Source organism: Neofelis nebulosa, chromosome 9, assembly GCF_028018385.1.
Source record: "Neofelis nebulosa isolate mNeoNeb1 chromosome 9, mNeoNeb1.pri, whole genome shotgun sequence".
In the NCBI taxonomy this organism is placed as follows: Eukaryota; Metazoa; Chordata; class Mammalia; order Carnivora; family Felidae; genus Neofelis; species Neofelis nebulosa.
The window spans coordinates 7,618,134-7,752,484 of NC_080790.1; the positions used below are offsets into that span (position 1 = coordinate 7,618,134).

The following is a 134,351-nucleotide window of genomic DNA, read 5'->3' on the forward strand; positions in this document are numbered from 1 at the left end:
TTTTAGAACATGTTCATCACACCAAAAAGAAACCTGTCCCCTTTAGCAGAGACACCCCCCCTGCTGCCCCCTCCCCCTATTTCACTCCGATCACTGCCTCTGGCCCTAGGACACCATGAGTTGACTAAGAAAACAACATAATTTTTACTTTGGATGTTTGACTCTTCCAGATCCTAAACCTGTCTCGGCAGTGCAGACACAGATCTGCGCTGACATTCTGACCTCGCGCCTTCACTGGGAGAGCCCTGAGACCTTCGCGTGGTCGGTTTTCTAGCTTGACGCTTCCTTTTTTAAGCAAACAAAAATTTTTTTTTGTTTATTTCAACCACTTTTTCATGGACATCTAAGATATTGTGAACATTGGCCCAACAGTGATTCTCCTCCTGTTCCTTAACAGTAGGATCCTAAATTTATTTGGAACTGCAAAGACCCCATTTAAAGACTACACATTTTCCAGCTTCCTTATGGAAAGGTGTAGCCGTATGACTAAGTTCTGGCCAATGAGATGTGACCAGAGGTGTTGTGTGGCACTTACCTCCTCTTTAGAAAGGAAGGGATGGCCCTTTTCCCTTTTCTTCTTCCTTCTGCCTGGACAAAGGATATAAATGCTGGAGCTTTTGCAGCCATTCTGAGCCATGAGGTGAGTTGGAGACCAAAGATCATGGAAGGAGGAGAAACACAAAACAGACTGGGTTCCTGTCATCTGGGACTATTTTAATCCCGGACTTCCTGTCTCTGGACTACTTAAAAACAAATTTTTTAAATCAACTTTACTGAGCTACAATTTACTTAAAACGCACCCATTTTAAGTGCACAGTTCATTGAGGTTTGACGAACGTATATGCCCGTGCAACCACATATTCCAACCAAATGCAGAATATTTTTATCACTCCCCAAAGTTTTTATCCCTTTACAGTCAATCTTGGATCCCCCCACCCTCCATACACCTGCCCCAGGTTCCACCTACCTGCTTTTTGTCCTGTAAGAATAGTTTTACCCTGGGCTACTTTTAAATGAGCAAGAACTGTATGTTCTGTCTTGCTGCAGCCAATATTTGGGGGGCCTTTATTATTCGCAGCTGATTCTAATGCAGAAGTGAATAGAGATATATTACACGCAGCCTCAAAGAGAGGCCCCTAAATACATTGTAACATTGTCTTGACCACCGTTAGATATCCACGCCTTAGATTGTTCCCTAGGAAACAGATCTGGAGATGAGATTTTTCCAGCCAGAGGTTTATTAGGGAGTGCCCTTGGGGACACAGCTCTGTGGTGCATAAGGGGCACAGGGGGGAGACAGCTGGGCCAGAGCCTCAGTCATCCCCGCAAGGAGCTCTGAGGCTGCGTAGACCTTCAGAGATGTCCTGGGCCTGATCCCCAAGTTACCAGTTACCGGATGGGAGCTGGGCCTGGGGAGCTGTGAACCTTAGGCCACTAGGCAGCTCCTTTCGCTCAAGGGCAGTTCCCAGGGAGGGATCAGCCAACGCTCCTTGCAGCCGAGGGACGTCTGTCTGGGCTCCTATGGGGAATCTGGAAGGAGAGTCACAGCGGCCACGAGACCATGAATTCCCGGGTTGTCCTCGAGGGTTCCTTAGCTGCGTGGGAGCCGCCCGCACCTGCCTGGAAGGCCTCATGCCCCTGATGGGGCAGACGCCCGGCTCGGTGGGTCCTATAGCTCTGTCCCCCCCGGATTCCCTCCGCACATGGCCTCCTCACACCTGGGACACTGTGGCGTCAGACGCGTTCTCTGCCTGTCTCCCGGGCTGACCCTTGCCCGGCTGTCTTTGCACACAGTGACTTCGGCAATGCCTCTCCGTGTCCTGGCTTACTTTGAACTTCACGGGGACTTCCCTGACCCTGCTCAAAAGACATGAAAGTTAACATTGTTCTGAGCCACTTAACCTTTCTCCACTCTGGGAACAGCTCTCCGTTTCCATGATCCTGCCTTACTTTACCAACAAAGCCTGAGGCTCCTAGAGAATTCCGTAAGCCCTGGGCTTACAACAACAAGTACCTGGGCTTCACAACAACCTTCGGGGGTGGGGGTGGGGGGAGCAAGAGCTTCCCCCCCCCCCCCCCCCCCCCCGCTGGGTTCCAAAAGGTTGACGTTCCTGGCACTTTGACTTTTAAATTAGCTGGGCCTTCCCATAAATTAGAATCCAGACGCTTCCCAACAGACCAAATGAGGGACAAGGGATACGATTCATGTCCCCTTTTTATGAGAAATATTGCGAAATGCAGATAAATACAGAGAAAAGGAATACACGAGACACACGTGCATCCGTAACAGAGTTGCCACCAGGGCGCATTGGCTTTATATTTTTAGAAATAGTGCATGTCGGGCACAGGGGGAGCCCCTCGTAGCGCTACGATCTTTTTCGCATCCTGCCCTGTCCCAGAAGCAATCACCAACGTGAATCCGTGGGCTCTCCTGCAGTCCATTTTGATACTTTCGCTATAGTTGCGTATATTTTCACAAATGTGCCTATCTTAAGTGAACATGAACAGGAACATACCGTTTCGTTTTCATTCCTTGCCTTTTTAAAAATTCAATGCTGTTTTTGTGGTCTATCTGCCTGGATTCAGATGTATCCAGTTGGTTGATTTTCCTGCCATTTATAGGAACTCATTGTAAGGGTATAAAGCGCTTTGTTCACCCCTCCCCCTCACGCAGGACCTTGAGGATGCTTTTCTCTCCTATGTTGTGATGTGTTCATGCATATGGCTTTTTGGCTTGTGCACAGACGTTTTCTTGGGGTGGGTAACTGCAGGGGCAGTTGCTGGGCTGAAGGGTGTCTGTCTCTCCAACTTTACCAGATGTCGGCAAATTGTTCAAGGCGACGTGAGACCCCCTTTCCCCACGTCTTCCTCATTACCTCTGTAGCTCTTATGAACAGGGCTGCTATGCACAGTCAGGCCCAAGTCTTGGGGTGGGTATATGTTTTCCATTCTCTCGGCTGTGTACCTGGGAGTAGAAACGCCAGGTGGTAAGTCTATGTTTGACTTTTAGGACAACTGCCAAGATGCACTCCAAAGCCAATGCACCATTTTCTATTACCACCAGCCATGAATGTGGGTGGGTTCCAGATCCTCCAAATCCCCACCCACACTTGTTATTGTCCGTCTTTTTGATGACAACAGCCCCAGAGCGTGTGAAGTAATCTCACAGAGGTTTTGCTTTGTATCTCCCTGACAACGAATGATGTGGGTCATCTTTTCATGCCCTTGTTGGCCCTGTGTATAACTTCCTTAGATGTCTACCCCAGTCCCTTTCCATTTTTATTGTTTATGTAAAAATTTTTTAGGGCGCCTGGGTGGCTCAGTCGGCTAAGCCTCCGACTTCGGCTCAGGGCACGATCTCGCAGTTTGTGAGTTCAGGCCCCGCGTCAGGCTCTGGGCTGACAGCTCAGAGCCTGGAGCCTGTTTCAGATTCTGTGTCTCCCTCTCTCTCTGACCCACCCCGTTCATGCTCTATCTCTCTCTGTCTCAAAAATAAATAAACGTTAAAAGAAAAATTGAAAAATTAAAAAAAAATGTTTATTTACTTTTGAGAGAGAGAGAGACAGAACATGAGCAGAAGAGGGGCAGAGAGAGAGAGAGAGAGAGGGAGACACAGAATCCAAAGTGGGCTCTAGGCTCTGAGCTGTCAGCACAGAGCCCAGCGCGGGGCTTGAGCTCATGAACCACAAGATCATGACCTGAGCTGAAGTCAGACGTTTAATTGACTGAGCCACCGAGGTGCCCCTTTCCCTTTCCATTTTTAAATTGGGTTATTTGTCTTTTTGTTGTTGAGTTGTAAGAGTTCATTATATATACGCAATAGAAGTTCCTGATTAGATATATGGTTTGCAAATATTTTCTCCCATTCTATGGGTTGTCTTTTCACTTTCTTGATGGTGCCCGTTGAAGCACAAAAGTTTTAAATTTTGATGAAGTCCATCTTGTCAACTTTTTCTCTGATTGCCTGTGCATTTGGTGTCATGCTTAAGAAACCATTGCCTGATCCAAGGTCCCAGAGATTTATTCTTATGTTTTCTTCCAAGATTGTATTTTATCAACATTTATTTATTTTTGAGAGAGAGACAGACAGAGCATGAGCGGGGGGAGGAGCAGAGAGAGAGGGAGACACAGAATCCGAAGCAGGCTCCAGGCGCCGAGCTGTCAGCACAGAGCCCAACGCAGGGCTCAAACTCACAAATCATGAGATCATGACCTGAGCTGAAGTCGGACACTTAACTGACTGAGCCACCCAGGCACCCCTCTTCTAAGATGTTATAGCTCTAGCTCTTACATTTAGGTCTTGGATGCATTTTGAGTGAAATTTTTGTAAATGGTGTGAGGTAGGGGTTCAAATGCATTCTTGTACAAGTGACCAGCCAGTGGTTCCAGTATGACTTGTTGGAAAGACTATTCTTTCTCCTGTTGAATTGTTTCGGTACCCTTGTCAAAAGTCAACTGATTATAGATGTGAAGGTTTATTTCTGGACTTTCAACCTTATTCCATTCATCCAAATATCTATCCTTATGCCAGTACCACACTCTCTTGACTACTGTAGATTTATTGTAATGAGATAGCTTTCCCAGATGTAAATTATAAAGCACCTTTCTTCTGCCTCAGAAGACCATCTAGGCCGGTGGTACTCGGAGTGTGGGCTCCTGACCAGCAGCAGCAACGCCTGGAACCTTGTTAGAAATGCAGATTCTCAGGGAACAGCCCAGACTTTGTGAATCATAAACTCTGGGGTTGGGGCTTCGCAATCTGTGTTTTTGCAAGCCCTTCAGGGATTCCTTTTTTTGTTTTTAGTTTATTTTTGAGAGAGAGAGAGACAGAGCATGAGCAGGGGAGGGGCAGAGAGAGAGGGAGACACAGAATCCGAAGCAGATTCCAGGCTCTGAGCCGTCAGCCCAGAGCCTGACGCGGGGCTCGAACTCATGAACCGTGAGATCTTGACCTGAGCCGAAGTCTGATGCTTAACCAACCGAGCCACCCAGGCGCCCCCAGGGCATTCAGTTGTACACTGAAGTTGAGGATCCATTGCTCTATATCTGTACCGTCCGGGTGACAGCCACTGGCCACATATGGCTACTAAGCACCTGAATTGTGCCGGTCCCAATCGAGACGCGCTATCAATACAGAACGCACATTGAACGTCAGACTTAGTATGAAGAAAAGAATGCAAAACATCTCATTCATAACTTGTAGAGTGACCGCGCATTGAAGTAAAAACATTTCCTCTATATTGAATTTACAAATGTGCCATTGGAGCGCCTGGGTGGCTCAGTCAGTTAAGCGTCCGACTTCAGCTCAGGTGATGATCTCGCGGTTCGTGAGTTCGAACCCGCGTCGGGCTCTGTGCTGACGGCTCGGAGCCTGGAGCCTGCTTCAGATTCTGTCTCTCTCTCTGTCTCTCTCTGGCCCTCCCCCACTCGCACTCTGTCTCTGTCTCTCTCTCAAAAATAAATGCACGTTTAAAGAAATTAAAAAAATAAAGAAAAAGAAACATGTGCCATTAACATTAATTTTGCCTGTGTCTTTTTACACTGAAAAATGTGCCCGCGTACGTGGGTCACCTTTTCTTTCTGTTGGGGTCTGGACCGCCGGCTAGAAGGCGAAACGGAGACACGCAGGGCTGAGGGGTGTTCCTTCCGCTGCTCGTTAGCTGCCCCACTGTTTCGGGCAGACACTCACCTACCGTCCGTGTGGGCTGGCGCGTCCCCATTTCTCAGGCACCAGGAGCTCTGTTTCCCAGAAGAGAAGCCATCCGGAACCGAGCTGGAAAGGCAAGCAGCCTTTTCTGGTTCAGATTGGTTGGAAACCTTGGTCAAAGCCACTGTTTGTGTTTGGCTTTTGGTTTAGCAGGAGCGCTGCCCCGCCAAACAGATTCTTGGCTGCTTCCGGTGCACCCTGACCACTGCCTGGGGAGCGACCACTTCGAGGTCAGCACTCAAGTCCCCGGCAGGCACTCCCACAGCGTTCCAGGCCGTTTGCCAATCCCTGGTGCGTCTGACCTTTCCCTGCCCCGGTCGCCTGAGGGCAGCCCGACTCACTCCCGAGGAAACAGATTCCCAGAGCTTAGGTGTCGTGTTCAGGTGACGCATCTAGAATGTGCCAGAACTGAGACTGGAACCCAGGTCTCTGGAGATTCGTTAGGATGCTTTCCTTCATGCATTTATACTGAGTCCGTCAGCGCAGTGCTGCTGACAATGACACTGAAGGTAACGTCCTGATCATTTATGGCGTATCTATCAAGCCATAGGCCCTTTGCATACATTGCCTCTTTTAATCCAAGGGAGACATTAACATCCACATGTTACAAATTAGGAAATCAGAGCCCTGGGTTAGGGCTCAGTCGTGATTGCTGAAGAGTATGTTCTTTTTATTTAGTCAGCTAGTTATTTGTTTTTATTTTTTTTAACTTTTTTTTTTTAATATTTATTTTTGAGAGAGAGGGAGAGAGACATAGAGTGCAAGCAGGGAAGGGGCAGAGAGGGAGACACAGAATCCGAAGCAGGCTCCAGGCTCCGAGGTGTCAGCACAGAGCCCGACGCGGAGCCCGAACCCACGAACCGTGCGATCAGGACCTGAGTCAAAGTCGGAGGCTTAACCCACTGAGCCACCCAGATGCCTCATGACCTCGTTAACTTTAATTACTTCCTATAAAGTCCGATCTCCAAATCCAGGCACGTGGGGGGTGTTGGGGCTTCAAAGTATGAGTTTTGGAGGGACACGATTCAGTCCATGGCAGGTAGTCGCTCAAGGAGAGGGACCCTCTCATTCATCGGAACCCTCTGGAGCTTGCAAGGGCGAAGGGGAAAGGGGGATCCATCGGAATGTGCCTCGGAGTCACATTCCCTGTCCAAAGCCTGTGTGGGCCCAGCACAGTGATGCTGAATCCGGCTTTTAGACCCCGCTGCCACTGTTACTAACCTGTGACCTTGGACATTTCCTTTCTCCAAGTATAAGTGTCTTCATCTATAAAATGTGGGAATAATCTTAAGAATGTTGGAAATAACATATGTAAAAGTGCTTCTAAAACAGTAATGTCATAAAACTATGTCAGATATCATTATTATTTTATTTATTTTTTTAAACGTTTATTTATTATTAAGAGACAGATTGAGACAGAGCATGAGCAGGGCAGGGGCAGAGAGAGAGGGAGACCCAGAATTGGAATCAGGCTCCAGGCTCCAAGCGGTCAGCACAGAGCCCGACGTGGGGCTCAAACTCACAAACCACGAGATCATGGCCTGAGCGGAAGTCGGACGCTCAACCGATGGAGCCATCCAGGTGCCCCAGATATTATTATTATTTTAATGTTTACTTATTTTTTTGAGAGAGAGAGAGAGAGAGAGATGGTGTGATCAGAGGAGGGGAAGAGAGAGAGGGAGACACGGAATCTGAAGCAGGCTCCAGGCTCTGAGCTGTCAGCACAGAGCCCGACGCGAGGCTCGAACTTGCGAACCGCAAGATCACGACCGGAGCTGAAGTCTGACGCTTAACCGACTGAGCCACCCAGGCGCCACGATTATGTCAGATATTATTAAGAATAATCAGAATCAGTCCCGACTTTAAGTGTTTACAGCCATGGTATGGAAGACAAATTATATACAGCGTGCACCTGTTATGTGCTGAATTGTTCCCCCATAAAGATGCTGAAGCCCTAATCTCTGGTACCTGTGACTAGAACTCTATTCGGAAACGGGGTCTTTTGCACATGATCAAATGAAGGTCATGAGAATGGGCTCTAATCCAATATGACTGGTGTTCTTATAAAAAAGGGGAAATGTGGACATAGAGGCAGACACACACAGAGGAAAGACGATATGAAGACAGAGGGAGAAGACAGCCGTCTGTAAGCAAAGAAAACACCGGAGGCTACGGAAGCCAGGGGAGAGGCCCGGAACAGATTCCCCCTCAGACCCCTCAGGAGGACGCAGCTTGGCTGACATGTTGACCTTGGCCTTCCAGCATCCAGAGCTCTGAGACGGAATGTCTTTGGTTTGAGCCAGCCAGTCTGTGGTACTTTGGGATGGCAGCCTCGGGAAAGTGACAGAGCACCATACCCTGAAACTGCTTTTCGTTTTACGCCAGTTTATCAAATTCAGAAGTACTTATGAAGTAACTACTGCATGCCCTCCCTCCATGAAGCTTGATAAGGCGTTACTGAAAGAGCAAAAGCAAAGGACCAGGCTGTAGCTCATTTGAAGCGAGACACTCCTCTAGAAGTTCAGGGAAGGGAGAAATGCACAGGAGCTGAGAGGTCAGAGGGCAAAATCTGAACTGGATCCTGGGGATAGGGAGGTTCCAGATGGGTGGGACAGAACACAGCCCAGGCAAAGGCCCGGAGGTCCACTGATAGCAAATCTGCTTTTTTCACTCTCCCCGAGCTTCCTCCCCCTCCACCCTCCTTCACCCTGGGTGAAGCTTTCCCCGCCTCCTTGTCTTTCAAGGCCCCTGACCCTCTCCCCAGGAGCTGATTTTGCAGGTGATCTTAGCTAGCTGTGGCTCAGATCTCAACGACTCTCATGCTTTATGTGCGTGTCTGTTGTCCTGTGACTGAGCTTTGGAAAACTGCGCTCTGATTCTGTGGCAGGAGACGTCACGATGTGCCCACCAAAACGGCCGTTTTCTCCTGGGCACAGAGGAAGACTGTAATTCCAGGACCCCTTGCATCCAGGTAGCACTAACTCTGGTCAGTGAATGCGGGCCAATGTGACGTATGCCTCCTTCAGGCCTGGATCCTAGTGACTGCCTTCCCCCCACCCCCGCCCCGCCCTGGCCCCCGACCCCCAGCTAGCACTGTCTCCTCTCTTGTTGCTGGCTGGAAGTCAAGGGGTCGGCGGAGTCCTCAGAAGTCCTGAAGGAAGAATCTCCAGTTGGAAGAGATTCTGCTGGAATCTCCAGCTGGAAGGGGCTGGAGTTCCCGAATGCTCGTGACCAGCCTTCCCCGAGCCCTCCAACTGCAACCTGAGTGAGAAGTGAGCCTCACGTGTGACCCCAGCAGAACGTGACTTACCCCGTCGAACCCAGTATCCACCTGGTGGATGGGCCTGGGTTTGACATGTGACCGCAGGCGTCTCACCTGTAACCCTACCCTCTGCGTGGATATACTGCAGGAAGCCTACTCCATCACCGAGGCTGCTGGTCTGCTGAGAAGGAAAGAGGGTGCCCCAGGTACCAGAGTGGCTCCCTGTGACATCACCCCGGCCCCCTGCTGCTGACAGCTCAGTAATGATCGCATTTAATCCCCACAGCAGGGCTGCCTAGGAGACTAAATGCCTCTGGGGTGGTTTTGCCATTTGCTTGCAGAGAGAGAGAGAGAGAGAGAGAGAGAGAGAGAGAGAGAGAGGTCTGGGCTTCGACCACCTTGCCTGCCTGCCGGCCCACCCTGTTCCCCCCCCCCCCCACCCCGAAGCCACCCACCAGCATTCCTCTCTGCAGCCTCCTGTGTAATGGGAGTTCACTCACCACTTTTGTGGAGGAGTATTTGCAGGAGGATTTGCGTTTTCCCCTAGAGACGCGAGAGAGACAGACTGTCTCAGCCTAACACTAACGCCCAGCTCCGCATTCATGGCTGTTTCTGTGGTTACCTTTTCTTCGGGGATGTTTGGGGTGGGTGGTGGTGGGTGGGTGTATATATTTGCTTTTCCAGGGCCCAGATCTTCAGGAGCTACTGGGAGGAGAGGCTCTGGGAAGCACAGTCCCTCACTCCCTCTCTCCCAGGCAGGTGCCTTCCGAGGGGGACTGAGGAAGTCTGCAGGACGCATGGGGTTGTCTCTCCCTGACACCCAGGCCACCGGTCCCTGAAAAAGGAGATTTCCCCCAAGTCCCTTCCTCCGCAGAGACTGAAGGCCCAGAGCACGTCTGGGAGGGAAGGGCCCAAAAAAAGCCTGCTCCTCCTCCCGTCCATTTCCTAGGTGGGGAAACCAAGGCCGGGAGTCTAAGGGACTTGCCCAAACCGCCCGCCCGGAATTGGCAAAGGCAACCAGAGCTGGAACTCAGGTGTCCTCGGTTCTTCCCTGAAAGAGGCGCGGGAAGGCTGGTGTTATCTGCCCGGGGGGGCTGGCGGGGAGGATGCCAGAGGGCCCCGGGAGATGGCCTGGGGCGACTCCAGCCTCTTCCCTTTCTGGGCCACCAGAAAGGGCTGCACTTCCTGCAGAGGACTGGGGAGGCGGGGGAGTGGGCGCGGAACTGGCCCCTCCCGGTGCCGCCTCCCCGCCTCTCCCACACCCGTAGGCCAGAGGCCAAGGGTTAGGGAGGCGGAACTGGTGCTCGGCCCCGGTCCTGCCCCGAAATCCAGCCGACACGGGACCGGGTTAAGGCCTACGCCGGGCGGAGAGTGCGCTGAAGGGCCGCGAGGGGCCGGCGCGGAAAGCTCCGAGGCCCCGGGCCGAAGGGCCAGCAAGGGGCGTGGCTAGGGACGGGGGCGCGACCCAAGCAGGGTAGGTGGGCGGGGGCAAGGCGGGGGCGTGGTCGAGACGGGGGTGGGTCCGCTGGAAACTTGAGCGCCAGCCCCGGCCGCACGCTCCGCCCCCGGCCCCCGCCTCCGGGTCCCGCCTTCGAGTCCCTTCCTTCCCGGCGCTGGCAGGCGGGCCGAGGCGACCGCAGGCGGCGGACGGGCGGACCGGCGGACGGGCGGGCGCCTCCACCTCTTTCCCTCCCTCGCTGCCGGCTTCCTTTTGTTTTTCTGGGAGGCGATGAACGCAGGGCCGGCGCGGAGGCTGCGGGCGCACGGAGGCCCGCGCTCCTAGCCACCCTCCCGGCCTCGGCGCGCTCGTCCCGGGCAGCGGCCCGCGCCTGCCCCAGCGCCCGCGGCGCCGAACTTGGGCTGGGGAAGCCGGCGGACCGCGTCCTGCTGCGGAGCAGGTAGGGTAGCGAGGGGCTGCGGGCTCCGGAGAGTGCCGGCGTGTGCACTGGCGTGAGCTACGATCGGGCTCTCTGCGTGCGTGAGTGTGTGTGTGTGTGTGTGTGTGTGTGTGCGTGCGCGCGCGCTCGCGTGTGTGTGTTGGGGGTGCCTGTGTTTGTCTGCGTGGTGGAGTTGTGGGTGACCGAGGATGGTGGCGTGTCCCTGGAATGGCGTGTCCTCGTGGGGATCCGTGTGTGCAGTGGGTGTGCACATTTTGGGCTGCGTTTGTGGAATTGTGTGTCCGGGCGCAGTTGCTGGTGGGGACGGGTGCGGGGCGGGTGGCTTGGGTGAGCGGCTGCGCGTGGGGCGCGGGTGGCGGGGTGGGCGTCCAGCCTTGCGTGCGGGGCCCTCTGTCCCCCGCCGGCCGGCGCAGTGCGGAGTTCCAGGGCCCTGGGAGACAGCTGGGATCCGAGGGAGGTAGTGCGGGCCTTTGGGGCAGCCTTGGCTGGCCCCGCGGGGGTGGGGGGCAGGTGCGCGCGGCCCACGTGGGTGGCAGGTGAGCTCCGGCCAGGGTAGGGGGCTGGCGCGGTGGCCATCCGCTCCCTCCTTACGGGCGGAGGGGCGACGGACAGAGCCCTGCTCCTGAGTTGGGAGCCCTGGTATCGTCGTGACCCGCACTGCGACCTGGGCCAGACACGCCACCTTCTCTGGTTGAGATTTGGTTCTGTATCAAATGGGGACAGTTCCTCCCTTGGGGTATGTCATGACATTTAAAATGAGAACGCGCTAAAGATAGGTCTTGGCCGGGTGCTTGGCACATAGTAGGTGCTAAGTTAATTGAATTAGCGTCTCTGTCTCTTTTTTAATCCTTTTTTCCCCCCTTCATCGTGGGTGGGGCTATTACATCCCCCGCCCCCCGCGCGTGTTTTGTGCCTCTCTTACGGCCCTAACTTAACCGCGAAGCACCGAGATTCGAGAAAGTTTAGGCTGCTGGGTGCGCCGCCCGCTCGCCGCATCTCCCGGGCGGCGCCGCCTCGGGTGTGCAGGAGCGCGCAGCGCCCCGCAGTGAAGTCTCCAGCGCCCGAGCTGGGGGTCCCTCTCCTGGCCAAACGCGGCGGCTGCTGGAGTCGGGAGCCTTTTTGTTCAACAAGTGCCTAGTCCCCGGGGCTATAGCATCTCACACAGTCTGCCAGCCAGGGCGTGAAAGTGGTGCTCCCCGCAGACGTGAATCTCGGGCTCCCAGGGCATCCCAGCCTGGCCTCGTCAAGCTGAAGGCCATACCCCTTTACTCTCGGCCAACACCCATTCCCCCTAGAGGAGGCTGTTTGCCAGGACGGCGAGTCCCGCCTTGGGCCTCGGCATTGGATTCCATCCGACCCTACCCGCCCCCCCCCCCCCCCCCCCCACCCATGCAACTGCGGTTCTGTTGGATCAGCCTTCCGCAGCAGGCCGAGGCTCCGGGGGACCCTTCCTCCTAGTCCCACACCACAATGTGTAAAATATTTAGTTTGAAACCTACTACTATGTAACATTGAACGGCAGTGGATGTGCACACCCTCTAACCACGATGCAATCTCGGGGAGAGCTCTGCCAACCGCAGCACAGACCCAGCAGGGCCAGCTGGCCCGCGCTGCCCTGCTGCCTTCTCCCAGAGCTGGTGATTCCTTCCCTCCATCGCCGTGGTTTCTTTCTTCCTCTCGGGACCCTCCCCGGTCAGGAAAACAAATAACCTTTCACCAGGGGAGCGGCCAGCCTCATGGTGCGTGAGGCTCTCAAAATGGAGCAGTGGCATGGAATGGGGACCATCATGGGCTGTGCGGAGGTATGGGATGCGATTCCCGGGATCATCGGCTCTCGGTGGGTGTGCTCCGGGAGGCTGGCATCCTTTGCAGGCTTTTATGACACAGGAGCCGAAACCTCTCGTTTGCTCTGTCTTTTGCCAGCACTGACCGCCGAGGCTTCAGCGGTGATCGCAGGCCAGGGGACCTGGCTAAGCTAAGTTTTCATCTGATTTGGTGTCAGGGGCACACATAAAATGCAACCTGCTTTTTCTGTTTTCATAAAATGATTTTATATCCTAGAGGGAAAAAAGGGCCTTTCATCTGAATCCTGCTCTCTTCCCCGTAATCAGATTCAGTAATACTGGAAAACAAAACAAAACAAAACAAACAAATCAGGCTGGCTTTCTCAGATCAGAAGATAGACTAAGAGCTGGCCTGTTTGTTGTTGTGGTGGTTGTTTTGTATTTTCTGCTTTAAGCCACCCTTTATCTCAAGCAAACCAGTGTTTTGGCCCTAGATCTATTTCTGTTTCACTTTTGAGAGCGCCTGTAATTACTGAGCTCTTGAGGTTTTATTGGATAATGTGCCGGAGGGAAGGCTCAGGGGCTCTGCCTCTTGCTTGCGGTGGGATTTGGTTCGATGTGGTGCATTTTAGCTTTGCTTGCTCCCTTTGGGTTCCGCTGTGATGCTTTTTGTAAGGTGGAAAATAGATGTCAACGTGTGATAATCGTGGGGGACATTTGGCATTGGGAATCAGAAGGCTGGAAGCTCAGACTTGTGCAGGAACAAGTCTAAACCCCAGAAGAACAGAGATTTGCCCAAACTCTGGCCAGTATCCATTCATTTCCAACAAACCCTCTAGAGGGAAACTCTTAAGAGATATAAAGGAGCTGGGACTCATTCTTCCAGAATTTATGCTAACGCTGCTCTCTGGCCACTGACTGGGCCGTGCAGAATTCGGAATGCAAGCTTTTGAACCCCAAGGAGTGGACTCACCTTTGTGCTCAGCCCCCATGTGGGCTTCGTCTTTATTGAGCTCTGTCTCTACCTAGAGATGCTGTGGAGTCTGCTCTTAGTAAGGCAGAAGTACTCTCTTCCCCGGCTGGCACCCGCTACCTTCAGGGCTCCGCGTGCACGGTTACAAAGGTTGCCTTTTTCCATAAAATACCCTAGTGTGCATCTGTGCATTAGGCACTCTTTCTCCCCGTCACACCTACAGTCCTTCCCTCAAACTTACTCTAGGACCTCGTATTGCCACTCCTAAGCGGTAAAGTGCTCAGGTCACTGAGGAACCGGTGATAATCCTGGATAGGACTAAGGAGCCCCAGAGTGTATTTGGCACCAAAGAGTAAGCTGCTTGGCAGCTGAAATTTTATCTAGATCGGGATCAGGTTTGTGTTAGAATTTCGCATTCCAGGAAGCCCTAAACCAAGCTTGTTTGTTACGGGATAATGCTTCCAATTTGTGAGTCGCCAGCCCAGGCTTGACGGGTGGGGGGGGGGGGGGGGGATTAAGCGTATTTTGCTAGTGTGTCAGCCCCAAATGTCATTGTGCTTGTGGAAGGAGGGCACTTGTAGCCTTTAATGACGCTCTGTCTACTTTGGGCCTCACCATTCTCCCGCAGTCTTCGTTGGGTTTCTTTGGCGTTTTCATGCCCACATGCGAGGCTGTGCCCTCGATACATCTCATACAGCTCTCGTGCTCTTTGCTTTGGGTCGAGTTTCCAACCAGGGGGGTGACAGGTAATTGTATATGGAGATAGCAGAGGGGGTTCAGGAGCTGTCTCCATGACTCTTGCTCTATGGGGGGGAAGATGTTTCTTTCAAAGCACTTTCCACCAGAAAAAAAAAAAAAAGGGTGGAACCTAGTGGCATGGGTTTTAATGTAACTTCAGGTAATCAATACAGTTTGACAGGTGCAACATTTCTTAGGTGCTGATGAGCAAGTCTAGAGAATTTTTTTTTTTTCTTTTTATCATCAGAAAAGCACAGTAAATCCTTTAAGAGAACCCTGCCTTGGCCATGTCCTTTCAAGTATAATTGAATTTCAGAGGCAGAGCTTCATATCTCTGCATTTATGAGGCATGACTAACTAAAGACACCTTCGGGGAGATCTTAGGCTTTCTCCCTGTTGCAACCCTCCCCTGCCAACAGCAGGTGGGCAGAGATGTCTTCTTGGGGCTCTTTTCATTTTTCTTTATAAGCCGAGTGCACCCCCCCCTCCGCACCTGCTAGTCCAGCAGCTGTGTTTTCCAGATATCGGTTTCTTTTCAGCTCTTGAGGTACAGCTCAGATTGGCAGGAAACCAGGAGACGGGGTGGGGTGCTGGCATCCACCGTCCCTGCCTCATTGGGTAGATTTCTGAAGAGCGAGTGATGGGTCTGCGACCCTTGCCCAAGAGACAGTTCAATGTACTCCATGGATAGAACTACCATGATTCTGAAGACAGGAGGAAGGCTTTGGGGGGGCTGCACGGTTCTCCTCCTGGAAGTCTTCCATGATTGGCTCAGTACCCTGTTGCCGCAGCTGAAATCGTCCCTCTCTCTGTGTCTCTTTCAGCCAGGGAGGTGTCCCTGAGTCAGTCCCTCTTCTAAGCGCTCTCCTTTCACCTGGGCTCCCATCAGGTGAGCAAACCTGAGTTCTCCCAGTGCTCGGACCCCACGCCGTGGTGCAGGCTGCACGCAACTACACCATCAAAGCAGAGCCCCGAACTTCCCCTCCACCTCCAAGCCGGTCTTTTTTTTTTTTTTTTTTTTAATTTTTTTTTTTTCAACGTTTTTTTATTTATTTTTGGGACAGAGAGAGACAGAGCATGAACGGGGGAGGGTCAGAGAGAGAGGGAGACACAGAATCGGAAACAGGCTCCAGGCTCCGAGCCATCAGCCCAGAGCCCGACGCGGGGCTCGAACTCACGGACCGTGAGATCGTGACCTGGCTGAAGTCGGACGCTTAACTGACTGCGCCACCCAGGCGCCCCTAATTTTTTTTTTTTTTTAACGTTTATTTATTTTTGAGACAGAGAGAGACAGAGCATGAACGGGGGAGGGGCAGAGAGAGAGGGAGACGCAGAATTGGAAGCAGGCTCCAGGCTCTGAGCCATCAGCCCAGAGCCCAACGCGGGGCTCGAACTCACGGACCTCGAGATCGTGACCTGAGCTGAAGTCGGACGCTTAACCGACTGAGCCACTCAGGCGCCCCCAAGCCGGTCTTTTTTTACCTGTTATGATGAAGGACTCTAGCCAGCTTGTTCATGACGGCTAGAGATCTCCTGAGTGTGTCTGAGCTCTTTCCCTTTCTTTCCGTGTCCGTAAATTGGTCGGTCCTCTGTTGCCCGGGTCCCTCCTCTCGGTCCCCACGGTTCCTCTTCTGCAGAGTAGCGCTTTCTCGTCCCGTCCCGTATCCTGGAGCCCGGCCTCCAGTTCCTCAGTCATCGCTGCCATCAGGTCGGTGTTGAAAACAGATTTTGTCATCTAACTCTGTGCTCTGCCCCCCCCCCCCCCCCCCCGCCCCCGCTCCCAGTTCATGCTCTTCCTTAGTCAATGTTCTTCTGGACACCTGCCATGTGCCTTGCTCGAGCAGGACTCTGGAAGCTGGACACAGGCTTCCTCCCGGCCACAGCCCGGCTTGGGCTGGGGGTTGGGGAGACCACCCACGTCTCCTGAGAGCCCATCTGAGGGCTTCTCAGACCTTGACAAGTGCCCCAAGGAAGCACCACTCCCCCCACCCCACCCCAACTAGGGCAAAGGGGGTCAGGGTTCTGGGATCCGATCTTCTAAGCTGCAGTGGGAGGGGTGCAGGTGTCTGTGGGGGGGGAGACGGGACTGTGAGGGGGAGGGTGGCCGGGCTGCTCCAGCGCCCGCTTTTCTTCTCTCCCACCCAGACTTCTTTATCTGCTAAACTCCTACTCATCCTTGAAAGAAAGATTTGTTTAACTAACAGCTTTATTGAGATATAATTTATATACCATGAAGCGTACCCATTTCAAACATGTCCAATTCACTACTTTTCATTAAATCTACAGAATTGCGCAAGCGTCACCACAATCCAGTTTTAGAACCTTTGCATCACCCCAGAAAGCTCCCTTGTGCCCGTTTACTGTCATTCTCTGTTCCCACCCCGCCCCCAGGCAGCCGCCAATGGGCTTTCCGTCTGGAGATTTGCCTTTTCTTCCTGCCTCTTGTTTTATAGATTTGGCCTAAGGGCCTCTTCCTTGAGGCCTTCCTGGAGTTTTCCAGGGAGAGTTGATTGCTCCCCTAGGCTGATCAAGTGGCCGGGTGCTTGTTTCCCCGGCTGGATGGCCGGCTCTTTGGCACAGTGACTGCGTCCTTCTGGCCCCCAGCCCTCCCCTAGCACAGCACTGGGCGCCCGGGGTGCACCCAGGGCAAATTGTCCGTGCTTGGTGCAGTCGCTTCCCTCGTGTTTCTTTTGTCAGCTCCCCAGTTAGAATTCAGTAGAGGGTTAGAATTCTAAATACAGGGCAGGCAATTATGATGTGGGGCAAGAACGTGTGAGGCAGGCAGGGTCAAACCCATTTTTTAACTGAAAACATCCAGGATGCCCAGAGCAAAACAACTCACCCAAAGCCATCCGCAGGAAGGAGAAGAACCAAGAATTAAGCCAGGTCGCTTTCTCTCCCACCCCTGTTTGGAAATCAGGGCATCCCTTCCTGTGGCTTTTCCTGGAGTCCCATTCAGTTTTTCTTGTCATTGCCTCCAAGTCATGTAAACAGACTCCTTGTAGGGTATGAATTTGCCCTACGCGGCCCATCTTCATTTGCCCCATAACTTGGCTCATGGCTGGCCAGGTAGGAGTGACTCAAGCGCGTGTGTGTGTGCGTGTGTGCGTGTGTGTGTATGTGTGTGCGCGTGCAGAGAGGTCTCCTGGGAGATGGATAGAGAGAGGCCCCAGGAGTGCGGGAGGTGCACTTACCTGGCTTGTGCGTTTCAGAAGAACTTCTCTCCTTGTGTCATTTTTGCCCTTTCAAGAAAAGCGGAGGAGGAGACCCCATTTTACAGATTGCAAGCTGAGTCACGGAAGCTGTATACGCAGTGTATACAGGTGGATCGGGGTCTGGGGTGTGGACCGCCAGGTCACAAATGCTCACTCTCTCTCCCACCGATGCACAGAACTTGCATGATAGACAGCAAGAGTGTCTCGTCTCTTTCTGAAGACTGGAGATGTTGGGGTCTGGCAGACCTGGGTTTGAGTCAGGCTCTGCTCTGTCCTTCATCAGCTGGGTGGCGCTTTGGAGCCCCAGTTTGCTCACGCGCACAAAGAGGTTCCATGGAACCGTATCACATGGAACGTGGATGTATTGGACCCAGTTGAGTCTTAGCTGGTCACATGTCTGCGGCAAGTGCGGGTGGCTGTTGCTATTTCAACATTCCTGGGTGGCTGGCGGTGCCTCCTCTGCTGCTCAGTATTTCTTTTCCAATTCAGGTTTATTAGGCGTCTTTGACCCAGACCGTAGTAGCAAAGCACTTGAGGTGGGAGCCTGTGAATGTGTGCCAAGTCTCCTGGAGGGGAGCTGGTGCCGCTCACGATTTGAAGTTTAGGGAGCTGCCTTTTCGGATGGCCCGGCTTCTCAGAAGCATCTCTGAGGGTCGCTGACCCACTCGTGGGGACCCCGAGCGAGGGGGAGCTGCACAAAGAGATCTGCAGGATATTCCTGCAGATGAGGCCCCGAACTCTTGATCCCCCGCCTCCTTGAGCGTTGGAAGCATTTATTGAGTTTGGATGCGAGCGTGCTGGTGGGCCAATGGGCTGCCCGGGGGCTCTCGGGGACGCTGGCGGAGTCATGATTCTGTGCGGCGGTGTGTGTGTGTGGATCACAGCCCTTGTTTTCTTCCCCTCCAGCAGCAAAATGCTCAAGTCTCTGCTTCCTTCCTGTGCATTTGACAGGCATCTCCAGACAACAGAATTGACGACAGCTCCCGACCCTGCCCCGTCACTCCCATACTCTCTTTGCTGTGCCGTCATCCATTTTTGGAGGGAAGTGAGCACCGCTCAAAATCAGTCACCCGGGGTTAAAAACAAATCACTTCCAACACGGTACAATTTTCTGTATTTACATGTGGTTCACATGTGGGGCTGGAGAGTCGCTCCTGCCGGTGTGAGCGTGGGATGCCTAGAAAAGGCTGCCCCAGCCGTGGGCCCGAGGCAGGGCTGTGGGTGGGCAGGACCGACGGCTCGCTCACGCTCTCTCTCAGCCCTCTCCAAGGCGTGGGGTGGCGGTGGCAGCAATAAGGCTTTATTAAAAATCCTCAGTCATGCAGTTCCAGCCGCATGCCGGGTGACGCAGCCTGGATGGTCTGGTTCAGCTTCCGAGGGCGGGAGACAAAATGGGGTGGCTGCTCTGGCTTCTTTGGGCGTCTTTCTTCTCAGTAAGTAAAGGGAGAAAGATGCTAAGGCTTGGCTGTCTCTCGGGCTGTGCTTTTGGCACCTGTGGTCCATTCTTATTCTGCAGGGAGCGTCTGTCCCTCTTCTCTCTCTCTCTCTCTCTCTCTGAAGATGGGATGAAGAACGGCCGTTTTTATGAGCGTACGTTCTTGGTGATATGCTGTTATTATCTGGCCTGAAAACAACATGGCCCGGCTGATTGTTTTGAGAGCGAGGCGGAAGGTGGCTTATGCATTTGGGAACTATTTTCACCATTGGTCGAGCCGGTGGGGGGAGGGGAAGATGTCGCCCAGGTAAGGGATTCCAGGTTCTCTCGGCCAGGGGCCCCCAAGCACTGGGAAGGTCTCATGGTGGCCCGGTGCTCCTTCCCGGTGCGCTTTGTCCCGGGGCCACTTGCTGGCTTCCCACGCCGTCCACGTGATTATCCTCATCATCGCCGCCATCACCATCATCACCATCCAGTCTCCACACTGCTTCCCAGCCTTTGAGCGATTGCTTCCCGCGTAGCCCATTTCCGTTGAGTTAGCTGTTCTTTGCTGGCAGGTTGGGGAGGGGTGCCCACTGTTAGGAGGGTAGTGAGGGGAGTTAGCACAAGATGATGATAGGCCTGGAGAACCCAGATGGGTGGGTGATGGGATGTTACTCTAAAAGAGGCCTCGTGAGACTCCCTGGTCTGGAATGTCCTTGGAAAATCCCACCTGGGATGGTTACTTTTATGTGTCAGTTTGACTTGGCTAAGGGGTGCCCAGATAGCTGGTAAAGCATGACCTCTGGGTGTGTCTATGAGGGTGATTCTTGGAGAGATTAGCGTTTGAGTCAGTAGACTGAGTAAAAAAAGCCCCCCTCACCGATGTGTGCAGGCATCATTCAACCATCGAGGGCCCGAATAGGACAGAAAGGCGGAGGGAGGTGGGATTTACTTTGTTTGAGCTGGGAAGTCCTTGTCCTTGTCCTTGGACATCAGCGCTTCTGGTTCTCGGGCCTTCGGACTCGGACTGAATAACACCGGTTTTCCCGGGTCTCTAACTCGCAGACGGCAGACCGTGGGATTTCTCGGCCTCCAAGGTCGCGTGAGCCAATTCCAGTAAGTCTCCTCATATGTATATACCTCTTACTGGTTCTGTTTTTCTGGAGAACCTTGACTGATACACCAGCCACTCTGCAGGCCCGGGAGAGAGTCCGTGGTACCTGTTCTGTTGAGCTCCCCTTCGCCCTTACAGGGAAGATAAATTGCCCTTCACTTACCGTCTTCACCGGTGCAGGTTGGAGCCCGACCTTGCTGGTTGGGCCCTGTGCGTGTCTGCCTCTCCCAGGGCAGTGGACCTCTTTGCATGCAGGACCTTGTGGATTTCTCTTCCTTGTCCCCCCCCTTCCTGGCACAGAGCCTGGAACACAACGGATGCCCAGGTGTGTGGCTGGACCACCACTCTCTTCCCTCCCCTGTTGGATGGTGGGGGGGAGTTGAAGTATTTAAACCTTAACACCTTTGCCGAAGGGCCTTGCTTTGCAGGCCTGGATGTGTGATCAGCAGGTCAGCACACTCATGCTGCTTTCTGTGCTTATCACTGATTGGCGAGCGTTTTACCCATTCATTAAAATTATGAGACAGCGGTGTAGAAGCCATCAAGGCTTTCTGGGCTGGCGGAATGACCCCCATCTGATCATTGATGTCTGACTTTACCTTGGCGGGAGTGGTTTTTCCTCTCCAGATCTCAGTTTCGTTATTTGTCAAATGGGACTCAGGACCAGGTCACCTTTACAGTCTCTGTCTGCTCTACGATCCGACATAAAGCCCAGAGACAATTTTCCTAGGCCAACTGACTGCAAAAATTAAAAAAAGAACCTCTTAGAATACACAGACATCTTAGCAAGGGCCGTCTTAACAGCCTGCACCAGAATTCAGAAGACGCTGGCGATGTTGAGGAAAAGATCTGTGGAGCACAGATTGGAAGGAAGGGGAAGGGTCAGAGGATACTGAAGTTGGGGAGGTGAACTCTTGTGTGTCCCATCCATCCATCCATCCGTCCATGCAGCACTTTCTTAGAACTTCCGGTTCCCGGAACGGCGCTCTACGTGAAGGAATGAGCTCGTAGTACAAAGGTAGTGAGGTCAGTGGAGCACAGAAGGTTGGCCATTGGCGGTGGAGCTGTGGTCTGAGGCTCTCCATCCCGTGTCTGATTGAGAAGCTGTTTGCTTATCCCTTCAGGAAGGACACGCCCAAGGAAAACCAGTACAGAGGAGGCGGGTGGCCCTCCTTTTTGTAATAGTTCTTTCTGGGAGGCCCGTACCATACCGCTGATTATCTAAGAAACTGGTGGCTGAACTTCTCCTTGAGACTAATCGTGAATTAGAGAGAAGTCAGAGTTAAGGGAGTATCATAGAAGACAAGTAATTGGGTTACTTTCGGACAAAAGTACCTCACCTGTGTGTGCAAACTCCTGAATTCACTGAGTTCATGAACTATTAAGAATTCTTGGAGATGAGCACATTTGTGGTCATAGGTCGGTAGGTTTTTGCTATGAAAATCAGAAGCAATTTAAACATTTCTCCTACATATAAGACTGGGAGCAAGGTATAGAACTGTCTGGACGGTGTCATTCCAACTGTGTTGCGGAGGGAAAAAAAGGTCTGAGAAAATAGACGAGAAGGGAATACACCAGGCTTTTAACAGCAGTCGAGTCTGATGGGATCACGAGTGGCTTTTCTTTCTTGCTTCTTCACATTCATCTACACTCTGACTTTTCGCCAGTGGGTGTGTATTACTCTTGCAGTTAGGGGGAAAAAAAGGTTTTGAAAGGAACACCAAGAGCACATTCCTCTGATAACCTTGTTTACCCTATTAATTTGCTTAGCAAACTTTCTTTTTATAGTCAGACTGGCTGGAACCCACAAGTTCCATACTTGGGATGATTTGGATTAATGGAAATTTAGCATAATACATCATTAGAGTTTGCTAATGCCATCTAAATTCAATACTAAGTAACTCTATTAACTGGAATATGAAGAAAAATGTTCTGAGTCTTCCTAGAAATCCACCATTTCAACATGGCGGAGGGTGGAGTCTGTGGCCTAGAATTCGTTTCTTCTTTTTCACTTGCTCGAATTTGGGCGTTCACTTTGTTTCTTGACTGAGAAGGAGCCTATGTGGCTCCTGCTGGGTTTACCCGGGGTAGTTTGATGAGGTGGTTTGGTGTCCTTGTACCATTGTGCCTGGTCCCAGCTTCCATTGCTGTTTCTTTGCTTTTCTCGTCACGGGCGTTCAGCACAGTGGAACCTCTTCCAGAGATAATCTCCTTGCTGTTCGTGGGTCAGGGTGCTCAGTCCACTGCTTCAGTCCACGGCTGTAGTGGACTGGATAGCTTTTTCAGTTCCCCACCCCTGCCCTTCCCCCCATGACAGCCCAAGAGTAAACCTGCTGGTCTTTATCTCCGTCCAGTTGGAGGACTCATGGGAGTGATCCTTCCCCACTCCCTGCGCTGCTCCTGCCTTGGACCTTGGGTTGACTTGGGTTGACGTTGGGTTGGTGTTGGGTTGACATTGGGTTGACTGTATTTACTGGCTGGGAAGCAGGACCCTCTCAGCCCTTGTTAGGGCCGTGCTGACTCTCGGTGGCATCCTTCCAGAGCTTCTTAGGCTGTCGTTCCCATCATTTTTCAGAGGTTTAATCTGTCTGAGTCCAGGATATTGAGTCAGCAGTGGAAAGTTATGAAGTCGAGGCCAATCGTCAGAGAAATTGGCCAATATCAAGGATTAATTTCAGGGTGAATGAAGGAGAGACGTTGACGGCTGGGCTGTCTCTCCAGGCAAATAATGTTGCTGTCAGCTGTTGCCTTCGCTACAAGCTCGGGGTCCGCTCACAGTTTCTCGGGTTAGAAATTTTAAAAAATCACATCTTTATAGTCTGCTGTCCATATTTGTGATCTTGAGAAAGAAAACAATTGTCAGCAAAATTCCACACACATCTGGTAAACGATTTCAGGATCTTAACCATAAGGAAACCATATTTAAAAATTAGGATGGCTACGGTATTTGGAAATTATTATTTTTGAAAGCTGGGTCCTCAGTTTTTTGAAGGATTCCACAAAGAGGCAGGAAGGAAGCCCTCCAGTCACTGGAAGCAGGTAGGTAACCATGGAGACTGGGCGTGTCCCTGGGGTTTCCTGGGTATCCCAGTTGTCCTGGGAAAGGATATATAAGCCTGACTTCTATTTCTGAAATTGTGCGTGTGAGTTAAATTTTTCTAAACAAAGGTCATACGCTTTATTGACTCGACACTCGTGACATTTTGGACATAATTTTGCCCTCCTTTCTGGCTGCCTGATTATTAATGCTGCGTACCCCCTGCCTTTCCTGCCGGAAACACGAAACACTTCAATGCACCCCGGGAGCACCTACCCATAAACAGCTGGAACAAAATCTTCTAATAAAGCTAGGGGTCCTGTCTCTAGTGGGAACGATGATTGCTCTGTACGATTTGGCAGATTAGTCCGATGCTTATATTTTGCGTGCCAAGCTGGGCTCTGGGCCCTGGGCCCTGGGGGACGACAGGGAACAGGATGTGGGGGGGGCCCTGCCCTCGCCGAGCGCATGTCATGGTTGTGACCCATAACATGACAGCGTGAAGCCAAGGGGGGCCCTGGACCCCTCCGCTCCTGGCTCACTCGGGCAGCCCCAGAGCCAGAAAGAGCCTCCTACGGCATGAGCGGCTGGAGGCCCATGGTGGGCACCCCTGCCAGATGCTTCTTTGTGGTCACTTCACGGGTGAAGTGACAGGCACGTCTGCTCTTTGGCCTCCCTTCTGCAACGCACTGCAGCCTCGCCACCGGATGGCCCTTTTGGCACAAGCTTGTTAACTGGCAGGGACCGGTGTGGGCTTGTCACAGCCTGAAGAGGCTGCACGGGCGGGGAGCAGACTGGACGTCAGCGATGTTGAGGAAGCGGCCGACCCCAGCCTCCGTGTACGCGGTGATGTGACCGGCGAGCTTGGTCTTTCAGCTGCAGAGGATGGTGTCATCTCAACAAGAAAACAGCCTCCGGGCCCCCGATGTCCCGGGCTTAGAGGCTTCCTGCCTCGTTGAGCTGCAGAGGGTGACCCCAGACTAGAGATGTCTCTTCTTGACGCTGGACCGACTTCTGTTCGAACACGTAGTGAACTGGCTGTTCTGTTTAAAAGGAGAAAAGACACCTGCGTGGCCCCTCTCTCGCTCCCCTTCCTGCGTTGTAAACAGCACCTGCCGTGGCCGTCCCCATGCGGGTCCCTAGGGTCTGCTGGGAGCGCTGCCCTGGAGCATTTGTGTCTTCGTCCGAAATGGGAATTGTAAAACCCCCCTCCCAGGACTGTTGTGAGAAATAGCCACTGGGCCTCTTGTTTTTGTTTTTGTTTTATTTATTTTTGAGAGAGACAGAGAGAGAGAGCATAAACAGGGGAGAGGGGCAGAGACAGAGGGGGACAGAGGATCCGAAGCGGGCTCCATGCTGATAGCAGAGGGCCCGATGCGGGGCTCGAACCTACCAACCGCGAGATCATGACCTGAGCCGAAGTTGGACACTTAACCGACCGAGTCACCCAGACGCCCCAGCCCTCGGACCTCTTGTAAACTCCAAAGTGCTGCATTAGTGGAAGGACCACCACCACCATCACGGATGTTTTTATATTCACATCCTGCAGCCCCTGACACATGAGCGTCTAAACAGCAGGTTTCCTTGCTGGGTCTTTACGGCTCCCCCTGGGGAAACTCTTGGGTGTTGGGCCTTGGGTTATGGGGAAAGAGAACACTCCCCTCCACTCTCACTGTTTGCCATCCTTTGAGGAGAGGAACTCCCCCCCACCCCCAACCTAGTGAGCACCCACACATCCTTCAAGAAGCAAGCGGGCCTCTTATGCTGGTCGATACCTTTTCCCTGCCTGTGCCCTCGGCACCTGTACCCCGCCCTCCCTGTTAGGGTGTCTTTTCGACGAAATGGCGTTAAAAAAAATAATAAGTCTTTCTTTCCGGCAGACAAGATCCTCTGGAGGGTGGAGACCGAACACGTTCCCATTCATCTTTCTAGTCCCTGTTGAGCTTTGCATTGGGCCTAGCCCTTGCCCTTGCAAGGATGGAGGTCCGGTGGACTTGGTGGCGAGTGGCCGAGGCAGCTCCAGGTGAGGGTCCCCACGTGGACCCCTTATCCTTACAGCCCCAGAAGTACACCACCTTCTCCGGGCTTGTCCCACACGTCACTTAGAATGAAGAGGGGAAAAGCACAGCTAACTGACACTGTCCTAAATGGCACCTTATCTCAGGTCATGAGAATTAGCCCCCACTCATTCATTCCTTCATTCGTTCGTTCGCTCAACAATTAGCCAGCGCCTACTCTATGCCCGGGATTCTAGGCACAAGAGATGTGTCAGTGGGGAAGAAGAATCTCTTGGAGCTTCTCTTGGAAGTCACCCAGTGTTACTACCCCACACACCTTGAACTCATGCACAGAGCGTTCTAATCAGATCCATTTTTAAATGTGACGCGAGGAGAGTCCAACGGATGAACTTCAACGTGCAAAAGGTCCTCGTGTCTTCTCAGAGGGAAGAAAAGAAAAAACAAAACAAAACAGGAAAGCTAAGCAAAACGTACTTCCAGAAAGTCAGTGGAGAATTTTTCCAACCATGCAAATGCTAACTTGCTAGCTTTCTTCGTGCTGTTGTAAGGGTCCCCGTATTAAAAATAAACGCACTCACCCTGTTGTTCTGAAGGCTGAACCCAAGATGTGGAGTTATGTAAAAGCCAATTAAAATAAATTAAATGCAACTACTGTGTCATTGTGCTGTAAATTTTGAGAACTGGATCAATGGAGGTTGTGGAAATGCCAAAGTTGTTAAGACTTTGGTTGCCATGACAACCGTGCTCCGCGGTGACTAGTCTGTTACCTGGGAATTCTTCTCGGCCAGGCTTGGCCAGGCTTTCGTGGCGACTGCATTTCTCTCTGGGCAAGGGGTGGGGTCCTCCGGAGCGAGGTCCCAGTCCCGCCAGGCCACCTGTTTCGTGACCTTGGGAAGAAAGCCGCTTCCTGTCTGCCTCGGTTTCCTCCCTTTGGGGACCGCCACTCCACGGCTGTGAGTGTGGCACAGCCACGCAGCACTTCTCGGAAATCACCGCAGTAATTTGGAGATTTCTGACGGGCCCGCGGGCTTTCAGGCTGCCTTTTGGGGAAACCAGGATGACAGGGCCGAGGGAAGGGGAAGGGACTGCCCCAGGTCCCGCTTTACCTGTCTTACCCTGCCTTAGGTGACAGTGCCGTTCTCTGTCCTCTTGGCTAATGGCCAGCTGGGACCTGCCTGCTTTGTTTCGGGGGAGGGGGTTGGGATTTAAGCCACCGGCTGCCAGGATCACATCTCCTCGGGGCTTTCAGTTCGCAGACGTGCTCTCCAGCCATCATTTCAGTAAGCTGGCTTAGTCCGGAGCCCCAGCCTCCGGGGCCACAATTATTTTACAGGCGGGGCATTTACAGACGTTGGGATTTGCCAGCGACTTGTCCGAGGTCTCAGGGCCCTAAGGCAGCCAGGCCAGGATCGCCGTGGGTTCCTGAGTGCGGGGCAGAGACGGGGCTGTGCCCCAGGGAGGCCCCGGAGCCCACGCTTCTGCCGAGGCCTTGCTCGGAGCTGGTCCCAGCACCCTCCTCCAGATTCCAGCTGACCAGGCCTCTCAGTTCCTAGCACTGGGCTCAGCGCCGCCGTGATGTCTCTTTTGGGGTGTCCCTGCCAAGAAGCCTCCTAGGCGATACGTGCTTTTAGGACGTTGAGATCCAGAGGCGTACAGGAGGCCTCTGCTCTCTTAGCTGGGACGAGGGCCCGGGAATACCTGCTATGTGCCACCTGGCTGACGCCCCATCCTGCCCCGCACTCCTGCTTTGCTGGCTAAATTGGGGCTAATTAGTGCCTCTGCAGGGCTGCGGTGCCTGCCCTCATTCAATGAGACCGGGCCGACCTTTTTCCGCTTGACGGGGCGGTGGGTCACTGGAGGTTGGTTGCTGGGAAATGATACAGCAATTGGGGAGTTTTCAACTCAGTGGGAAATAGGTCGTGGCACTGACATTATTTAACCCTCCGCAGGGCAGCCTGACTGTTTAGCTGAACGTGAGGCCCTGGAGGATGCCAAGGGCCGTGAGATCGAGGGTTGAATGGGTGCCGTGGGCCACCCCGTGTCCCCCCTCTGCAGTGGCCAGACTCTCTCCTGGTGTGACTGCCCCTTGGGTGCTCGCCGACTGCATCGGGCCGGGAGAGACCCAGAAGGCAGAAGTTTGCTCCAGAGGACAGGTGTGTTTCCAGCCTTGCCCCGGGGGAGTGAAGTTTTTAAAAGTATTTTTTTCGTAATGTTTATTTTTGAAAGAGAGAGGGGGTGGGGCAGGGAGAGGGAGACACAGAATCCGAAGCAGGCTCCAGGCTCCGAGCTGTCGGCACAGAGCCCGACGCGGGGCTCGAACCCACAAAGCACGAGACGGTGACCTGAGCGTAAGTTGGACGCTTAACCCATGGAGCCACCCTGGGGGGAATACCGTTTAATTAACTCAGCCATATTTTCTTGGAGTTGCTTCTCCAAGGTCAGAGGGGTCTCTCCCAGCCTCACGGGGCCGCTGGCCGTGGGGCCACGAGCCCGTCACCGGGAAGGTGGGAGGTCCCTTTAGTGCGTGTTGAAGGAGGCTGGCTTGTCATCTTTCTCATCCTTAGGCTCTTAAAGCAGACGGTGGGGACCCTGTGGCTGGTCCTGTTTTGCAGACTGTGACCTTTGAAACTCTTTCCCTTGACCTCCAAAGCCTTGACCAGCGACTCTTTGTGGGTGTGGGGTTGGGACCCGCCAGTGCTGGCCGGACACCTGGGCCGGGAATTAGCAGCTTTGGGGTGCGCTGGCCTGTCACCCTTTGCAGCCCCTCCTCCCCCCGCCCCGAGCCTGTGTCCCCACCCGGGAGTTAGGCGAGGCCACCGGCCCTGCCAGCTTTCTGGGTTAGGCTGTGACTCAAAGGGAGAGTGTGATGTTGGCTTGCAGCCCGCGGTGCCCCGTGTGAAGGGATTCTCTTTCCTTCTCAGCGGCCACGCTGATAAATAGGAGACACGGCGTTTCTCCCTTTGGGGAGAATTGGGGCAGTGTCACTTGGAACACATTCTGTCCCTTAGAGAACGCTCGCCCCCCCTCCCCCTCCCGTGCCCTTTGACGTCGGCCGGTGCTCGCTGCCGGGGGCTCACCGCTCTCAGCCCGGGCCGCTGGCCACCGCGTCCACCCCCGTGCCCACCCTGTGTCCAGCCGGCCTGGACAGTTGCCATCCCACAAACACATCGGCGTGCCCTTCTGGCCTCCGGCTCTTTGTCTTTGCCGTGTCCCTCCCTCGCCCAGCTAGAGCGAGGCTTTGGTCCCGCTGGCCGCAGCACATGGGGCTGAGCCCTACTTTGGCCCGTGGACCCCGTATCGTAGAGGGACGTCGTGCCAGGGCCTCTCCGCGGCAGCGTCCCCAAGGAGACGCGCTGCCGGGGCACGGATGGGACTCGTTCCCCCTGCGGCCCCGGCGGCCCGTCCAGCAGGTAGAAGGGCTCCTGTCACCCGAGTCTACCTGGAACCCAGCCTCGCCTTCCCATTAGTCCTGTGATTTGCAACCATTGCTCAGGGTTGGAGGGTTACTGGGCACTGCTCTAGGTTAGGTCAGGATTTTAAAGACGTGCATCTCGTTGGTTCTGTAAGCCCAGGATATACAAAGCAGCTGTACCTATCGTGGGCCTGCTCCGGGAGAGACCATGCTGGTTGCCTCGCGATGGCTGGTGGTGGGGTTAGACCCTGGCTCTGTTTCTCGGCCCTGTGAGCCCCACACAAATCCCTTAACTGCTCGGAGCCTCCGTTTCCTCACGTGGAAATTGTACCGTCGTGAGGATTCTGTGAGCTAGGTGACGTGCCAGTGTGGCATTCGTTTTTAGCTTATTAACATCAGGGCTCCATGGGTTTCTCTTTTCTTTTTTTTTTTTTCCTGAAGTGCTTTGAAGACCGAACAGGAACGAGTTTGCTCGTCATCGGTGGGTGGAGGCACTCTCACCTTCAGCCAGGGCCTAATTTTGGCCAAGAGCCTCGTCTCGTTCTGCCTATAGAGAACGGTGCTATTCAGAGCCAAAGGATATGGGACTTAATTCTCTGGGTAGCATTCTCTCTCTGCAGATGGGGTGGACACTAATGACTTACTATATATGTATTCACAAGTGGGTGATTTATGGTTAACATCAGACCCGTAACTTTTCATTTCCTGACGGATGCCGATGTATCAGAAGCGTCATTTGTAGTGGCCTGTAAGATGCAAGAAGCGTAAAAAAACCGAAGTTGAGGCCCGTTTCTGTCTGCGAGCTGTTCGTGTGCTTCTGGAGCTGCCTGGCCCCACGGGGCATGGCCGAGGGGCCGCCCCGTGCGCTCGGCTGTGTGTGGGGGGTTCGTTGTGTGTGCATCTCCGCAGTGGGCAGGCCATGGCGAGGATCCCATCTCATAACGAGGACACTCAGGCCCAGAGAGGTTAAGTGCCTTCTCCGAGGGTTCATAGCTCTGAAGTGACAACAGGCCTTGGGACTCAGGTGGGTCTGGCTCCAGCCTGGAACAGTGCCTAGCATAGAGCGGGTGCGCAGCTAAATGTATCGTCCCGGATCTGGTTTAGTCGCCCACCTGAACACTCTCTACCCCAGATGTTAGGGCCTCTAGCGGGGAGGGGTTGTTGGGGAAGATTATTAAAATGCAACCTCCTGGTCTCAGCCCACCTCTCCGGCATCAGGGACAAATAGGGGCGGGCCTCACAATGCTTTTGAGCTGCGCTGGGGGTTTCTATGCACCCAGAAGTCAGAAACCCCCTGCTCCAGCTTTGTGGAATCCAGCCCCTTAAGCAGTCTCGTGGCAGAAAGGATAGTGGCCTATGCCTCAACCCCCCCCCCCCCAAGAAAGGGGTCCGCATCCTGACCCCCTGGAGCCTGTGACTGTGCTACCTTACATGGTAGAGGGCTTTGAACGTGATGAAGATTGGGGATCATGACTCCCGGACAGTATCCCCGATTATCCAGCTGGACCCAGTGTCGTGACGTGAGTCCTGGGGGAGGAGCCTCCCCCAGCTGCAGTCTGATGGCGATATGACTAAGAACCAGCAGAGAGATGCAGCCAAACGCTGCGGCTGGCTTTGCAGAGGAGGACAGGGCCACCGGCCAAGAGATGTGGGCGGCCCGTGTAAGCTGGGAAAGGCAAGGCAACGGATTCTCCCTTGGAGCCTCCAGAACAGACGCAGCCCTGTGGCTCCTCCGTCCCAGTGAGACCGGTCTCTTCCTCGTTGCTTCGTACTTTCTCTCCGGCACGTCCCCCCTTCCCACCGCCCCGGCCCCTTGGTCCCAGCCTTGCCCAGGCCCCAGATTCCCGGGCTTCAGGTGGGCCTTGGGCCGGCGTGGTTCCCGGCTGCAGGAACTGGGTGTGAAAGATCCGGCTGACAAAGTGCATTGGAAGCGGGGCTGGTCCCACCCTCTCGGCCTTAGACTTGACGTGTCGCGCTTTTTCTAAATGAAGGGGTCTGTCCACGCGGGGGTGCAGGCCGCGGCTATGCCGAGCAGCGCAAGGTTCTGAGAGTCTGGCTCCTTCCCTCTCGCTCGCCGTCTCCTTCTGCCTGCACACACACGGTCTGCAGCCCTCAGAACATTTCCTGTTATTTACATCTTGGTCCTTTTGATTTTTTTCCTTTTAAACCCAAGACTTGACTTTGTACGCGTTTTGTGGTGAGCTAGACATGTTTTATTTTTCCGAGTGGCCCAGTAATCTCCGAATGTGGGACGAGGGCCTTGTAACGGGAGTCGGTGAGGCCCGCTTGGCGGTCCCAGCGTAGACATGGCCGATGAGGAGGAAAGGTGATCAGTCTTGAACTTGAATGCTCTCACCGGAATGTCCTTAGTCCTTTAAGGACAGTGGTTGAGAGCATTAGCTTTGGAGGGGCCTGGGGGACTTGGGCCCCATGCTGTCCCTCCTGGCCTCTTACTGGTGGGTTATTTAATCATGCCAGTCTCTGACTGGGGGGTCTTAAGCCACAGAAACGTGTCTTCTCGCGGTCCTGGGGGCTGAAGTCTGAGACGAGGGTGTCACAGCCAGGTTCGTTTCTTCTGAAGCCTCTCTCCTTGGCTCGTAGACGGCTGTCTTGCTGTGGCCTCGCATGGCTGTCCCTCTGTGTGTGTGTCGGTGCCCTGATTTCCTCCTCTTATAAGGACACCAGTCAGACTGGATTCGGTCTACCCGCATGACCTCATTTTAATCACTTCTGTGAAGAACCTGTCTCCACGTACGGTCACATTCTGAGGTCCTGGGGTTAGGGCGTCTGCGTATGGATTTGGGGGCCGTACCAGTCAGTCCGCAGTTGAGTTCCCATTCACGTGGGATTTAGAGGGCTCCCCTAATAAGGCTGGTAAGGGATTAATTTAAATGATGGTGTATTTACGTGCTTAGCACACTCAGGAGGTGGCAGCCAGCACTAACCGGGGAACACGTGGAGGAATTTTTCTTGAGTGCCTGGCACATGACAGTCTGGGTTCTTGCTAGATGTTAACTTGCTTTCATGTGTCGCTGTCTGCGTCGTGCTTCTCCCAAACTGTGGACCCTGGTCGTCTCGCGGAGACTGTAGATCCCTGGGCCCCAGGCCAGGCGTTTGGAGTCCCAAGCTGCTGGGTCAGGGCCTGGGAATTTGCACCCTAAGTAAGTACTCCAAGCACCCCAGGTACCGTGGCAGAACCGCTACGCCAAGCCTTGTCGCTTCTGCCTCGATCGTATGCTCCCGTCCACGGCCCTCTCGCCTGCCGTCTTGTCCTTATCTTCACTCATCCTCAGCCGACTCCTGTGGGCCGGGCTGGGCATTTCTTCCTGCTCCTTCTTGTCCTTGTTGGCACGGAGCACCATTTCCGAACCCGGAGACACTCTGGAAGCGTGTGTTGGCCGAGCGGATGTAAGAAGTGATTTTCCAGGGTTTTCCAGGGCAGGAGACGAACTCCCGGCGACTCTTTCGAGGCCGCCTCACGGCCAGCGGCCAGGCTGAGACGGGCGTCCTCCCTTCTTAGGAGGGCGTTCTTCAGGCCGGGCTGTGCTTGCCTCTCACTGAACGTCCCCGGACCTTTGTGAGTTCACATACCTTGTGCCATTTCTGTCTCCTTCTTTGTCCAGGGCCCTGCCTTCCCTCCGGCTGCCTCTTCCTCCCCGTCTGATGTGTTGCTCTTGCTTCTGTGGGCTTGGAAGCAAGCTTTTCCGTCAGCTGCTCGGCCACACTGGCCACACGGTGGTGGCCCTGGCGGAGCTTGCTGCCGTGGTGGTGAAGTGCCCTTGGCAGGGCTTGGCTTGGGGGCCGTGTGTCACCTGTTGTCAACTCACAAGGGAGCCCCGTGTCACCTGTTGCCATTTTACCAGGGAGCCCCGCGTATCTGTTGCCATTTCAGGAGGGAGCCCTGTGACACCTGTGTCCTCTCAGGAGGAAGCCCTGTGACACCTGTTGTCATTTCGAGCCCTCAGGGCTCTGGCTGTTCTGTCACCCGCTGCACACCTGGGCTCCCAGCTGGGGCCTTAGTGTGAGTCCTGCTCCGGTTGGGTGTGAGGTCCGGTGGAACCATAGGTAACTGCTCCTGCGGAGGCGAGAGGGAGGGGGGTGACGGGGGGAAGGTGAGGGGCTTTACCTACTATCTACCCCACCTCCCACCGCCACCCCACGTCTGCATTTTATTGAGGTTCTGGGTGACGTTTCACTTTAAAATCCTTAGCCAAAGTGTCTGACCTCTAAGGCCCTTCCAGGGCTAACCTTCTTGGGCTTTGGAACAAGTCCCTTTGTGACTGCAGGTGTATTCCCTAGAGGTCACTAAGGTCAGGTAGGCCTGTCCTGGCTGTCCCTACGAGCTGTCATCGCCGCCAGGAAAGGGCAGGTGAGGTGTCGTGGGGTGTGGGGGGGCCTCCCTGAGGTTGTGGGGGGCCCGGCGTTTGACCTCCTCTTGGGCATGCCCCGGGTTCCCCTGCTGGTCACTTCCAGGCCAGACGACTGAGCCTTGGGCCGTGGCCTGGCGAGTGTAGACTAAGCCCGAGGGGCATGAGCACAGCCTTGGGGAGCAGCGTGACGTTTGGGGGTCCACTCCCTAGCCGATGGGCGATGGCAGGTGCTGGAGGCTGAGCGCCCTGGGCTCCTGTGGTGGGTCGGAAGGGGCACCCGGTAGGAGAGAAGGCACCGCCGTCATCCTGCCCACCGAACCCGAGAGACACGTCGCAGCCCGCCAGCGAGCTGTGGCTAAAAGTGTCCTATGTCTCGTAACGCCTGTTGAGCTCACAGTTCAGCTTTGGGCGTGGATTTGCCCAGCAGTGCGTGGAGGAGACAGGCTGCCGTACATGGACTTCCCGTGTCGTGGGGCGAGCATCCTGAGTACGTCCCTCCTCCCAGAGCAGACGGATGGATGGACGGACAGACGGATGGGAGGGCAGAACTGCTTGTTTTGCGGAGACCGTGGTTCCTTATCTCGTGTCCTCTCCCTTCCTCCTTGCGTGGAGGATGACAAAGGGCGATTCGGGGCATGGGGGGAGGGAAGTGACGTGCCGGAGGTCACCCAGAGTTGAGGCAGCACGGGGACCAGATCCCTGTCCCCTGTCCTGTCACTGCTTCTCCCCACTCTCCTCCTCCAGCTGACTGCCTCTTTGCTTCTCTTTCTTTCTTCCTGCCCCCTCCCTGCCTCCACCCAGTGCTCTCGGGAACTCCCTCTTGACCCCACCCCCACCCCACTTTGGGCAGGTGGCGGGGTGGGGGCGGGAGGGGGGGTCGTGTACAGTGAATGACTCCCTGTGCTCACCAGGCCAGGCTGTGGGCTGAGGAAGAAGCCATCTCGACAGGTCCCAAGCGGTGGGGGGGACTTGATTCAGGACTAGTGCACGGGGCTGACCTCTGTCGCAGCAGGACGGAGAACACAGCAAGGACGAGTAGGGACTACAGCCAAGGAGCTGGGGAATTGGGGGGTGGTGGAAAGTTACTCATCGGCACCTCAAGGGCGGGGGGATCCTCACTGAGGTTGTTGCTCAAGGCAGGTCAAGGACTGATACGTCAAAGGTCGGAAAAGGGGAAGGTGGCCAGGGACCGCGGGTCTAGACGTCGAGGTTGGGGGAGGGGGGCTCTCCCTAACCTGTCGCCGGAGGCTGGGCAGTGACAGGCACGTGGGGTGCGGGGCCCCTGCACGAGCCGGGTCACGCTGGCCTTGGGCTCAAATGAGCCTCTTGGGCCTTGTGGATGGAGACAGAGATATGTCTCTTTTTCAAAGTTCTTTGTTCCCCTCTGATAAAAGCAGTGTGTTTTCACTGTCATCGCAGGAGGTGGAGAGAGGCGTAAATCAGGGGGTCAAAACCAATTGCAGCCGCTCGAGTCTGTACTCAGGGGAATTGCTTTGGCCGTTCTCCTCTTGACCTCCGCTAATCTGTGAAGCCTCAGGGTGTGGGGGGCATTCGGCTGTGCTGAGGGCCTGGGAGCCTCACGTTGGCCTCAGCAGCCTCTGGCCTCCAGCACTGGCAGCAGGAAGCCCTTCCCTCCGGGGACGGGCGCTGGCCGCACAGCTCCCTGGGACCCTGCCATCAGGTGCAACTTCACCGGCCACCCCCCCACCCCCACCCCCACCCCCCTCGGGGCAGGGCACAACGAGGGTGAGCTTCCCTGGGCCCGTGTCTCGTCTTCCTTTTTAAATGTTTATTTTGCCCAGAGAGAGACAGCGAGTGATCAGGGGAGGGGCAGAGAGAGAGGGAGACACAGAATCCAAAGCAGGCTCCAGCCTCTGAGCCGTCAGCACAGAGCCCGACACGGGACTCGAACCCACGAGCCGTGAGATCATGACCTGAGCTGAAGTCGGACGCTCAACCGACTGAGCCACCCCGGCGCCCCCCGGATTAATTCTTAGAAGTGGAATTGCTGGGTTAGGAATATGCACGTTTGTAAGGTTTTGCAATTTCTTATGTCAGGTTTTTGCTGTGACTGCATTTCTGCTGTGAAATGGTAAATAATTATTAGTCCTGACTGATTTTTAAAGGGAAAAAATACTGTTATATGGAAATACTCCTCCGCACCCCGCGCCCCCCCATGACTGTAACAATTTTATCTACTTCTTCTTGTAAGTTGCTCTGTGAGGTTTGGTGGGGCAGGTTGTTGGTTTTTTTTAAATTTTTTTAATGTTTATTTATTTTTGAGACAGAGAGAGAAAGAGAGACAGAGCATGAGCAGGGGAGGGCTGGAGAGAGGGGGGAGACACAGAATCCGAAGCAGGTTCCAGGCTCTGAGCTGCCAGCACGGAGCCCGACGTGGGGCTCGAACACACGAACCGTGAGATCATGACCTAAGACAAAGTTGGACTCTTAACCCACCGAGCCACCCAGGCGCCCCGATGGAGCAGGCGTTTTATCACTGTTTTATAAGTGGGTAGCTTGAGGCTGGGAGAAGTTGAGGAATTTGCCTAGGATTGCACAGCCGGTGGTGAGGAGAGACCCTGGCTGATGCCTGCCCGGGCCTGGACTCTCTCTCTGCCACTCTGGCCTTCAGAGCCTGTGACTAAAATCTCCCCAGGCCCTTTGTTCTCTGCTCCCCCCAGCCCCCTGCTCCTGTGCTCCCTTTCCAGATAAGCCGCGTGGCTGTTTGTATGGTTCTCAGAGAAGCAGCAGGCCCAGCGCTGGAGAGGCCCATAAGAGCCTGCCCTCTGAGGACGAGCCGGCCTCGGCTGCAGTGCTTAATCTGCATTAAGGTATCGCTGACCATCTTTGGACTTGGGGAGGGGATTTACTATTTTTAGAGAAATGTAAGGGAGCGTTTTAAATCCCGTTAGTTGGTAGAACTGAAGAGGTGTGTGTATTTATGGAGGACGGTGACTCTTCCTTAGGAGCCGTCGATTTGAGACCAGATGGATCAGTCTGTGTGATGGTTAAGTGCTGAAATCTAGGTAAACCTCACAGTGGGGCCAAACTGCATGACGGGATTCCTTCCTCGGTCCCTCTGCCAGTGTCCACTCTGCCTCTGGGCCAGAGGAGAAGCGGGACCAGGAACAGTGCCTTGTGCTCTTGATTTCGCAGAGATTGAGGAGTCAGGCTGTCATTTTTGAGTCGGGTTATCCGTCGTCCCTGGGCCTGTAGTTTGCTCATCTGTAAAATGGAAAATTCTTCCCCGCCTGCTTTCCGCGCTCGCTGTGGGAGCCCGTGAGATTTCGCAGAAGTGCAGTGTGGTTCGTAGACGCCTAGACTATAAATGGATACATCCTGCTGGGATGGCGATGGCTGGAGCCCAAAAGACGGACGGTAACAAGTGTTGGTGAAGATGGGGAGAAATCCGAACTCTCGGTGGTGGGAATGTATGGGGAGCGGTGCAGCCGCTTTGAAAAAAACAAACTGGCTGCGCTCCTCAAACAATTAAACACAGATTCACCGCACGACCTGCCTTCTCAGGTATGTGTCCGACAGAATAGAAAACGCGTGTGCCCACAAAACGCGTCCGCGAACGTCTGCGGCGGCAGTGTTCATAATAGCCGAGAGCGGAAACAACCCACGTGTCTGGTGGGTGAACGGACAAAAAGAGCGTGGTCTACCCGTGCGATGGAATATTATTCAGCCGTGAAAAAGGAATGAGGTGCGGATTCACGCTTCACCCGGATGAGCCTTGAAAGTATCATGCTGCGTGAAAGATGCCAGGTGCAAAAGGCGACATGTTGTGTGCTTTCGTGTATATGAAATGGCCAAGGAGGCAAGTCTAAAGTGGCAGAAAATAGGGGCGCCTGGGTGGCTCAGTCGGTTGAGCGTCCGACTTCGGCTCAGGTCACGATCTCGCGGTCCGTGAGTTCGAGCCCCGCGTCGGGCTCTGGGCTGATGGCTCGGAGCCTGGAGCCTGCTTCCGATTCTGTGTCTCCCTCGCTCTCTGCCCCTCCCCCGTTCATGCTCTGTCTCTCTCTGTCTCTGTCTCAAAAATAAATAAATGTTAAAAAAAAATAAATAAATAAATAAAGTGGCAGAAAATGGGTTAGTGGTTGCCAGGGCCGGAGGTGAGGAGGGATAGGAGAGGTGGGCACAAGGCGTGGGGTGTTTTTTTTGGCAGTGGTGAAAATGCACCGAATCAGACAGTGGTGACGTTTGCACAGCCTTGGGAAGCTGCTAGGAACCACAGGATTGTGTACTTTGAAAACAAAACAAAGGACATGATCACGGACAGTGTTTTGATGAGTTGTTAGGGGCAACACGGGGACACAGGATGTGAACTTTGGAATGAAACATGAGAAAGACACAGATGGCCAGCAGGGGAGGGGCAGAAAGAGAGGGGGAATCCCAAGCAGGCTCCGAGCTGTCAGCACAGAGCCCGGCGCGGGGCTTGAACTCACGAAACTGTGAGATCGTGAGCTGAGCCAGCGTCAAGAGTGGGAGACTTCAGTGACTGAGCCACCACCCCGGCGCCCCTGTGACTTTCCTCCTTTTGAGCCCCGGTCTGCGCATTTGCGAAGCAGGGGGGCTCCCCCTTTGGGGCGGAGGACCGGCTCGGCTCGGCGATGTTTGTTTGGATCACTCGGCACTCGCAGGTGTTCACGCAGCGATATGTGTGGTTGTTCGCTCACCCTCTCTATGCCCAGCTCTGTGCGGGCGTATGACGACGGTCGACCGCGGGGCAGAGCCAGGCACTGGGTCCTCTCCGTTCGGAGAGCGCCCCCCGTACCGATCTCCCTCTACTTACGATACGGTTGTGTCTCCAATAAACCCGTCGCAAGCTGAAAATATTGAGAGTCGAAAATGCGTTTAACCCGCCTAACCTACCAAACATCCTGGCTTAGCCTCGCCTGCCTTGAAGGTGCTCAGAACGCTTCCATCAGCTTCTAGCCTCTTGTGTAATCAGGGGTTGGCCCTCTCACGTAGTTTATGGAATGCTGTCCCGAGAGTGAGAAACAGAACGGCCGTATGGGCGCAGAACGGTTGTCGGGGTATCGACCGTCTACCCTCGCGGCCGCGGGGCCGCCCCGGGAGCTGCGGCCGCGGCCCAGCATCACGAGAGTCACCATCCTGCCCGTCGCCAGCCCCGGAAAAGATCCAAATTCAAGATCCGAGGTACGGTGTCTACGGAACGCTTCTCGCTCTCGGCCCACTGCGAAGTCAGAGGTTGTTAGCTGTGTCGTGGGAAGTCGGGGTCCATCTGTATTCCAGCTGCGCAGCGTACCCACGAGGTGGCCGGGGCAGGGAACGGTGTCGCCGCCGGACGGAGAAAACAGCGATGCGCAGGGGTAGTAGCAGAGGCGGCCTGAAGCGTGGCCGCCGCGGTGAAGCGCCCGTGTTTGCTCGTTCATCTGAGAATAGCGAGGAAGACAAAAGCTGCTGTTTATTGAGCACTTACTACGCGCCAGCCGCTGGTGTCTGAGATGCCCTCGCTTTAATTCTCGCGGCAGCCCCGCGGCCTGCCCAAACGGCTAGGGCCGGACCGAGGGGGTGTGTCCCAGGAAACACTGGGTGTGAGCAGGGAGCGTGGCGGGAACAAGATGTGCCACGCGCGGGGCGTCCGAAGCTGGGTGACGGCTACCTGCCATTCACCGTGCTGGTCTCTCTGTTGTGTATGTACTGGGAATTCTTTATAAGAAAAAGGTGAGAGGGGCGCCTGGGTGGCTCAGTCGGTGAAGCGTCCGACTTCGGCTCAGGTCACGATCTCGCGGTCCGTGAGTTTGAGCCCCGCGTCGGGCTCTGGGCTGACAGCTCAGAGCCTGGAGCCTGCTTATGATTCCGTGTCTCCTTCTCTCTCTGCCCCTCCCCCACTTGTGCTCTGTCTCTCTCTCTCTCTCTCTCTCTCTCTCTCTCAAAAATAAATAAATGTTAAAAAAAAAAAAAGAGTAGCTGTTATGTTGTAGGGCCTGTCGCTAAAAACTGCACAATCTCTGTAAAGGATAATGTTTTCCAGGGGCTGGCAGAGAAACGTTCTGGTCGTCAGGGTGTCTTTAATACTGGATAACTCAGAATATCGCTTGCAACGTAAGGGAGGCCAATTTGAGAGACCAGCCGTAGGTGGGCACGGGACGCCCCAGCAGGGACGACACCCCGTGTGTCCCGCAGAGGTGCTCGCTCAGAGAGGACTGAGTTCGCTGGGCCCACGCCGCTGCTCCCAAGGCTTTGCTTTTACGCTCTCGCTCCAGATGCCTGGGGAGGCTCCTTTGGGACTTGGTCTGTTTGAGAAGAAACTTCTGAGGCCTGCAGGGCCCTGCAAGATTACACCTGACCCTGATTCCACCCTACTGGCCCTTTTCCTCCTCTGTACCTGTGTGCCTGTCCTATTTACTGTCGTCTGGGCAAGAAAGAGCTTTTATAATCATGATGATTGTACTACATTAACCTTCAGACTTCTGTTCTCTGGGCTAAATCATCTCCCCGCCCCCCTCCCCCCACCCACCCCAAACATCTGTTAGAAATTCTAGATGCTATATTGGGTATGTAATAAACTTCAAATCAATTACATGTGATGGCCCACTAAACTATAATGCATCTAGAGGCAGGTTTTCAGCAGAGTTATGCTTTAAATGGAATGTCCTGGGCCATTTTTCTTATGGCCTGGGTTGACGACCCGGGGGTCCGGGTTCATAATGGAAATTATGGCAGACATTGAACCATAAGCATGCTGTCAGGCCCTCTCTTTTGGGCTTGGTTGTGATTGCGGGGTGAGGGCTTGTGCGGTCCGGGGTCTTTCAACAGGGACTCGCCTAGATATACTGGCAGTTGCCCAAAGGCTCCAGAAACCTAAACGGGAGCCGTTGGCTTTGTTAAAATCGGGAAGTGATTCTGCGGCTGCCTCGGGGTGTTACAACTTCTGAGGGAGGGTGGGGCCAGGCAGCGAGACAGCAGGGGCTGGTGGGGCCCAGCGCTTCCTGATAGATGCCACTGTCTTAGAGGCTGCACCTTCCCAATTACCCTGGAGAAAATTCAGATATTTTGAAAAGAGCCGGAAGCTTGGAGTTTAAGGGAGGGGTCCTTCATTTCAAAGTGGTGCTGGTTCATTCAGATGGCAGCTCAGAAGATTGAAGATGGGATTTCAGGGACGCCTGGGTGGCTCCGCCGGTTAAGCGGTTAAGCGTCTGACTCTTGATTTCAGCTCGGGACATGGTCTCGCGGTTTGTGAGTTCGAGCCCCGCGTCATGCTCTCCTCTGTGTCAGTGCCTGCTTGGAATTCTCTCTCGCTCTCCCTTTGCCCCTGCCCCACCCATGTGCGCGCGCTCTCTCTCTCTCACTGTCTCAAAATAGATAAATAAATTTTAAAAATTAAACAAACAAAAAAAGATGGGATTTCATTGCTGGTGAGGAGTCCCTAAATTCACATTGAATGAGTATGCGGGGGGGGGGGGGGGGGCGTGGACGGGCAGGTCTGTGCTGCGTTGCCCCAGGGATTCTCTCCTGGCTCCCTGGAATGCTAGGGTCCTACATCCCGTGTGCAAGGCCAGACCCAGAGCTCTGGGTCACCGGATAAGGCGGTAAAGAACGCAGTCCCTGGCCTCTAGCCTGGGATCCTGGAGCCTGTCCATAAATCACCCTGTCCGCAGGGATAAGTACCCAGAGAGTTCCAGAAGGGACTAATTAACCTGGCCTGAGGGGCGGTTACGGGAGGCCTCACAGGGAGGTATGCTTGCCTGGGCTTTTAAGGATGCTAGACTTTTGGCATGGGAAGAAATCGGGGTGAGTACATTCCAGGCATAAGGAACAGCATGTGCTAAGGCGTCTGGGCTGCAAAGAGCCGGATATGTTTAAGCCACTCGATAAGCTCCTTTCTGTGGCTCTCCTTCTTTTTCTAGTTGAGCTTTGTTTTGTCACCGGTCAAGGAGAGGCACAATCTGTTCCTGGGCTGGGCCGGCTGCCCTCCAGAGGCTGGGCCAGAACGTTCTGGCCCGCCTCTGACGATTCTGTCTGTCTGTCCTGTGGCCTGAATCCAAGGCTGTGGAGTGTAAGCGGCCATGTCATTTCTCCTCTCGATGTCCTCCAACCCCCTTATGGGTGGGCCGGTGCTCGAGCCAGGGCGTGGCTGAGCCACGCAGCAGAAACACAGGCATTGGTGACGGCCGGCTCCCGATCAGGGTTCCCGATCAGGGAACTGTTTCCTTCTCCCTCCTAAGGTCAGTGTTGAGGACGGCAGAGTTTTAGGACAAATTAAAAGAAATTTTTTTAATTCCTCTGTGCACCCTCTCCCCTAGTGTGTCCATCCTGCCAAAGACTGGATGTGGAGGAACGCACTCCAGTAACCACTGGAGTGGTCTGTCTGACTCCCTAAAACATGCTACGCTCATTACTCAACACCCCCTTCCCTCGCCCCTCCACTGAGAAGGCCCTCCTCAGAGTAGTGGCTCTCTTCTGGAGCAAGTTGAATGCAACCCGCTGGCAATTCTCACTAGCGTGTGAAGGACTGATGGCACCATATCTCCCCCGAGGACTCCTGGGTGGTGGGCGAGCCCTCCTAGCGTCTGCCCGCTGACTTCCGCGTAAGCTATTCCTGCTGTCCCCAAGGTTGTTCTCTCTTTTGCTTCCGGATTTGGAGGTTTCTTGAAGTCTGTAGCGTTTTCAGGGTGAGCGGTGGCTTTGGGTAGGGGGATCTGATGAATGGGCTCGCAAGCTGCAGTTGCCTTTGGCCGTAGACCCTGGACTGAGCGAGGCCACTGCTGGCTCAGAGAGATCCAGCTAAACATCCTTGCCGAGGGGTGTTCGGATTGGCCCCGGGTGGCTCTTCTCTTGTTGGGAGGCGGGGAAGGGGTCGATGGAGAGGGGAGGGACCAGAGAAGAGAGGAAAAGGGTCAGTCTGCAGCCTGTCTGTGTCACCAGTGCGGGCTGGACAAACGGCCGTGGGCCGCATTCTTCCTGAGCGAGTAATTTGAGAGCAAGCCTCGGCTCAGGAAGCCCCGGGCTCCTCCGCTCTCTGGGTTATCGAGAACATCAGCCAGCCAGCCCTTTGAAGTGCAAACCCAGCAACTGCAGAGCGCCCTGACCTGCCGGTGTTTTTTTTTTTTTTAACTAGGTTATTACTGAGCTGTTGAAGGACCAGGGATGAAGGGTCTCTTATTAAAAAGTAAACAAGAGACAAAAAAGGCAGAACAAGTCAAGCAGAAGACTGAGCGTTGCGGTGAACTCATCGACCCTGCGGCTTTGATCTTGGAGGATGAGGAAGACATGATCTTTGATGTTCACTCCCTCCAGGGCCGTCGCTGTGCCAGCCGTCCCCGCGCTGCGCCTCCGAGCCGGGGGATTAATTATGTAACGGAGCTCAGGTCCCCGCGCCAGGAAGGGGGCCTGGAAGGCTCTGCCCGGGTGCCGCCAGGTGCCTTGGGATTAGCCTAAGGCCCGTTTATCTGGGAAGCGCGAACAAAAACGCACATCTGTTCAGCGGGTGCACTGAACGGCGTTTCTTCAATTCTACCGTTACTGTCTTTACGGAACCCCAGAATAGCTTCCTGGATATCACTCTTCAGGGCCCTGAAACGGAGCCGTGCGCAAAGACATTAAGAAAAGTATCAGGGCACCCGCAGCCGCTATTCTACCATCTGGCGGCTCAGAAATATTTTATAATCAAATGAGTAAGACGGACAAGCATCTCGCTTGCCATGCGTCTGCGGCCCGCCTCCCCCCTTCCCTCTCCTCCCAGGGCGCGTTCTCTGCTGTCTTTGGCAAACGCTAGAGAAGCCTTTTCCCGGGTGTGAGGACGCCCGCGGGCTCAGCTTGGGCCGTGTACTGGCCGGGCGACCTTGGTCTGTCCCTTTGTAACATGGAGGCACTTGTGCTCAGGGCTGTTAGGCGACTCGAAGTGACACCGATACGTGTGTCCTACCACGAGGCTGTACCCACTGTTTGCGTTAGACTTTTAAAAAGTTGCGTACTTGACCTTCGCCGGAATATAAATGTGGTTATACGCATGTCTGCCGTAGGCTATTTAGAAAATAAGGTAGAAACGCGTTGGGGTAACGGGGCAACCGAGCTGAGAACCACAGCCCCCCAGATGGGTGTTTATTTGCATCGATTAGGTGTGGGGAGAGTGGTGAGCGTCTCAAGCACAAGTGTGTGTGTGTGGTTGAGCCTTGAACAAAACGGGTTCGGACTGCTCACGGGCGGGTACGCTTGTGGGCGGGTTTTCTTCATAAACACAGGACAGCAGTGTCAAATGTATGTTCTCTTGTGATTTTCTTCATAACGTTTGCTTTTTCTCTAGCTTACTTGATTGTGAGAATCCAGTACGTAAGGGGCAGGCACCTGGGTGGCTCGGTTGGTTAGGTGTCTGATCTTGCTTGTGGCTCAGGTCACGATCTCGCGGTTCGTGAGTTCGAGCCCAAGCCCCCCTCCCCGTCAGGTTTTGACACTGTGCTGACGGCGTGGAGCCTGCTAGGGATTCTCTCTCTCTCTCTCTCTCTCTCTCTCTCTCTGCTTCTCCCCCACTCATGCATGCACACGCACGCTCTCCCTCTCTCTCTCCCCCTCCAAAATAAATAAGCTTAAAATAATATAGTATATGATACATACAGCATACAAGATATGTGTTAATTGACTGTTATGGTATAGTAGGTTTTCCAGTAGGCAATTAGCAGTTGCGTTTTGGGGGCGTCAAAAGTTTTACATAGATTTTTGACTCTTGGGAGGTGGGGGTCAGCACTGCTAACCCCTGCATTTTTCAGGGGACATCTGTCCTGTATTTCCAGCAGGATCATGTGAAAATGAGAACACGGCAATCCTATTAAGTCCCTCCACCCGTACCCAATACATCCACAGGCACCGTCCCTGCCCCCCTCCCTTTTTCTCTCCTCATTGGAGACAGGGCCACTCCGATGACATTTGACTTTAAACCTTTGTTTCTCTCCCCCTCTCCACGACCCCCACCCACCCACCCAGACCATTTTCTTTTTTTTTTCTTTTTTCTTTTTTTTACATTTATTTATTTTTGAGAAACAGAGTGAGACAAAGCGTGAGCAGGGGAGGGGCAGAGAGAGGAGACACAGAATCTGAAGCAGGCTCCAGGCTCTGAGCAAGCATTCAGCACAGAGCCTGATGCGGGGCTCGAACCCACGAACTGTGAGATCATGACCTGAGCCGAAGTAGGTCGCTCAACTGACTGAGCCACCCAGGCGCCCCACCCAGGCCGTTTTCTAAAGGGATTTATATTTGTCTGTAAAGTGGTGCAAACTTTTTTCATCCTGAGAGAAACAGAGCCCTCACAGAGAAGCCCGAGTATTGCATTGCTGGAATTCATTTTCAGAAGTTTCTTGAACCCTTGCCTCAGGACCCCTGGGATCCACTGTGTGCCTGAAACCCAGAGCACTGGCCACATCCACTTGCTTTCAGCTCCCAATCCCTTCATGTCTGTGTCCCCGTGGATGCAGACGGGGTCCAGCTTAGCAAACTGTATTTCAAACATACGAGTAAGTAATCATGAGAATGTGGGGGTGTGGGCATTGGGGGGCGGGGTGCCCATCTCAGCAGCCTCTGCCCTTCCGGAAGCCCTGGGCTATAAGAGAAGGACCAGCGTCCTGATAAACTGCTCTTAAGGGCACCATTCATTCCATTATTAGATGCCTACTGTCAACCTGGTGCACTGCTGGGATGGAAAAGCCAGGGTGGTGGTGGAGGAATTTAGGTCTAGAGTCGCACCTCGTAGCCCTCTTCTCCTGTGTGTAGCAAAGCAGAAACACTGCGTTTCTTTACAACTGCTCTGAACACTGGCCTTCTCCCAGGAAACTGAGATTTGCCTGGTGTAGGGTTGCTTGAACCTTCTTCCAAAAGCAAGCCAGCCTTTTCAGCAAGTGAACCAAAGAGCTCCGTGGAGGGGCCTGTCTCAGCTTCGGCCAAATTAAGGAGTCGATATCAGCGTTTATTAACTCTCAAAGAAAATGGCAATACACTCGAGCCAGGGAGTTCTGATTAGTCTGGCGTCCTGTATCGTTCCTTTTCCCTATTTCTTGTTTACCTTCGTAGCCTTGGGGCACTTCGTTGGCCCCCGGGGGCCGTGTAGCATTTCTGGATCCTTTCCCTTTGTCAGCAGGGAGTAGTAGAATCTGAATCTTAAAAAGGACATTTTAGTACACACTTTCTCTGCTGTAGAAGCAATACATTCTCGTTAGGGCGTCTTGAAAAAACTACATGGTAAAAAGGAGATAAGAAAAAAAAAATGACACCTTGTCACACCTGCCCAGGTAACCACCATTGTATCTGTGTACCAGAAGAAGCCTCCTTCTGGTGCCATCAGCCCTGGCCGTGACTTGCTTGGCTGAAAAAAAGATTAGTAAAGAGGAGATCGTGAAAGTGGTGCAGACATACCTTGAACATTTTAACCTAAAACATACAGTCATTCCCCCCGCCCCGTCTCCTGGTTTAAAGCCACGGCCTTTCTTGGTTTACGGATCTACTGGATGATGTCCACATTATCTTTTTTGTATGACCCTTTAATGCAACCACCCCCCCCCCCCCCGATTCTCAGTTTCTGTTTCTATCGAGTGAAACAGAGACTGAGAACCCACTACTTTGCAGATTTTCATATACCCCTCATATCATACCGTGGTTTTTGTCCACGCCTAGTTTAACAGTGATCTTCCCTAAACGTCCAACACTTGTTTCATAAAAACAATTCCTTTTTGACTCCTCTTCCAGTGGTTTACATAAACTTTAAGTAAGTTGTGTAATTACGTAAGTACAACCTGTGTAGGCAGATTTGAGGACAAGCACAGCTGAATCTTCGTGAACTCACAGAGCAGCCCATCCAACGGTTGGGGAAGTCCCTGTTTCTCACAGGGAAGGCTGAGCCTGTCCCATAGTCTGGGGGCCCTTCAGGGAAGGCACCTGTGCTCGTTTTGCATCTAGAACAGTTTGTGTGATTCTTCACTACTTAGAGAAGTCTCGTAATGTTACCAACTCCAGACTGAACAGTTTGAACTTAAACGCACAACAGCTAATGTTCGACTTAAGGGTGAAATGCTCAACGCTTTCTCTCTAAGATCAGGAATGAGACTAGGTTGGCCGTCATTGCCACTTTGATTCAACGTTGCAGTGGAGATCCTAGCCACAGCCGGCAGTAAGGCAAACAATGCAAACGGACAAATCTCAAACAAAACCCACAAACACCCACGTAAATAAAGGACATCGAGATTGGGAAGTAAGAATTAAAACTGTTTGCAGATGAGATGATCTTACATAGAGACCATGCGAAGGAATAGCAGAGCTTATGAACAATTTCAGTAAGGTTGTGGGATACAAGACTGATAGAAAAAATGAATTACATTTCTGTATACTTCTGCATTTCTATATACTTGCAGTGAAAATTAAATTAAGAAAAGAAATCTATTTGCAGTAGCATCAAGAAAGAATAGAATGCTTAGGAATGAATTTAACAAAGTGCAAGACTTATCCTCTGAAAATGACAACGTACTTGAAAGAAATTAACAACCTAAGTAAATGGAAAGACATCCCATGTTCATGTATCAGAAGGCTTAATATTGTTAAGATGGCTTTGCTCCCAAATTAATTTACAGATTCCACACAACTCCCTTTGAAAATTCCAGCTGAATTCTTTGCAGAAATTGACAAGCTGATTCTAAAACTCATATGGAACCTCAAGGAAACTGGAACAGCCAAAACAGTCTTGAAAAAGAGACACCAAGTAGCAGGGCTTATACTTCCTGATTTCAGAACTTATTACAAAGCAATAGTAGTTAATGCAGTGTGGTACTGGCACAAAGATAGTCATACAGATCAGTGGAATAGAATTCAAAATCCAGAAATAAGCCCTCACATTTCCAGTCAATTGATTTGCAAAAGTAGCAAATAATTCAGTAGAGAAAGAATAGTCTTTTCAACAAAAGGTACTGGTACAACTGAATAGTCCCATGTGAAGGAATGAAGTTGGACCCCTACCTCACACCATTTATAAACATTAACTCAAAGTAGATCAAAAACCTAAATGTAAGAGCTAAAGCTATAAAACTCTTAGAAGAAAAATAGGTGTAAATCTTTTCCTTGAATTGGGCAATTGTTTCTTGAACGTGATACCAAAAGCATAAATGACCAAAGGAAAAAATAAGTAAATTGGACTTCATCAAAATCAGAAAATTTTGTGCTTCCTAGGACACCATCAAGAAAGTGAAAAGACGGCCCACAAAATGGAACACGATATTTGTAAGTCATATGTATTCTATGCTTGTATCTAGAATAAAGAACTCTTAGAACTCAGTATTAAAAAACAACCAATTAAAAGATGGACAAAGGCCTTGAATAGACATTCTCCAAAGAAGATATCCAAGAGGTCACTGAAAACTATAGAAAGCTTATGAAAGGAATTGAAGAAGACACACAAAAAAATGGAAAAAGATTCCATGCTCCTGGATAGGAAGAACAAATATTGTTAAAATGTCGATACTACCCAGGGCAATCTACACATTCAGTGCAATCCCTATCGAAATAACACCAGCATTCTTCACAGAGTTAGAACAAACAATCCTAAAAGACCCCAAATAGCCAAAGCAATCCTGAAAAAGAAAACCAAAGCTCGAGGCATCACAATCCCAGATGTATTACAAGGTTGTAATCATCAGGGCAGTATGGTATTGGCACAAAAACAGACACTCAGATCAGTGGAACAGAATAGAGAACCCAAACGGACCCACAAACGTATGACCAACTAATCTTTGACAAAGCAGGAAAGAATATCTAACGGAATAAAGACAATCCCTTCAGCAAATGGTGCTGGGAAAACTGGACGGCGACGTGCAGAAGGACGAACCTGGACCACTTTCTTACACCAAACCCAAAGATAAACTCAAAATGGATGAAAGACCTCAATGTAAGACAGGAAGCCATCAAAATCCTAGAGGAGAAAGCAGGCAAAAACCTCTTCGACCTCGGCTGCAGCAACTTCTTACTCAACATGTCTCCAGGGGCAAGGGAAACAAAAACAAAAATGAACTGTTGGGACCTCAATCAAGATAAAAAGCTTCTGCACAGCGAAGGAAACAATCAGCAAAACTAAAAGGCAACCTACGGAATGAGGGAAGATGATTTGCAAATGATGCATCAGATAAAGGGTTAGTATCCAAAATCTATAAAGAACTTACCCAGCTCAACACCCAAGAAACAAATAATCCGGTGAAGAAATGGGCAAAGACTTGAATAGACACTTCTCCAAGGAAGACATCCAGATGGCCAACCGACACATGAAAAAATGCTTCCCATCACTCATCATCAGGGAAATACAAATGAAAACCACAGTGAGATACCACCTCACACCTGTCAGAATGGCTCACATGAACAACTCAGGCAACAACAGGTGTTGACGAGGATGCGGAGAGAGGGGATCTCTTTTGCTGGTGGGAACGCAAACTGGTCTGGCAGCCACTCTGGAAAACAGAGTGGAGTATCTTCAAAAAATTAAAAACAGAACTACCCTATGACCCAGCAATTGCACTACTAGGCATTTATCCAAGGGATACAGGTGTGCTGTTTCGAAGGGACACATGCACCCCCATGTTTATAGCAGCACGATCGACAATAGCCAAAGTATGGAAAGAGCCCAGATGTCCATCGATGGATGAACGGATAAAGAAGATGTGGTCTATATATACAATGGAGTATGACTCGGCCATCAAAAAGAGGGAAATCTTGCCATTTACAACTACGTGGATGGAACTGGAGGGTATCATGCTAAGCGAAATTAGTCAGAGAAAGACAAATATTGTATGACTTCACTCATATGAGGACTTTAAGGCACAGGACAGATGAACACAAGGAAAGGGAAACAAAAATAATATAAAAACAGGGAGGGGGACAAAACAGAAGAGACTCATAAATAATGGAGAACAGACTGCGGGTTACTGGAGGGATTGTGGAAGGGAGGATGGGGCTGAATGGGTCAGGGGCATTAAGGAAGACACTTGTTGGGATGAGCACTGGGTGTTACACATAGGGGATAAATCTACTCCTGGAATCTACTTCTGAAATCATTATCACACTACATGGCAACTAACTTGGATGTAAATTTAAAAAGAAGATCTCCAAGGGGCCAGTAAGCACATGAAAAGATGCTCAACATCACCAGTCATCAGGGAGATGCAAATCAAAACCACAAGACAGAACTTCACACCCACTACGATTTCTAGAATCAACAAGTCAGATAAATGAAAGTGTTGGTGAGGAATCAGAGAAATTGGAACCCTTGAACACAGCTGGTAGGAGTGTCAATGGTGCGGCTCCTTTGGAAAATAGTCGGGCAGTTTCTCACAAGCTTAAACAGAAAGCTACGATATGACACAGTAATTCTGCTCCTGGGTATATGTACCCCAAGAAGAAGAAAACTTACATCCATGTGAAACTTGTACGTAAATGTGGAAAGAACCCAAGTGTCCATCAACTGGTGACCGAGGAGACAAAATGTGATGAATCCGTACAATGGAATATTATTTGGCGATGAACAGGGGAGACTGCCACACGCTACAATACAGAAGCAGCTTGAAAACAATATGCTGAGTGGATGAAGTGAGCCACGAAAGACCACGGATTGTGGGATTTCATTTATATGAAGGGTCCAGAATGGCAAATCTGTGCAGTCAGAAAGTGGATTCGTGGTTGCCCGGGGCTCGCTGGGGCTGGGGCTGGGGGCTTGGGGGAGGGAGATGGGGAGTGACTGTTAGTAGGTGTGGGGCTTCTCTTGGGGGCGATGGGAGTGTTCTAAAATTAATGGTGGTGATTGCACAACTTTGTTCAACTACGGCGTTGAATACTTGAGATCTGGGAGTTGCGTGTGAATTCTAGCTCAGTAAAGCTGTTATTTTCTTTTTTCTTTTTTTTTTCTTTTTTTTAAAGTTTATTTATTTTTGAGAGAGACAGAGACAGAATGGGAGTGGGTTAGGGGCAGAGAGAGAGGGAGACACAGAAGCAGAAGCAGGCTTCAGGTTCCGAGCTGTCCGCGCAGAGCCCGGTGCGGGGCTCGAACTCACGAGCTGTGAGATCATGACCTGAGCCGAGGTCGGACGCTCAACCGACTGAGCCACCCAGGCGCCCCAAATCTCTTTCTCTTTCTTAATGGGCTGATTTCCCACTAGGTTTGTGTCTGATTCTAAATTAATTATCCTGGAAGCAATTGACTTCATCCCCCATCAGCTGGTTCCATTGGCACGGTTCATGCATGCTGGGGCAAGACCTGGGCCTGCCCCTTCCTCTCTGGTCCTCTGGGGACGTCTGGGATCTGGTTTCAGTATCCAGGGGTCATGAGAGCTCAGGCCTCCACGGAGAGGTGGGGAAGGAGCTCGAGGCCTGGCGTTCCCCGCGGGAACACCGATGGAGTCTCCCCGCTCCGCCGGGCCTTCTGCCCAGATATGGAACGTTCCAGCTTTCTGCGCTCTCTGGAGCAGAATGAAAAGAATCTGCTAGTCTGTCTGACCAGCTAGGACGTTCTTGAAAGGCAGGTGCCATTCTTGACCTTAAAAAAAAAAAAAAAAAAATTTGTGAGCAGGTTAGACACTTAACCCTTTCTGATCTGAACTGGTCCCTGAAAACAAAGACGTCAGGAAGATTCCGTTTCTGCAGACAGAGGGGTGGTTGCATGTGTGGTTGACCAGAGATCGTGAGCCCACTACCCTGGGCCGGGAGGAAGTGAGTGAGGACACATTCCTCTGCCTTGCAGTTGGTTTGCTGAGAGACGGTGGAAAGGTCACTTCGCCTTTCTTCAACCTCAGTTTCCTCATCCGTCAGATGGGGACTTTTTCTGCCCCGCCAGCCTCAAAGGTTTGTTTGAGAACCAACAGAGGCCTGTGCACGTGTGTCGGGCATGAGACCGTGAGGTCAGGGTCACCTCCCATGGCCCGTCAGGTGCCCCGCATTCCCTTGCCTTCACCATGGGCGTCCTGGGGCTGCAACCACCTCCGTGTCACCCTCAGGGGTAGCCGAGGACCTGGGGGTGTCACCCTGGTGCTTCATGTGGGAGGCAGAGGCTTAGAGGGGTGAGGCAGTGGGGGGAGGTGAAGAGAAGCCTGAAGGAAAGTCAGTTTTTCGGACCCAAAGAAGGGTAGGAGCTCCCGGACTTTAGGATTCTGTGAACTGGCTTAAAAAGAAATCAGGGCCAATATAAGGTTGCTGCCTTTAACTTTTGTCAAATAAGGACATAAAACCTTCTCGTCTCCATTATTATTATTTGATGATAGAAGGGACGTTTAAAAATTTTTTTAAATGTTTATTTATTTTTGAGACAGAGAGAGACAGAGCATGAACGGGGGAGGGGCAGAGAGCGAGAAGGAGACACAGAATCCGGGGCGCCTGGGTGGCGCAGTCGGTTAAGCGTCCGACTTCAGCCAGGTCACGATCTCGCGGTCCGTGAGTTCGAGCCCCGCGTCGGGCTCTGGGCTGATGGCTCGGAGCCTGGAGCCTGTTTCCGATTCTGTGTCTCCCTCTCTCTCTGCCCCTCCCCCGTTCATGCTCTGTCTCTCTCTGTCCCAAAAATAAATAAAAAATGTTGAAAAAAAAAAAAAAAAAAAGGAGACACAGAATCCGAAGCAGGCTCCAGGCTCCGAGCTGTCAGCACAGGGCCTGACGCGGGGCTCGAACCCACGGACCGCGAGATCATGACCCGAGCCGAAGTCGGACGCTCAACCGACTGAGCCACCCAGGCGCCCCGAGAATTTTTAGTCTAAGCACCCACCCAATGCTTGGATTCCTTTTACTGTGGTTTTGTGAAGCGATCTTTCTTTCATCTGCTCTTGGCTTGCATTCTTCCAGCGACGGGGTGCTCACCCCCTCCCCCAGCAGCCACGCATTCCAACGTCACGCAGTTCTTTTCCTTATTGTTCTGCGGCCTTCTGTCCCCGAGCTTCAGCTCACAGATCTTTGTGTGCACCCCCTCAGGCTCAGCGGGCTTCTGCTCCTTCTCCCCACGCCTAGCCCTTCAGCCCTGCACTCAGTCTGGTTCTCATCGCTTCCCTCCATCGGTCCATAGATGTTTTCTGTGGGCCTCCCACTGCCAGGCAGTGAAAGCCCTCTTGGGAACCTCCCCGAACCTCCCAGTGCCTTCGTCCTCCCCTTCACTGGAAGTCACCACTCCACTACTCCACTCTCCGACCTTCTCGGAGATTCTGAGGACGAGCTTGCCAAGTTAAGGCCGGGCCAGGGTCGGGCCGCCTTACGGGTTCCCTTGCCACGGTGTCCTGGAGGCATCACTGTCCTCCTTGTGCGGAGGAGGAAACTGAGGCTCGCCGGCTCCCTGTGCGGCCGGAGGCCAAGGCACCGCGGCTCCACGCCGGGTCTTGGCTGCGAGCCTCTGGCTGTTTCCGTGGCCTCGCACTGTCAAGGCGGGGACGGGCTTCTCACTACCCAGAACCCCCTTGTGCCTCTCTCTGGGTTCTTGCATGGTTCCAGGGGCTGGAGAATGTGGACGGGGGCTTGGCGTCCAGGAGCCCTAGGTTTTCCAAGAGCTTCTGATCCTAAATGTGCAGCTTCACGCCCAGCCCTGGTATGGGAACTTGTGATGCGGTGTGTGTTTTGCGAACTCTTGTCACCTCCTTGTAGCTCCTTCAGCCGACGAGCCCGCTGAGTCTCCCCCATGTACCAGGCACGGTGTTAATTGCTCTGGAGAACACGATGAGGAAGACAGTGACCTTGTGCCCCAGGAGCTCACAGACTAGTAGAAGGTCAGGAGGCAGATGGGCATGTGCACCCAGCCTTCTGGAAGCCCGGGGCAGCAAGCGGTGGGACCTTCCTGGCCTGGGTGGTGGCGACAAAGGGAGAGGGCATTTGGATTGGGCTTTGAAGGGTGCATAAGAGTTCGCAGGGCAGCCACACAATGAACTGATCACTAAAAAGTAAGTGAGGAGTGGGGGCGCCTGGGTGGCTCAGTCGGTTAAGCATCTGACTCTTGATTTTGGCTCAGGTCATGATCTCACAGTTGATGGTGGGTTCGAGCCCCGCATCGGGCTCTGTGCTGGCAGTGTGGAGCCTGCTTGGGATTCTCTCTCCCTTTCTCCTGCTCATGCTCTCTCCCTCTCTCTGTCAAAAAAAAAAAAAAAAAAAAAAAAAAAAAAAACTTAAAAAAAAAAACTAAGTAAGGAGCAATAATGGGGGTTCAGTCATGACAACTTTTCCTGGAGACTGTCTGTGACTTTGTTAGTATGTGCAGAAACACTGCAGGATTGGCTGCGAAAAATCAATAACTCTCTTCGACTCCCTTTGTTATCTGCTTCCTGCCCGGGGCTCAAGGAGATCGAGAAGCTAGTGTTGCAAAGGCACGGGAAGATTTAATTCCACGTTAGACGTACACATTTTTGCTAAGTAGATAAATAATGACCTTATTAAGGTTTCTTTTGGCTCTGTGTCGGGGGCCCACAGCCCATTGCTAGCAGGGTCTCAGAAATCGGCGTCTGTTTTCTCTTATTTGGACAGGAGCCTCTGGCTGAGGTGCTGAGCCGACTTGGAGAGTTCTCTTCCCCGCAGAGCATTAGTCACGAAACAGTAATTTACCGCAGGAATCGCACAGAGTGGGATGATATTGATTTGTGGGCCTTTTGGCAAAACGTACTCGTTCACAACTGGCCAGAGAAGCAGCCTGAAGACGTTCTGGGAGAAGCGTGACCGTGTGGTCCCAGATGAGGTCCTGCCCTGCTCTCCGAATGGGGGGGGGGGAGAGCTGGGGAGAGGGCTATGGGCTGGGGGGGGGGGATGCGGGAGATACATAGAGAGAGAGAGACAGAGAGAAAGAAGGTGGTGAGGGAACAGGGGAGGGAGGGAGACGGGCCGGTGCGTACCTGGCCTTTTTCTCTCCTTGGGAAGCATCCTTGGGGGTCCGGCCCCCTGGCCTGGGATCCCGAGGACCCCTGCCTCGTGTCCCCTCTGTGAAGGGACACGGGGTCTCGCAGGTGCAGGGGCTCAGCCCTCTCTCTCCCGCGTGGGGCTCCCCGGCCAGAGTTCCAGCTCTGATGACGGAGGCTCCTGCAGGGTTTGGAAGCCCGCTCCCCCCTCCCTGGCGGACTTGGTTAAATCGTGTGCGTGAGTGGAGGGCTCCCTCCTGCCCTCCCTCTGCGCCACCCAGCGTTAGCGAGCATTCATCCGGCCCCAAACCCTGTGACAGGTGCTGCGGAAGAAAATGCACATTGGTGTGTGCGTGCATCAGCGTGCCCCCGGCTGGTGGGATGGGGGGGGGGGTGGGGGGGGTCAGTCCTGACGTTACTCACACCTTTGACATGCTCAGTCTGCACCAAGCCCTTTTCTTTGTTTATTCATACACTCACTTGCCCTGCTGATTCCAGCAACAGCCCCGTGAGACAGGTATTGTTGTTGTCTTTGTTTTGTACGTAAATTGACGCCCAGCAAGGTTCGGTAACTTCCCTAGAGACACACAGCTCCTAAGTTCATGGTGGGATGCCCCTTCTAGCCTGAGGGGTCTGGGGGGACGGCTTGAATTAGGCCTGGAAGGACAGCCGAGGAGAAGCTTGAGGGAGGGAGGGGCACGCCAGGACAGTGGAGGGCAGCGGGAAGGGCTGCCCTGTGCCCGGCACCCAGAAGCCGCATCGCATACCGTCTCTTTTGTCCCGCAGCCCGTCGGAAAGGCCAAGTAACCGGTCCAAGGTGTGAAGGTAGGACGGGGACCCAGCTCTGTGTGGCTCCACAGCACGTGCGTGCCCTCAACGCCACACCCCCCTGGGGCTTGGCCAGCAGGCGGGGGCACCCCGGGGTCGGTGGCACAAAGCGGGCAGTGGCTGCTGTACCGGAAAACCCTCACCATTGTTCTTTCAGCATCTCCCACGGGGTTCTGGGCCCCCCCACCCCCCGCCTTCCCCCCGCTGCGGCTCCTGCCCTGCACTCATGTGGGCCTCTCCCTGCACACCCCTCCAGCCTGAGCACGGTCACGGCTTCACACCGGTGCTGGCTACCATCCGACGGACCCTAGCTGGGCATCCTCATCCGCAAAGCGGTTTAAAACAGTGGTCTCTTGACTTGTGGGCTGGGCACCCCGTGCTCCGTCGAGGTGCCCGTGCCATCCATCCCGGGAGCCGCGTCCAAAGGTCAAGGGTGGTGGATCGGGACGGGAGGAGGTGTGCCGGGAACACACGAGCCCAGGCAGCTTGGGGGAGGGGGGAGGGGGGAGGGGAGGGGGGAGGGGAGCGCCTCGGCCGCCGATGGCCACGTGGTGAAATTCACAGCTCCCAGCGTAGCCCGCAGTCGCGCCCGGTCTTCGGCTCGCCTCCTTCTCGCACATACAGGCATCCTCCTTATGACGTCGCAGCGTTTCCTTCTCTTCCTTCTTTCTTCCTCTGCGGCAGGAGCCGTGTGCCGCGAGGCCCGAGTCTCAGCCCTTCTGTGATGCTGCTGTGGCCGGGAGGCCGCGTCTGTGCCAATAAATGACCCCAGACGGGTGGGGGAGGGAGGCTCAGCGCCTCCCACGGTTCTGGCCCGATCGGTTTCACACCGCCGCTCGGCTCGCGCTGCGTTTCCTCCAAGGGGAGTGTTTTAGGAAGAGCAGAGATGCCTCTTGGCGTCTTTACGAGATCACCCCCAGAACCAGGATGCTCTCTTCGGCGTCGCGACCTTCCCTCTCCACGCGGTGTCTGCAGAGCAATTGCATTTACTCCCGTTGTTTCCCCCACCTGCGGTGTTGAGAGGAAAGTCAAGCAACCGTGTTTTTCTCCTCCGCGCAGGCCCAGCGCCAGCAGGACAAGCGACAGAGCTGTCCTCCTTTCACGCTTCAGGCGCAGGCTACCTGTCAGCGGCTTGCTGTGTGCAGCTCTGGTGGAAGGAACCTCTCTCCGGGGCCACAGGGATTTGCAGCAAGAATAGAAGCGTGTTTGGCTCCAGTTTCTGGCTCAGTGTGGCCCCGATGGCGATGACCCTGGTCCCACTTCGGAAACGGGGGACAGATGTGAGGCCAGGCTGTCGGGATCGCTGGGTTGAGCCCTATTTTTTTTTTTTTTTTTTTTTTTAAGTAGAAAGTATGAGGAGAGAAAAAGGAATAAATCAGTACGGTAGCCATCGCAAGAGCCTTCTCCTATGGTCTTTGGAAATTCCGGGGGACCCGGATAGAGGCCAGATAGCGGCAGAGGTGCAGACTGGCTGACAAGGGGCTCCAGGCGGCCCTCAGCATGGAGTCCAGCGTCCAAGGCGATCTGGTGCCCCTGGCCCCCTGCCTGCACAGAGTCACTGGGCTGCTTCTTACCTGGCTTCTCCCACGTCTGTTTTCCTTTGTAGCCCCTGCGGGCGGGATACTGCAGAGCAGTGGCTGAGAAGCTGAAACCATTGTCCCAGTGTCTCCTGTCCCCGTCCCGATGGCCGGCATGGCAGTGGCGAGGTCAGAGAGCTGGCACGGGGGACTTTTCTCCTGTCCTCTGCCTCTCGGGGAGCCACTGAGCCTTGGCAAGCGGGGCCGTGTCTCCCTGGCTCTCTTCTCTGGTGGAGCCTCTCACCTCTAGCCCCGGGGCGTGGGAGGATGGTTCTAGACCGTGAACCACGACCCCATCTTCCAGGCCCGCTGGGTGGCTGGGGCTTCGGCCTCCAAACCCAGACAAACCACAGCTCTCGTTCCCTGCTTCCCGTGACTTTCACATCACTGCCTGATGGGCGGATGGTCAAGCCGGCTCCTCTCTGCTCTGAGTAAGGTGCCTCCTTTCCCGGAGTCCAGCACCCCCAGCAGCGGTGGACGATTTTATCTCCATGTGTATCGATGCATTAACACACACGGGAATGCTCCTCTTCCAAGAAGACTGGGTTGACTGCTGTCTTCACCCAGCTTGGGAGACCCTGAATTTGCCTTTTACCCGCTTCGTCGCTGCCCGTGAGTTTGCACTGTGGGCTGAGTGGCCCCACCTTTCACTTACTCATTGTTCCTTCTTTATCTGACATCCCACCCGGTCTCGTGCTGGGGGGTGTGGGACACCAGCAAGGGCTCCCGGTCTCCAGAGGGCGGTCAGACCCCTAAAGGGTGGGTGCACTGATGGAGGAGGCGTGGGGCGAGGGGAGAGGCCCTAATTCCCCGCCTGGGGGGGGCGGGGGGACAGTGTTGGGGAGGCGTCCCTGGAAGGAACCCTGGGAGCCACCAGGGAGGAGTGTGTGGGCCGGAAGGGGCTTCGGGCTTAGGCAGCCTCATCCAGGGGGTTGAGTTCCCCACACGCCCAGGATCGGGGAGCCGGACCCGTGAGCCAAGGGCTTTGGAGATGACCTGACTGCCCTGTTTCATGAGAGACTTTTTCACAAAGCTACTGAGTGGCCAGCTATGGAAGACTAGACAATGGAAAGCAAAACCAAAAATAAAACACTATCCTTTCACTGAACTTGCCTTTGGAAAACAAATATTATGTGACAGGAGACCAGCCGTCTTCCTAGTACCAGAGCTGAGGCGCGAGCACATTCCAGAAGTGTTCTTTGGGATCCTTTCCCCTCCTCCCCCCACCTCCTCTCTCTTCCTTTTCCTCTCCTCTCCTCTTCCCCCCTTCCTCCCTTCTTTTCTCTCTCTTTCTACCTTTGAGATTTCTCTTTTTTTAATGTTTATTTTGAGAGAGAGAGAGAGAGAGAGAGCAGGGAAAGGGGCAGAGAGAGAGGGAGACAGAGGATCTCAAGCAGGCTCTAAGAGGCCAGCAGGGAGTCCAATGCGGGGCTCAAACGCGCAAACTGTGAGATCATGACCTGAGCTGAAATCACTTGTCGGATGCTTAACCGACTGAGCCACCCACGCGCCCTTGCCTTTGAACTTTCTTAATTGTACTTTTCATCAGCATGTAATTAATTCCCCTGTCCATCAGCATCCCCACAGTAGAGATGTCCGGGAGCCTGTAACGTGCTGTGCGTTTGCTAAGTGCTGGGGATATGTGCGAACAGGGACTCTATTTCTAGAATACAATCTATCTGTGGGACTCCCCCCGGAAAACCCGGTCTGGCCACCCCAGGGCCCTGTCACATCTCCCTGAAATTTGAATCAGTTACCCTAACTAATTGCCTGCAACTTATTGGAAGAGGGAATCTCTAACCAAAGTCCTTGACCAGCCCCAGCTGTCTGGGGGTTTGTCTTGTGTCCTCATTGGTGCAGCGAAGCCGTCGCGTTCGGGGACCTGGGGTGACCGATTCCCCAATTATTTTAAACGAATTCCCTAAGCTGTATACACAGCGCTGACACCGTGACTAAAGCCCTTCCCATTCTGTAACGCTCACTCTAGCGCATTGGAAGGGTAGGATTTCTCTGACGGTGACTGTTGCCTTTTTGCAATAACATTGATAACAATTGAAACGTTATCAATAACATTGGTTGACATTGATAGGCTCTCGAAAGCTTGCCGAGTGCCTCCGTATACTTTAGCTAACTCGATTCTCATGAGAGTCCTATGAACTGGGGTTACGACGTCTCTCTTATAATGAGGAAACCGAGGCTCAGAGAGGTTAGGGGATGTGTTCAAGGTCACACAGCTAGTAAGTGGTAGAGTGGGGTCCTAGTGCTGGTGTGACCCGTTTTCCCCGAATTTGAGTTGCTCAACCAAGGAGTCTTTCTGGAGTGTTTGCTGTGTGCTGGCCTTCTGGAGGAGAGCAGGTGCAGGGGCGGGATAGGCAGGAGCAGGGAGTGCTTGGGTGGCGGGAGGGAGGATGGCATCCGCGGGGGCTTAGGTCTGCGTTGTGGGCTGAGTGTGACCGTCGGAGCACCGACTCGTGGAGAGGACAGGGAAGGACCGTTTCTGCTTGTCCCTCTGTCTCCTTATCTAGATGAGTCTTCGTTCCTGCAGGAAAGAAAGGTGAGCCGTGGGGATGGAGGGAGGCCGAGGCCCTCACCATGTCCTGTCGTGACGTTCTGCCAGCTGGCAGCCTGACGAGGGACGTATCTGCAGACACGGGATCCCATTCCTGCCCCCGTGGGAGAGGAGGGAGGGCAGGCCCTGAGCCCGCGCAGACTGCACGCTGCGTGCAGAGGGACTGGCATGTTCCTTTCCCCGGCCTGGACTCTGAAGTTGGTCCTGCGTCAGAAGGAAGTGCCCAGTAATGGGACTGGTTTGAACCGTGGCTTTTGCACAGCCGTGGCCTGTATTAGAGAAGATACGGCCAGACGATTGCTGAGCAGAGGAGAATCTTTAAGGACAGTATGGCCGGGGAATCTCAGGCTCAGAGAGGGCAAGCGGTTTTCCCAGAGTCACACAGCCCCAGGCTCGTTCTGTCCTGTGCTGTGCCTAATTGTTTTTGCTGAAATAGACTTGAAGACTTGAAGAAGGTGTTTATTTTTTATAAAAGCAGCGGCGAGCGGAGCAGCAGAGGAATAGGTTTCTTCTACAGCTGTTCTCCTGAGGTCACTGTGACACCGTGGCGGGGAGTATTTCTGACCCTGGAGACCTGCAGTGTGAAGCAAGCAAGTGTGGGCGGCTGGAGGTTTGCACCCCAGCAGCCCCTTTCCTGCTGCCCCACAAATTTGGGTGGTGCTAGAGAGACTTGGGACTTTTTTGGCTGTGCTTAGGAGCTTAGAAGTTTACAGGGGAGTGTGGGAGGGACTTTTAGGAGGTGCGGCCCATATGCATGACCCCTACGTGGGGCATTCCAGTTGTGTGACACGTGCAGGGGCGTCCTGATGTTTCTGGAAGGTATGGCCCACCTGCCATCGGAACCACGAAGCAGCTGGCAGGCTGTGATGCACATTCTGGGTTCTCCCAGGCCTACTGATCAGAATCTCCAGGGCGGGACCGGGAATCTGCATTAAAAAAAATTTTTTTTTAATGTTTATTTCTGAGACAGAGAGAGACAGAGCATGAGCGGGGGAGGGGCAGAGAGAGAGGGAGACACAGGATCCAAAGGAGGCTCCAGGCTCTGAGCCGTCAGCCCAGAGCCCGACGCGGGGCTCGAACCCACAGCCTGCGAGATCATGACCTGAGCCGAAGCCGGACGCTTAACCCCCTGAGCCACCCAGGCGCCCTGGAATCTGCATTTTAAACAGGCTCTGAGGTCAGCCGCATTATGCGCTGACCCCCCTTCACCCCCCACCCCGGCCCAGAGCCAGGATGTGGTTCAGATCTCGAGCCAGCCTCCCTGGGCGGCCTGACCTCCAGTGAGCTGTTTCCTCCCCCCTCCGCTGAGCCTCGGGTTTCTGGTCTGAAAGGTGGATATGACACCCCTGCCGTTTTAGGTCACAGTCACCCGACATGGAGACAGTGTTAGTGCCCAGCAAGTGGTGGCCTTTACTGGGTCTGCCAAGCAGCGGGCAGGGCAGGGGGTGATTCGGGGCCCCGAGCGGGTGCCGGTGTCCGGCCAGGATTGGCAGGGGCCTCCTGCAGGAGCGTGGGCCTCTGGGAGTGAGGAGGAGACTGCGCTCGGGGCCTCAAGGCTGCAGTTTGGGGAAGAGCCTGTGGTGAGACTTAGAAATGGCGCCTTCTTTGCCTTTGGCCCAGATGCACAGGCTCCAGAGGGCGCCCAGGACGGGTGTCCAAGCTGGGCCCAGGCCCACGTGCTTGCCTTTGAGCCCGGGCTCCCCTAGAAGACTGTTGCCGTTTTCCCGAGCGGTGACGGTGGCCCAGCACTCTGAGCACAGGGGAGGAGGGGCCGCTGACCTGGAAGGGGGGGGTCGCCAGGGAGACAGAGGCTGGGAGTGTGTGTGTGCAGGGGCTGGGGGCACGCTGGGGAGACGGCTCAGATAAGTCCCGTGGGAGGCACCCGCGGGGCCATCCGCTGATCCCCTTTCCTGTTGACTGGTTTTTAAGGAACTTCCTTTCCCTCCCCTGACTTCTTGCAGAGGGGTCTCTTCCTACCAGGCCGGTTCTGCCTCCCCTTGCTGCCGTCTGCCCCGCCCCCCAGCAGGTGCAGCACCCCCTTGAAAGAGGAGCCGTTTGAGGGACGCAGGGCCCTTCCTGCCCCCTCACGTGTTCCCAGTGCTTGTCTCTTTGTAGCTGGGGCCTGGACACAGGAAAGCCAGCCATATCCTGAGCCAGACGCTCTATGTGAGGCCACCCGGCTGTCACTGGGCGCGTGCATGCTGGTTCTCCTCCGACCACCGGCCTGAAAATGACCCCGACTCCCCGGGAGCTGGATGTAAGGGATTTGTGCCCCCTTCCCCCACAGCGCACACACACACACACACACACACACACACACACACACTCACAGACCCAGCCCCCAGAGGCAGTCATGGACAGAGCTGCCCCCATCCTCCAGGACTTGGTCATCCACGTGGTTTACAGGCAAGGAAACCGAGGTCTCGGAACTAGAACTCATGTCCCCGAGCCCTGCGCTGGCTCCTCTCAGATGCTGTTCCAGGACAGCAGGATCCTGGCTATCTCAGTGGGCTACCCTACCTCCTGTGCACCTGCTCCGGGACCGTGTGTGTGTGTGTGTGTGTGTGTGTGTGTGTGTGTGTGTGTGGGGGCGGGGGTACTTATGAGCGACTGAGCCCAACTCTGGGCATGTGCTTGGAAATAAATGCACCCTCCAGTGCCAAGATGCCTGGGGTGGGGTGGGGGGTGTCTGCCATGTGAACAGACAGCCTGTGGTCCACGCAGGGGGGTGGGGCAGAGCTGATGCGGGCCTGGGGAGGGACAGGCAGGTTCCTCAGGGACGGCTGTTTCTGGGGGTTGCAACCAGGAGCCACTGCTTCTCTTCCCACCTGATCTGGATGGTTCTTCAGCCCTCCTGCATCTCACGGTGTGCCCCACCCCGCCCCCCAGTCTTCACCTCCCTCCCCTGCTGCCCCTGCCACGCTGTGCTGGTCACACCCCCCAAGCCTCATCAGGCTCCCGCTCATCTGAGTGGCCTCTTGTCCCCACCTCACAAACAAGCCCCTGGAAGGTGGAGTGGGAGGAGAATACGGAGCGTCTGGACCAGCCCCCCGAGTCTTCTGCTTTCTGGAAGAACAGTCTCCCTGTAGAAGTGGCTCGCCTGCTGGATGCCAGTCCCCACCCTCTGTGTCCTGCAGCCCGGCCACAGAGCCCAAGCCAGACTGGAACGTGGACCGGGCAGGGACCGTCCGGCACCAGGAGAACTGGCCATGCCAGGCTCGCAGAGAGGGCCCCTCCTGGTGCCCTCCTCCCCGGCCCATCCGCAGCCGCGTTCTCTCACCTCGGGGCTCAGGGGTCGCCTCTGGAAGCCTCCGATGCCCGCCCCGCCTGCCTCGGGCTCCCCTCACTGGCCGCTGGCCTGGTTTCTGCTTCCTGGCGTGGACACCACTGTGTGCACCTCTGAGCATCCTTGGCCTTGGTGCGAACGCCGTGGTTTGACTGTCAGACGGAGGACGTTGGAGGCCGCGGGAGCCCCGAGTATATATCTCACACGGTGCCCTTGTTTGAAGGGGGATCATCGGCCTGGGACTTTTGTGGGGGGGGGGGCAGGCAGCTGCAGGGCAGACGCCGGGTCCCTCAGTGTGGGAGGATGGGGTGTTCAGCCAGGTGAGGGGTGCCCGGGGCCACGCAGAGCGTTTCTGGCTCTGGGGCCCCCGAGTTGCAATGGGGAGTCCGAAGGAGACGATTCTGCCTGGCTCTTTCCAGTTGTTTCTCTGGTTTTCCTGTCATCTGCTGGGGCCTTGAGGGGAATTTGTCCCTGTCTGTGCTGCACTCATTCATTATAGGAGATATTTAATCCACCGGGGGGGCGGGCAGATAGGAGTGTCATTCTCAGGGGTCGCTTTGTTGTCACAATGTAAACTAAAATTTTAGAGGGTGCCTGGGTGACTCGGTCAGTTGAGCGTCCGACTTCGGCTCAGGTCGTGATCTCCTGATTCACGAGTTCCAGCCCCGCGTCGGGCTCTGTGCTGACAGACAGCTCGGAGCCTGGAACCTGCTTTGGATTCTGTGTCTCCCTCTCTCTCTGCCCCTCCCCTACTCGCGCGCTGGCTCTCTCCCTCTCAAAAATAAAGAAACGTTAAAAAAAAAAAATAGTGTAAGCTAAAATTTTAGTATCCCTTATGGAAAATTCATAAACTTTAGAAAGAAACCAGTAAGGCAACCATAATAATCCCCATGATCCCACGCGTCAGCTCTGGTATAAAAGTTAGGCTTCCTGGCGCAAATGAGTCAAAGCGCCAGAAAAGCCCCTGTCCCATACCGCAGTCCCCCAGCTGAAGCCCCCTCAGAAAACCGTGGCGCTGTCGTCTCAGTGAGCCCTGTGTTGGGTGGGGGGTGTCTGCACGGCCTTCCGTGAGCTGGAGCAGCCCTCCGCCTCTCACCCGGGACCACGTGCTGCGTGGGATCCTCAAGCCTCGGATGGCCTTTACCCTCTCTACCGTGGGACTGTGTGTGCACACGCGTGGCATGTGCACGTGTGTGCATGCGGGCGTCTGTGCGTGCAGGTGCGTGTGTATGCGTGTGCACGCATGCGTATCAGTGCGTGTGTGTGTGTAAGTGCCCGTGCGGGGCATGCATATATCTGTGTGCGTGCTCGCGTAAGTGTGCACGTGTGCATGTGTGTGCACACATGCGTGGCAGCGTGTGCACGTGGGTGTGATGACAGACGGGCATCCACGTTGACCCGAGTGGGGGGCGGGTTCTCTGGTCCTCCTCCTCTCAAGGGGTCGGTGAGCTTCGGCGACACTGGCGGCCTCGCTTGGGAGCCTCCTGACACCCCCCAGATGCAGCGAGCCCTCCTTCCTCGAGCCCAGTGCGGTTTTGTTAGCGTTTCTCGCGTAGCACGCCTCCCGTGGTATTGTCGGTGGTTACTTGTGGCCGTGGGCTGCCTCCCGCCGGCCACGGCCTCCCTTGCAACGCCCGGCTCCAAGGCTCGGGGTCAGTGGCTGCGCGTCTGGGCTTGAACGGCGATGTGTTTACTGAGCTTCGCCACCGCCTGCCCCAGCGGCTCCGAATGACATTTCAGGAATTGAATTACATTTCGGTTCTTGCAGAATCCAGGAATAGATCATTTGATTGTGTCTGTTGGAAGTCATGGCCGCAACCGGCTTCATTTTCTTAGCCAACATCTCTCCCGAGTGGGGAGCGATGGCAAAGGAATGCCATCACGAACTGGATTTTTCCCACAAGCACGTCTCCCGAGCTGGCGGCGGCCCGCGCTTTCCCCCCAGGCTGGGGGAGGCTGGCACTGGAGGCCGCCTCCGGGCGGGACCCAGAGCGGCACTGCCACTCGGTGCGCAGGTGTCCTGCCTGTCCCCGCGGCCTGCTGAAGATGCCACTGCCGGCGGCGGCTGCTGGGAGAGCTTTCTCCAGCCCTGTGGGGTCGGGGGAGGGAGCCGTCTCGTCTGCCTGGGAAAGTCATGTAATGCCCGTGCCTCATTTCCATGCCCCCCTCTGGCCTTTGAGGGGTGTGTATCCTCTGAGGGGCTCACTCTTTGCCCAGGCGTCAGCAGCCGTGGCTAGCTACTCTTCCCTTGACCCGTCCGGAAATTCTCTCTGGCTTTCCCAGTCTCACGGTATCGGGAGAATCTTCTAGAAATCTCCGGATGCCCTTCCTGCTGGGCGTCTGCCTTCCTGCCGGCCGAGTGCTTAGTGGTTGCAGGGCCAAGAGGCTGGGGGCTGGGTGAGGGCGGCCACTTGCCCTGTGCTCCCATTTGGGTTCTTTGTGGTGGGAATGGAGACTGCAGAGAGGTGGGGACCGTGGGTCCCCATCCAGCAAGGGGCAGGGAGTGGGTTCCAACCCCAGCGTGCTTCCTTCCCCTGCTACTTGCAGAAACAAGTGAATTTTCCTAAGGAACGGCTGCTCCAGGAAGCCAGCTGTCAGCCCCCTCCGGCTCTTCCTGTCCACCCCGCCCACCCCTGCTCTAGGCCGGTCCTTCTCTCTCCGCCCGCTCCGTCAGCCCAGGCCGATGGCCGGGTCTCCGGATTTCATCTCCCGCTAGGGCTCCGGCCTCCGTGTTGGGCATGGAGCTGCCTGGGGACAACCAGGCTTCTTCCCCAGGAAATGGGAATCAGGCCAAACACAGAAGTCAGATAGTTGATGAAAAGGTGCTTCGGTGTGTGGTTGTTTTGACAAGTAGTTCTAGAGGCGTGTGCCCTTGGGCCTCTGGTTGCCTTATAGTTCAGCTCCGCTTGACTTGAATTCGAATTCTCGAGCACTGCCTGGTGTTGGAGATGGTTCCAGAACTGCAGGCGCCCCCCCCCCCCCAGCCCCCCGGGAGGAGCTCACAGGGCAGGGCAGTAGGGCTCTGGTGTGGCGGGAACCCTTGGAGAGGTCCCTGAGGCCTTGTGGGAGGAATTTTGTCATTGGAAACTGTTCCTTATTAAAATCAAGTAATAATGAATATGCTGTGTTTGGATCCACCAGGGAAAGTTGAAAGCGAGCTAAAAGGAAACGTGAATTCAACCAGGCCAGGATGACTTCTCCCGTAAGAAGTTCAGTTTATGGTTTTGAAGGAAGAAAAGCCTCTGGCCCTCATCAGGCCACCCCCAGCGTGTCCTTGAAACCTTTTCGCTCCTTGAAATGTGCTTCTTAACCTTTTGGAAAAAAACAACTTTCTCCTGCTATATATAGCCCTTATCTGGAGGTGCAGGCACAGACCGGTCCCCTTGTCTTCAGCAAACTGCTGGATTGGGCCCCGGGGGTGGTGGGGACTCAGGTATTGGCTTTGGCATTCTGCTCACGTGGAGCTAAACACTGGGCTTTGGGCCCTTGGTGGAGATCGCTGGGAACCCTCTCCCACTTCCATTCCCGAATTTCTCCATCCCCTTAGACGTGACCACTTTCCCCTTCCAAACAACGCCACAGGTGACTCCGTAGAGCTCAGTGGAGGATAGAGGGCCAGCATGCGTGCGTCCCGAGTGCCCACAGATGCTTGGCGGGGGCGGTCCTTGGGGTTAGGATTTCGGCCTGGCGTGTTTCTGGCCCGTCTTGTATATTGTTCCCCATCTGTGGAAGCTCTAGGCCCGCGGGCAGAGCTGGACTGTCTCGGGAGGAAGTTAGGCTGATGCTGACAGGTAGGGTCTCCAAGGAGCGTGGGAGGCCCTGGCCTCGGGGCGGGTCCAAGCAGGGTCCCACACGTAGGACGGAGGGGTTGACTGTGAGTGGTGCTTCGACAGGCAGCCTGTGATGCCTGGACGCTGAGGTCGGGACATGAGGTGACCACTGGCGCTGGCCTTGAGCCGGGCACAGGGGTCTGCCTGGGGATCTGATCCAGGGGCACCCGAAAAGGCCCGCCGATGCCCCCTCGGCTGCCGAAGGATCCCAAGGGTGCATTCCTCTGTCAGGGGGCACCCTGATCCCGGGGGCTGGAAGGGCGGGCTCACAGGTGGCGGCCACGTCGAGGGAGGATTGGGTTCCAGTTCTGACCTTGCCGCTAGCTTTGGTCTTCGTCCCTGTGGTCCTCGGTTTCCCCACCCGTAAGGCGAAGGGGCCCATCTGAGGCTGCGTTATGGGGCTGACCCCTTTGCCGGTGGGGACTCCAGCTGGTACCTCTAGGGACCCGGTAGTGAGCCAACGAGAGGATCAGGGGAAGGGGTGTTACCTGGGGCCCTGGATGGCCCCACTGGCGGCCTGGAACTGGTAAGGCAGGGTTAGGCGATGGCATGAGGCGCGTGTGGCCCCGCTGTTTGCATTCGGGGGGGTTGTGGGTATGGCGGGCTCCCGGGTGGGGCAGGAAAACCAGTCTTGAGTACCTATCAGCCCCTGGAGCTGGGCAGACAGGCAGAGCTGTCGTCCACGTCTGACCCCGAACCCCGAGGTTCTCCTCGGGGTCAAGCTTTTCTTAACAAACCATTCACCTTGTTCACTTTGTGGCTCTGTGACCTCTGAATGCAGTTTCCCTTGGGCCTTGAGGCCCCGTGTAGCTCACTGGTTTTGGTGCAGGCAGGGGTGGTTTCGGGCTGGATGGCCTCGCTGGGGAAGGCAGTTCTGGGGTGCTGAACCCCCCCCCCCCCCACCCACGCCACTGCCCTCAGCCCCAGCCCAGGGCTCAGCAGGGAGAGGGAACCGTGGAGAGGCCACGTTTGTCTTCCTATGGTCGCTGGGTATTAGCCTTCGTTTCCGGACAGGCTTCCACCCCATGCTCCCCTGTAGGGTCTCTCTATTCATCCAGAGACCACCTGGGCAGCCAGGTGAGGTGCCCAGAAAGTCCCCTCCGCCAGGCCTGGAGGGGGCGTCTCACTCCCAAGGGGGCGCCGTGCCCTGTAGGGCAGGGGCCTGGCTTCCCACGGTGCCGCTTTACTGCCCCTGTGGCCCCGTGCCCGGGTTTGTTCCTGGTCCCCCCGGAGACCTCGGTGCACAGGCCGGCCGCCCCCTCCTCGGGCCGAGACTGGGTCTGCGGGCGCTTTGGACCTTTCTCTCTTCCTGCCTCATCTTCTTGGTTTCCTCTGCCTGATGAGCTTTCAAGGCAAAGGACTGCACCGTGGCCGTCTTCTTCTCTTACACGAAAGCTGCTGACATGTCGGGGGGACGGCGAATGGCCTCAGTCTAGTGCCACCAGTGGTTCTGAGTTTACTTCTGCTTTATGTCTGTTTCTGGTCATTCACCAAAGATCAGCGAAACCACATCTCCTCCGTGTGAGCCACACAGGAGAGCGGGGTGACGCCGTGCGTGCTGCTGGCCGAGGGGGGAGGAGGAAGCTCGTGAGAGGCACGTCATCGGGGTGCAGTCGGATGCCACTTGAGGGTGCCGAGAGCCCATTCCACGTCCTTCATCCACTATTAAGCACCTGTTGTGTTCCAGGCACTGTGTCCACCGTGGGGCATACGTGACGGGTAAGGCCTGATGCCCGGGGAGCCTCCAGTTTGGAGGCGGAAAGACAGGTGGCTGGGACAGCAGGGGCCCCGTCCCTCCCTGGCCCAGAAGCCAAGGCCGGTCCTGGAGAAGGCGGCCAACTCCAGGGTTCCCTGCCCTGCCTCTGGAGGTCCCCTGGGTGCCCCCCTCCCTGCCCTACAACTCTTCGGTGCCCTCCTCAGTGAGGCGAAAACAGTGCTACAGGGGCTCCCCCAGAACAGGAGTGCTTAACCCTCCAGGAAGAAGGTCTTGAACAGGTGTGACATTGGACGCCCCAGAGCAGCAGCCATGAGCCAGGCCTGAGTGGCCAAGGATGCCCCGGGAAGGAGAATCGCCTGTGGGCCAGTGGGGTAGCAGGCCCTGGGGGTGGAGGGGGGCTGGAAAGCAAGATTCCCTGCCTGGAAGGGGAGGCAGATGAGGAAACTGAGGCCCAGGATGGAGGGGCTTGTCCAGGAAGGGGCAGAACGGGGCCCCCGAGCAAGTTCTCTGTTCACAGCAACACCGGGCAGCGTCTCCATGTATAAGACATTGTGGTGGGCGGAGGCCTGGAAGCATCGTCGCCATCATCTGACTGATAATAGAAAAATTAAAGTTTAAAGTGATCTAAAGTGACGGGTGACGGGAGTGTTCCTAGAAACCGGAGATTGGGTGTAGGTAGGAGCGGATCTCGGTGTAGATGAGGATCATCACAAAATCCCCCGGAGCTGGTGGGTTTTGAATGTTTCAGAACATTTCAGGCCGCCTTGGGAAACTGGCTCTCCTCCCCCCCTGGCCCTTGGCCTTCTGGAACCAGAAGGGCCTCCTAGGCCGGTGTGTCTGCGTCCTCGGGCAAGCCGGGAGCCCTGGCCTGGCCTGTCGGCACCACCCCAGAGATCTGGGATGCCCTTACTCTGGGAGACCCGGCCAACTGCACTCGGGGTCGCTCTGTTTTGTCCCCAAGTTGCTTATCTGAGTCAAACCTTGGGACTTCATAGTCCAGACCCAGCTTCCCTGGGTTCTTTCGGAATTGACTCTGTGTCCATTTTAGCCTCAAGGTCTGTGTTTTCCCCTCGGGCCTCTAGCAGAATCCAGCTTGGACGGGTCCTCAAGTCCCCAAGTCTCCTAACTGGCTATTACAGGAGCTTGGGGCAGCCAGGTTGGCCTAGCAAACCTGCCTGTTCCCCAGGATTCCAGGCCTCCCTCCCTTCTTTCCCTTCCTTCTTCTCTTCCTTCCCACCTTCCCTCCCTCCTTCCTTCCCGTCCTTCCCTCTTTCAGGGTGTCCTAGATCTCCCCCCTGGCTCACTGGGCCATGACTTTGAGGTCAGTGGGGCAGAACACCGGAACCCAGGGGACACTGGACGGCATAAAACCCTTACTTCAATTAGAAACGTTATGTAACAATCTATCAGAAAGTTGGCGAGATATAGGACCAAAAAAAAAACCAAACAAAAACAACCCTGATCGTGGCCTTCCATTACAGGCGCTCACCTCTGCGTGTTCCCTTCGGGTCTTTTGGTCTTTGTCACAAAGGGTGGCCCCTGGCTTCGGGGGTGCCTGCTGACTGTTCTTCCAGTCTTTCCGATTACATCCGGGAGCTCACTCACATTTTTACGGAGTGCAGGATGCGGAAGTGGAAACCTGCACTGCCCTCGGGGGGCTGACCACCCAGACCGCGGGCACACTTGGCATTGAGCACAGCTTCTGGTGCGGCCGGCAGGCCGGTCTGTGCTGGGTGTGGGTGAAGTGTGGCTTTGAAGCAGACCTGCCCTGAAGGGGCGTGCGGGGAGAGGGACACGGGTGTTTAATTCAAAGACGAAACGTAGGACAGGAGTTCAAGTAGAGGCAGGAGCAGAGCGTTGAGGCACGTGGGTGTTGGGCGGAAAGGGAAAGAACGCTTTTGACTGGATGGTTCTGAGAAGGCTTCTTGGAACAGCCTCTTGGAAGGGACTGGGAACCGAGTGTCCCTTGCAGGAGGATTTGGACAGCGAGGAGGCGGGCAGACCTTTCCTGCCCGATGGCACAGAGCTGGCGTCCTGACCGTGTGTCCTCCACGGGAGCGGAAGCTCCATGGGACGGGGGCTTTGTTGGTCCGTTCCCCACACAGAATAAGTTGCCTTGACGTGTTGAATGGGAGGATGTGCGCACAGGCAGGTGTCTGTGTAACAGAAGAGATTCGTGGGCTAACTGCGCAAGGGTGGCCTTTGGGGGAGATCTGGGCCCCGCGGGAAATCAGGGATCTCTTCCCTCGTTGGCTGTCTTTAGGGAAGAAAATCCGACCAGAACGAAGAGGTGGAGGCTGTGGGTAGAGAAGAATTCCTTTCCATAACCCTGGCATGGGACGCCCTGCAGGTACATATTCCTAGAGATGTCATTTCACACGTGAGGTCCTTCCTGATCTCCTGTTCGGGGGCCCGTTCTGTTCACGCAGCAGCACTCTGTCCTCTGTAGAATTCACCAGGCTGGATGCAATCAATAAGGAGTTTCTCCTGCCTGGACATTCTGTTGCTCGTCCTAGGGCTGGGGGTCTCGGGGGCTTCTCTCGTGCCCGGAAACTGTGTGTCAGAGCCATCCGGGTGAAGAAGGAAGTATAGAAGCAAGCTGGGCAGTGGGAATGGCAATGACAGCCACCGTGTTTCATAGCGTGCAGGACACTCAAGGCAAGGCTGTCACACAAGATGCAGAAAGAGCACAGATTACAAGCACCCCGTCGTCTTTCCCGGCTGTAATGACTCCATCGGGGCGCCTGGATGGCTCCGTCGGTTAAGCGTCTGACTCTTGATTTTGGCTAAAGTCATGATCTCGTGGTTTGTGAGTTCGAGCCCCATGTTGGGCTCTGTGCTGACAGCGTGGAACCCTCTTGGGATTCCCTCTCTCTCTCTCTCTCTCTCTCTCTCTCTCTGCCTCTTCTGCGCATGTGTGCTCTATCTCAAAAGAAATAAACTTAAAAAAAAAAATACAAACCAGTAACTCCATCGTTGTTTGCTGGGACGAACATGAGTGTGGAGTCAGAATCTGCCGGGACGGAAGCCCCAGATTGTCCTCTCCCCAGCTATGTGACCTGGGGCACGTGAGATAACTTTCAGACTATAATTTCCTCACTCGTGCCCCGGACACAGCACCTCCCTTGGAGGGTTTGAGGAGAAAATGAGACCCAGGAAACCATTTCTGTGTAACACCTTATGGTCAGCAAACGTTGGCTTCCTTTCTGCCCTTCTTTTGTATCTGGGGGAAAAACAGAAGAATCCGTTGCAAAACTGTCATTTAGTAAAATAATCAAGAGAGTAGTTAGAAGATAAATATTCATATTAGCCATGACTGCTTATTAGTATATAATTTTCAAAGGTCCCCTTCTTCTGCTGGAAATGTCACATTGGTCGTTTCACAACGATATACCTTTGTCCAAATTCACTGAACTGTATACATAAAAAGGATTAATTTTAGCATATGTAAATTGTACCTTAAAGAACTTGCCTTTACAAGAAAAGATCCCATTCTTAATGCTGATAAAGCGTATGAAAATACCCAGGCCTAGCATTAAGGGGAAATGTGCCCGATGTAGATGAAGAAAAAAACCCCGATATTTAAATATTTTGCTATTGGTAGTTTTCTCCTTATTGCAAAAGATATACATGTGAATTCAGCAGGCGTCTCATGAATGCCTACTACGGTGCCAGGCATTGTTTTAGGCCCCCGGGGGGGGGGGGAAGACCCTCCTCCTTCAAGGAGAAGGCCTTTAGTGGGGGACAGATAATAAACATGATAATCAAGCAAATTCCTTCACGTTGGGAAGGAGTTGAGCAGGGTAATGGGGGAGTGGCGGTGTTGGAGGGAGGGGCTTTCAATCTGAGATAAGTCAGTGGTGGCAGACCTCATTAAGGTGACCTTTGAGGGGCGCCTGGGTGGCTCAGTCGGTTAAGCGGCCGGCTTCGGCTCAGGCCAGGATCTCTCCATCTGTGAGTTCGAGCCCCGCGTCGGGCTCTGTGCCGACAGCTCGGAGGCTGGAACCTGCTTCAGATTCTGGGTCTCCCTCACTCTCTGCCCCTCCCTCACTCACACTCTATCTCTGTCTCTGTCTCTCTGTCTCTCTCTCTTTCTCTCTCTCAAAAATAAATAAATGTTCAAAAAGGAAAAAAAAAGGTGACATTGGAGCCAGTGTGGGGACAGCTGTCAGGGAGGGTGGTCCGGCCAGAGCCAACGCAAGACCCAAGATAGGAGTGGGCCTGGCAGGCGCGAGGAGGGGCTTGGAGACCAATTTTGGAAACAAACCCTCCTCGCTGGGCAGGGCAGCCCGGATCCCACCTTCTTACGGTTTCTAGTCTCGTGACTGCCAGAAAATGCCTGTCTCGTTCCGGTTTGCTGTAACGAGACTGTATTTTTTTATATGTGCCGTCGTAACCTGTGTAATGTAACTTACTGAATACATCCCCCCACGTTATTAAAATCATCCTTTGTGGCCCGATTTTGCGGGCTTTGGCCCTTGTTTCATTCTTGGCCGTGCACTACTCATTGAACTGACACCCTGCTGTTCACCGCTGGGTCCTTCTAGAAGGCACTGTGGAGAGGTGGGGTGAGCTGGACAGCATAGGCTGTACCCACCCACCCTGCATGGCCGGCGAGACGCGGCCGAGCTGAGCCACAGCGAAAAGCATGGTGCCCGTGGGTCCAGACGTGCTGGGCACTTGGGATTTATTCTGTCTTTCCCGCTGCCTTTGCACTTCCCCCAGGCAGGTGTATGGATAGCACTTGAGACTGTCACTGCCGTCCTGCTCCCAGGGGGGTGTGTTTCCCGACACCGAGGATTCTGGCGCCCGAGTGCCCGCCACGCCGGATCCCGCTCCCCCTCGGCGGGCACGTCCCCTTCCGGTCCTGTCGCGTGCCACTCTGAAAGCTCTGCAGTCCTCCTGGCCCACATCCCAGCCCATCTGCTGGAAGCTTCCCTCCGGCTCGGCTCGCATCATCCCTCCAGCCTCCCAGGACGTGGTGCTTGGACAGTATCGGGCAGACGCCCACCTCTCTCCCTTCTCCCATTCGGCCCAAGCGCCGGGTTGGGCACCGAGGTACCAAAGGGATTCTGCGGAAGCTCTGCTCTGGAGAGCTGTCAGCCCAGTTGTGGAAGATAACCAGATCATGCAGACAGCATCCCAAGTCCCTTCTGGAGGGCAGCGTGCAGGGGAGAGAGTGTCTGAGCAGCTTGCAGGGGAGCGGGGGGGGGGGGGGGGGGGGGGGAGGGGGCCGCTGGAGAGGAGACACAGGCCCAGCAGGCCTCCTCGCTTTGGGCCCAAGGCCTTCGCTGAGCCAGGTGCTCATTTCCTGGCCTGTGGCCTCGTGTCAGCTGGGCTGTTGGGGGCCAGGATGACACTGGCTCTTTTGGGGGTAACTTGTTTGGGTCCAGGGCTCTCCGTGATGGTTTGTGGCCTGGCGGGATCCTGCGGGTGGATGCAGTGGTCTGAATTCCCCGGCAGATTCCAGTGTGAGCGCCACACCTGCCTTGCCCAGGGCAAAGTCCCGGAAGAAGGTGTCACCGGAGTGTCTATGTGGGGGCGCTGCCGTGGGCAGGGCGGGGGTGGAAGGGTGTTTGCTGTTTGCCTCCTCAGTACGACCAGCCCCCAGGCTTTTTCCAGCCGCGCCAGCCCTGCTGGGACAAGCCCGTGGGCACCTGGCTGGAGGCCTCTCTGACCGTGATCTACCTGGGCGCCTTTCACACGGGAGCTGGGGGCTCTGCCCGCAGCTGCCCACTGACTGTGTTGTGTCAGGGGAGTGCCTGGGGCCTAGGGCCTGAGGCCCCCACTGCCTGGGTGAGGGAGCTTCTCGGAAAGTCCCCGGCAGGGCTGCTCCCCACAGCCCACCCCTCTGCATTTCCTCTGTCTCTGTCTCCCTCTGCGTGTCTAACTCATTTGCATCTGTCTCTGTTTAAATGTCACCTCCTCCGAGAAGTCTTCCTGGATCCTTAGGTAGGGCTGTAGGCCTCTCAGCGCGCATGCCTGCCAGCATCCTGCACTCGCTTTTCTCATGGCATGTGTCGCATTGCCCTGTAACCTCCTGGGCCACTTATGTGACCTCCTCGAAGGCAGGAATTGTTCCGGAACACATAAGACAGTGCCTGCCGTCTGCTAAGAGTTCAGTTAAATGTGTTCCGAGTAAGTGAACGAATGCCCAAATAGCACTTCGGTTCCAGCTCAGAGACCGTCACCCTGACAAGCAGGTCAAATGTGGGAGCCACTCGGCGTCTTGCTTGGCCCAGGTCACTTGGGTCACTGTATGTGCAAGACAGAGGCAGCCCCCGTCCGCGTGGGGGCTAACGGGCCAAATGGGAAGGCCAGGGGGGGGTCTGCTGCCTCTGTCTGAGGTGTCTGGGGCCCCTGAGCTAGGCCCTACCTGGGAGATGCCTCTAACTTTGAAATACCAGGTAGACCCCCGACCCAAGCAAACGGCCCCTTGTGGCTCCTTAAAAGATTCCTTGAAGGTTGAATGTTGCCCTTTGTTTTTTTTGTTTTTTTTTTTTTTTAATTTTTTTTTCAACATTTTTTATTTATTTTTGGGACAGAGAGAGACAGAGCATGAACGGGGGAGGGGCAGAGAGAGAGGGAGACACAGAATCGGAAACAGGCTCCAGGCTCCGAGCCATCAGCCCAGAGCCTGACGCGGGGCTCGAACTCACGGACCGCGAGATCGTGACCTGGCTGAAGTCGGACGCTTAACCGACTGCGCCACCCAGGCGCCCCGAATGTTGCCCTTTGAACAGCAACGCAGGCCTGAGTCGGCTGAGCCCCGGGAGAAGTCTCCCCCAGGGTTCTCGAATCTCCCTTCTCGCTCACACCAGCCTCCCACCTTCCCCGGCCCAGGTTTCCGGGTAGGGAGGGTAAAGTGACACCGCGGATGTGACACTCTCTCCAGACCCTAACGCGCACTGTAGGGAGTGGATTGTTCTGTCCCCCTCATGGTTTGGCACCCGGTGTAGACTCATCCTGCTGGGCAGGACTAAGGGACTGCATTCGTCAGCCTGCCCCTCCTCCGCGGAACTTGGCGGGGGGGGGGTGGGGGGGTGGGCTGACACTTTGAGGTTCCCTGTGCCAACGAAACCTAAGGTCAGCAGAGCTCTCTGATAGAACATATGTGACTTTCGTCTGCAGAAAAGACCCCATCTTGTGGGATCTTAAAAAAAAGGGGGAGGGGGCGGTTCCCAGAAGTAAACGGGCCCCAAGCCAAGGGTCAGCTAGAGCAGAGGCCCCGGGTGGCATTCCTTGCCCCGCGAGGGTCGAGTGTAGCCTGTGGGTGCCTGCTGTCCCTGCCAAGGGCGGTCTCCACCAGCCAGCCGCGAAGGCTGTACATCTTGCTGCTTCTTTCCCGGCCACACAGCAGGCCCCTTGACACTCGAGGCTCATCCTGAACAACCGAAACTCGGGTTTCCTAGAGCCCCTCCCTGTTGAAGAGAAGCGAGGGGGGTGTGGGCTGGCCTGTGCAAGACGTTCGGGAGCGGTGGGCGCGCGGGGTGGCTCTGAGCCCTGCCGGACCTCTGGTCCCTTATTTGGGAAGGAAGGGCGGGTGCTGCCTTCAGGGAGCTTCTCGGTCGCTCGGGGCAGGGCTGTGTCACCAGTTGTGAGGCAGACAAAGACGTGACCAACAGGGGGATGCATTTGTGTCAGGGGCTCTGCCCTCAGTACTGTTGACAGTCTGGCTGCGAAATTCTTTGTTGAGGTGGGGAGGGCTCAGTCTTGGAGGGTTTGCAACGTCCTGGGTGCCAGGGGACGACCCCCCGCTGGCCCCCGCTGTAATAAAAAATCCGCCGACCCTTCTGGATGTCCCAGGGGAGCAAAATCCCCGCCAGTTGAGAACCCCTGAATTATGTGTGTACGTGTGCACGCGCGCACACGCACACACACACACACACACGTGCATGCCTTGTTGTGAGTTGTTCTGGATGAGCAAGCCTGCTCGATGGCCAGTATCAGCTTCCTTTTACTTGCCCACACACCTAAAAGCAAATTTCCCTTCCATAAACAGCCAGGTGGGCGACCACTGACCTCTACTCTCAGAGGGCAGAGGAGAGGAGAGGAGGGGGTCCCCACTTCGTTCCCCGCAAAGAGCTGGAAACCTTGTACAGACCGGTTATGGAAGGACAGGGACAGAGGGACGAAGGCCGCCCGCTCATATCACACGGGACAACTAACTCTGCAAAGAGAAAGCTTTCATACCTCATGCAGACCTTGAGGCTCTGGGCCAGGCTGGGCCCCAGGTCCCCGGGTGGGGGCGGTGGGGAGGAAGATCTCAGTCCCTCTACTGTCCCTTCCCTTGTGGGCCCCAGACGCAGATCAGCAGATCCCAGCAACCTGGAGGGCTGTAAAAGCCAGCACCGCCTGGAGTTCGGGGCCTCCCTGAGGGAGGGACCAGGCTGGGGTTCCCCCCTGCCAAGGGAGGGGGGTTCTCTGGGCACCCAGGGGGCGTTCTAGAACGGCAAGCAAATCGCCTGTCGGTGGGCCACAGCCTGGGACTCAGACAAACCTCACGGGCTCTCCTTCCCAAATGTGACGCGAGCTGAGCGGACTGGAATCAAAGGTATAAAATTGGAGGCAAGAGGTATGCAAAGACCCAGCTGTGAGCGGCTTCTGCCAAGCACCAGTGCGTGAAAGTGCTTTGCAAATGTTCTTTGTTGCCATCCCCCAAAAACCCAGCAGAGCACCTGGGGCCCCAGAGGCGAGAACCTGACCCGGGGCTGCCCAGCCGCGCGAAGCTAGAAGCTAGAAGCTAGAAGCTAGAAGCTAGCCGAGTTGTGATTGATCCCGGTGACTCCTCCCGGTGGCCTCTGGCCTCGGCTCAGAAATGCAATGTCCCAGGCTGAGCCCTGGAGACCGTGTGGACCCGGGAATCTGCATGCTAGCAAGCAGGCCAACTCTAGGCTTGTGTCCCTGCCGGGGACGGTGACTCAGACCCCAGAGGGGAGCAGTCAGGAGGCTGTGGGTAAAAGGCCAGTCCTTGGGCACAGACGCGCTCTGCACAGCAGCCCTGCGTCGCCCGGGCCGGGCCGGGCCGGGCTGTGATTTTCCATCTGATGCTGGGCTGATGTCACTCGTGGCTGCAGAATGGAAAGCAGCAGCGTGGGCTGGTCTCGGGCGAGAGCTGTCTGCAGGGGGTGACGGCAGAATCCGGTGTCTGGTCCGCAGAGCAGTGTCCCTAATAGGGTTCACTGAGCCTTTGGGGTGCTCGCCGTGCGGTGGCTGTTGCAGGACCCCGGGGGCTGCTCGTTTGTGGGGAATGAATAATTAATTTGCGTTTTCGGAGGACTCGTCCCTTCACCGCAGATACGGCAGCCAAGCTCGTCATGCTCCGTGGGCTCCTGAGTGAGCGGCTTTAGCGGGAGAACTTGCCTTAGTCCCCGCGGCCCTGAGCACCTTTTTCCAGGCTGTTGGTTGCAGACTGCGTTTCAGGAGAGCCACCCCTTCCCCCTCTCTGGACACTTTCTTTTCTGTCCGTGGGGAAATGACACTCTCTCCTGGCCTTGGGGTCTAGGGTCCACCGGAAACTAGGACACTAATACCCACAGGACAGTGGAGTTCTGTCTCGGTGGGGCTTCGTTTCCGGTTTCCCGGTGTGGCCGGTTGCAAGCTGTGTGTGGTCACAACCCCCCTGGAAAAGGTCCGGTTGTCACAAGTGCCTGGGCCCGGGTCGTTCACCCCCGCTGCCCCCGGAGGTGTCTCCCAGACCCCAGCCTTCACACTGCCTTCCTTCCTGCCCAGCCTGTCCAAGCTTTTCTTCCTCCAATCCATTGCCAGAGAGCCCACCATGGCTCCCTACTGCCCAAACCAAGGGGAAGCCCCATGTTCAAAGCCCTCCGTGGCCCGGCTCTGGCATTCCTCTGCAGCCACACCTCACACCTCTCCCTCCTCTGAGCTGCCAGCCCCCAGATGCTTCAGTAAACGTTGACTGAGAGCCCACAGCACTCCTGGCGCTGTGCAGGTGGATTGCTGGGAGACGGAGCACGGCTGGGCCTTGCGTCTAGAGGGGCCAGGAGCCCCAGCAGGTGGGTTACAGGCAGGCCACACAGACCTCCGGGGCCCCAGGAGCGGTGGGGAGCAGGGAGGCTTTGTGGGAGGGAGTCTCAGAATTTCTGGCATCTTTAACCTGCCGCACCTGGCGGGACTGGGGCCCGACTGTCAGGCCTCGAATGCCAGACCACGAGGGTCTGGGGGGTGTGGGATCACCGGGGGCTTCAGTTGAGGGGGGAGAAGCCGGCATCCGGAGCCCGGCCTGAGGAGACCCCTCTGCAGGCAGGCAGCCTGGCCCGGAGCCCCTCTGTCCACCCGCCCTTCCTGCCTCGGCACCCACCCCACCTCGGGCCCCGCCCTTTGCACTGCCTTCCAGTTTCATTGCTTAATTGCACTTAGATACTTGGTTGTGCGGCTTTCCTTGCTCCTTTATCGATCCCTGAGGGCAAAGTTTGGTCTCTGGGCTCCATGTGGGGGATGGGGAAGCAGAGCCTGCAGGCCAGGTGGCCTCAGAGGGTGCCCGCGCTGCCTGGCTGTGGGACCTTGGGAACATGGCCTGCTGTTGGTTTCTGAGCCTCAGTTTCCCCATCTGTCGTCCCCCAAGAGTGGGACGAGGTGTGGATGTGCCCAGAGGTCCTGAGGCAGAGCCTTGCATGCAGCGTTTAGACTGCAAGTTCACCCGTACGGCCTTGAAGAGCGCCCACATGATTCATTGCTTTCTGTGGTTCTCGACGCTACTTCCGGGGGCTCAAGAGCAGGAAGCAGCCCCAGAAGGAGATGACGTGCCCAGGGCCACACAGCGACACATCAGAGTCCGAATGTGACATGCTTTGGGCCACTTGCCCGTGAAGGGGTGCTCAGTACCCCTCCACTCCACTCCCCCTGGTGCTCTGAGAATCTGCTGTCCTGGAGGCCTCCAGGCGGGCCCAGGGACACCCTGTCAGGGAGGAGGTCTCCTGTCCTCTGCCGCCCAGCCGTGGCCACAGTGGTTGAGAGAAGGGGGGACTTCAGGGTGGCAGGTGCAATAAGGGTGCCCCTCACGCCCCCCCACCCTACCCCCCGCCCCACCTGAGCCAAGGTGCACCTGTGCTACAAGGCACAGCCCATGTGTCCCCTGGTGACACCTTCCTTGGATCCTGCTTACAATGACACGCCCCCTTCCCCTCGCCCTACCTCACTTACAGTATGTGGCATGATCCACGCACAAGGGCAGGGCTCTGGGTCTGTGAGCTCTCTGCACCTGGGTGGCCGTCAGCTCCCGGGCCGCTGGGTGAGTGGACGGAGGGACGCATGGCAGAGAGGCAGGTGGCCTGGACAGAGGCTGCTCCCACCTCCAGTCGAGGACCAGGCTCCTTCCTGGAAGGAATGGCTGCCTTGAGTGGGCAGCACTGGTCGGACAGCAAGTGGGACAGTTACTGTCCCCAGTTGGGGTCGGTAGCCCATGCTCTCCTCCTCTTCCTGGCCCTGTGGCTCCAGGCAAGACCCTCAACTTCTCTGGGTCTTGGTGTCCTCATGCATGAAGTGGGGAAAGCCTGAGCCCTTGGCCGCCGTTTGCCGTTCATCCACTGTGGAATTCCTATGCTCTCCTGCCCCACCGGCTTTCGAGGACAAGGGTGATATTGACAGCTTGTCCCAAACCTTTTCTATTTCCTCCAACATCATTCTTTTTTTTTTTTTTTTTAAGTTTTACATATTTATTTTGAGAGAGAGAGAGAGAGACGATCCCAAGCAGGGTCTGCACTGTCAACACAGAACCCAACGTGGGGCTCGAACCCGTGAACCGCGAGATCATGACCTGAGCCGAAATCAAGTCAGATGCTAAACTGACTGAGCCACCCAGGCGCCCCCTACCAACATCATTATTAACGGAGCACTCAGAACATTTAAGGGAGAGGTCCTGTGGCCCAGCTCAGGGGACGGGTGACCAGCAAGGGGACACGCAGCCTGAACACCTGGAACCTGAGTTCCCCTGGGAGGTTGGGCTGACTCCTCCCGGGCGGGCGCCGTGCTCTTGGGCGAGGCCCTACTTGCCCAACGGCAGAATCGACAAGATGCATGGGTTTCCCTCTCCTTTTTCTTTGTTATTCTTCTCTGCAGCTGAACCTTTTCCCTCCCGAGTGAAATCGTGGGCAGAGGTCGATGTACGGGGCAGGCGAGGTGGCCCTGCAGGGTGGAGGGAGGCCTGGCTGCTGGGGCCCAGGCTTTCTAGGGGCCCCTCTGCTGCAGAAATGCAAGGCTTGTTCCCGGGCTGAGACAGCGCACAGTGGGTGTGTCTGTGGGCACAATGTGCTCCCAGATAGAAACTGTGGATCAAGTTTGGGTTTCTGCTCTCCACCTCCCTGGGGCCCACTTGTGTTTCTCCTGTGTTTCCCCTGCGGCTGCCTCATTGTTGTGATGTTGGCAAAGGCTTGCTTTTGCTTCCTTCTCTGTCCGGAACAGGATGCGCCTCAGACGCAGAGAGGAATACCAGTGCAGCGTTTCTATGGCCTCTGGTCCAGGGGTCGGTGGCATCGGAGGGGGGCGAGGGGGGGGCATGGGGGAGGCAGGTGGCAGCGGCCAGGACTCAGGAGGTTCCAAGCATTTTGTGAATGGGCAATGAGCCATTTTGTTTTCTTTCCGGGAGAGTCAAGAGCAAACAAACCTGAATTTTATGTCTTAAGACAATGCAGCACGTTCGAGGGCTGGAGAATCTGAGACCTCACTTCTCTGCTGCCTCTTAGTCCAAGGTTCTTATCACCTCCTTTCCCCCCGTGCCTGATTTTAGTAGCACTCTCTGGTTTTCAAAATTCTTCTGCAACAACAGCTTAAAATGAAATGCAATTTTTTCTTTCTTTCTTTCTTTCTTTCTTTCTTTCTTTCTTTCTTTCTTTCTTTCTTTCTTTCTTTTTCTTTCTTTCTTTCTTTCTTTTCTTTTCTTTCTTCCTTCCTTCCTTCCTTCCTTCCTTCCTTCCTTCCTTCCTTCCTTCCTTTCTTTCTTTCTTTCTTTCTTTCTTTCTTTCTTTCTTTCTTTCTTTCTTTTTTTGTTTTACCAAAAGGCTCAGGTAGGAAAATCAAAAGACCCCTAAATGCTAGGCAGTTTGGAATAGGAAAAAGTCTGAAATTCCAGCTGGATCCATTTTCTGAAATGTATTTCGTGTAATCTCGCCCCACGGTTACACAGTGAAAATAAGATTTCCCCAGCTGCACACCCCGGGGGCGGGGGGGGAGTCAGGCATATTGTTATCTTCCCTTAAAGATTTAGCACAGAAATCTTAGTCACAAATATTGCAGTTAAATAAATCAGTCGTATGTTAAAGGAATCCTGCAGTCAGGAAACCAATTTAACTTTGTGAAAGGAAGTCATTTGCACATTTACATGACCGCGGGGCATCTCTTACCTGTTACATTTTGTAAGGCACAGCACCCCAGACGAATTTTCCTAGGAAGACAGTTTTGGGAAGACTGTCTCTAATGAAAGAAGGAAGATGAGGACATTTAAAGGTCCTTCAGCAGAACAGTGAAACCTGGAGGAAGATGAGATTCCGTCTTACTTACTTTCTGAAGAAGAGCAAGCATCTTCCATCAGTTCAGACTCTGTCGAAAGGGCTAGAAAAACTGTTTCAAAGTGGGTTAAAGCAAAGAAGGGAGTTTAAAATTTTTTGATGTTTATTTTTGAGAGAGAGCTAGAGAGAGAGGGAGAGAGAGAGAGAGAGCGGGGGAGGGGCCGAGAGAAGGGAGACAGAATCCGAAGCAGGCTCCAGGCTCTGAGCTGTCTCTACAGAGCCCAACGTGGGGCTCGAACCCATGAATTGTGCGATCATGACCCGAGCCGAAGTCGGACGCTTAACCGACTGAGCCACCCAGGCGCCCCAAAAGCAAAGAAGGGAATTTAATATTTCACAACACCGAGGAGTCCCGGGTGGACTGGGTTAGGACACTGCCAAGGTACCTGCACCCCCATGCTGCCCCCTGTTCTCGGGGGGCCCCGTGTGCTGTCTGGAAGCCCATCCCCTGGGGCAGGGCAGCTGATGGCGGTGGGAATCTCCAGCCATTCCTGTCGTCGGGACAGATGGCCGTGGGAGAGAGGGAGAGAGCTCCCTCTGTGGTGGAAAGACGAGGGGGCCCCGCTTTGGGTCCAGCGAGTTGGGAATGGGGGCAGCGTGGACCCTTAAGAGGAACTGAGGAATGTTGCTGTTAGAAGACAGAATGGATGCTGGGGGGCGGGGACACACAACCAAAATGCCAGAACGATCTCTAGGGCATTTCCCTGGTCTTTCCTTTGTGCTGGGGGTGCTGGGAGTCAGGGGTGGGGAACCAACTCTTAGAACATGCGCTCAAGATCTGAACGCTGACCCTGAGAGAGGCAGACAGGAGGAGTGGGGGGGTGTTGGCCGGGTTCCCCTACTGCACCGGACAAATCAGAGAGAGACCCATTGCTGGCGGGCAGACAGGAAGGCAGAGGCTCTTAGAAGAAAGAGTATGTCTGGCTGCTGAACCCCCCTAGGTTGGAATGTGGCCTTGGTCGTTGGCATGAGTGGGAACACCCTGAGGGCGACCCCAGCCCTCCTTCTTCTCCTTCCAGCTCTCTGAGAATCTCTGTGTCTACACATGATCACACCACCCCTGGCCTCTGTGGCTTGGTCCTAAGATGCTCCTTATTTCTGGTGCCGGCTGAGAGGTGGCACACACATAGTCCGAGGTGGTCATCCCAGTGCCTCCAATTCTCCCCACCCACGGCGGTCGTGTCCTGCAGCTTCGATCTGTGCGTGTGAATTCCTTTTTTAACCCTGACCCCCTTCATCCATTCTCCCGGCCCCCTCATCCCCCCCCCCCCCACCCCGCCACTTGTGTTTTGTGACCAGAAAGTAAGCCCTTGGAAGGCAGGGTGCTTGACAACAGTCGGGTGTCCCCAGTGCCCGGCACAGATCGCCCCTTGTGACATTCAGTCTCGTTGCTGAGTGGCTGGAATCGTGGGGCATGCAGGCTGGGCGCTGGAGACGCAGGGTCCTTATCCTGTGAAAATTCACGTCCCCGGGGGCCTCCGCGGACGTGCTCGGGTGGGGAAGATGAGGTGCCAAGAGGTTGGCCAGCCTGGCGGAGGTCAGGGCCTGAAGTGGCCTGCTCTCTTCCCGTTGTTCCGCAAGTGACGGGTCCCGCACTGAGTGTTCAATGGAGCCTCCTCCAGACTGGACTGCGTGCATATCCTGGGGGGCTACCCCCCACTCCCTGCAGTGGGTTGGATCTCCCCCCTGACTCCAGAGAGATCCAGAGAGCTTGTGTCCACGCGTTCCCCCCCCCCCCCCCCGCAATCTGGCATACACCTGAGCGTCCCCCACGGGGCCGTGGGCTCCTCAGAAGTGGGACTGTCGTCCCTGCACCTGACCCTCATGTGGGGCACTCAGCATGCGAGTCGAGTGCGTGCTGTGTCGGGGGTGGGGGCCTCCGAGGCCGTTGTGCAGCGTATTCCTGGGGGCCCAGGAATTGTGTCCCCAGATTTGAGGCCACAGGGTTCTGGTGTAGGGGGGGTGAGGGGAGCTGAGGCACCAGCAGTGGGAAGTGTGCTCCCGTGGGTCTGCTCTTTGCCCTGCTGCTCTCGGGGGTACGGAAGTACCGGGACACTGACTTAGGGTCCTTTTTTAAAAATGTTAACAGCTAGGGAGGGGCCCCTGGGCGGCTCGGCTCAGGTGGTGAAGCGTCGGGCTGCGGCTCAGGGCTTGATCTCTTGGTTCGTGGGTTCGAGCCCCGCCGTAGGGCTCTGTGCTGCCGGCTCGGAGCCTGGAGCCTGCTTCGGATTCTGCGTCTCCCTCTCTCCCTGCCCCTCCCCCGCTCGCTCTCTGTCTCTCAAAAATAAATAAATGTTTAAAAAAAATTTTTAATGTCAACAGCTTTATTGAGATGTAACTCACATGCCATGTAATTCACCCATTTAGAGTATGCAATGCAGGGGCCCCTGGGTGGCTCAGTCAGTTAAGTGTCCGACTTGAGCTTCGGTCATAGCCTCATCATTTGTGGGTTCGAGCCCCGCATCGGGCTCTGTGCTGGGCAGCTCCGAGCCTGGAGCCTGCTTCAGATTCTCTGTCTCTGTCTCTCTCTCTCTGTCTCTCTGCCCCTCCCCCCTCATACTCTGTCCCTCAAAAATGAATAAACGTTTAAAATACTTTGTTTCTTTTCATGGCTGAATAATATTCTACCGTAGCAATATAACCACATTTGGTTCTCATGCATGTGTTGACGGACATTTGTGTTGTTCCCACCTTTTGGTTATCATGAACGGTGCTGCTGAGAACGTTGCGTAAGAATCTGTGTGTGGCCGTATGTTTTCATAGCTCTCGGGCGTGCGTATACTCAGGAACTGAGTTTCCGGGTTACCGAACATATGATAAACCATGTGATAAACATATGATAACCGTATGTTTAATCATTTGAGAAACGGCCAGACTGCTTTCCAAAGCACTGAATTCCCAACAGCAATGTGGGTTTTGATTCTCCAAATCCTTCTCAGCACTTGTATCGGTCTGACTCTTTGATTCCAGAAATCTCAGCGGGTACCAAGCGGTATCTTATTGTGCTTTTCATTTGTATTTCTCCAATAACTAACGATGTTGAGCATCTTTTCGTGTGTTTTATTGGTCCTTTATATATCTTCTTCAGATAAATGTGTATTCGCATCCTTTGCCCATACTTTAGTTGGGTTATACGTCTTTCTATTGAATTGGAAGAGTTCTTTATATATTCTAGATACAAATGCTTTATCAGTAAACTTATTTGCAAATATTTTCACCCATTTTGTGGGCTGTCTTTTCGTTTTCTTGTCTGTCTCCCCGGAGGACAAATCGTCCAATTTATCTTATCTGGTTGTTTGGGCTTTTGGTGTCCTAGCTAAGAATCCTTTGCCAAATCCAAAATTAATGAAGATTTAGCCCTATGTGGTTTTTTTTTTCGAAGAGTTTTATAGATTTAGCTTTTACATTTAGTTCTCTGACCCATTTTGAGTTAATTTTTGTATACGATGTGAGGTGAGGGCCCAGCTTCATTCTTTTGCGTGTGGCTTATCCAGTTTTGTCCCAGCACCATTTGTCGAGAAGATATTCTTTCCCTGTCTTGGCACACTTATTCAACATCAGTTGACCAAAAATGTGTGAGTTTATTTATGGATTCCTGGTTCTGTTTCATTGATCTATATGTCTGTCCTTGGGCCAGTACCAGGCGGTCTTGGTTATTATTGATTTGTAGTAAGTTTTGAAATTGAGATGTGAGTCCTTATGTTGTCCTCCTTCAGGATTGTTCTGGCTATCCTGGGTCCTTTGCAATTCCATATGAAATTTATTTTTTTTTTTTTGAATTTTTATTTAGAGAGAGACAGGTGCACAAATGGGGACCAGCAGGTAGAAAGAGAGAATTCCAAGCAGGCCCCATGCTGTCAGTGTGGAGCCCGATGTGGGGCTGAAACCCACTAACCGTGAGATCGTGACCTGATCTGAAACCCAAGAGTTGGGCACTTAACCAACAGAGCCACCCAGGCACCCCCCCAACCATGTGAAATTTAGAATCAGCTTGTCAATTTCTGCAAAGAAGTAAGCAGGGATTCTGGTGGGGGGATGTACTGAATCTCTAGATAAGTTTGGGGAGTGTTGCCATTTTAATGATGTTAAGTCTTCTGACCCATGAACATGGGATATTTCCCCAATTATTTAGATTTTCCTTTTTTTTTCCAACAATATTTTGTAGCTTTCCAAGTATAAGTTCTGTACTTCTTTTGTTAAATTCATTCCTGTTCTATTCTTTTTTGATGCTCTTGCTAATGGAATTGTTTTCCTTTTTAAAAAAATTTAAATGTTTATTTATTTTTGAGTGAGATAAAGAGAGAGAGCAAGCAGGGGAGGGGCAGAGAGAGGGAGACACAGAATCCAAACCAGGCTCCAGGCCCTGAGCTGTCAGCACAGAGCCCGACGCGGGGCTCGAACTCACAGACCGTGAGATCATGACCTGTGCTGAAGTCGGACGCTTAAACGACTGAGCCACCCAGGCGCCCCTGGAATTGTTTTCTTAATTTCATTTTTGGATTTTTCATTGCAAATGTATAGAAATACAGCTGAGTTTTGTATATTGATCTGATCTTATTAATGTAGTACATCATATCAATAAAATGAAAAGCAAAAATCAGCAATCTTGCTGAACTGTTCATTTTTTTTAGTGGAACCTTTAGGATCTTCTATATATAAGGTAATGACATCTGCAAATAGAGATAGTTTTCTGTCTTCTTTTCTAATCTCACACTTCTTTCTCTTGCCTTATTGTCTTGTTTAGAGCCTCTAATATACTGCTGAATAGCAATGGTCACGGTGGGCATCGTTGTCTCACTCCTGATCGTAGGGAGACAGCATCCAGTCCTTTACCATTGACTATGATGTTAGCTGTGAGGTTTTCTTTTTTGGTTTTTTTTTTTAACGTTTACTTTGTTTTATTTTTGAGAGAGAGAGAGCAGGGAAGGGGCAGAGAGAGGGAGAGGGAGAGAGACACAATTCCAAGCAGACTCTGCACGGTCAGCACAGAGCCCCACATGGGGCTCAAACCCATGAACCGTGAGATCATGACCTGAGCCGAGATCAAAAGTCAGGTGCCTAATCACTGAGCCACCCAGGCACCCTAGCTGTGAGGTTTTGTTTTTGTTTTTGTTTTTGTTTTTTTTTTAACAGATAACTCTAGTTCCCTTCTACTCCTGGATTATTTAGTGTTTTTATTATGAAACCGTGTTGGATTTTGTCAAGTACTTTTTCTGTGTCACTTGAGAAAAGCCTGTGATTTGTGCTTTTTATTTTATTGATATGATGCACTACAGGAGTTGATTTTCAGATGGTAAACCGACCTTGCATTCCTGAGATAAATCCCACTTGGTCATGACGTATAATTCTTTTTATTCTTTATGTTGCTGGATTCGGTATGCTAGTATCTTGTTGATTTTTAGGGGGGATTGCATTAGGGCCGCTGATCTCTATCTTTCTTCTCTCGTGAAACTTGTCTGCTTTTGATGTCCGGGCCAGTACCTGCTTTATAGGACAAGTTGGGAAGTGTTCCCTCTTCTTCTGTTTTTTTTGGATGAGTTTGTGAGAATTGGTATTGATTCTTGAAATGTTTATAGAAGTGGGAAGTGAAGCCATCTGGGTCTGGGCTTTCCTGTGCGTGAGTAATATTTTGATTACGAATTCAAGCTCTTGCCTGCTTATAGGCATTTCGGATTGTCTCTTTCTTTCAGATCTTCCAGATTTTTCTGGAGTAGGTTTTGGTAGCGTATGTCTCTCTAGGGGCTTAGATCCTGATGATCATGTTCTTTGTGGCCTTTCAGTCCTTGTTGACATTGAGTTCTCCCTACGTGCCAGGCATCTTTCTGTGCATTGGCTCATGCAGTTTTTATAAACCGTTGATCAACTAGGTAGCGTTATTACCATCTCCACTCCACATACCTAAAAACTGAGGCAGAGAGAAGTTCACTAGTCGGTCAGGGTCACACAGCCAGGCAGTAGAGGGAACAGTAGAGCTAGGATTGGAGCCCGGGTGGGGGCGCCTGGGTGGCTCAGTCGGTTAAGCGTCCGACTTCGGCTCAGGTCACGATCTCGCGGTCCGTGAGTTCGAGCCCCGCGTCGGGCTCTGTGCTGACAGCTCAGAGCCTGGAGCCCGCTTCCGATTCTGTGTCTCCCTCTCTCTCTGACCCTCCCCCATTCATGCTCTGTCTCTCTCTGTCTCAAAAATAAATAAACGTTAAAAAAAAAAAGGATTGGAGCCCGGGTGGTCTGGCCACACAGCCGTCTATGCTGTCCCTCTCCCTGCTCTCCCGAGGCCCTTCTGTGTGCTAGAAGCCGGGAGGACAAGAATAGGCAGGCCTGGTCATTGCCCAAGTCACTGCCCAGAGACCCCAACCTACGAGAAGGAGGTATCTTATGTCTGACGTGAGGAAGGGGCTGGGGAAGTTCTATGTCTCCTCTCTCCCAAGTGCTCAGCAGAAGGGCCTCCCAGAGAACCTTAACCCAGGATGCTGGTGCCCCACCCGGCACGAGTTTGGTGCCGGGGGATCGTGCCCAGTACGTCTGGATCCCCCAGGCCTCTGCAGTTAGCTCTCCCGGAGAGGAAGAGGCAGACCGCTTGGAGCGCAATCGCTAGGCAGAAATCAGGAGCGACCAGACATCACTCCACATAATTATTTCTGCATAATGATTTCTGCTACTTGATTCAGTCTTGGGCGACGACTGTAATCTTTATCTGTCACGGGAAAGCTGGCGGCCGGGGAGCCCCTGTGGCTTAGCGATAGAGCCAGGAGGAAATTTGCCATTTGAGTTCGTGGAGTGTTCCCAAGCAGCTGGGGAGCCAGAGAGCCCTCAAGGCCTCTGGACTGATGGACCCTCCTTCTGCTGGGAAGCCTGGTGTGGGAGCTGGCCCAGCCTCTGAGGGCATGCAGGCCACAGGCTTTGTCACGGCTTGGGGAAACGGAATGGCAGAAATGACAGGGCGTGGCCAAGTCACAGGGCCGCTCAGCAGCAGAGGCCCGCCGGGACCAGACTTCTTCCCTGCTCTCCTGCCACCCAGTACTTTCCCCAGGAGAGCTGGCGCGTGTCCCAGTGAGACAGGAGGAACTGTGGTAGAAGGCGTCTGTGTGGACTGGAGATGTTCTCGTCTGGCATTCGGGGCACGGGGCTGGTCACCGAGCGCGTTGGCTGTTCAGGACTGACCCTGGGAGGCTGGAAATGGCGGGGCCTTTGTAGCCCACAGTGAGCTGACCTGCACCCAGGCGAGGTGTGGTGGCATTGATCACGCGGTGTGGCCGTGGTGTGTGTCCTGGAGGGCAGGGTCCCGCGGAGAGGGGTGTGGGCTGGGGGAGCGCCTACTCGGGCTCCAGAGCCCCCCTGACCGGCGGGGGTTCGCTCACTGCATTCCCACAGTCTCCTATAAGCCCCTGTAATTCATGAGGGCGTCTGGAAAGCACAGAGCATGGGTTTAGGGATTGGCGTTTTGGGCAGCCATCCTGCTTCGGCTCGTGGAACCGTGGCCAGGGTCCCTGAGTGTGTTTGCTCCTCTTGTCAACTGAGGGTTCGAATGGGCTTTCCCTGCTAGGACCGTTAAAAGGGCAGGATCATAAAATGATGACTGGACACAAAGCTTCTAGCACATCCTGCTGCCAGCCGTTTACTGGGTTTCACAAAGGTGACCTTGGGGAGGACCTTTGACCCTATCTGGGGCCTGACCTCCTTGAGTGTCAAAGCCGGCTTACCGAGTGCAAGATAACTTCGCTAAGATCGTCGATTTGAAAGTTTCTTTTAAAACTATGGGACGTGGGGCGCCTGGGTGGCTCAGTCGGTTGAGCGTCCAACTTCGTCTCCGGTCACGATCGCACGGTTCGTGGGTTCGAGCCCCGCGGTGGGCTCTGTGCTGACAGCTCGGAGCCTGGAGCCTGCTTCGGATTCTGTGTCTCCCTCTTTCTCTGCACCTTCCCTGCTCACACGGTGTCTCAATCTCAAAAATAAATAAAGAATTTAAAATATGGGGCGAGGCAAGCTCAGAGGACTTTTAGGGCAGTAAAACATCTCTGTATGATCCTGTAATGGTGGATATACATCATTGTCGAGACCCCCAGAGCGTCCACCACCAAGAGTGAACCCTAATGCAAACTATGGATTGGGAGTGATAACGTGTGTTTGTGTGCGTTCACCGTCTGTAATAAACATGCCCCCGTCTGTAGTGGGGCGTGTTGATCGCGGGGAAGGCTGTGCGTGGGGGGCACAGGGGTGCTGGAACTCTGTGCTTTCTGCTCCAATTTGCTGTGAACATGAGACTGCTCTAAAGATAAAGTCTCTTTTGGGGCGCCTGGCTGGCTCAGTCGGTTAAGCGTCCGACTTCAGCTCAGGTCACGATCTCGAGGTCCGTGAGTTTGAGCCCCACGTCGGGCTCTGGGCCGATGGCTCAGAGCCCGGAGCCTGCTTCCGATCCTGTGTCTCCCTCTCTCTCTGCCCCTCCCCCGTTCATGCTCTGTCTCTGTCTCAAAAATAAATAAAAAAACGTTAAAAAATTTTTTTTTAAATAAAAAAAATAAAAATAAAGTCTCTTTTAACAAATTCACATTATATAATGAAATAAAGTATACACACAAAGTACCGTGTGTGTGTGTGTGTTGCTCTCTAAAAGCACAGTGACCTTCCAGTGAGAATTTCTGATGGGAAGACGATGTATGGCTTTTCTCTTCCATGTCTTAAATCCCAGCCCTGAACTTAAATAATGTAATCGGCACATACGTTCTGTAGTGCTGCGACAGGGTAGAATTTTAACGGAGGGAAGTGCACTCTGCTTTCAATAATGTCCATGTGATGAGTTTGGGGGCACTCACTGGTCAAACACCGATTATTTATTGGGCGCCTGTTGCGTACCGGCAGCACAGAAGTGAAGACAGTGCCTTCCCGCCCTCCTGGAGCTCACGGTCCATTGGGAGCAGATCCAGCCCTTTATTTCGCAGGAGCAAAGGAGCGAGGGGGGGCCCCGGGTACCTGCACGGCCCCGGGGGCCCTGTTTTCTGGGGGTGAAGGAGCTACTTGGCTCCGGTCCTCGGGACCACTCCAGTGAGGGCGTTTATATAAACGGTGACCATTGTAGGAGATGACCGTGTGTTCTGAGAAAATAGCCGAGAAACGTGTTTGGATCGGGAAGACGAACGGGCTGGCAGGTGCGGAGACGGCGGGAGAGGGCACTGGAGATCGAGAAGGAGCCAGCCGGGGGGGGGGGGGGGGGGCAAGGCCGTGTGGCCCCGGGTGTGAGAGCCCAGAACTGCCTGGGCTCCGTTCTCTCTCTGCCACTGTTTCCCCATCTGTACCGCAGGGTTACTAAGATGCCCACCTCATAGGTTGATGGGAGGATTAAGCCGGTTAGCGCAAACAGAGGATGCACAGAAAGCTTTTCGTGCGGCACCTGGCAGCGGGCAGATTGTAGCCGCGAGGATGTTAGAATTACACTTCATCCTCCTGTACAGGGTGCAGCCGAAAGGGCTGAAGGAGGAGGTCGGCCGTCAGTTAGCCACGCGTGCAGGGTGTTTGGAATGTGCCAGAAACTGGTGGTGGTGGTGGTTGAAGGCGGGGATGGGTCCGGGCACCCAGGATGCCCGTGGTGCGTGGGCGTGTCTTCCCGTCGTGGCCCTGTGACTCCGGGAACCGTTGGCTAGAGGTTGGCGATGGCCATCTGACCTTTCTTGCGTGCAGGACGGGAGCTTGGCTGGTGGAGCCCCCGTGAGCCCACCCCGTGCACAACCCTCAGGGCCCTTACGGTGGCCCTGTGGGCCAGAGCGTCGGGTCGGGCCGCAGGCGGCGTGGTGACGGGCCGCAGTGACTCAGTGATGCAGCCAGAGCCCGAGCCCCGGGTGTGCAGACCACAGAGGCCGTGGCCAAGGGCCACACCCGGCGTTTGCGCCAGCTTGTGATAGCCGGTGACCTCACCCAAGGGGTGGCCGGGGTCCCACTGGGAGACTCGTCCCATCAGTATCGTGGGGACTTTCCTCCCTCCCAGTGCTCATGGCCCCTGGCCTCAGTGGCTCCCAGGAACCCAGGGCTTTCCTGTGCTTAGTGTGGGGCTTGCAAAGGCTATAGTTCCCCCCGGTAAGTGCACCGAAGCAACCGGAAAGGCAGTGGGTTCTGGGCCAGGGGTGTCTGCACCCTAAGTGACCTGTTGTTCCTCCCTTCCAGGGCATGGTCTAGCGGCCCAGACAAGGACGTGGAACCAGCCCCCGGAGTTTCTGGTCCCGGCTGTCTCCGCCTCCGCTTGGCCTTGGGTAAGTCACTTTGGGAGGCCACGTGGGTCTGGAAGCAGGTGAGGACTGGCGGGCGGGGAGGGGGGGGGTTCTACCACTCTGTGGGGTCCTGCCTGCGGCTGGCGGATGGGGATTTCACCCAGCTCAGTGGGAAGAGCAGGGAAGACCAGAAGTCGGGGAGCAGGGGACAGCCTGCCCAGGACACCTGAGGTGGTCAGGAACCTGAGGCTCTGAGATGGAAAGAACCCACCCAGGTCCCGTGATCAGCTCGGCTCTCGCCCTAAGCTGGCCCGTCTTTCTCGTAGGTCCTTTGACCTCGGGTGCTTTGATTTGGGAATGTATCCAGTGATGGGAATAGGGCATTCCCGAAAGCTCCCACCTCCTAGGTCCTGCCCACCTCCCCCTCCCACAGAGGGGAAAGAGCTGCCTTCCCAGGGCCCCGGGGCCGAGCCTCCCCACCCCCACCTCCCTTCGCCCCCAGCCCTCCCCATGGTCTCACTGGGGCCTCTGAAAGCTTGGTGCAAACGCTGCCCCCTTCTCTGGCCCCACCTGCGTCCTTCCAGGCTTTTCTCTGCCCTCTCGTGGACATCCCCCAGCCCCTCCACTCTGCCGCCCTTCCCGCCTCCCCAAAAGACTGACCACGGGAACCCCTTTCTCGCTCACAGCCCCGTGATCCTCTTGTCCACCAGCACGGCAAGGCCCTGACCAGGCCCGGCCCCCCAGACCCGGAGCCCAGCTGCTCTCCCCTCAGTCAGGGGGTCAAGTCCACAGTAATTAGCATGACCTGCCAACTCTTGGTCTCTTTGAATCCACCACCCTCCTGGCCCCATCTCAGGCCACCGCCTGCTTTGGGTTCTAGGCAGGATCCCGGGGAAGCAAAATGCCTGTAATGTTCGAATGCCGTTCTGACCCCAGGGCTGCACCTGTTACCTGTCCTCTGTCCTCTAGAGGCACTCTGGAGGGCTTCTGTGCCACCTGTTGGCTCCCCCGCCAGGAGGTGCTGGCTGGGCACTGAACAAGCCCTCCTGAGGGCCCAGGACCCCGCTGCCTCTGCTGTGGCGTCTGTCGCTCTTGCCGGGCTCCGTGTTCGGCTCTGTTCCCAAGTGAGGAAGTAGGTGGTGAGTGGGAGAAAGGCCTCTGGCTTTGGGTTTGTGTCCTCCAGATCCTACTGGGTGCACTTAACAGCCTCCCCAAGTCCAAGTCTCCTCTGTAAGAGGATTACTCACGCCTCCCTCTTGGGGTGGTTGTAAGAGTGGAGGCCGGCGGGGGTGGGGGTTGGCGGGGAGCCTCAGCTGCCTCACAGCCCTTCTTCCTCTTCCTCCTCCCCGGCTTCTGGTAATTATGACAGTGACTGTCATTAGTCATCGGCCCTGCCCTGCCCTGCCCTGCCCTGCCCACCCCAGTGCTGTGAGCACCAGTTGAGGCCAGGGGTGTGGGGTCTGTTGCCAAAGACAGAAGGAGGCAGCACGGGGGAGGGGCCAGGCCCAGCCTGGGAGAGCCCACCTTCTAGATCCTAGAAGCATGTAATTCTCACCTTCCCACCCAGAAGGAATCCCCTTTAACGCTCAGCCGTGAGGCTAAGATTTGGACCCCAGACCTATTGAAGTGTGCGTATTTCCACCCTTATAAAGCCCCTTAAGGTTGCTGGGTGCCCAGCACGAGAGCCGGCGTGCCCGAGGGGGCAGCAAGGCCGGGAGGCAGGTGCCAGGCTGCTGCTTCCCTTTGAGCGGACGTGAGCGTTAGCAGGTCAGACCGGCAGACTCCCAGCACTCCCCAAACGTTGTCGCTTTCAGACCAGGCCCAGACACCCCCGCACTTCTCCTTGCTGACTGTCCCCCGAGGAAGCCCGCATCCCCCGGGTGGGGGGGGGCTCCGCCTCTTTTGTGTGGATGTTGGGGGTGTGCCCTCTGCCTTGGTCTTCCTGAGGGAGGAGTGTTTCTCCCACCACCCTGCCCTTCCTTCTCTCATCCGTCCTGTTCCCCCTTGTGAACGTGCTCCCAGGGTTGGGACCATGCTCCTGGGGGTTGGGACCGTGTTCCCTGGGATTGGGACCATGCTCCTAGGGGTTGGGAACGTGCTCCTGGGGGTTGGGACTGTGTTCCCAGGGATTGGGACCGTGCTTCCGGGGTTGGGACCGGAGCCCCAGGCGGGGCCTCTGCCTCAGGGGATAGATTAGTGTGGAAGGTGTTGCCTTCACCAGTTTCCCCTCCTTCCTTCCTCAGCTCTATGGGAGCTGCAAGATGGGAGGGGGAAAATCTGGCTCTGTGCTCCCTGGACGTTGCCTGTGTGCAGGCATGCCTCGGAGACCCTGCAGATTCGGTTCCAGAGCACCGCAGTAAGGCAAATATCCCAATAAAGCGAGTCAATGAATTTTGTGGTTTCCCAGTGCATATAAAAGTTATGTTTATACAATACTGTAATCTACTGAGTGTGAAATAGCATTAGGTCTAAAAAAACCCACCAGTGTATATACCTTAATTTAAAAATACCGGGGCACCTGGGTGGCTCAGTCGGCTAAGCGTCCGACTTCGGCTCAGGCCATGATCTCGAGGTCTGTGAGTTCGACCCCCCTCTGTGCTGACAGCTCAGAGCCTGGAGCCTGCTTCGGATTCTGTGTCTCGCCCTCCCTCCCCCACTTGCTCTCTTTCTCTTTCAGAAATAAATAAACGTTCAAAAAAATTAAAAGAATACTTCATTACTGGAGCCCCTGGGTGACTCGGTCGGTTAAGTGTCCGGCTCTTGATTTCAGCTCAGGTCATGATCTCACGGGTCGTGAGATCGAGCCCCGCGTGAGCTCTGCTATCAGCACAGAGCCTGCTGGAGATGCTCTCTCTACCTCTCTAAAAAAAACCAAACCAAAACAAAACAAAACAAAAAACCAAGAAAATATTGCTAAAAAAATGCTAATCATCCTCTAAGCTTTCAGGGAGTTGTAATCAGTGATCACAGATCACCGTAACAAATATCATAATAAGGAAGCAGTTTGTCCTTTAAGTAGTGACACGGCCCCCCCCACCCGCCCCTGCGAAAATTTCATGGTTGCTGCTCACAGAGATTTGGTTCACCACAGTTCTTCTGGAAGATGTTAGGTTACCTGGGGCATGGAGATTTGGGATTTTGCAGAAGACGACGGGAGAGCGTGATCCCGGGCTAACCTCCCCTCTGGGTGTTGGGCTTGTCGCCCCCCTAAAGTGTTGCCTAGTCTGCGGGTTCCAGCTGGGTCCCGCGGAGAGCCATTCTCCAGGCCTTTCTGAGGTACCGGCCGCTGCAGTTTGGAGGCAGGACGCTAGGAAAGGGGAAATCCTTCCTGTGTTGCCAGTTGAGGGTTATTTTTACAGGGACTTGGGATGACTTTGCAATATCACTTCCTGTGGGCGTCCCCTTCACCCCTCAATCACAGAGGCAGACCCTGCATGACAAGCGTTGTGGGCAAATGCCAGGCAAATGTGCATGTGGGCATGCACCTGCACACACACACACACACACACACACACACACACACACTGTGAGCCTGCAGACTTGGCTTGGCATTCTGATGGGGGCGGCGGGGGCGGGGGGTGTGATGGGGGCGGCTGTTGTCCTGGCCCGAATCAGCACTGCCAGCACCGGGCAGGAACTCACTGCCCGTCGGCATCTCTGAGCCTCTGCCGTGGGTAGCTCTCTCGTTGTGTCGTGGAGATGAAAGGCAGAGACAAGTGGAAAGGGGGCCGTCCCTGCCAGTGAGTCTGTGCTCAGCGCCCAAAGGGCGGGACACAGAAGGAGCCTCCGCAGTGAATGAATGGATGGGTGATCGAGCCATATCCCCACGATCTCGCTGCTTGCTGGCACCTAGGCTGGGACCCCCTGAGCCCGGTCCGAGCCCACACAGGGCCTCCCTTCTCTGCGACACAGGCGTCTCAGGGCGGCCCGCACCGATCCTCTCTTCCCAAGGCCCGGATTTCCGGATCAGCCCAGACTGCACGTGTTCTGTCCTGTGGCCCCCTTGACATTCCTGGACCTGACAGGCCGTATGTGCAGGTTTCTAGCTGAGAAGGACGCCCTGGGAACATACTTAACAAAGGTTTGCTCTGGTGGCTGTGCCTGGGGCCTCATAGCGTGTCCAGGAGACTGGCTCTTTCTCTGAAGTTAGAGACTATCTGGGTCGGAAAGTCACGGACGGGAAATTTGGAGGCCTGGAATGCCAGGATGATGGGCTCCGTGGGCCGCAGATCACTGTGGAAGGGCTGGGCCTGGGAAGGACCTGGGGGGGGGGGGGGGGGCGCGGTGTCAGCCGGACCTTCTGACCTCCCTCCCTGACTTGCTTCTTCTCCCCAAGTGCCAAGCACCGTGTCCTTCCTGTGTTTTACGCACCGTGCTAATCGGTTGTGGGCTTATTCCCAGCCGTGCCCTGGGTGAATGGAATTCAACGCTGTGTCCTCGGGGGTTGAGGGCAGGAAAGGACGTGGGCCGCAGCCCGAACGCTCAAGTCTGTCGATTCCTCCCCGAACGCTGCCTTCTTTTGCGCCCCCTTATCCGGCCGGCACGGGAGCTCGGTGTCCGGCTAGTGTAGGAGCTGACTCGGCCTAGAAAAGAGGGAAGGCATTCGTGCCTTGCCTTCCCAACCAGACAATAAGCAGCACGAAAGCATCTTCTCCTTCTGCGTATCCCCAGCACGTAGCGCTGTGGTTTTCACCTGCTACGTGCCCTGTGAATGCAGGCTGATCGACACTGGCTGTGTGTGAGTTTGTACCTTGGTCTCAACTCTCCCTGCCGAATCTATGGCTTCTGGTGCTGTGATTTAAAGAGTAAAACCGGCAGGGGCGCATGGGTGGCTCGGTCGGTTGAGCGTCCGACTTCAGCTCAGGTCGTGATCTCATAGTCCGTGAGTTCAAGCCCCGCGTCAGGCTCGGTGCTGACAGCTCGGAGCCTGGAGCCTGCTTCGGATTCTGTGTCTCCCTCTCTCTCTCCGCCCCTCCCCTGCTTATGCTCTGTCTCCCTCTCTCTCTCTCTCAAAAGTGAATAAATCTAAAAAAAAAAAACTTTTCTTTTAAAGAGTAAAAATGGCAAAGGGCAGCTTCTGTGAGCTGTCTGCACTCCTGATTATACACACACGCTCCAATGACAACCGAAGGCTGCAGTCGCTGTGGCCACCGAGGGGCAGCCGGGCTGATGCCATTGATGTTGAGAATGACTTACTGTTTTTATTTCTTCCCAAAGACATTAAACACGGATCAAATAGCATATGAGATGATGATTCACTGGCAGATTCCTTCCAAGTTTAAAAAAAAAAAAAAAAAAAGAAAGAAAAAGAAAAAAATTTTTGGTTTAGTGAGCTGAGCCCCGAGTGGTACCAAACCAGCATTTGGTGGCACCCGTGTCCCCAGGAGCTCTGCCGTGGGGAGGGACCTACATCCCAGCGAAGCGAGCGGACTTCCCAGCTGCTGCAGACGTGTCCACTGGGGCTCAAACATGCCTCGGGGTCCACACAGCCCAAAGTCCTGATTCCCAGACAGGAAAGCAAGGCTGTGAGACACATGACCTTCCAGGCCTCTGACTCCGCTCCGAGGCTGGGAGTGAGCGCTGTGCTAATAACAATTAACTTCTCTGCTCATACATATGCCGGCTTGCCTCCCTCACAGCGCTGGGTCGGGCCTTACCCTTCTCCTGAAAACGAATTCAGAGGTACCTTTTCAGACGTTTTTTGACCCAGACTTGACAAATTTGAACTGCCCTTCGAGTCATTAGTCTGAATTCCTAGGATTTGATGGCATTTTTTTGCTTCTGCCCCCGAGCTGCCCCACCTCCCCACACCCTACCTTTGTTAATCTATCCATTGGTTCCATATTGTTCTGCACTGTTCAGTACTGTGATGTTATTGGTGCCATATGTTATATGGTTATTATGTCACTGCTCATGAAGGGGCCTCGCGGCTCTGGGGGCCTGTCCCCAGCTCCCGGGAGGCTCACGGCGGCTCCCTGTTGACGTCCTCAGGTTCCCGTGTGCAGTGAGGTCCCGGTGTGCAGTCTAAACCGGGTGAGGGTCCCGACGTGGTGGAGGGAGTGAGTAAGTGTATGGTAAACGCGGCCCATGCTCTTTTCTCTAAGATAAGAACGAGCCCAGGAGGGAAGCCCTCATGGTCCCAAACACTGGTGTGCTGGAAAGGCCGTCGTCAGCACCCCCCACCCCTGCCCCACCAGGCCTGTGTTCTCCTCCATGGGAGCCGGGAACAGACTGAGGCTTTGCACAATCAGTGGGGGGGGGGGACACCAGTATGGGCGTGGGGCGTGGTATATACATAATGTATGCGCCGTGGGGTGTGGAGGGGTGCGGTGTGGGGATGTGTTGTGAGTGCACACCCTGTCCTGTGCAGATCTGAGCCGCCCAGCCTCCTCGGAACACTGGGGCTTGCTCTGGGCGAATTCCAGAACTCTCCTTCCGCACCTGCTGCTTCCCCGTCCTTGAGGGGTGCGTCCTGTGCAGAAACCGTCTCCTCCGTGCACCACGGGCCCGAACCAGGCAGAAGCCACAACTGAGTCCCCGGGAGACATCTGGCCTGTAGAGAAGAGCCCAGCCTCTCCCTCAGGGGCTCCCCATTCCCCCGGGGGGCTCACAGTGTCCCACGGCCGGCAGGGAAGGAGCAGCCCCCACTGGGGCTCTGCCCTGCCGTCATAGGCCTGTCCTTTTCTTCTGTCCTTTTCTTCTCATTTTCTCTGAAGAACAGGAGTTGGAATTTCACTGACCCGGACCCGCACCGGTTGTGTCTGGGCCGCTGGGATCCCGGGTTTTCATGCTTGGTGCTGGGCCCGCGGGCGAGAAGTGGCCGTAAGAAGTGCAGGCCGCCCACGAGCCCCGGCCGGCCTTGGCCTCGGCCTCCAGCCCGGTTCTGTTCGATACTGCAATTAAGCTCATTAAGCGCGTCACCCGTTTTTTTTCTCCTCCAAGCTGTGATGTCACCTCTCAGTATTTGTCGGATGCTTTCCAGTTGTCGGTCCTTTTACACCCTTCAGTTTCCCATTATCTTCACGGCTACCACAGCAGCAGGTACGGACTGTTCCTCAGGAAACTGAGGCCCAGAGAAGTTATGAGAACAGCGGAGGCCGTAAGGGAGGCAGGGGAGCCCGGCAAGAGCCCAGGCTGGCTATTTTCTGCGCACCTGCTGCCCGGCGTGGCCCTTTTGTGCACGGCCACCTCCCACCGGGCATTCTGGTCCCGTGGACAGAGGAGCACGCGGAGACTGGGCCTGGCCCAGGGCACCCTCTGCCTCCCAAGGAGCTGTGCCGCTGACCCGGGTGTGCGGACACTGCCCCCTAGGATCCTTTTCCCTCCTGGGGGGTGTTGTCCGCCCTGGTGTTCCGACACCTGGCACAGAGGGGAAACGGAAACGTTTGCTGGGGTGAGGGAACCAATCCAGAAATTTCACCGCCCATGCCAGCCCGGCGGTGAGCGGTCTGTCCCCATAAGCCTCAAAACTCACACAGGGATGGTCATACGTGGCAGTTTTGGCTTTCAGTCTTGTTTTGGATCCTGCCTAGAGTTCTTTTCCTGTTGTTAGCAGATTCTACAAGGGGGAGGATTGTTCTCTTGGGCATTTCCTCTTCCTCTCCCCTCTTCCGTCTTTCCCAAGAGGCTCATTTCTGTCTGTTCCACTAACCTACCTTCCTCCGCTGGGCAAGCAGTTCAAAGGGCTCCTCCCCGTGAGACTCAAGTGGCAGTGATGTTGGGTCGAGGCGGGGGGCGCCGCCACTCGGGTGACCCCCGCTGGAGGGCGGCAGTAAGGCCCCTGGGCCACCTACTGAGCTGGGGGCATGTTCACGGGGGAGGGAGGAGATGGGCACCGGGTTGGTGAAGGGAGCCCCTGGCCTGACACACCCAAGGCGGGCCCTCTACTCTGCTGTGGCTGTGCCTGTGCCAGTAAATGGAACTTTCCAAGATACCAAGTCTGAATTATGGAATGCCCCTTCTTGGAGCTTGAGGCCTAAGCAAGAGAGCACTTTACCATCCTGTTCCATGATACGTTCCTTCCCGAATCCCGGATACTGGCGAAGTCACAAAATATTAGAGCAAGAGGGTCCTAGAAGAAGCCCATTCACTCACTCGTCGGCTCATTCACTCGGGCATCGTGCCAGGCCCTTGGAACGACACATAACCATTATTTCAAATCTATTTATTGAGCACCAGTCGTGTGCCAGGCCCTGTTCTGGGCAACAGAACAGGGGGTGGGGGGGGCCAATGTATTTGAGATGGGTTCCTTGGAGGAGGCACCCCCAAGAAGATGCAAAGACGTGGACGTTGAGGGGGTGAGCCTTGAGACCAGGTGAAGGGAACAGCAAAGGCAAAGGCCTTGGGGCCAGAACATGGTTTGGCATGAACGAAGTATTTATTCTCTTTCCTCAATAAGCTCACAATCTAATGAAGGAAGGACACAAGGAAACGGTGTTACACAAGCTGAGGTCATATTAGAAATAGGTTAAAAAATGGGAAGGGGGTGCAGAGGGAAGAGCAATTTTCGGGGCCCAGGACATACATCCCTGAATAAGGAGCGTCCGAGTTGGGCTTTGCTGGTTGAGTAGAAGTTTGCTGGGCAGCCGAGGCCATGAAGCAGTGTTTTCGGAGGCACACGGTATATAGGGAGGGACACACACAGTTCCTCTTCCTGTTGGCATTAGCAGCTTCTCCGAGGGACAGAACATTCTCTTGGGGATTTTCCTCTCCTTTCCCCCATTTCTCCCCCCCACCCTGCCCCGTCTCCCAGCCCTCATTTAGGGCATTCCAATCTCGGCTAAGTGGAAAGGAAGGTTCAGGACCGGAAGGGGAGTTCTCTGCCTTGGCCAGCTCCCTCCTTCCCTCCTTTTATTTTAAAGCTTTAGGAAGTCCTGGGGAGTTAAGCTGCTGGCGATGGGTACAGAAGTCAGGAGGGTTTTTGGTTCTCAATCAAGTTCAGTTCTCAATCAAGGTCACGGGTCTGGAGCCCATCCAGCCGGTCAAACTGGATGCAGCAGGTTTTCAGGAAGTCCTCTGAAAATGAGCTCCTGGAAGTCAGTGAGCTCAATCTGGATCTGGGCACACCCTGTTAACTGTCCGCTCCCAAGGGTGTCTGTCACTGACCGCCTCTTCCCCCAGATGTCGCCCAGGGGCTTCTGTTCTCCCAGAAGTGGAGGAGGACCACCCCCTCTCTGCCGCTCCGTCACCTTAAGGACCTAGGTAGGCCGTCATTGCAGCTGGCCTCTAGCAGAGGTCTTGAAACTTGTGGGACTCACTTGTGTCCTTGTGAATGAGATGTGAATGCCGTGGGCACCCTTTCTTTTGTGGGCACCTAAGAGTGAAACAAACAGACCCCTCCCAGCTGGGTGGCAGTTTGCAACGGGCCTGTAAACAGGGTGCTAACGGGCTTCAAGGGTTCTTGTTTGGTGGCCCCAGATCTACTGTCCCAAGGAGCTACCGAGTGCTGGCAGCCACTAGAAATACAGAATCGGCCGCATTCATATGTAATGTTAACTTTCCTGGTAGGCCACGTTAACAAGGTAAAAAGGAACAGATGAGATTCACGTTACCAACATGACTCATTTAACTCACGATATCTCAGACGGTATCGTTTATCATTCCACATGTAATCGGGATAGAAAAATGACTCTGAGATAGTTTACATTATTTTTTATGTATTGTCAGAACCCAGTGTGTATTTGATACTCTTAGGGCACATATACGAATTCAGACGGGCCACATCTGACGTGCTCAATAGGCACATGTGGCTGGTGGTTACTTTGTTGGACGTGTCTAGCTTATAGACAGAGAGACTGAGACCCCCCCCCGCGACGTGGAGGTGGCTTGGTGTGGGGGGCGGGGTCGGGAAGGCGGGGTCTCCATTTCGGTCCGAGGAGCCTGCCTGCCTGCGCCCTCTAGCGTCCGCCCAGCCGCGTTGCAGCCTGAGCCGCCCCAAAGCGCGCCGTTCCCTTGCTTTGGTTCTGACAGCAGTCACAGACCCCTTGGGACAGGACTGGCCCCTCCCCAGAGCAGCTGCGCTAGAAACCAAGGCTGCATGCGGCTTGCCTCTGACCCGCTTACTTGGAGACAAGAAGGACGGATTCTCGGCATTAGTCCGTTTGTTAATGGGTCACCAGGAGAAAGAACCAGGTCTTATGCTGCATGGGAAACGGCACAAATCGCCTGTTTTCTGCTTGTCCCTCCAGCCCCTGCTTTCCTGCTCTACCCCAGACAGAGGAAGCAGCCATCCCCAAAAGCCCTCTGGTCCCTTGAAGTTCAGATTCGCAGCAGACGCCCTCCCAGCCTCACCCGGAGCATTGGCCTTTTGTAAGGACTTGGTTCCTCCAGCCTTTCCCCGTCTGTCTCTCTCCAAGTGTTTGTAAATCTGCATGGCCCAGTGAGCTCTGGAGATCTCACTTGAAAGCATTTTAAAGCAATGGATGAAATGTGACCCACGCCATCAGCCAGCGTGGAGCTGTGATTAATGGCACATTCGAGCCCTTGGTTCCCAAGAGCCTCACCAGGCGGTTGGTAGAACTCTGCCATTAAAAAGGCTTTAATTTGCTGGCAGGACCTACTTGGGGTTAAATATTTTCCTAGGGTTCCCCAGCTACATGCGTGCTTTTTTTTTTTGTTTTTTAATTTAGCACATTAAAAACAATAACAGAGTCACCGAGAGCCAGAGAGATGGGCGTAAGCGCTACATTAACCCCCTCCCCGTTCCTTCATTGCTGTGAATTAAAATGTCATCTTTGACATGCTCGAAAGGCCGTTGCCTGTCTGATCCAAGCCCTGCGTGGCCACGAGGCTTTTCAAGCCAAGTGAGAGGTGGCTCTGATCCCAAATTGATCAGCCTTCCTGGCACGTCCGTTCTTCACCCCATCCGTCAGTGGAGAGGAGAGTGAGATTTTCTGGTCTACCGATGAGGGTTGGGTGTTTGTTTGCCTGGCCACCGGGGCCGGGGGAGGGAGGGGACGTTGCTGCTGGGAAATGGGGGTGATGGCTTTGTCTTTGCAGAAACGCTGGCTTTTTGTCGTCTGTCTTTCCAGCCGGCCAGTCGTCAATAAGGTTGGTGCCTTGGCTTAATTAGTAAGAGAGAGGTCACCGTGCATGCAGGGTTCCGCTGTCCCTGGTCCCTGCGAGGCCGCTTGCTTTGGGCTGAGAGCCTCCGGGAGAGAGCTAAAACGAGGCTCTTGGTATTAACCGTTTCGTCCGAGTCTTTGGTAAGCACATGTGAGCCGGTCCGGTGAGGGACTGGCAGTGCACGGGGAGATTTATTTCGTATTCATGGGCTTACTTCATGGCGGAGTGGATGCCAGCTGGGGGCACCGTGGCGGCCTCCATCACCGCCCATGGACCTGGGCAATGAAAGGGGAAGGTCACAGACAAGCACGTGCCCCATGGAAGCCTCACTTCTTTGTCTCTAAGACAGAGATGACGTTGCCTTCTCCCGGCCTGGCCAAGCATGACCCCCACCTTCCCAGTGCCCTAGTGTCCGGTGTGTGCTCCCTAGAGGTGGCCTGAGTTTGTTTGTTTACATTTATTTATTTTTGAGAGAGAGAGAGAGAGAGAGGAGAATGCAAGCAGGGGAAGGGCAGAGAGAAGGAGACAGAGGATCCAAAGCGGGTTCCTCGCTGTGAGTGCAGAGCCCGATACGGGGCTTGAACTCACGAACCGTCAGGTCATGACCTGAGCCGAAATCAAGAGTCGGCCGCTTAACTGACTGAGCCACCCAGGTGCCCCGAGGTGGCCTAAGTTTTGATTCCACATGCTGTCTTCCTAGGCAAACTGTCTTGTCCCCTCCATGGAAAAGGAGTGATTCCTCCCTGGAGCATCCCCCCACCCCGTCACATTACATCTTGTGCCCCATCCATAGGAGCCTGTGCCATAAGCAGCCCAGAGCGCTGAGAACCAGGGTGCACATTCGGAGGGCCGGATGGGCTGGAACAGACCGCACGCACACACACACCCCCCCCCGGTGCACCCAGCCTGGCACCAGGCCCCGAGAACAGGCTGAGAGCCGGGGCGGCCTGCACTCCTGGGCTTGGGATTTGGGGGAGCAGAACACCGGCTGGTGGACACGTGTGGGCAAGCATCCCCACAATTAAATGGCTCAGGACACGGTGTGGGGTGTGATGAGGCACACAGATCTGTAGACCACACGTTTCCAGATTCTTCCAGGGAATCCTGTACCACCTTCCAGGACTCGATGCCTTTCTTCAGAGAGGGTCACCTCTTGGGAGGAGAGCCTTCCCTACCTCAGCTCCAGGCATAGGAATCTTCGGCCTGGACCTCTAGACCCAGGGGTCTTAGACTATCAGAGCGGGAAGGAGCCCTAGTCCTGGAAGGAGGCCCCCTCACACCACACTGTCGTGATACTCAGGAAGCCCATGGAGAGGGAGGGGCTGGGAGTCCGGATTCTCAGTCTTGTGTGTCACCCGAAGGTGACACACTGGGGAAGGGTCTGGCCACGCACGAAGTTGCTCCCCAGGCACATCACCGTGCCCTCTGCCTGTGACCTTCTAGCTTTGGGTTGACCGGCCTCGTCCCTCTCCCGGATCTGGTACCTTCCTTTCCATAAACACCTGTTACCTCGGGCAGAGGAGGTGCGAGGAATTTGGCATTTCTGTGGGGTCTGTGAGTGTATACATCACACACGCGTTCTGAGGCAAACTGATAGCATTGTTCGGAGGGGCGATTTGGTGTTCAGGGAGGTGAGTGGGTCCTAAAGGGACCGATCCTGAGCCCTCAGAGCCTAGCACTTCACAGAAGCCCGCTTGTTTCCCTGGTGAAAAGGGCAGGGTTGCTAATCAGGGCAAAGGATGTGCCATTAACGACCCAAGGTGGCTGTTTGTGACCGTGTTGCCCTGCGGGGCCATGTGGACCCACCTCCCCCGGGCTGCCCTCAGCAAGATGTGGGGCTTGAGCCGAGTGCTGCCTTCGCCTCCCGGGCCTCTAGGGCTGGTTCCCCGCTGGTAAGGTGGGACTGATGTACGCGAAGGGCCCGACAGTAAGCCAATTGTCCCACAGTCCATGGACCTTCTGGTTGTCCCTGCTGCTGGTGCTCAGGAGTGAGGTTGGGGGAACCGCACGGTGCCCGGCACGGGGTTCTGCCCCACTGTTGTTGCTCAGGTCAGTGCCCAGGGACAGCTGTCTTAGTGTCCCAGGGCTTTCGCAACAAAGTAACAAGGACCGGGCAGCTTCAAGAGCAGGAATTGATTTTCTCACGGCCCCAGAGGCCAGAGGTCTGAGATCAAGGCGTCAGCAGGTTCGGTTCCTTCCGAGGCCTCCCCTTGGCTTGGAGACGGCTGTCTTGCTGTGACCTCACGCGGCCTTCCCTCCGTCTGTGTCCCAAGCCCCTCTTCTAAGGACACCGGGCAGATTGGATTAGGACGCACCCCAGTGACCTCATTTTACCTTAATTATCTCTTAAAGGCCCGGTCTCGGAATACAGTCACATTCCCAGGTGAATTCGGGTCACACGGGTCTAGAGCAGCGGCTGTCCCGTCCTGCTCGCGCTGGTCCTCCCTGGCCACACACCGCATTACGCCGTCCCCTGTGAGGATGTCAGGGGCGGGGGAAGCGAGGGAAGCAGGTGCAGACGAAGCCACCCGAGGTGCCGCCCGCTGTGCGCGTTGGGGGGGGGAGGCCCGTGTTCTCCACCCTCCGGACGCTGGCCGGGAGACCTCCCCAGTTTACGAGGAGCATGGAAAAGCTGAGGGTTTAACAGCAGCCGAACTGATGAGGGAAATGGAAGATGAGCCCTTTTTCAAGCACAGGTAACACCGGGCCGGAAGTGTGTGAAGTCTTGGCCGGGGCGGGGGTGGGTAGGTCACGGCTGGGAGCCCTGGGTCGGGTGCTGCTCCGAGGCCCGTCACCCACCTCCTTGCTCTGCAGACACAGAGAGGTGGGGCTGCCTTGGAGAAGCCACACAGTGAGTCACCCCACCCTGGGAGTCGCAGGCGACCTGCCGGGCCACCGGCCTAAAAGTTCTGCAGTCCAGAGTTTGCCGTTCAGAAGTCCTGAGTGACAGGATATGGAGGAGGCCGGGAGGCTGTTTAAACAGAATGGACAGGAGCGCCTGGGCGGCTCAGTCGGTTAAGCGGCCGACTTTGGCTCGGGTCACGATCTCGCGGTCTGTGAGTTCGAGCCCCGCGTCGGGCTCTGTGCTGACAGCTCGGAGCCCGGAGCCTGCTTCGGATTCTGGGTCTCCCTCTCTCTCTCTGACCCTCCCCCCTTCATGCCCTGTCTCTCTCTGTCTCAAAAATAAATAAACGTTAAAAAAAAATTTTTTTAAATTAAAAAAACAAACAGAACGGACAGAGGCAGGCGTGAGGTGAGCAGGTTACTAAAGGGATCCTGACGGCAGCAGGGAGAATTCGCTGGGGACAGCACAGAGGGCGTCCACGGCTCTGAGCTCCGAGGGCCCTGCCTGCTGCCTGGTTTGCCCACTCGGTGGCTAGTGTAGCTTCATCAGAGTCACCCTCGGGGGGCCCCACGCGGCACCAGGGGCCTCCCGGACTCGAGTTCCCCCTGTGTGTGTGCACGTGCGTGTGCGAGAACACGGCACCCAGGAGGCTGGCGTGGGCAAGAGGTGCCTCAGTGAGGGGACCAGCCTCAGGGGACGGGTGTCGGGGTCACACCCGGGGCTGCCTGGATCTGGTCCCCGCCTTGGAGTGCCAGGCGAGCCCGTGGATGGGCAGAGAAGGATGGGCACCTGGCCTGAGGCCCAGGCGGCTTCTCCTGTGCCCTCAGCTCCCATCCTTGGGTCTGGTGGGCAAGGGGCTTCATCTGTGGGGCTGAGGGGTGCCTGACCCAGCAGAGCCATGCACATGCGCACCCCCCCTGGTGTCTGTCAGCTCAGGCTGCCCTAACAAGGTCCCACAGACCAGGCAGCTTAAACAGCAGGAACGTATTCCCTCACAGCCCTGGAGGCTGGGAGTCAAGGTGTGGGCAGGGGCCTCTGAAGGCTGTAGGGAAGCATCTGTTCTGGCTTCTGGAAACCTCCGGTGTTCCTGGGCTTGTGGATGGCTCTGTCTTCTCCACGTGGCTTCCTTCTGTACTGTCTGTACCCAACTGTCACCTTTTTCTAAGGACACCCCAATAATCTCATCCTAACTTCCTACATCCCCGTTTCTAAATAATGTTATAGTCACAGGTCCTAGGGCTTAAAACCTCAGCATCTTTTTTGGTTTGTTTGTTTGTTTGTTTTGTTGGGGGTGTCAACCATAACGTGAGGGCGCCTGAGGAGACAGACCTGCCACGCTGAGCCGCCCCGGGCATCCTGCGCTCACAGTTCTGGGGCACGGGGCCCTGCCCGCCCGGCAGGGCTCTCTGGGCACAGAGCCATCCTGGTGTGCCGTCATCAGGCCCTCCAGGGTGACACCTGGAAGGACCCGGGAGCTCGTCTGGCTGGGGCCCCAAGAGCGATCGTAAAAAACGCAGAATCCAGAGGGAGCCCACATCTCCAAAGCTGGCTTAGAGCTTTTTCCAACAGGACAGAGATGTTAACGGGTGTCTTGATTGTCTGTCTTCTTCTGTCAGACATTTTGGTGTCTGATGTTTCGATTTTCACTTTTTTGTTTTTTTTTTTAACGTAGAAACCACAGTGGTCGTGGAAAACATCTGAATTTCCAAAAGGACCGGAAGTTGAATCAGCTATATGTTAGCACCCGAACTTTTGGGGGGCCTCCCAGAGCGTGCTAGGAGGCTCACGCCACCCCAATCCCTGGGGTGGGTCAGAGAGCTGGCCAGTGGAGGCACGGGAGATCCCCCATCTGGACCCTGTGGCCTCGTTCTAGAACACACTGCAGTTGGCGAGGTGACCTCATGGTGGACTCGGGTGGGGCAGAATCAGATCCCCCTGCATTGGTCCTGCCCTTGACATTGCCTGTCCTAACCAGGAAGCTGACAGCCAACTTACTCAGGCACTTGCTGGTGTCCACTGTTTAGGGCCAACCTATAGGTAAGAAAACAGAAAGAGACTGTAAACCCTGACTCTGTCAAAATACCAGTGCCCACGACAGAAGCTGATAAGGAAGGAAGGAGCGGCGGGACTGATAGCTTGATCTTATGGAGAGAGAACCAAGAGTCAAGGTGCTTGACCAAGAAATAGAGGTTTGGTTATTTTTATTTTTGTATATTTAGCTTTCGGATAGAAAATACATACACAGAGTTTGGCATTTTAAAATTTCTGCAAAAGGATTTACGGTAAAAACTCCCCGTCCGGCTCTTGGCCGTCAGCCGTCTCTCTCTGGCTGGTGTTATGTCCTAAATAGGTCCTTCCAGACACAGAAACATGCACACAAATAGTGTTTTCTTTTTTCACAAATGGTAGCAAACTAGGTAGCTGCTCTGAACTTTCTCCTTTCACTTAAAAATGCATCTTGAGGGGCGCCTGGGTGGCGCAGTCGGTTAAGCGTCCGACTTCAGCCAGGTCACGATCTCGCGGTCCGTGAGTTCGAGCCCCGCGTCAGGCTCTGGGCTGATGGCTCGGAGCCTGGAGCCTGTTTCCGATTCTGTGTCTCCCTCTCTCTCTCTGCCCCTCCCCCGTTCATGCTCTGTCTCTCTCTGTCCCAAAAATAAATAAAAAAAAAAAAAAAAAAAAAAAAAACGTTGGAAGAAAAATGCATCTTGAGGGGCGCCTGGGCAGCTCAGTCAGTTAAGCGTCCGACTTCGGCTCAGGTCACGATCTCATGGTTTGTGAATTCGAGCCCACGTCGGGCTCTGGGCTGACAGCTCGGAGCCTGGAGCCTGCTTTGGATTCTGTGTCTCCCTCTCTCTCTGCCCCTTGCCCCGCTCACTCCCTGTCTCTCTCTGTTTCAAAAATAAATAAACATTAAAAAAAATTGTTTTTTAATGCGTCTTGATCGCTGCTTCTCGGTACGTGATGACGGAGGCCTGCGTTATTATTACAGACAGCGGCTCAGGAAGCAGCAGCGTGCACGGGCTGTTCGCACAGGTCGAAGTGTCTTTAGCGACGTTCCTCAAAATGGGATAGCTGGGTGTTTGCAATTTTGAAAGACATTGCCAAACCGCCCTCCATAGGAGTTAGGAAGGGAACTTGAAGTGTATAATTTAGAGTTATAAAGATAACAAGTAAAAACAGGGATATGTGTCATAAAACCAATAAAGCCCAGGAGGGGACGAAGGAGGAAATGCCGGGGAGACGAGATGAACCACATCTGTTCCCCTTCCTGATGGGGATTCGGTGCATACTGTTCAGAGCTTACAAACACACAAGCCGTTCAGAGTGGTCCCCTCTGGGACTGGGGCAGGAGACATCTTCCTCTCACTGTGTTTTCCTTCGTGCTCGAAAAATGATGAAGCCATGTTCGTGTGTTACTGCCAGAGGCAGGAAATAAAATGAGGCCGTGAGGTGACAGCTGTGTCCGTGTCTAATAGTGACACCACCCCAGGACCGGTCTTCTGTGCAGGCTGGGTGGGAAACTGCTGGGGGGAGCAGGTTCTGTGCTCCCACGGGTGCCTGGTCGCTTACGGGTGGCATTTGAGAATCGAGGACTGTCCCGGGCCCCTTCTAGTTCCACCCCGCCCCCCGCCCCCTGTCCCCGGGAGTTTCTCAGAGGCAAAACAGAGAGGGGACTCCTGAAAAGTTTCTGGACACCTGTTCTGAGGGGAAAGCCGGAAGGCGGTGCCTGAGAGAGGAAAGAAAGAACTATTCAGACCCCGGGGTCCGGGGGTGCGCTCCACGTGGCAGGACCTTCGTCAGGAGGGTGAGGACTGAATCCTCAACTCTTGTACAGACCCAGTGGACACCTGATAGGCACCTCATTCCGCTGATTTTAAGTTGCGATCCCCCCTACACACACACACACACACACACACACACACACACACACAGAGTCATTTCCACATTCCGGAAGTCAGAATGTGTCTTTCGCTGCAAGCATGGGGCAGCTCGGCTTTGCCAGGGGTGCGGGACTCAGGGTCCACCTTCCTGCAGGGTGTCCTAGACGGGCGGAGACCTCCCACGCGCGGTGGTGGCGTCTCCAGCCCTCCGTGCGCGACACGCAGGGGAGTTTCTCGGCCGCCCCACGGTGGCTGCAGGCGGCGGGCGGGGGGGGGGTGGTGGGGGGGACGGGCCCCGGGTGTCCCCGGCTGATGGCCCTGTCTTGCAGGTGTAGCCGCCGGCCACCATGGGCAAACAGAATAGCAAGCTGCGGCCCGAGGTGCTGCAGGACCTGCGTGAGAACACGGAGTTCACCGACCACGAGCTGCAGGAGTGGTACAAGGGCTTCCTCAAGGACTGCCCCACCGGCCACCTGACCGTGGACGAGTTCAAGAAGATCTACGCCAACTTCTTCCCCTACGGCGACGCCTCCAAGTTCGCCGAGCACGTCTTCCGCACCTTCGACACCAACGGGGACGGCACCATCGACTTCCGGGAGTTCATCATCGCGCTGAGCGTCACCTCGCGGGGCAAGCTGGAGCAGAAGCTCAAGTGGGCCTTCAGCATGTACGACCTGGACGGCAACGGCTACATCAGCCGCAGCGAGATGCTGGAGATCGTGCAGGTACAGCTCCGTGCCACGCCGGGCCCGCCCCCCCCCCACGCGTGTGGCGGTCGCGTTGGGTCATTCTCGGCCAGGGTGCCCCCTCCCCCACCCCGCACCGTGCGCTTTTGAAGGTGCCCGGCTGTCACCTAACCCGGCGGGGCCTTGCAATAGGAATGATAAGAGCCCGGGTTTCTCGATCAGTTGCTTGTATGCGTCAGGCCCGGGGCCTAAGGGCTCTGATCTGTTTCTTCACGACCCTGTGTGCCAGCGCCCTTCTCTGCATTTCACAAAATCTGAGGCTCGGAGAGGTGATGCCCTAAGAAAGAACAGAGCTGAAAATTACAATTGAGGGGTCCCTTGATACTGGCAGAAGGCGCCTGTTGGAGACCTTTTCGAATCCCCGTATTCGAGAACGCAACGGGCAGCTTGTAATGTCCCCGGGAACGCGCAGTTGTAAAGCAGAACGGAAGCGTTAGTGGCCCCGGAATAAGTCAGACGCAGGAGGAACACCTCTTCATGAGACCTTCTCGCCTCACCTTCGCGCCTGTCAGGAGCTCTGGCAAGTGAGGCTGTTTTCCAGAAAGAAACCAAGTTTTGTTCACTTCGCCAGAGGGACCCTGGAGCTGCTCCTTCCTGGTGCCCCCCCTGTGCCCCCTCTCCTGGAGCCTGGGGGAGCCGGTTCTAGAATTCCCCAGAAGAGGCGTTCTCTACGTGGAAGAAAGCAGCTTCTTAGCTCAGGAACGAAGTCTTGAGCAAAGAGCATCAAACCGGCCACGAGTGGCCTGTTTCTCAATAGGTGGTCTTCACCCATTTCTCAAATAGGTGGTCTTCACAAAGAATAAATCGACACAGGTTTGGGGAACTCTGTGGTCCATTCGTCGCTTCCGGTCCGTAGCTATAAGGGGTGGGAGAAGTAAGAAATCTGTCTCCCCGGAATGTCTTCATCACGCCCTACCCGTCAGCCCTTTTGCAACCAGGCTTGCCCTTCCCCTGTCCCCTCGCATAGCTCCTCAGCTTGCCAGGTGGGATACCCATCCCTCCATCTTTCGCAGAACGGACTGGTGTTTTGAATTTAAGAAAAAAAAAATTTTTTTTCATGTTTACTTATTTTTGAGAGAGAGAGGGAGACAGAGTGTGAGCAGGGGAGGGGCAGAGAGCGAGGGAGACGCAGAATCCGAAGCAGGCTCCGGGCTCTGAGCTGTCAGCACAGGGCCCGACGAGGGGCTGGAACCCATGAACTTCGAGATCCTGACCTGAGCCGAAGTCGGATGCTTAACCGGGTGAGCCTCCCAGCTGCCCCAGAATGGACTGTTGTTTTAAGTCCTTCAGAAGCCTACCTAAGAAGTCCTTGGAGGGGCTTGGTGCTGCCTTTGGCTCTGCACTTGGGCAGGAGGGGTGGCCCGAGCCCAGGAGGGTGTCCTGTCTCAGGAAGATGCACACCCGTGTGGCACAGCTCACCTGGGCCGTGAGGCTGGTGGGAGACGGGACCAGGCCAGGCCTGCCCCTGCCCTGAAAACAGAGAGGGGGCAAGGAGCAGGGGAACATAATACATATGGGAAAACTCACTCAGGACCATTCTTTTTTGGGTTTTGTTTTTGTGTTTTTAGTGCCCTGCTTTTAAGTTATAATAAGTCTCAGACTTTTGCTGTTCTTGGTCTGTTGTTTCAGGAATGGGGGTATCAGTCAGGCCACTTGCACGGAAGCCCCTTCCTCCTTGCATGTTACTCTGATGGTCGCTGGCCTCCTCGTGGCCCCTCCACACGCACGCCTGTGCCCACCACGGCACAGGGACGCGTGTCCAGGCTGGGCCCCGGGACAGAGACACACAGGGATGGCCCGTGGTGGTGGTGAGCCCACGGAGGGCAGTGCTCTAAAGAGAAGGTCTTCTATCCTTCTGGAGAGACCCGTGTCACCTCACTGCTGCCCCTTTCTGGGGCTGGTTTTCTCCCTATGAGTTTCAGGGACTAAATCTTTCCTGTTCTAGACTGACGTATGACACACATTAAGATGCTCACAGCTTTCTGTGCGGCATGTGGATCGTGTACATATATGTCTGTGTGCCCACCACCCTCGGTGAGTTACGGACATGCCCAGCCCCCCAGAAGGCTCCCTCAGGGGCCTCCCCGGGCACTGTCCCACCTCCCACCCTACACAGCCCCCCAGTCTCAGCCCCCTGTCACTGTGGAGTTGTTTTGCCTGCCCTTGAACTTCACATAAATGGGTCTGGCTTCCTTTGCTCAGCATGCCATCTGCGATAGTCACCGTGGAACATTCTAGAAACGTTCCTCTGGAAAGCTGAGGAAGGGTCCCGAAGGCTGCTACGTCCCGACCTCTTCGCGCCTTGCCGTGAGCTGCGTGGAAGCTCACGCCGGCCCCATCTGCCCAGAAACATTCCAGAATCTCCGAGCACATCTTCCGCGTGTCTCTTTACAGGCTATATACAAGATGGTGTCCTCTGTGATGAAAATGCCCGAGGACGAGTCCACCCCGGAGAAACGAACGGACAAGATCTTCCGGCAGATGGACACCAACAATGACGGTAAGGAGTGGGTGCGTGTGTGTGCGCGTGTGTCTGTGCAGGGTGGCTGAGGGCAAAGATGTGGTTGGCCCCTTCTGCGGCTTCCCGGGCCTCTCCCAGCCCACCCCTGGCCTCGTGCAGCTGTACTGAGGGAAGAGGCAGGATTCAGAGTCAGAGAGACCCGGTCCTGCATCCTGGCTCTGTCCTCAAGGCATGTCCTATCCCCCGCCCCTGAGCCATAGTGCCCTCACTTCTAAAATGAGGGAGACCGTCAGCCCCATCGGCGTGTCCCAGGGAGGGGGAGGCACCCGGGGGGCAGGTGCATCAAGGGGCCCGGATGGTGGGAAACCTTTGCTTTGCTGTCATCCTGCGCTGCCAGGCTCCCCGGTGCCCCGTGGCCTGCAACAGCCGTGGCAGGGTCCCTGGGGCCATACTGCAGCAGGACTGGTGGGGACAGATGGGCAGTGGTGGTGGCCGTACGCGGAGGACATGCTCCGTGTGTCGTCCTCTGCCTCAGCACTGAGGCTCGGTAGGATCCATGCAGGGGGAGGTAGCCCTGCAAGGGCGGGTCCGTGCCTCTTACCGGCCCTGTCATCCTGGAGGTTAAATGCGTGAAGTGAATTCAGTGAATGCGTGAAGAAGTGCTCGGTAAACTCTCAAGCGCTTTTGGCACATGAGTCCGAGGACTGAGCCAGCCCAGGCATGACGTTTACGGTGTGACCACAGGCGGCAGAGAGCACCCTGGACACATCGGACAGCAAGGGAAGTTTCCCAAACGCGTCCACATGTCAAACAAGACCGCCTTGTGCCTGGCATTGCCCTTGTGCTCCCTTAAAACCCGTCTTTCACCCTCCAGGGTAGCAAGGCACAGGCTCCAGATGCCCACAGACCTGCACGGAGTCTTGGCTCGCCCGAGCCTTGGTTTTCTCCTCTGGGAAATGGGGTTGATAAATTCAGGCTCGGGCGGCGGTGAGAATTCAATGGGACGATGCCCAGGAAGCTTAGTGTCGCCCTTGGGCCCCTCTCCCCTGCCGGGACCCACGCACCCGTTCCGGGCCCAGCTGGGCCCGCACCGTGCGCCTTCCCTGCTTGTTGGTGAACCTGAGTCCGTGCACCGTGGGGCCGGGCACCTCTGTGAGCCCCTGTCCGTCTGTCCCTGGGGCCTGGGGAGGGAAGGAAGAGTGGGTGTTGGAGGGATCAGGGCGAAAGCAGGGGTGCCCAGCCCTTGAGCTGGGGGGCCCTGCACTCTGTCTTATTTTCCGGCCACCCCGGGGGTCAGTGGTGCCCACGGGTTTTCTCCAGCACCACCCTGTCTTGTCCACACCCCCCGCCCAGCCATACGTGTGAACGGAGACTGGCCGCGTGCCAGGAGCGCCCCGACCACTGCCGGACGGACCCAGAGACGCAGATCATGCTCAGGAACCCCCAGAGCCCCCGAGGGCTCCCCTCAGCCCCTCACCCGCCCTGCTGTCTGCCAGGAGGAAGGGGCTGTGCTTTTAGAAGCTTCCCCGCCCCCCCCACCCCCACCCCGGAGCCATCAGATGGTGGGGAGTGGCCGGTAAAAGTCCCCACCAGCCATCAGGAGAGTAAGAAAACACAGTTGTCCTCCGTGTAAGCAGAGGGTCCTGGACGGTTTCTCCTCCTCTGAAGGGGGTGCCTCCCAGCCCAGCCTGGAGCCTAGAGGCTGGTTAGTCTCCCCAAGGGGCCTGTCTGCCTGCCCCCTACTGGGGACCCGCAAGAGGGGGCGTTCCTCTCCAACAGGGGGCTGGCAGGTGGTCTCGGCCTGGGAGGCTGGATCCTCGCCTCCGGACCCCTCACTTGGCTTCCTGGAAGCTGCTCGCGGAGTGTGTCCTCTGGGTCAGGTCGGGGCTGGAGATCCCTGCCCGTGGTGGCATGGCATGGGCCACGAGCTCCTTACTCCCTTTACTGCTGTCCTGCGGGGTACATATCACGGCCTCACAGCCGCAGACTGCCCAAGCATCAGCCGGCAGAGCACAGCCAGCTTCCCCCCGACGTCCTTGCCCGTGTGCGTCCTGGGAGAGGGGGGCAGTGACCGTGTGGGTCACGGTTTCTCCGGAACTCACTGAGGTTGTCAAACCCACGTTCCTATCTCTTCGTCCCAACAGTGGCAGGTTCGGCGGTGCGGGAGGGACAGAGGGTGGGGGAGGGCCGGCTGGACGCTTGGCAAGGCGGGTCTCCTCGAGTCCCCCACCCCAAAGGGTGACAGTACAGCAGCAACCAGCCGGTCTGCCAGCCAAGCGGAGGCCGGGCAGTGCCCGGGGACCCCCGGCTGCCCTCCACCCACCCACCCACCCAGCCGTGCTCCCCTCGGCTCTGAAGTAGTTATGGGTGAGAGGCGGAGACCGTGTTCTTTCTGCACAGCTCACGGCTTGCTTACGTAAAAGCCTGGGGTGACTGCTAAAAGGATTTAAATTGCCCCACAAGCCACAGCTCCCGTCTTACTGGATATGCCCCTTAAGCTGCCCCGTGCTTTGCAGCGAGCGGTGACAGCAAAACGGGAGTTTCCAGGAGTGCCTGCGAAGGGAGCGGAGCCTCCCTTGGGCCCCGCTTCGAGAAGGTGCGAGACTTAGACCAGAGGGGGCGTCCCGGACCCGGGAGCCGTCTCCGTGACCTCTGGAAGCGCGAGGGGCACCGGGCACTGGCTCACCCCCTCCCCGTATCTCCTCTCTGCCGTCCCACAGGCAAACTGTCCCTGGAAGAGTTCATTAAAGGTGCCAAGAGCGACCCCTCCATCGTCCGCTTGTTACAGTGTGACCCCAGCAGCGCCAGTCAGTTCTGAGGGACCCGGCGTCCGGAAGGTTGCAGAGAAACACAGGCTCTGCCTCGCCGTTTCAGCTTTGCTTGCAAAAGTGGATGCCTCTCCTCCGCCACTCCTGCTCTCCCGGCCGGGGCCCCGGGCGACACGCGGCACCTGCCCGGCCTGGCGGCTGCGCCTCCCCCCTCCCCCCGGCCTCCTCCTGCCCCGGCCCGGCCCCCAGGGCGCCGCCCGGGCAGGTGTTTACACGCGGGGCTCATAGTTCTCGATTCCGGGGTGCCTCCCCGCCCCAGGGAGCCCAGGGCACGCGGCTGAGGACACTGATGGGACTTCCCAAGATGGAGACAAGGCGGGCTCATCCATCTCGCGATCGCGGGTGACCGTGGGAAAGCCGGGGACAAGAACGGAGGGGGAGGAGACGGGCAAGCCCTCCCCCGTGCATGGCTCCACCTCGCTCGTCCGTGGCCTCCGATCAGAGCTGCTCGCACGTACGCATACTATGGCCTCCTTTCTTTTGATACATAAATTATGCCCATGGTGAGGTGCAATGTCCCGTGTAGGTCCCGTATTTCATGCCTCCGTTGCCTGTGAAGCGTGGTTCCCTCGTGGCCTGTGGTCTCCCCTCCCGCCCCCCGCGCCCGGCCCCGAACCTGGTTATCTTGTGGTATTTATGCGCTCTCCATCCGCCCGTGTCAGAGGAAATGCATGCGTGCCCCCGTGCTGTGGAGACCCTCCCGTCCACGTAGTGAACACAGGCGTCTGTGCAAGGGCTGTCCTCCCGTTGATTGGTCTGGCATTTCCTGTATTAAAATGATCAAATAAACGGAATCCTTGGAGTTGTCTGTTGGCCCCTGAGAGCCCCCCGTGGCTGCCCGCGGTGTTCCGCACTCGGCTCCAGGTAGATTCAGCGGGTGCAGCTGCCGTTGGTAAACTGGGCCCCGCTGGTGTCCCCGTAGCTGTCACTGTGTCTGTAAATCCTGTGCAGCCTGTTCAATATCTGCCCAATGCCAAGAAATATCCGTGGAAATACAAGAGGACTGGTCCTGGCGGGGTTGACTGCCTTCCCCTCCCCGCCCCCCGCCCCCAGCGTCTCCCACCCCCATTTCATCAACACAGGCCCGGCGAGGGCAGAGAGGGGACCAGGGGCATCGGCACCGGCCGTGAGGGAGACCTGCCTTCTCAGCCTATGACCAGAGGGACACATGTGGTCCCAGCAGGAGAAAACCGAGCCGAAGGTGATTCCACCCGACTCACAGGTCGAGAAGTCCAAAGGCTGTAGGCTTGTCTAATTTCAGCAGCCTGGGCCCCCCACGTTCCCTCCACCTTACCCACCACCCCGCCCCCCAGTCTCACACTCGCATTTGTCCTCGCACTTGTCTCTTTGGGGTCCCCACGGTACGGCTCACACGGCATCCCACAGGCAGGAAGAGAAGCAGGCCTGTCTTCTCTTCTTCCTGGAGAGGGGGGAGAACTTTCCAGAATCCTCCCCGCCACCCCTCCCCTTCTCACCAGCTTCGCCTCTCATTGGCTGAAACCCAGGTCCGTGCCTTGGCAGGGGGCATGAAGTGACCGTGACTGGCCAGGCAGGATACACCTTTGGCTCTCAGAGGAGGGCCCACCGTGTCCTTCAGGAACAGGGCCGGAGTTCTGTTTCCAAGATGGGCACCCATAGTGTCCGTCACACCTGCCCGTGGGCTGCGGGGCCTCTCAGAGCCTCAGCGTCTCCCCCTGTGGAAGGGGTGAAATGGAGAAGGGGGTGGTAGCTCGGAGCCTGCCTCACAGGCTGTCGGGGACCGGGGCTGTTTAGTTGGCTTTAGTCATCTTTTAAGGTACGTGCCTCCGTGTACAAACCATGAGCTGCCTGTAAGGTGAATTCTGGGCCGGTGGCATTACCAGATCCCAGTTCGTGGTGAATCTCCCTATGTGCCCACAGCTCTGGACCTTGGTGGGCGGCACTCTCCAGGGGTGGGGGCGGAGGGAGGGAGGCCAGGTGACTTGGGATGGGTCCAGCTTGCTGCCCAAGGGCAAGGTGGTGCCTTGATGACTCTGCCGGGCCCAGAGGCATCTCCCCTCCCAGTGAGGGGCTTGGATTTTGCAAAAAAGGTTAAGTCGGTAACTGCTTGTTGGGGAGAGGTGACATAATGGGAAGGATTGCCGTAGCGGGATCGTCCAGAGAAGTAGAACCCACAGGAGAGCTGTGCACGCACACGCACGGATTTACGATAAGGAATTGGCTCACAGAAGAGCCCCGGGAGGTGTAAGCTGGAGCCCCACCCTGGAGAGCTGATGGGCCTGACGGCCAGAGGTCAGCATCCCAGCTCAAGACTTTCAGAGCGAAATTTCCCTCACCGAGTCTTTTGCGTCAGTCAGCCCTTCAACAAACTGGGCGAGGCCCACCCACGTTGGGAAGGGCCATCCGCTTTCTTCGGTCTCCTACCTGCAATGTTTATCTCATCCAGAAAGGCCCACGTAGACACGGCCAGAATAATGTTTAAGCAAATATCTGGGTACCCATGACCCGGTCCCACTGGCACAGAAAATTAACCATCCCAAGGGCTTCTGTCCAAATGTGGACGATGTGGTTCTGGGGGTCCTAGTGGACCCTGCTCCAGCAGGAGCTCACAGAAGTCAGGGGGGCAGTTCTGTGGGCGAGGGAGTCGCCCCAGAGATGGTCAGATGCCAGGGAGCTGAGCTCATCGGAGGGGGGAAGAACCCAGAACTGAATTCAAAGCTGTCTGGTCCGAGCCACCTCCCCAGCAGGAATCCTCTGGCTTGGAGCAAGCTCTTCCAGAGCTGCTTGCTAGAAGGTTCCTCCTCCTGCCCCTCCCTACATTGCAAATTATAGGCCTGGGCCTGCCCCCTTCTTCCCTGCACCCCACCCTCCTACAAGGGTCTCGTCCTGCCTTCTCCTTGCCCCGTGGGAGCCCAGACCCTCTGCCCTCCTGCATGGGCACCTCACGTTGGCTAAAGCTCCTCGGGAGTTTCTTCTGTATCCCTTAGACTCTAGACTGCAGAGCTAATAACGTTATGTGTCTAAAGCAGGCCTTCGAGAAAATGGCCCCGGGCTAGTCTGCGTTTTCCATGACTCTGTGGGACCCCTGTGGTCCCGCCCAGAAAACACAGGATCCCAATGTGCCCCAGAGGCTGCGTGAAGGCTGTGGCTCGGCCCTCCATCCTTCGTGTGGACCGAGCACCCCCGGCCCAGGGTGATATCTCCGTGGAACTTTTCCAGTTGTTCTGACACCCCGGCTCAGTGTCCTGTGCTCACGGATTAAATACAGCGATAGGAACAACTCCTGATACAGGAAAATGTTTAGAATCTAAGGAAGCAAGCCCTGGGATGTGGAGGGGAGGGTGGGGCGGGGTGGGGGGGAGCCGTGTCCGAGGCTGCTCATCTGGGCAGGTCGTGATCAACCCCCATGAGGGTGGTACTATCACCCCCTCACTCCGAACCCTGGGTTTTTATGAAGGCAGCCTCAGACTTTCTCTCTTTGGGTAGGCTGGCCTCCTCTGTGGGAACCGGCATAAGTCGCCAAACCATGAGCCCCGTTTGCCGAGGGCTTCCTAGGACAGAGACTGCTCAGTGTATTGATTTCAACCTCCCATCGACATGCAATGTAGCATTACTGCCCACATGGTACAAACGGGCCACCTGGGGTTTAGAGAAGTGATTTGGTCCAGAAAGGGGGTGGCGGATTTGGGACCGGAACCCAGGTGAAGCTCCCGAGGGCCCAAGTTGTGTGTATCTCCTCCCAATTAGAGAATGGCCGTCAGGTAGCTGACTGGTCCATGCTTCCTTGTCAGCCCTCTGCAGCCACCTTCAGGGCCCCAAGCATCTGGGGAAAAGTCCCTGGGTCCCTAAGGGGGCCACATTTGTGGCCGATCCCCGCCACGGCCTGTGTCCTCCCAGTGGGCCTGTTCTCAGGGCCTGGCCCTGTACTGGGCACTGCCGGGGGCCATCAGCTTCGTTCCCGACACTTGGCGGGCCCGCGCTGGACGGCCGACACTGGCTTCCAGTCTGATCGCAGCTCCCTGAGGAGGGGACAGAAGCCATCAGCCTTCTGACAGGGAGACCGCAGGCCCACGGAAGGTATTCTGGGGGAAGGGGAGTTTGTGTGTGAGTTCTTCCTGTCCCTGACCTTCCCCAGAGCCCCCCTGCCCTGGGCTGAGGGCCAGCAGTGAACAAAGCCCAGTCTGCCCGGAGGAGCCCGCTGGCCAGAGGGGAGACTCAGGCATCCGAGAGGAGAGCCCTCAGGCTACTACATGCACTGGGGGATCTTCACGGAGTCCTGGTGCCTTGGTGCAGCCCTCTCCTGGGCCTGGGGGACACCCAGAAGGCCTCTCAGAGGAGAAGGGGTGAGGGCGGAGTAGATGTTGGAGACACAGTGGTGCAGGAACACTGCGAGCTGGGCCTGGAGGGAGGTGTGTTTAAGGAGCAGACACGCCCAAGGGTGAGCTGGGGACACGGCCAGGCAGGACACCGCCAGGGCCAGGGTCCAGAGGAGCCGCGAGGGGCCTGGGTGAGTGCAGTCTGACTAGCGCAGGGTCCTGGGAAGGAAAGTCCGCCGCCCCTGGAGGTTAAAGAGTAGGGCTCTCCCCCTCCGTCGCCTCTGGGCTCTTTCTAGCAGCTTCTAAGACTGCCTTGGGGGTTGGGGGGCTCCCTGGGCTCAGACTCTGAGGATGGCCAGACCACCTGACTCCTGCAGTTCACGGAAGGGCACACTAGGGCCCATCCTGGCCTCTGGGCTGGGTGTCCCCACAGCTCACAGCGCGTGCGCGCGCGCACACACACACACACACACACACACACCGCGCGCGTGCCCAGGTCCCCGCACCGCTGTCCCGCTCTCACAGCGCCGTTCTGTTTACAAGGGCCTCTCTCGCGCTCCTGCCCCACCTGCCCGCGAGACGAGACCCCGGGAAGGGAATGGACAGGCCCCTCAGACCCCCCACGGGCTCCCAAGACTCTACTAGCAGCAACAGCCAGGCCCCTCAGCCCGTGGGGTCCCAGGACGTCAGTAGCAGAATCAGAACTAGCCTGATCCCGACCCCCGACGGTGCCCCTTGCACTGTGTGCGTGCCTGGGGAAGGACCAGTGACCGTGGCCTGTGCCTGGGTGTCTGCCCACGGGGATTTGGCGAGGTCCGGTTTGGAGTGTCTGTCCTCTGTGGAGGGGTCGTGGACACACATCCAGGCACGTCCCGGGCAGAGATGTGGCATCCAGAGTCCGGTCCGTCTGGCCTGGGACTGTGTTGGCAAGCGGGTGGCTCCTGAAGAGGTGGGGGAGGCCGTGTGGAAGCCCCGGCAGCTCATTCGGCGGGGGGGGGGGGCGGCGGCGGCCACCTTGTCCGTGGCCCTCAGCCTGGCCCAGCTCTGCCGCTGCTCCTGTCCCCAGGTGGGGTGACAGTGGCTTTCCTGCCTCCTCCTCCTGGAATTTCACACTCACCCACACACCAGGCCCTTCCTCTGACCACATGCAAATGTCCCTTCCTCCTGAAAGCCACCCTGCCTCTCCCCAGATAGTCCCTACAGCCCCCCATACTCCCCTCACAGCGCCGTTCCCTTTATATTGTCACTTCATTTCCTTCCGGTCACCTTTGCCCCTGGATGCCCAGCACAGGATTAGCTGCCCAGGAGGAGACCAACGGGAATCAGCCCGTGGCCCCTCCGACCCCCCCGCAGCTGCACCACGAGGGCCCTGGACACAGAGGCAGAGGTTCAAGTCCCAGTGTGGCCACCAATGAGCCATGTGATGCTAGACAAGGTCCTCCCTGTCCTCTCCTGTAACACAGGGTGACCTGGACCCTGCGTGTCGGCAGGAGGAGGGGCCCAGGGGCAGGGGGCAGCTATCTACTCTTCAGACTCCCCAGCTCAGAGCAGTGGCCGCCAGTGTCCCCTTGATCCCGCAGATGTGGGGCTGTGAGGCCAGGGCCGAGGTTAGGACGAGACATCCCCAAGGGGGCAGCTCTGGCGCGGGAAGGACACGGACCTGGGACCGTGCGAAGACGCGGAGGGGGTGACACCGATGTGTGGAGACCCACGGGACCTGGATCCTGGCTTCGAGGACAGCTCAGTGGGTGGGGGCCCCAGAGAACATTGCCCCACCTCTTCCCACACCCACCTGTATGGCCCGCAGGGCTAGGGCAGGAGGGGCAGGGGGCGGTGTCACCAGGGCACCTCGGTAGGTGGCTGGGGGTGTAACCCACCCCGGACAGGCCGGGGCAGCAAGGACAGGCTGCAGGGCCCCGTGGGCTGTTCACCGGGCTGGTGCGACCGAGGCAGGAGGGGCGGTGGCTGGGCCGGGAGACGGGCTTCACCTACTAGGGCAGTGGCTGTGGACAAGGCTGGCTGGAGCCCCTTTCCCCAGCGTTTGTTGAGTGACTGAATGACCTGACAGCTTGGTCTCAGTGCCCAAGTGGGCCGAGGAACCTCGAACACAAGGCGCTGCTGCCCCCTGGTGGCTGCGGCCGGGAGGGCTGTCTCAGGCTCGGGCGTGCCGATCCCCAAGGCCTCCCAGCCTGGTTTCAGAGCCGCTTGGGCCTGCTTTATACCGCTTTCTGTCCCCGTTCCACTGGACAGATAAGGGGACACAGGCTCAGAGGAGCACCTTTCTGCGTGGGCCACACAGCGTACAGAGGCTGAGGCCCGGCTCCTGATACCCAGGACTCGGGAGGCCCAGTTAAATTCGAATTTCAGATAAACAGATACACGCCCCACGCATCAGCTTCCATGTTTATTTGCTGAGTCCGGCAACGCTACTTGTCCAGCCAAGGAGCAGAGTGTGCACAGTCCCCGGGGGGCAGGTCGGAAGCTTCGGGGGCCCGGCCACCTCACAGGCCACCTCTGGTCGTGACCCTCCCCATTCTAGGGTTAGCAGTGAGGGTGGAAAAAAAAATCCTCCCCCAGAAACAGCAGCAAGGATTTCTCAGAGGTTTTCCGTCCGTGCACTAAATTCTGAGCTTTGTAATAAGGGCCGGTGAGGGACTCGAAAGCCTCCCTTTCACGGGGACAGGCCACGGTGGGGCCGCGTCCGTGCAGCTCCGGGTGCCCACCTGAGCAGGGCTCTGGAGCCAGAGGCGCTGCTGCCCTAGGCGGGGAAGGAGACCGAGGCAGCGGGTGACAGGGACAGCGGTGTCCCCACCGCTGCAGGGAGAGAGGATCGTTCCTGCCATGGCTCTTTTCAATAAGTGGCCAGGAGCCAGACTGGCCAGGGAAGCAGAGACCTATTTACTCTTAGATCCTCTGGACTCGCTGGCTTCCCTTGGACGAGTCACTTGGCCTCTCTGGGCTTCAAATTCAGCAATGTATGTGTAGGCTAGGAAAAGCGCCCCAAGCGGATGCGGGAGTCACATGTCCTGCCTCTGTCCACAGCCGTGGGACTGGAGCCACTCATTTTCTGAGCCCCTTTCCTCACCTGGGAGACTTGTGATTTAAGATCAGCGCAGACACGTGTGAAAGCACCTATGCAGTCTCGACCCCGCTCCTCAGGCCCCGATTCTCCTACCACCCATCTGTGGGCTCTTCTGGAAAGCCTCTGTGCCCATCCGCGTGTGTGCAGCCACACAGAGTTGGCTGGGGGTGTGCTTTGGGATGGCTTTCAACGGCGGCACGCTGCCCGCTGCCCCCCACCCCGCTCCCTCTCACTCTAGCTGGGAGATGGGCCCCTGTAGGCCTGCGTCCTTCCGGCAGCCACCGGCCCGTTCCACTGATCTTCGGCGCCCTCCTGGGCACGCGGGTCGTGTCCCACACGTGCTGTTACGAGGCACAGTGAAAAGCCTGTAAGAGGGTTTGTCGGAAAATTCTTAGAATTGCCGGGTGAGAGAGCGTGGCTTGTTTTTCACATTGCCAAATTGCCTCCTCACAATCCCCCTTCCGTCTAGCGCGTCAGTGCACCTAAGCCGGCGACCCAGGCTCATCTGGCACATTAACGTCCTCTCTCGTGCTTGGGGACCTCCTGCCCAAAGGCTTTTCTTTTCTGTTGACCCAGGTTCGTGTCCTGCCTACGTCCTGTCGTCTCGTCCCTTTATTTACCGCAGCTCTTCCGGTTCGAAGAAAGGTAGCCCCGTTCCTGTGGTTCCCGTCGGTCCTGTACCTCCTTGACTTCAAATGTCTTCTCGCTTGGCGGTCTAACCCGCTACGACGGTCACCTAGGATGTGCCGTGGAAGGACTGAGTCGGGGAGACTCTTGTTTTCAGGTGGGTGCCCCGTTTCCGGAGTGTGCGGCGGGCCCGGCAATCCGTATTTCTCAAATGCTCCCTCAATGAACAGAATGCAGAGCCAGAGACCATTGCCTTGGACCTTGGACTTTAGACCAACAGCTGGAAACCCCTGGGTCCCTCCCCACGGAAGGCCTGTCTGGTCTCCAGCACCTTCAGGAGGGAAAATTCACCTGTTGCCCTGGTGGAGGCCCAGAGCCACTGTCCTCACTGACCTCACGCTGCAAGTCTAGAAACATCCAGTTTCTGTGAATGACTAGCTAGTGCCACCTTTAAGCCCTGCACGGCGAACCGGGACCCGAGAGGGTCTCTGGAGGAGTGTTCACACACACCCGGCACCTGAGAGTTCTGTCCTGACTGAACTCACTTGCCTCCTCCCGGGTGTAAGGAGGAGTGAAGACTGTTGGGCCCGGGGCCAGGCCCCGTCACCCTCCAGACCCGAGTGCGGCCCTGGCAGAGCCCAGGAACTCGGGGGGTCACGAGCAGCTTCAGCAGGGTGCCAGAAGTCGGGCTGAGGCTACTGTGTGGGCAGAACAGACGACCCACGCCCGCTTCTGTCCCCACCAGCCAGTTGTCTGGAATGCATTTTACCTCGCTGCTAAGAGCAGTTTCCAAGTCCCTGGCACACTTTGAGTGAGGAAGTACGCTCTCCCTCTTTCTCTCTTCCGTCCCAAGTTCACTGCTACCACTACAAGGTCATCCTTCCTTCCTGTTGAAGTAGAAAGACCTGATGTCCCGAGCTCCCACGCTTGGTGACTAGTCCCACTTCTCAACGCCAACTCCTCTGCCACGAACACCCTGAAGAATCACAAGAGGATGTGCTCACAGAAGCGGGACAGTGTCGACGGAAGAGGCTTCTCCCTCCCCTCGGCCCCAACTCCAGCCAGACCTGTATCTCGTACACAGCTCCTGAGGGGTATCACTCACATCTGACAACTAAAATATGTTCGCGGGCCTAAGAAGGGAGATCAGAGCTGGGGACGAGCCCAGCCCAAGTCTGGCTGAGCAGCCGAGGAAGAGGCAACGGCAATCACAGCGACGCAGTGTCCATGTGCAACTCGGGTCTTGGGGGAAGGTGGCTTTTTAGGAAACAGAAGCCATTCCCCTCAAATCCTTTGGCAGATGTACTCACACAGCAGGAGCTGGCGGGCTCGGCTTCCTTTTCTCCCCGAGAGGAGCCGCAGCCTTCCCATCTGGACTTCCTGTGCGCCTCCAGACACGCGGCGCCGCTCAGGGACCGGTGGGGGCCGGTGGCTTACCAGAGCCAGGCCTCCCCTCCCCACGTACAGCTACTGCAGGGATTCGACGTTCCCATCTTGGGGGTTACCTGCTGTCCTTTTTTGGGCAGGAGGGGTTGGAGTTGAGGAAGAGAACATAAAAGCCAGCGGACGAGGTCAAAGAAGGTAAAACTCTACAATGCGGGATAATCGTCGTCGAATTTATTAAAGTAAGTTGACTGCCAAACGTTGTACCACTTTCCTAACGCGTAGCTACACAGCTTGTCCTGGGAGAGAAGACGGGCGGGAAGGAAAGGTGGGGCCCGAAGGCAGCACGCAAGGGGTTTCACGGGCCCTCCTTCCCTGGGCACAAGCCCTGACGTGACCATCAGTCAACCAGGGGCTCTGGGCCCTCCTCCACCAGCCACTTCTGTGGACACTCGGGGGTCTGACCCGGGCCAGCAGCAGAGGGCACGGCCTGTCTCGTCCACACTTCTCCTTCCGCCTGCACGTGGGCCGGGTCCACTGTTCTTTATGCAAATGCGCGGCCAGCTTTCTACAAAACTCACGTACTTGAAAGAAAAACGCTCAACAGGATGAAGGGAATTTTGATGGCTTTTCAAAATACTGAAAACCACGGGTTCGGTTCCCAAGTCCTCGGCGACAACCTTCTCGGCAGTGGGGCAAAACATCGGTCCCCCCCTCACAACACACACTCGGGATGAGCCGTTTGGAATGGACACGGTGTAAAAATTCCCCGATGCCCGATTATTTCAAGATACTTTATTTTTAAAACCGGTCACAGCACTAAGCTTTCGGCCCGTTCTGCCGACGCACAAGCTACAAACGCTTGCTCAGCAGTTGAGGGGCACTCTTTAGTAGCATGTTTGAAAAGTGAATAAAAATCCGTATAAAACAAATATTCAAATAGTTTCCATAGGAACACAGATAAGTGACCCCAACTCCTAGTCTTCCGTATTGTTGCATCCGTGCCAACCCTACTTGCAAAGACATTTCGAAACTAGCGGTAATTAAGTTAGATGGTCCCCCCCAATCCCAGAATTCAAGCTAAACTCCCGAGTGAGCGGCTCCAGGAGCGGCACCTACACGTTAATGCTGGCCGAGGCGCAGGCGGCCGGGGGGCGCTTCATCCCACTCTCCCGGGCGCAGGACACGGGCAGCGCGCTCGCGTCCTGCTCCTCCGCTTCGGGCGGGAAGTCGTGGTTCTGGATCTGCTGCATCCGTTGCCTGAGACAGAAGTGGCACAGTCAGAAACCCTGATCACCGACCCGGGCAGCCTCGCCACGAGAATAACTTCTTTACGAGCCCATTTACTTCCTCGGTTACTATGTCATCAGGAGGCAATTCAACGTGTTTCTAAGGCAAGCATTTCTTCACAACCATTCTTTTGGTAACGGGGAAACCACAGGCCGTACACACCTGTCAAAATATTCTAGTCATACAGAAATACCCTAACTGCTCTTTTTTGAAATAGTTACACCTTTGCAAAAATCTGAAAGGAAATACAGATTGGTATCAGGAGGATTTTCTTTCCATTTGTATTTTCCAAACTCTGGAAAGCACATATTCTTAATACAGGCAGAAAATAAACTTTTTAGAAACACTGTATTTAAATCTAAACAGAACGATTTCTTACTCAACCAGACAAGAACCAGTAAAAACCCAAGAAGAAATCTATTCTTACGAGACCCACATACGTGCACGGAGACTCTGGTCACTAACCATGTCGGCCCCGACATCACGTAGTAGATGGTTGGCCTCTGGAACCCGTTGAAAGTAGAAGCAGCAGCAACAGTGTAAGCACCCATGTTTTCAAAGAGCATCCAATCGCCCACGTGCATCTCGGGCAAGTCACAGCGCTCGACGATGCGATCAAGGCCGTCACACGTTGGTCCCCATATGCTGGTTGAGTAATATTTCTCATCTGGTTTGGGTCTCTGCGTTTAAGACAGAAAAATATGCCTAGTTACACCTGTTAGGACCAAACATCTTTAACTGGCATATGTGTTATATTCAAAAGGTACAGGGAGGGGCGCCTGGGTGGCTCAGTCGGTTAAGCGTCCGACTCTTGATTCTGGCTCAGGTCGTGATCTCGCGGGTCCGTGGGCTCAAGCCCCACACTGGGCTCTGCAAAGACACCGCAGAGACTGCTTGGGATTCTCTCCCTCCCTCCCTGCCCCTTCCCCACACGCCCTCTCTCAAAACGACTAAAAGAAACTTAAAAAAAAAGGTACCTTCTGCAAGAGGGGCTTCACGTGTGCATGGTCATAAAGGATGCAATTGAATGATCCGTACACTCCGTCATTCACGTAATACATAAAGGTTTGTTCACTCGATTCATCTTCGTCTGGAAAGGCAGACTGGTCTCAATTACCATGTTTTGTACCAACGCACAGTTATGCATGCAAGGATTCATCCTTTATACGCACCATCAGAGCCCGTCTGTTCCTTTACGACGAGCTTTTTGGCAATGATATTAACTGCAAGCGTGAAAGCGGACGCGACGTAGTATCTGCCGGGCTCAGCTATGACTCGCACCCCCGAGTCTGCCGGGAAGTACTTGTCCAGGGCGGGGTTGATTACACTGGTGATCTAGGAGAGAGAGACAAGAACGGTCATCATCAAGGGGAACTCGCATGGAAGAGCAAAACCCAGTGCTCTGGGAAGTAACAGAATAAAAAAAGGTGAACGCAGCCACCAGCAGGGAGGCTTAGGATCGAGCAACAACGGCAAGAGAACAAACATCTCCCTAAAAACCAGCCTGCGTGTCCCGTGGTTTCATCTGGATTCCCTTCCGGACACTCCCCTGTCCTTTAGAAGATGTTATGGGTTATGAGTCGATCGAGTGATAGTATAAATTTATTACTGCTTACTAAGGTTTCAAGGGGCCTCAATACTTTAATCTGTCCAATACATGCCAATAGGATAAAACCATCCTGCCTGTCTCATAAAATTTTTACAAGGTGAGCCTATTTCACAAACTCAACCACCCTGTAATGGTCCAATTAACAGTATGTCCACTTTAACTTCCTAAGTGACTAAACAATTAAAATGTCTAAAGAGAAATACAAAACCGAGAAAAAGCACACTTGGGGTAATGATGTACCAAAGTCTGCGTGCTCACTTTCCACAGCAACATTTCCTAACATAATCAACTGTTTTCCAAGATTTTGGGGGAAACGGACTCATTTTGGCTTACAAAACCAAAGGATATTAAATACAATTTTAAATAGCACAGAACTTACTGAAAATACGAATACCAAAACATTGTTTTTATATTTGTACAATTTCTTTTGATATTAGTTAAAACACTTAAAGAAGTTTCAAAACACTCCAAACTGGAACTTGTGAAAATAGCTATGAATATTAGTTTTATTATAATTACCTCTTCAAATTTAAGCTTTACATCCTCAGACCCAGGAAAGCCGCCACCGATATCGAGCAGACACATGTTGAAACCAACCTCAGCCTGGAGTCAAGAACATTCGGTCAATCGAGTCGTCAGATTGATACCAAGTCTTGAAATTCTATGCAGATGGATTTAAGCCTCTGGAATATGGGGTACCTCCCCGGGTTAATTCTAGAATGAAGTCTAGTCACTGTTAGCCCTGCCCCCTCCTCCCACCCCCACACTTGGGTTTACATATACTCACCCCCATGTCAAAGACACAGCGGGCGTCGGAGATGGCCTGCACGAAGGTCTCGGGATCGGTACAGCCACTTCCCACGTGGAAGCTGGGGCAAAGAAAGGAGAATATATGATTTCTTGCTGTTTCTGAAAAGAACCATTTACAGAAGACCTATGAAAGGCGCACTAAGATCTTAGCGTCTATGCCACCACCAAGAGCTCACCTGACTCCGATGACATCAATATTTAGCTCCCTCGCCCGTTCCAAAAGAAGCCTGCTGGTTTTGAGTGTGGCACCAAATTTAACACTGAGGCGACAGACTGCCTTGGAATCATCGGTGGCAATCCTCAAAACCAACCTAGAAGCAGGAAGATCGTATGAAATTTCCCATGACGGAAGACCGCTTACGGCCACGGTTAAAACAACAAGGCTCTGTGGCTCGGACATCCTGCGGTTTGAGCTTCACACGGTTTCACTCAAGAAGTTTTCCGATTTTCGACTCTGCCCGACGCAGCACACTTTTATACTTTACTAAGGTACAGAAATCTCAAAACCGGAAATCTGAGTTTGACAACCCGCAGACCCCATACCTGACCCTGCCCTCAAAACGGAGTAACTCACTTTGCCTTTGGGTGAGCTCTGGCAACTTTCATCAACTCCACTTCACTGTCGAAAGTCATCATCTGGACTCCGTTATTGGCAGCATACTTAATCTGAGACACTTGTTTACAAGGATTTGCATAGATGATCCTCTCCGGAGGCACCCCGAGACTCTGCACCAGTTGGATTTCAGTCTGAAAAAGAATAGATCACGCATTATATACACACGGCTAATCGAGGAAAGAACAGAAAAACAGGGCAGCTTGCGCACTACGATCTGCTGCCCAAGAAACACAACTTTGATCTGTCCTGCTGGGAACACCAGCACCATTTTATAGAAGGACTTTGGAGCCCTGCCGCTTTTGCTTACCTTGCTGGCACAGTCGAATCCTGTCCCAATGGCAGCTAGGGTCTTCACTATGGTTCTGCTATCGTTGCATTTAACTGCATAAAAGGGGGTGACCCGAGGAAGAGCTTTTAACCATCTCAGATGTTTCTTTAGAATGTCTCCCAGATCCGCGACATAGAAGGCATCCTTATCATCCTGCAGAAAGAGTGTTTGCAGGGGACTCAGCAGCAGCCTAATAATACATCCCACATGCGGCCCCTCTTCTCTCCCATCGTTCTCAGTGAACCCTCATCTTTTTACTCCCGTCACTGACACGAATATCGCTATTACCACTGGGTGATCCCCAGCTAATAAATCCCAAATTCCCTAACAAGACATTTGAGCTCCATTAGATTTCCTTAAGGTTCCCACTCAAGTTCCCCACTCATCTGCCCAGCATTTTCAAAGCTGCACTGCCAGCATGGACTTGATATACTTACAGAAGAGGAGACTTCATTGATTTTTTGGTCCAGAATGTCCTTGGCAGTAAAGCCTTCATCGAGGAAATGGCAATCAAACTCTGCATTACTGAAGCTGTTCATGGTTTCTTGATGTTCCTCTGAAACGTAACAAACTGCAAACGGGGTGGAGAAATTCACTCAGAATTCACTGCGACACTTAATAATTCTTAACAATAACCTGTGGCAACCACGGATACTTACGTGGAAAACTAAGAGACGGAATTTAAAGAAATTATTGCCAGCTTTTCACAAAGGCAATTTTCCAGGATCCCAAGCCCCCCTGAGGAAGGGCGTGCCCTCGGTGCAGCAGTGGAAAAGTTCTGATGAACACAGAAGTCGCCGTCTCCCTTGGGAACACATCAAATTGAAACATCAGACAGGGACTGCACACACACAGGAAGCCGGGCTACTCCAGCACCCCCGCAGACAGCTCGCTCCCTGGATTCGGGAATCGCATTATTCCAGGTGGAAGTCACATGACCCCACAAACCTCTACACCATCCAAGTGGACAGCAGATTCAACACTAGCCTTTTTCAAGCCCCACGCTAAAATTCCATATGCAGCACTGCACATCTCAAAATAAGCATTGCAAATATTTTTGTTAAAAAACCTACAGAAAGCCGGTTTCAGAATCTTCACTTAGTTCACAAACGTGGACAAAATTTTAGAGTGGTCAGTTTACTTGATTTCAGAGATGCTTTAGCTTTTTAGAAGCTTAAAACAGCATTACGCTAATTACAGAAAGGCACCATAGAAACATCTTGTATTTCCTATTTTCACTAAGTCTTGCACAGAGTAACTTAGTGACTAAAAGGCATCGTGGAAGTGTCTAAGGCTCAACTTACTGAGTGCTCTTAAGTTTCCTAAAAATGTTATGAATTTTTATGCTATTTTATTTTCATATCGGGCATGTGGTTTTTTTTTTTTTAAAAAAGTACAATCTTCCTATCAAGAAAATGCACCATGGCTGCTGTATCTGATCAGAAATCAGCATTCTGGAGTCAGGGTTGGCTCTTGTCCAGTGAGCACAACTCTGGCAACCTCTTCTGTCCTCACAGGCACCCTAACACTTGCTTAGCTACCGACAGTAATCACATGGAAGTTAATTTTTGGCTAACTTTACGAATAACAAAAATAGAGAAGCGTACGTGGATTATGAACAAGCAGAAGTAAAGCTCGTCACAACCTGAGCCACTGTCCTTGGCCTTCACGAAATGGGACACTGGTAAAGGAGTGATCTTAAAATTACCGATTTTAACCTACTTAATTGCTGCTAGGCAGGGGACTTTGTTTCACTGTGCGACCCGCTTCAGTGCCTGCAGCCTACGGCAGGGAGGCCAGGCAATGGTTCGGGGCCACGGTTGGCTCTGGCATGGGGCACTATGAGAGGCCCAGGGGGACGAGCCTGCCATAAACCCAAACCCATGCATGGTAGGACTTGTTTTAAGACTTGATCTAATGTAACGTGACTCTCTGGCACTAGCAGCCTCCTACGTCGCCCAAAGCACCCCTAGAGGCAGGCAGGGGACTAAGGGGACAGCAACCCTTTTCGGCCGTGTGAATAACACACAGCGTAGGCCACTCAGGGGCAGACAGGGTCATTCAGTTAGGGCCTATCTCTTAGGCAATGTTCAAGCTTACACCTGGGAAGTTTTCATTACTTTGCACTAAGTACCTTCTAAAGGTTTACTTTAATAACCTGCAACAGAAAGAAATCCCACCTTCCGGTGTTTGTAGAGCTAAGCTCCTTAAAATGATGAGTCAATTAGCACAAGATCGCACTTTTCTGCTACGAAATTCTTTGCTGCCAACTGGGAAGTATTACAAGAGACTGACTTAAGGGAATGGAAAACGTTTCCCAAGTCAACTAAATTATGCCCAATTTCAGGTTTACGTGAAGTCAACACATTCTTTGTCCTCCCCAGACATTTCAAGAGGCTGTGCTCTCCATACGTTCCCCAAATTACTTGGGATTCTCAAACAACCACCATCAGCTTTGGTTTGAAAACCGGAGGGCTGCCTCCTAACTGCGGGTCTGCTCGCCTGACCTGCGATCTTATACATTCTAGGCTTTTCTTCAATCGCGAAGTCCAAGACTCCTTAAACGGACAATCGCAACTCACAGCGAACGGAGACTTTATTGCCACAGTTACTACCAGGCTCTCTTAGCTCCAGCAACTCCGGCCAATTTCGAGACCGGGTCATTTCCTCTGCACGCGAAAACTAAGGGATACAAAATTCCAGGACAACGAGGCAAAACGGTGTGCCTCATCCTAATAAAAGTGAGAGGAGCGATGGGAGCCCGAGACCTGCACGGGCTCGCTCATCTCTCTCCTGCACCTGCTGCCGGGCTTGCCACGCGCGTCTTAAAAAAGAATAGCGGTTGAAGGAACCCCGGGCCTTCCTATCAGCTTCCGGCTCTGAACACTCACTGACGTGGTTCGGAAGAGGTGAAACGCAGTCCCCTCCAGCCCAGGCTGCCCTAAGCCGGGGCCATCGCGGGCAGGACGGGCCGCGGCGAGGGCGGCCGCACAGGGCCAGGGGGCCGGCGCCCCCCTTCACGGGGGAAACCAGGCCCCGGAGGGCAGCGACCACCAGGCTCAGGGACCCGCAGCCGGCTCTGCGACCACGTGTCCCTCACGGATTCAGGCGCAGGGTCGGTCCCCCGGCCGCCGGCCCGGCGCGCAGGGACACGTGGCCGTCCCCCCTCCTGCCTCCCAACCGCCCAGACGCGCCCCTCTCACCTTAGAGCGCACCGGCGCCGCGGGCCAGCCCCATGGAGATGCCGCCGCCGAGCGCGCAGGACCGCCGGCCGCCCCCGTCAGCCGCCCGCCCGCCGCCTCGCTCCCTCCCGCGGAGGACCGCCGGCCCGAGGTGGCGCCGGAGCTCTGGCAGAGGGGCGGCGGCGGCGGAGGCTGAGGGGACTGACAAAGCCGACGGGCCGCCGCTCCGCTATTTATAGCGCCGCGCGTGTCGTCATGGAGACGCACCAGCTCAAACCAGCCGCGATCGGTTCCGTCCGGGCGTCCCCCGAGGAAGGGGGCGGAGCGCGGTGGCTGCGGCCAACCCGCGGCCGGACGGAGGGGCGGGGGGCGCGGGCAGTTGTACGTCAGCAGCGCCGAGCGCCACCCGGCCCGCCCCCGGCCTCGCGCCCCTCCCGGCCCTGCGGCGGACTTGCGCACGCGCATTACGCCGCAGGAAGACTCCGGCGGCCTCGCACCCCTCCCGGCCCTGAGGGAGGCACGCGCACGCGCACGCGCACGACGCCGCGGGGCGCCCCCCGGCGGCCTCGCGCCCTCCCCGGCCCTGCGGCGGGACCGCGCACGCGCACCACGCCGCAGGTCCCGGGATCTCTCCTGGCGCCCGCCGTCCGCCTGGGTCTCAACCTCGGGGGCGGGAGCCTGCCCCGCGCAATTGCAAGACCTGCTGCTGACCGACGCCGACTTTCAGCATCTGCGCCGGGCAGAACTGTTCTTCCACTTGGCCCTTTATAAATGCCGTGCGCCCTGGAGCAGAGAAAGGAGCTCGCGGGCGCGAGCGGGCCACGTGGACCCCGCCGGGCGGACTCTGGCCCCTTCTGCCGGGGCCCCTCCAGTTCTAGGGACGGGACCTGTAACGATCCTGGCTCCGCTCCAAGAACGGGACACAGACACAGACAGGGGCAAGGTGCATGCCGAGGGTCACCTGGCAAGTTGGTGGCGCCGCTTCAGGCCCTTCCTGAGCCAATAAACCGTGCCTGACCTATCCAGGTGTGTTCGACTAGGTGGCGGGGAGCAATGGCCACGCCAAGACCCTTGTTCAGTGTTCAGCTAGAGGCTTGTCTAAGGGCCGAAGGGGAAGGGGGAGGAGGTAGAGGGTCCGGAAGTCACCGAGCCCCCCCTCCCCCCGCTGCCCTTTACCATATTGGATGGCACTCGTCAATGACTAGACATCTCCGAGGGCAGCTGCGATTGCCTCGCATTAAAGTCTACACAGTGAATACGTAAAGGCAAAAGCCTTAGGAAATTGGTTGTCCTTTAGAGCGCACGTGGCCTCTGGTGGAGGACTGTGCCTCTCGATTGTGGGACACCCCACACCGCTGGCCCCAGGGAGAGGAAGGAATTGGGGGTACCAGAGGGTTGCCAGTGAGGATTTAAAAAACATTGAGAATAGCCCAGGTCACAGTTGGTGCAGAGGGACCCTGGAGGAGCTCAGTGCTCTAGCCTGTTCCTGGCCCCAACTTGCTGTGTGATCCTGGGTAAATTCCGTCCCTTCTCTGGGCAGGAGGTTTGACTAGATGACCCAAAGATATTTATAGCTGCAAAACCCTGAGGCATTTTGAAAACCTTTGTCCTGTCCCCTAGGCCTGGGACCCACCTCGCTCAACTGCTCAACTTTATTTCCGTATGGTCCTTGAGCAGCCACTGGGAGGGTGCCTGCAAATTGGACTAGAGAAGGGAGGAGGGGGTTTATCTCCACCTTGACAAGCTTAATTCCTATGGAGGGATGAGATTACTCCCCCTTCAGAGAACATTCCAGCCCAGACACTTTAGAATCATGATGAACATTTGTCCCCCCTCTGTGAAGAAACATTTTCTCCCAATGCGAGTTCTCCTCACATTCCACAAGTCGCCAAGGCCAAGAGGGGAACAGTGTCCACACTCCCAGCTTTCCTTGGCCCATCAGTCAGCCAGTCATTGCCAGGCGAACATTGTGCTGGCTCTCTCGCCTCCTCCAGGCTGAGGGCACGGG

At 55.2% G+C, this 134,351-nt stretch overlaps 2 protein-coding genes and 1 non-coding gene across 4 annotated transcripts; 1 reads left to right on the plus strand and 2 right to left on the minus strand.

Annotated features, from left to right (window-relative positions):
• Window positions 1-10,551: 10,551 nt before the first annotated feature.
• On the plus strand, window positions 10,552-115,915 carry HPCAL1 (hippocalcin like 1). The gene is made up of 5 exons (XM_058682525.1): window positions 10,552-10,867; window positions 91,253-91,338; window positions 109,416-109,811; window positions 112,227-112,332; window positions 115,014-115,915. Exons 3-5 carry the CDS (start codon window positions 109,434-109,436, stop codon window positions 115,109-115,111), a joined length of 582 nt encoding a protein of 193 aa, XP_058538508.1. The 5' UTR covers window positions 10,552-10,867; window positions 91,253-91,338; window positions 109,416-109,433; the 3' UTR covers window positions 115,112-115,915.
• A 9,373-nt stretch (window positions 115,916-125,288) lies between these two features.
• On the minus strand, window positions 125,289-132,555 carry ODC1 (ornithine decarboxylase 1). Of its 2 annotated transcripts, XM_058682527.1 has the most exons (12): window positions 132,365-132,555; window positions 129,821-129,966; window positions 129,599-129,732; window positions 129,141-129,314; window positions 128,792-128,964; window positions 128,394-128,528; window positions 128,195-128,276; window positions 127,927-128,010; window positions 126,971-127,133; window positions 126,776-126,888; window positions 126,264-126,478; window positions 125,289-125,768 (listed from the first exon to the last, which is right to left on the minus strand). In XM_058682527.1, the coding sequence occupies exons 3-12, from the start codon at window positions 129,698-129,700 to the stop codon at window positions 125,624-125,626; spliced, it is 1,386 nt and encodes a 461-aa protein (XP_058538510.1). In that variant the 5' UTR covers window positions 129,701-129,732; window positions 129,821-129,966; window positions 132,365-132,555; the 3' UTR covers window positions 125,289-125,623. The 2 variants fall into 2 exon arrangements, with proteins under 2 accessions (XP_058538510.1, XP_058538511.1); XM_058682528.1 differs by lacking the exon at window positions 129,821-129,966.
• Window positions 130,914-131,048, minus strand: LOC131486451 (small nucleolar RNA SNORA42/SNORA80 family). The gene has a single exon (XR_009249352.1). It is a non-coding gene; the product is annotated as a small nucleolar RNA SNORA42/SNORA80 family (small nucleolar RNA).
• Window positions 132,556-134,351: the final 1,796 nt, after the last annotated feature.

Bases quoted from the DNA above. Each gene is read 5' to 3' on its own strand.
- HPCAL1 (XM_058682525.1), top strand. From the start codon at position 109,434: ATGGGCAAACAGAATAGCAAGCTGCGGCCCGAGGTGCTGCAGGACCTG. The intron at 109,812-112,226 runs GTACAGCTCCGT...GTCTCTTTACAG, and splicing joins AGATGCTGGAGATCGTGCAG to GCTATATACAAGATGGTGTC. The intron at 112,333-115,013 runs GTAAGGAGTGGG...GCCGTCCCACAG, and splicing joins GATGGACACCAACAATGACG to GCAAACTGTCCCTGGAAGAG.
- ODC1 (XM_058682528.1), bottom strand. From the start codon at position 129,700: ATGAACAGCTTCAGTAATGCAGAGTTTGATTGCCATTTCCTCGATGAA. The intron at 128,011-128,194 runs GTGAGTATATGT...TCTTGACTCCAG, and splicing joins GCTGTGTCTTTGACATGGGG to GCTGAGGTTGGTTTCAACAT. The intron at 125,769-126,263 runs GTTAGTGACCAG...CTTCTGTCTCAG, and splicing joins GTGATGTCGGGGCCGACATG to GCAACGGATGCAGCAGATCC.